The sequence below is a fragment of the Megalops cyprinoides genome, chromosome 13 (assembly GCF_013368585.1).
Source record: "Megalops cyprinoides isolate fMegCyp1 chromosome 13, fMegCyp1.pri, whole genome shotgun sequence".
Taxonomy (NCBI): domain Eukaryota; kingdom Metazoa; phylum Chordata; class Actinopteri; order Elopiformes; family Megalopidae; genus Megalops; species Megalops cyprinoides.
Window position 1 is genome coordinate 11324091 of NC_050595.1, and position 112539 is coordinate 11436629.

Here is a 112539-nt window from a genome sequence, read left to right on the forward strand (position 1 = left end):
TAATATAAAAGGCCTATCATTTTCTTCAATACAACAGAATAGGAGAAATGCTAAACTTACGGACTGTACATTTGTATGAACTGTAAATGTCTTATTTGTCACCTGTTATTAAATTTACAAATATTTGCAGTGTATCCAATGTATTTTAAGCAAAAGTATTCTTTTAGCCAAGAAGTTAATTGTTGAAATTTGCCATTGGTCAGCATAATGTGTCTAGTAAAGTTAGCCAATTAGCTTGCTAGCTTGTTAGCATTCCTGCTTTCCTGTAAATCCCCTATACCACATCCTTCGGGACAGTTAGTTAGCTGACAAATGTTTCGGTAATAACACTCAAAATAAATACATTGAAAATAAACACTGAGCTATTTTTTTAAAGTCCGTTAAAGTAATTTTACGATTCTTATCTTCATTCTCCATGTCCTGAAATAAGAAGCTGAAAATTGTAATGTTTGCTGTCTAGCTTTCACTGCTGTGACTGAGGATGATTAGCTCGCTAGCTAGCTACTAATTTGAGGCGCCTTTGCTAGGTTGTTACTGCAGCTTGCTCCTCTACCTAAATTTAAAGATTGTGGCATTATATGAGCATATAATTCTCACAAACTCTGATTTTCTCTGTTATTTTTCAGTATAATAACATCTGCACACAAACCAGCATTTGATGGTTTCAGTATAATCTACGCATTTTTTTGGTGTTATTAGACTGGAGCTACATATTTACAGTTTGTTGCAAAAAGTGTGTACTTTCACCATGTCCCCGCTTATGTGTTCTGTTCTCGCATAGTGAATACAATTCTGTTATCAATAGCAAAGACTGAGGTAAGAATGATCTCAAAACCAAAGGAAAATAAATAAACTAACACTTCTGTCGGTGATGTCAATATTATCATAGCAACTGGAACACGATCAGCATTTTTGAAGGACAAATAATGAACAAGAAAGATTTTATTCTGGAAACTTCAACAGATAGCATCCAGACAAGCAACATGACAGCAGATTCAGTTGAGTTACATTCCATCTCTGTCTTTATGAGTAAAACATGAGGCATAAACCCGAAGGAATGATATCAAAAAGTTCTCAAAAAAGTGTTTTGCTGTACAAATGTAAAATGTATCAAAAGATAGAGAGAGAGAGAGAGAGAGAGAGAGACAGAGAGATACAGCAAGAGAGGATGATAAAACCCTTACAAAAAAGCAGGACGATCAATCACTTGCCTTGATTATTGACCGATCACAATTTTATACATGCAGTTCCTTAAAATCAATACAGTGAAGTTTAGAAAAAAAGGCCAAGTGAGAACCAACACCACAGGGGTGTCCTGAATCACACGGCCCTCTTAAATGTGTTACATAATACTGTAGGTCGACCCATCTTACCTGTGTATGCACCATGCATTAGCTTTTCAGATGTCTTTGAACTTTTAAAAAGCAATTAATACATATAGGAGTAACTCATATTTATAGCAATACTTAATCCAATATGCTGAGTACATTTTTTCATATATTTGCCATGTGAATCCACCATACATATCACACATTAGAAGGATTTTTTTTCTGAAGATGAATGTCTTTCTTACAAACATTTCAGAATATAAACACATACATGATGAGATTGATCAAGCTTTCCTTCAAACTTCATGTGTGATACTGTACATGGTCACTCTTCCATATGATATTTCTGGTGTTTAGACCATGCCATGCCAAACTACCCATGTAGAAACCATTAATGATAAATGTGTCTTTTATGACAGGTCAATACATTTCTCCAATACCCCTCTGCTGAAGCAGACATTCACTTAAATTTCTGAGTATCAACATATGTTTATAAAGTGGTGCATGTATAGTATTTTTACAGTGTTTTACTATGGCCTGTTTGCTTCGCATGTGTATCCAGGGTAAGTTACACACACACTTTACAATCTATCCATTCAGGCATGTAATGAAGTAACTGTAGGATGTCTACTATACTCAAGGGTAAACAGCAATGCCCCACCTGTGAATTACACCTGAAACCTTTGGATCTCATTGCAAGTTTCTTAACTTCGATGTCACAGTGTCCCCCAGCAATTCTTCAATTGTGGCTCCATTGCTGAAGGTACCTGCACCATTTTTCATTGATCGCTATATATTCACTGCAATTAAGCTATCCTCATAAATCAGCAGAAATACTGAACTCTTAAAGCAATGGAACACTTTGTTAGTAATAGTTAAATACTTTAGCTGCTATTAATAAGAGGTTTGTAATGTATGATTATCAGATAGGAAACCTGTTTTAACCCTTTTTGTCCACATCAATTTTTGTCACCCTTGACTCTGGTAGAACACCTTAACAGACACAGTGCACAGTAATCATAAGCAATCACATTTAACACTGGAGAAAAGAAACCAAAGCAGACAGATGGCAGAAAAATGATGTTTTTGGATGATTCCAGCCTAATGACCAGCATTGCCGCCCGTGCAGATCAGGAGTGCATCAGTGCTGGAGAGAGAGGCGCGGGGTGATGGGACCAACGCATTGGCCTCGAACGCGGAGCGGGTGGTGCAGATGGGCGGGACAGATGGAGGTGTCCCGGGAGGGATCGGGGCAGTGATGCGTGCTGAGTAGCCGCGGCCGGAGTCGGAGGGAGAGCCGGGAGCCCACACGGGGGACGAGGGAGGGACAGAGAGCGGCCTGAGCGTGGGACAATCCTGCTTGTGCCAGAGCCGGCAACTCAGGGGTGCGTTTTCACAGTGCAGCGCTTTTTACGGTCTGAGCGCTGGGCTGTCTCGGTTTCTATTCACACTGTCATTGGTGTGACTCAGATCCACTGTTTTTTTTAGCTTCATGTGCTGGTCTCATGTTGTGCATCCCCACAGAAGGGAATTTCACTGGATGCCTTTTGTCACTCAAACAATCCTTTTTAGGAAAATATGGTATTTTGCTCTACAAAATTGTCCTCTCAAATTAATTTTAAATGTAGTGCATCTTTGGCAGTGCTGAGTAGCTAAATATCTGCTATATCTAGTGTCTCACCGCTACTTAAACACAGAAAATTATTTCTTATGAAGAAACAGTAGATTTCCATTCATTTAATTATTCATTATACATTAAGACCAGCAAAACCTAAACTGAAGCGTCAGAAATAAGTTAAAAAAGTTTACTTTCAACTTTTTAGAGTGTTATTTGATAGAGCTAAGAACAATTAAGAAAAAATGTGTTTAAGACACGGGCCAATATTTGTACAGAGTTTAGAACATTCACATGGAATTAAACCAAGTGTAAAATATAAAGAGAACTGCAAAATATTAGTGACCTGGAACATGGAAACCTATAGCTTTTTCCTTTGCTTGTCAAGCAGCATATAACTATTCAACGATATTGGCCCACAGGAGATTGATGTCTTTGATTATGGATCGATAATAATTGGGCCATATTTCACTGGAAACACAAAAGTAGCGATGGAACAGCCACAGAAATGGGTTTGCGCAAAGCTCAGAATATACTCCCAATTGTTCTTACGCCAGCCGAAAACAAACTAAGCAAAGCTGACAGATTGTCTGAGGGAACACCTGTCTAGATTGAGGCTACCATTTTCTTTTGCTGCAAATTATACACCCAACAAGAAACTAAACTGGACTAACAGTTTGGCTCAGAATAATGTCCAAGTCAAGACAACAAAACAAGACACAGATAAGTAACCTCCCAAGACAGAGTAGCTGTGGAAATGCAGTCAATGATTTCCCCATCAAATATGTCACTTGTTTTATACTACTACCAGAGATGGGGGTGGGGAAATATTTACATGGGATATAGTAGTTTACAGTATAGCGGCATTTTGATCTCCTAAAAAACTTGAGATGCAGCATCTTGAATATTCAAGAGTCCAGAGGAACATCAAAAAACATACATACAAACATGCAATATTTCTTTACTGGTGTTAATTGAGACACTGTGGGTCCCTGTGAAAAATCCTTCACAGAGCACTGTTCAGCCTGGACTATGAGCTAGAGTCTTCTCCTCTACTGATCATGTATGGACAGACAACACTATCAGATACCACGTGTTTCTGGTTACATCAAGTCTTAAAAGCAACTCTATTGACACCCTAGTCAGTTAGACCAGGGGGTAAAGTTTTCACCCCATACAAGTCATCAATGAGGCTGATCTTCAGCTCTCCTGACTTGCTGGCCAATCTGTTCCACATTTGCATTTACGGCAAGGACTTACATCCCCTTAAAGGAGAGGAAGGAAAACTCATAGCCTTGACCAATGATCAGAGCTGCAAGGACTGTAATCAGACCAGTCAGGAGTCCTGAAAGCTCTGCCCTACTGGCTAACTATTTGGGGGAAAGATAACTGCAGTCAGGGGAGGGTCAGGATAGAACGGGCACCCAAACTCCTGCTTTGGCTGGAGTAAACTGGAGGTAAATGGACGTTCAGCGAATTCGTGCCCTGCAGCACCCCCCCGGAGCAGAACAGAAAGGACAGACACTGAGTAAGGCCATTTCGTATAAAGTCATGTGCTCGGTTAACCTTTCCCTTGAGACCCGGCTTGCTGCAGAGCGTCAGCGCTCAAAGAGCTAGTGGTCAGCAGCAGCAGCAGGAGACATAGTAACCCTGACCGTGGAGAGGGAAACACATTCTGCAAGTCTGAGAGACCCCATAAACTAAATTTCACCCCCAGCCAGTGCATCATTTCACACGCTGCGCACGTTACACATTCTACTGTGTAAAAAGGGCAATGTATGTGACATGAAATTTAACAATGACTCGATGCAACTGTCCCTTTAGTTACACTGTGCATGAAGAAATCCCATTCCACGTTTCATGTCACTAACCATTCTATTATCAGTTGTAAATGAAATTCATGTTTTGGCTTTTTTTATTTTGCGTCTAATATACATTGCCCTTTTGAAGCAAACAGCAGTCAGAAGCTTATACACAGACAGACATACTCATACAAACACATACACACAAACATACATGCACACATACATACACACATCCACAACCAAACACACATCCACAGACTCATTCAGGCAGAAATATAACACACAGAACTGAAGGACAGATTTCTCCAATACGTGGTTGAGTCTGAGGTCCCGGTATGCCCTGACATCTATGTTGAGTGGAAATGTACTGCTCATGAAGTTTGGAGACATTGCTTTCTGTCTCTTTATACCAAAATATTCAACTTAGGTCAATGACAGGTTCTTCTCTCCCCTGTCCTTTCTCCACTGGTGAGGATGAGCAGGCGTCTGTGACTGATTCTGGCTGCAATGTCTCCAAAACAATGACAGTGATGGTCTAAATCCTTTGTTAACTCCATTGCAGTCAAGTGAAGAAAAGGCCTTCCTCTGAGAACAGTCCAAAAGTCACCTGAATCAGTCTGGTGCTGACTTGTCACTCAGGTGCTGAATCCATTGAAATCGAAACAGGCTTGCAATCCTGTAGACAGGCTTAGATGTTCTTCGGTATAGGGCTGGCAGTTATATGCCTGGCTTACAATCAAAGCCAGCCCTACAGTGGTTTTGTGCTTTAACTTCAGACCCATCAAGCCTTCACCATACTGAATGTGCCCGGATGACTGGTTCTGTGGATACTGAGCATGTCATGTAGAGCAGTGGTTTCTGGACCTTGTTTTCTCTTGGACACTTTGCTGAGATGGATTTCGGCATCACTGCGATTTAGACAGCTGTGGAGAGAGTGTACGATGGTAGACTGAGGATCGGGATTTGTGGTGTCAGGTCAGATGCCTCTCTTGTTAAATCGTGTTTCTTTTTTTCTCTGAGAGGGGACTTGCAGATTTCTATTCTTCTTTTGGACGGGAGAGCTGTCTGTCATAGAGACTGAGGACATGGTGAACAAACTGGTACTGTTCTGCTGTCTGGATCATGCCTCCCCTGGAAGGAAGACACACACATCACAAGTTAAATGTTTTCCTGGAAGGATATTTCTGACAGGTCCTCTTGAATGGCCACCTGGATCTGCCCAGTCAGTGGATCCTACCTGTCTAGACGCAGCTGACAGGTGGTCCTCAGGATGTCGACCACACCTTCATTCTTCAGCTGTTTGCAGAGGATGGTGGTGGCGATGAAACAACCAGTCCGACCAATCCCTGCACTGAAAGGGCGGTGAGAGCACAGGCCAGGGGCCTATGTAAGTCTGCCTGAGCTATGGTCATTACATTACATTTAGTAAGTTAGCAGACACTTTTCTCCAGAGAGACTTACAAAAACGCATACAAAAAGGTTAGGCTAAGGTTAGGTTTGGCTACAGTAAAATTTATTTACCTCCATCTACATTGGGATATCTTGAATGACAGTTGCTGTGCAACCTAACTTGAGAAACAGCTATCATTCAGATCATACTAAGTTGTTTGCTTGAGAAGAGAGAAAATGTCAGAGATTATGGGCTAGCATTGGTAAATATATTCACAGAGGTCAAGCCATGTGGCTCTCTATAGACTGAAGGGTATTGAGAGGCCTGGGGGCATGTGGGTGTGGAAAGTGGGCAGATAGAGGCCTGAGACTCCCCTCATGTTTTGACCCTCAAGAAGAGAGGAGGTGGGCTGAAGGGCTTTGCAGGGCTCTGCCCCAGCAAGGCCAAACAGTCACGGGTTTCAGTGGTGGTTCAACAGTTCAGGGGAGCTCACCGACAGGGAATAATCTGAGAGGTAGCTACAGCCAAGTGAGTCATTCCAGTTCCTGCCCATGGCTACCCATTCAAACAAATCCCATCTGTGTCAGAGTTTCTCCATGCCCTGCAGCCAATGAGAGAGACTCAGGGCTGCTGAGGCACTGTTTTGCATTGCTTATTGGTGCAGAGGTCAGATATTCCTGGTGGTAACTTGTGCGCCTCTGATAAAGATCTCGGACAGGTACCTTCAGTACATGAATACATTAAGGACCTCTTTTGACTTGGTTCCAGAGATATTCTATGAATCCTTCTTCACTCTTCACTGTTAATGAGCTAATTACTGTTATGATACTGAAAAACACATTCAAACATTGCGAGAGGAATAAGAAAGTACACATCTGAATTTAAGATGGAAGAACCAATTTCAATATAGTCACATTGCTCTTTTTTTTTTCTCTTTTGTTTTGATTTTGGGATTTTTATCCGTCATTTGCTAGCAGGACGAGGGTACCTGCAGTGGACAATAACGGGACCACTCCAGGGTGGGGCCTGCTGCCGCGCCTCCTCCACTTCCTGCACCAGCTCCAGCAGGGGCGGGGCTTTGTCTGGGGTTTTCTGGTCCGGCCATGATGTGTACCAGTACTGCCTGAGGCTGCGTTCCTCACCATCACACTTATATACAGGGTCACACACACGCACATACACACACACACAAGCACACACACACACAGATGCAGGAAAGAACACATAAGCACAGAACAGGAACGCAGCACTGCATTAGTCCAGCTAATGGTCTGCATTCAGCTCTCAAGGGGAAAAAAAACACAAACTCCCATTTCTCAAAAGGTATAGAGTTATTTTGAACTGCCACAGTGTCTTCATTTACGTCTGCAGCGCTGTTGCTGTGGGTGTTAGTTGCCAGGACAACAATGCTTCCTGTGTGAGAGTTTGAGAAAGTGCTGGATTGTGAGAATACAGCATCGGTTTTCTGTAAATTTTCATTTTCATTTACATTGACACATATATTCATATACATTCTTGAGTATGGAAAAAGTCACACACCTTCCCAAACATACACAGCAATAGTCTCTGTTCCTGTACTAACTGCCAGTCCAGTTTGTGACAAGTACCTATTTTACCCACCTTCACAGTAAAGATACGCAGGCTGTAGTCATCTGCCTGGATCACTTGGTTGACAGTGACCTCAATCCCCTCATAGGTTGCAGTATCCTCTGGCCAGTACTCTGTGCATTTCTGTGGGGATCATATCCACCAACATCAATATTATAGAGGACTCCACCAATGCAGAGCAGACAAGTGCTGCTTGGCTTCACTTTTTTACAAGTGAGCACTGAAATTGGCCTATATTGTACACTCATCTTATGAATTCTCCATAGTGAAGACAGAACAGATATGCCAAGAAAATATATCATTGTATAACAAATCCATTACTATGTTGGGATGTTTAATTAAACTATAAAGGAATGCATAGAATGAATATATGCTGTGGCTATATACAATATGGTCAGACTAGACTGCTAGTGATACTAATTTCAAGATGCCCACATTGCTATCAGTACTACAGCCATGGCCTTTGTCAGCAGGCACTGACCTCATTCTTTTCCTCAATGTTGGTGATCATAACAATGATGGACGACCTCTCCTGCCACACCATCCTCCAGAAGTCACCCACCGTGTTGACTGTAGGGCCCTGGGTGGCTATGTATGCCTTCTCCTCACCACCGTAGCCCTGAAGCACACATTGCATTATTGGCATTTAGCAACGCCCATATCCAGAGAGACTTACATCAGTTATAGCTTTTTTTTACAGTGTTATCCATTTATATAGCTGGATATTTACTGAAGCAATTGTTGGGCTAAGGACCTTGCCCAAATATACAACAGCAGTGCGCCAGCAGGGAATCGAACTGGCAACCTTTCAGTTACGAGTCCTGCTCCTTCACCACTATGCTACACTGCCGCACACAACACCACCACACGGGTCCGGCCTTTACTACAGTACTACAGAGCCTTCCATCATGCTTAACATGAGTTATAAGCTGAGCCTGTGACTCTGAGATTGCAGGTTGGAGTCCCAGGTGGGGCACCACTGGTCTACCTTTGAGCAAGATGCTTAATCTTAATTGTAAATATCCAGACGTGAATGTGATGTGAATGAATGTGAACTGCCATGGCCAGTAGAGTCTGCATGCACACATTGTACACATAAGTTGTACAGATAAGGTATTGAGCAAAAACCTACCCTCATGTAATTAGCGTTGATGTAGGTGCTGAGGAAGTCATCTTCGTCTGTAGCTTTAAGGCAAACTCTGCTGTGCGTATCTGAAGAGGAGAGGGATACTGCTTAGGCTGGGGATCAGTCTTGCTCACATTACACCTCTGTGTCACACGTCCTTCAGCACAACCTTGCACTCTGTTTTTTTTTTTTTTTTTCCTGTCATGATGGGAATCAACCAGCACCGCTCAGCACAGTAACGTAAAACCCCCCCTGCTGCCACAGAAATACTCACTAGGAAGGATGGTCTTGTATCGATTCTTCCTCACCACTCCGGGAAAGTTGTATTCCTTTGGGTCCACAAAGTTCATAGGAGTCTCCTATTAATAGCGACAAAACAATAAGCGTTATTGTGCATCCAGAAAGGCGAGTGGACATGCATTGGAAGGATATGCTGTCTCTGAACATACTGTTTATGAATGAAAATGCTTTGCATCTCAGTGATAAACTCAACCCTGATGTTTGCCATCTAGACTCACAGGGTTGCATCAGTTCCTTGAAAAAAAAAAAAACCTTCCACCACTTTGCTGTGTATTATCTTTCTGCTGGGGATTGTGGGTAAGATGGTCCGGCTATGACTCACGTAGAACTCGGCCTGCAGGGAGGCGTCATCAAGGGCGCGGCCGTGCAGCTGGGCAGCCGTCAGCACATTGGAGGCTGTTTGCAGGTATTCCCTTGCCGACTGTTCCCGCGGCGACAGCATTGCCCCGTAGGGCTCGGTGCAGCCGGGCGTGCACATGTCCAGCGTCAGAGACACGTTGGAGCCCCTCCTAAACCACATGCAGGGGCACACAAAGGCAGAAACAGTCAATGTTGCACTTTAGTGCAGGGTGATGGCAGCGGACATGTTTACTAAGAGTGCTTTAATAAAGACGCAAAATGTCTATGTGTGTTTCAGATTACAAAAAGGGTTACTTCAGTCCTGTCGGGGAGGGCCACAATCCAGTTCTCTTCATACACTCATGGAGACTTGAAGCTTAATTGGTTTGGTCAAGACCATGATTAGTTGATTAAGAGGTGCATCTGGAATGAGCACTCCAGGGAAAGAGCTGAGTTATCCCCTTTAAAAGTGTCTTCAAAAGTGTATGTGGCCAGTGTCATGGTTATATAAGGTGGTGATAATGTAGGTTAAAATATATATATATAACAGTATATCTGGTGTAAGTAAGTTAAATGTGAGTATATATTAGATATATACTTCTGTAATTGTTCTTCAGTCAAATCAACCGTTCTTTATGAATTAGCTATTCCAATACAGACATTGATCAACAAACATGTATGGTACATTTTATGGGAATATCTTGATGAAATAAAGACACACAGTATAGCAACTAAATTTTTAATCTCTTCCAATGTGAAATTTAAAGCTGCTTAAGTTGTCAGGAGCATCAAAAGAGCCTAGATACTGTTTTGATCTGTTTTGAGTCTACTTTGGTGTATTTGATCATCTTTTTAAACAAATACTTTAGAGTGCACACACACACACACACACACACACAGACTATCAGGTGTAAACCCCCTTCCCTGACCTTTCTTGCAGGCCCACAGGTTTGACAGTAAGTGTAGCGGGGTCGGTCTCCGCCTTTATGTCCATGAAGCAGTCGAAGACGGGGGTCTCAGGCACGGGGTCCATGTCGAAGAAGTCCTCCTGCTTGGCGTCGGTCCACTCTGAGTAGGTGAAGGAGGGCTGGCGGCTCATGGACTGCCGTCGGTCTTCAGGGAAGGCGGGGCAGGTGCTAGGAGCCAGCGTTTTCAGACAGTACAGGACCTGCACACATGAAACATTACAGACTACAACTTCAACAGGATTGTCGAGGAGACCACAGATTACCTCCAAACCAAGATAGGGGGTTCTTTCTAGCAAAGAGCTGAAAAACTCTGCAAAAATGCTTCATTCTCAGAAGCATGAATGTCATGAATCTTTTTTTTTTGTTTGTTTCATTTTTCCATTTTCTCCCCAATTTGGAATGGCCAATTCCCTAAATTTTTGGAATGCCTAATTTGTCATCGATGTTTGGTCCCATTGCACAACCCCCACTGTCAATCTGGGAGAGTGTGGATAAGCATGTGCCCTCCTCCGAGACACGTGATGTCAGCCGCTGCTTCTTTTCGCACTGCGGTCCACAAGCTAAGCTAGCACAGAGATGAGTCAGAGGAAGACATTTCATATGTAGCTTTGGCACATGGACCACAGGCACCTGATCGACCAGCAGGGGTCGCTGTTGCTAATGGGACCGAAGCCCCTGCCGACATACCCACCCCTATCCCCAGCAGAACGAAGCCAATGTGTTCCACCTGTGAGCTCCCGGTCACTGTCGGCTAGTGATACGGTCGGGATCGAACCCAGGCCGAAGTGTTCAGTCTACACTCCGAACAAGTGCTTTTACCGACTGAGCCACTCGGGAGCCCATGAATGTCATGAATCATGACCTGAAGCATTGTCAATGACTGAGTGATGTGTGCATTCGCAAGTGCATTCCAGTGGATAGCTTTATGTCAATCCTTGTCATCTACTTTATTTACCCTTGCCTACAGTGAAAAGAATACCTACCCCGATGCCCATTATGACGATGCCAAGGAAGAGAGTGGCCAGCAGAGGGCACAAACTCTCCATTCTCCAGAGCTCCCTCTGCATGGACTGGGACGTCTGTTGGGGGGGGGGATGGACAGAGTTTTTATATATTATATATTTTATGTATTTATTATATATTTTATTTTTATTTAGATAGCATCATTGGGTGGAAATGTACTGACCTCCTCCTCCAGTGTATTATATGTCCCCAGTGGTGATAGAATGTAATGCATGAGGTCCAGGACCTTATGTGCTGCGGGGAAAGCTCCATATCCATTCAGCATGTAGACAACCCAGACGCCCTGTGTAAGGGAAGGGCCAAAAAGAGGTCACACACAAGGTCAGACAGAATGAGACACGCATACAATGCTGCATGATTATTCTAGAGATACAAAAAATGACAGGTACTTACTAATAAATACTTTTTTTGATTATGGGCCTTTTTTTACTAATTATTTATGTTTATTTGCAAGGATGAGGATAAAGCCCTGACAAGGAGCCTGTCAAAAACATGGTTACAATATTAGGGTTACGATTACGATATTCATATTGCTTCTATTTGAGTAATGACTCATGCAACCACGCATAATCAGCCAGTGTAATTAGACTTGCGCTGATACAGTTTCTAACACCACTTGTGACAGTTTATGACTACAAATGAGATGCATACAGTGAAACCTGGGGGGGTTTTCCTACCGTGATCTGCGAGACAACGCAAAGGCAGAGGAAGCAACCGGCAATCGCCCCAGTCCTCCACAGCCTTTCCCAGCGAGCACCATGGCCCTCCTGCAGGGGATTCTGGGAAGGCTGCTGGCACTTCTCCCACTCCTCCTGGGAGTCCGCTGGGGCGGGCGACCCCGCCACAGAGTTCTGAGTCATCTCTCCCGGTAACTAAAGACCTGGCTCACGGCACCTGCCACAGGTGAGGAGAGGGGGCATATATTACTTTCTGACCAGCATAAAGGGGAAAAAAACAAGAGCAGACTACACTAGCAATGTTAATAATACCTCCCTAGTCCAGTTTTAATCCAAGTAAAGCACATTTTGTTGTAATAATATTGTTAGATGGAAGTGGGACACTGCACTCTAAAACTACATTAAAAGGAAGGACCACTGGGGACCAAGTTTTTATTTGTAGGCTTAATGGGTGTGCAAAGTCAGGGCGTGGGGGGTGGGATGGGGGGGCTGGTGGTGAAAGGCACTTGATTTGAGAAAGGAAGCCTTTAAAATTAGAGTAGTCGTTTGTGTTGGCCCAAGGTGGAGGCATGTGGGGAGAGGAAGAGAGGTGGAACTATCTGTCTTTTGGAGTCAGGTGTTGGGCCTCTGAAATGGCACTCAAGGATCATATAGTAACTGAGGGTCTTCGTCCTCCCTGGGTCAGATGGCGTTGACCACACAGGGAGAAGATAACACACTTTGAATCATCAGTCCCACAAAGCTGAACATCTCACCAGACTGGAGGTATGGGAGGCCCTGATAGGTTAAATAATGACAATCCTCCGTTTTCCTGTTCATGGCAAGATTCCAGTACAAATATCAAACAGTTCCTTAATTTGAGGTTATTGGTAAGGCATTTGTGTTGCCAGTCCTATTTTTGGTAACACTTACCCATCTGTAATAATATTTTGATTACTTTATGAACAAGTATTCAAAATATTATGACACTTTATTGACACAACAATATATTGACATCATATGTCAATACGTCATTACTCACACACTCATTCCCAAAGCAATAACAGTATTGTTACACTGGTATGTGGTAAATAATATATTGCATGCTCATCTATTCTTGAGGAGTTTCTAAGGTGATAATCTAAGCCCTTCTTCTAAGGTGATTCTGGCCCTATCATTCCATGTGCCTGAGTCCTGGAAGGATGACATGACCGAGTCAGTCTTCCCCTCTCCCGGATGACTCACTGTTGCAATTCCGCCCCGTTCTCACCCTCGCAGGCATTTCCCAATTAGTGAATAGTGAGACAGGTGATAAAAGCTTGCCCGGTGAGTCAGTGCTGCGGCGAGTGCTGAAATGCGAGGGAGCCCGTCCAGGTGGGAATGTAAACACCAAATATTACTGCGAAATGTATGAAGACGAAGGAATGAAACCTATACACAAAGTTGTTCTTTACTGTAAGCAGCAGTTACGGAAGAAGGCTGTTCCACTCATTACATTACTGTACTTCAGGAAAGGACATTTTCAACTGGAAAAGGCCAAATGGACCTTGTGCAGGACAATCTGTATGATGCATCTTTAAAGCAAGGCACTGCAAATGTCTAATGAGTGAATCTAGCTTCTGTTATGCAGCAACCACTGACCATTTTCTTACCATTCATCATCATCTCCCATCCTCTCTGGTTTACTGCACTGTAAATTATTGTAAGCATATACTGCTAAAACCTTTTCAAAATCATATCAAAATAGATAGTACAAAGCATAACACAAATCATGTCGTTGTACCATAGAAACATATTCTTAATTAGTTATTCAAGAGTTTGTCCTTTGTGTAAATTTATCAGATTTGTTACGTTTGTATCTCAGAAATCCTACCCTCCACGCTACCCTTGACCTCAATATCAGTTCCATTACCAGCCCTAACCATAACCAACATTAAACTTAAAAAATACTTTAATAATAATCCTAACCCTCTATGTAATTACAAGTTAAGGAATATAACTTGTATATATTGCTGCAGATAAGCCTTAAAATAAACTTGCTTACTTAGAGATAACCAATGTTGGTGGGACAGTGTTGTGAAGGGATGTTATTTGCTAAACTAACACTGGTTAGCAGAACTGTTCTGAAAACGACTGAACATCCACTCAACAATCCACGCCTTTTTAGAATAAGGTCGAATTTCAGATAAGATCCGTAATGCTTGTCATGACATCTTGGGTGGCATTGGCCATCTACACCACCACCAGCAAGTAATACGCTTTTGTTAACTTTATATATTTCTTGCTGCCGATTGTGTGGTGTGCCAGGTGGTTACAGGAGATGGTAATTGAATTTCCAAACACCTATGAGCTGTGAGTCAATTTCAAGCATGTCAGAAGTTTTCAGCAGAATCACATTTAGGGTCAGGCTTCTGCAGCCAAGCTGGCAAGAAGGTCTGCCAATAGCTAATAAAAAACGACTACTGAACAACATCATGTTCCAGCAGCTGTTTCTCAAAGGAAGGTCTGTGGGAAAAGAAAGAAAAAATGGCAACCTGGCAAAAAAAAACCACACACCAGATACAGGCAGAACACAGGAGTTTTGTTGAGTAAGCATGAGAGTTCATTTGAAACTTCAGTAGACACTTAAGCAAATAAGCAAAATAAGTGTTAAACCTGAGCAACTAGGTTGATATAGTAGGTAATTTTGTATGTCTGTGGGTAATATACGTGAAAACCTCAGGACAAGTTAGCAAGAAATTAGTAATCCTGGTGACATGCATAATAATAATTGTAGCCGCATTCTGAGGTGGTAGTGCACACCTGTAGATTTCAAGGCTTGTGTGGTCTGTCAGCCATAAAACCAGCCAATTCACAGAAGCCAGCTCAGAAATTTGATACTCTTGCTTGCAAATATGAAAAATCACATGGTGAGTTCAGGGCATAACCTGCCAGCTGATCCCCCACACTCCTGAACAGAGGGTCTTGCAGCCAGGCATGCCTGCCAATCACAGCCAACAAGCTTACATGAGATGCACACTGTTACCATTGCAGAGAGCCATTAGCGCTGCATGTTCTGAGGTGGAGTCGAGACTGTGAACCCCCTCCCAGGCACACAATGTCCTTCCTCTGACCCTTCCGGGAAGCAGTCACCGCTGCATATGCACTGGCAAGGAGCCTGCCCTCATCGCATCTCTGGGAGCTCGGGCCAATCGATACAGCGTCTCTGAGTGCTCTCGTAGGTGGGCACACTTCAGCCATATTCACCAAGTGTTCTAAATAAGGTTCCAACTCAAATTTGGTTTCAAGAATGAATCTAACGTCCTCAAAGAATCATTTTCAACCATCATATTCCCTCAAAACTGGGATACGTCAAGGATGAAATTGCAGGGGCAAATACTTTCTGAGACTCACTACTCTCTGGTTTCTGTGCAAGTACTTGCAGGTGCATTTGGTAATGAATACCAGGCACCAATGACTGTTCGTGATGGGATTACTGTGCAAGCCAGTAAGCTAGTTAATTTGTTAGCAATATCAGCACGCTGACATTGCTAGTCTCGCCAGCAAATGAAATGACATTAACAAGATCAAGAGAGGATGGACATATTTCAACGGCTGTAAAAGGCAACATTTGAACTTGAATTAAGATGAAATAATGAAATTTATTCTTTTTAGACTTGGCTAATTTTCAATGACTCTAAGGACATTGGGAAATTTGACCACATTGCAAGATTTTTCCATGATTTTTCAGCACGAAAAATATTTTTTAAGATGAAGAACACAGAACACTTATGTGGAAAGGGTATGTTCTTGTTTCTCTTTATATTTGTATCATGTGGAATAAGGAACCGGTCACAACTCAGTCTCCTTTTTTTGCTGTTTGAGTGTCTGCTGTGACCAGACCAGGGTGCTCAGCAGAGCTCAGCACCTGAGAGGCATCACACACAGGCTTCCTCTGTTTGGGTTTCAGAATCACTGGGCCACATGATGGAATTGCTGCATTGTCAGACTCAGAAAGCTTCCCCTTATCAAGCTGGTCAGGGGATTAAATCAGACTGAATATAAAGTCTGCAATAAAACTTGAATGTACCACAAAAAGTCATCATGAAAGACTTTCTTTTCATTGTAATACAGAATATGGTTGGATGCTTTGGCAATGAATGGCTGTGTGGTCAGCTTGTGCAATTTGCTTTTAGCCTCTTAGTTTGACAAGTTAGATTGACCTAGATGAACACAATTGTTTTAAATCCCAGAGGGTTTTAATGCTATTCTTGATCTGGAAGCATGACTCCAGATGGGAGGTACTTAAAGCTGTACATTTACTGGAATAATGCATTCCTCTATCTGTTGCAAGTAAACAACAGAATCAAATCTGCATGGCTATTACCAAGCAACTTGCTGCCTGGGGGGAGCCCAGATAGGTTTAATCCTTTAACTCCCATCCATCATAAATGATAGGACACAAATCTAGTCTTTACATTCATGACCTGGACTCAAAAGGTGCTGTCATGCGACTGTTAGGACAGATGCCTTGACGGAGAACAACAGAGCATACTGCCTTCGCAAAAACTTCGCGCGATTGCGTCATGTCTCCCCAACGAAAACGTCGCCGAAAAAGCAGAGCCGGACTGCGGGTCTGCCCACGCCCCCCCCCTCCCCCTCCCCCTCCCCCCTCCCTCCTTGATAAGGCGGGAGGCTCACTCCGCTCCGGTCACGATGCTGCTGCGTTCGTCACACACGCAGAGCGGGTTTTGGAAGGAGGTGAGCCTCACGTCGCGCTTGGCCCTCTGACGAGGCAGCGAGCAGCGAGCTGGGCGGGTGATCAGGTGGGCAGCAGCCTGTCGCAGCCGCAGGCCTCGCTGGTGATTCACTCCCCTTGGCCATATGAAGCGTTTACAAGTGAAACACTTACTCATCGCTTGCCCCTGCTCACTCCAACTCTCCCTCTCTCTTTCTCTCTCTCTCTCTCACTCTCCCTCCCTTTCTCTCTCCCCCTCTCTGTTTTGTTTAATGAATATTATTTGTCCACGCTCTCTCCGGAAATTGAACTAGGCCGAGACAACTGTTCAGATGGCCAGGTGTTAGCTCTTGAGAGGAGCATCCCTCCGGGCTCTTTGTGATGAGGCTGAGGGACGGCTTTCGGTGGAGGGGAGAGCACGTCGGGCTGCTGCTCTGGGGGAGGCGCACGCCCGAGACTGGGTTTCATCACGCCCACGCAGAATCATCTCTTGCCACTTTTCCAATCAGAGGTCTATTCACAGCCCAGTCCTGTCCTTGCTGTTTGTCCTTCCCAGTCTATCCCTGTGTGCGTGGGTGTGAGTGAGAGGGAGTATGTGTTTGTGTGTGTGTGTGTGTGTGTGTGTGTGTGTGTGTGTGTGTGTGTGAGAGACAGAGTATGTGCACACCAGTTGGTGTGTGTGAGAGAGACTGCATATGTGTTTATGAGAAAGTGTGTGTGCGTGTGTGCGTGTGTGTGTCTGTGTGTGTGTGTGTGTGTGTGTGTTTCTGTGTGCATGCATTTGTGTGTGTTTAAGAAAGAGTATGTGTGTTTCTAAGAATAAGTGTGTATTTTGAATGAGATAGTGTGTATTTTTCTATGAGATTTGTGTATGTGTGCACACACGTTTGTCTGTGAGAGAGTGTGTATGTACGTCTGAGAAAGAGTGTGTACGTGTGTGTGTGTGTGTGTGTGTGTATGAGAGAATGAGTATTTGTGTGTGTGTGTGTGTGTGTGTGTGTGTGTGTTTCAGTGAGAGGATGATGGCAATATTTGTGCCAGTTCTCTCCTGACGTGCAGACAGGACGTATGAGGGGGACACGGGTATCACCACCCCTTTTGTCACGCTCTAAAAATAGCCCTTTCAGATGCTGCCGTCCTTAAAGTGGTTGACTTAATCACATTCGGCTCCCGGTCCTGCATTGAACCATTTTAGAAATACCCAAAGGAAAATACCAATCACGCAGCCCATAAGCTAAAAGCTCCGACACTTGAACACAACCACTTGAATTGTAAATCAACGTGATGAGCAATTTGTAATTTTCACTTTTATCAATTACCCCTTCTCCACCGACAACAACAAACACATTGTCCTGACTGTGCACTCAGACAGCGTTCAGCTGCTTTGTGGAGCTCCTGTCTCGTTTCAATTGCACATCAGCATTCATACATTCTGCTGAACCTTTCCAATGTTGTTTAATGCTGTTTAGCATCCAGCTCCCCAACTGTTGAAAGAACTGCCTTACACCTCAGTTTAACAGCCAACCAGCCCTTCAGCGAGCATCTCTCTGTCGTTCGGTTACCATCTGCCTGTCATTATTCTCAGTTACACTGTTTGACTCTGAAGGAAAACTCAACGTGAGGTGCATGTTTTCAACGAAACAATAATTCCAATGAGCTATGCCTCTTCAAAAGCCCCTTGCACTTAACGTCTACCATTTGCCTTTGTTTTTTCTCTCAGGAACTCTCTTGTCATTCTATCGGCTATGACATCCTGTTTAAAATCACTTCACCCCCCCACCCCCCACTACAGCTGTCAGCTGCAGTGGAGACCTACCTTTTTGAAGGACGGCGAGAGAAAGGCGGGAGTCTGATCACATGACCGAGCCGAACGCCCGGTCTGATGCGGCCGGTGTTCCGCTGAGTTCAGCCGCTGCAGAGGAGACGCAGTCCTGGATGGGAGGAGAAGAGGGACAAGACTAGCAGACCCAATCCAAGTGTACCAAAAAGAATGCTGGCCAGAAACAAAAAACAGCCAGATTTGAAATCAAATCTCTTTTATAAAAAAGTAAAATAAATTATAGAAATCTCTCAGAAGCTTCTGATGTCCCCCTCACCGTCATGCAAGGTGCTGTCTACCAGCCACGTTGCACAGAATTTCGATGACGCCTTCGAAACTGTCACAGCCGACCTGCTACCTGCTCGTTCTCAGTGCGCCAAAATCGAGGGTGGCCAAATCGGCAAGCATGCACCTGTTTCTTCAATTCCCTTCCCTTAACTCGGCCCAATGGACGAACGACGCTGGGGACGGCGTGGTAAAGCGGGCGTGAACGGCGGGCGGGTGAAGCCGCAGTGGTGGGGGCATTTTCGGGAACGGGGGGCGCGCCAACCGCGGCTCGTGCTCCTTCTCCGGGGCCCTTTTCCTTTTCTCTTGGTAAACAATGGCTGAGGGGAGACGATCACTCTGAAGGTGGTCTTTGAAGTGATGACGCGCGCGAGGCTGGCGTTTCAGTAACCATGGCAACGAACGCACTCATCCGCAAACAAGGACACACAGAGCAGCACGCCTGCTTCGGAGCAGGGCTCGGCGGAGATGGAGAGGTTGCTGAAACGGCGATAAGCCGCAGCCGGAAATCAACGGCGTCTGCTTAACGCGATGCTCTCCGGAATGGCAGTAGAATACCCAGAAAGTGTAAAGGAGGCAGGACCCTGTTTTCAGTCAGTCAGTAGGGCTTGACTGTCACATCAGCGGGCCTCTTTTCATCAGACGATGCAAATTCTGCAACACCAAGTGATATCTTAGACCCCTTCGGCCCGTCAGCCCACATCCCTGCTCTGACAGCTCTCTGCCTGAACTGTCGATAACATGGAAACCTGACTGTAGACACCAAACGCATACCTGCGAGTATCACAGAATCACAATCACGGCACCTCGGAAAGGATGTGATGACACAAGGGAATAAAATGCTCCACATCAATGGTACTAGTATGGTCTGTATGAGCAATATGTGTACTGAGGTACAGTTCTAATGACAACATACCTAACAGAGATGGGTTGACTGCAGTCTCTGCCATCCACGCAACACATACAAGAGATTAGTTAGCTCATCAAGCTAAAGAACTGGGCTCATAAGTAAGGGCACTAACTGCATCGTTGTTCTGGCTCCATGGATTAACATCACCTTCTGTAGCAACACATATACAGAAATGAAAACAACAGTCTCGATTTAATATCCCTTGAGATTAACACCATTGCTTTGTTCAGTGTTCTGGCCCTTTATGCTTTGCTTCCTGAATTGGAACACCCCACCCCCCCCCCACCAGTTCCCGTCAAATTGATTCAAAGGCCCTCTTCAGAAAATCCAATCTGATAATGGAAACATGTGACCCCCCCCCTCCAAATGCCTCTCGTAACGACGTTACAGGACCTATGCCCCTCTGTCATGCTCAGCAAGGTTTTGGGCTGAACACATCCTGGGCCAGTGTAATCAGATGGGTTCTTCCCACATTTTCAGCATCATGTTTGAGGCAGTGTGACTTTTTTGGAGATATATCTGTGAATATCATTGTGTAAAAACATGTGAAAATACCAAATAAGACCCTCGTTTGCAGTTGGTCATACATCAGTTTGGTGTCATTTCTTTGGAAATGCATACGGTTTTAGCACAGTAGCACATTTACCACTTTAGCACATTTTGTACTGAAATGACTCATCTCATGGTATAGTGCAGCGAAATGACCCTCTGAGAGCAAATGGCATTAAACCACAGAATAACATCTCGTGAAACACGTCACCATGCGCAGAAAGAACCGAGAGCCGAGCAAAAAGCACCGATGACACAGATACAAAGGGCCCTAACGGTCTAATGAGGGTTCTGATATGCCATGTCAGACGAGCAGGTCTTCTGAGGCCGTTCCGAGATTGGCGCAGGTTCACAGAGGACCGTGTCTTGGCTCGGTGCTCCGTGACTCAGCGGCAGAGGTCGGGGGGGGGGGGGGGGGGGTGAGCCCCACCCCACCTCCCACCAGACTTTGCTGCTGAGCTGGAGTGGGAGATAGGCTGGAGAACCGAATGCAGGCCCAGAGCTGACCGCACCATACTCCCGAGAACCTCACATGCAACATCTCCACAGGCGATCCAGCAGCTTGCCAAGTGGGTCCTTCTGGGTTAACAACTTTTAAAAAAAAATCAATCTCCAGGGCAGTGTGCGGGCCAAACCGGAACAGTTTGAGAAAGGAAGGAAGTGCCTGAGACACGAAATCCATTTCAAATAATTGAGAAATATATCTGAAATAATGCAGTTACCAAAATAAAAGCATAATAGTATGCATCACGTCAAGTTTATAAATTATGGATTTGGGATTCTTAGGTGAGAGCCCTCCTTGATTGCATGTGTACATCAATAATGCATTTTTACTGTACACTCATGATAAGTAAGGGCTCCAGGCAAATGTGGACTCACTCACACTTAGGTGTTTTACCACCACTTTAGAGACAAAGACAGTGTGGGAAACGTCAGTCAAAAGCCAGGACCGGACAAGAATGACTGAGGTCCGTGCTTCCAAACTGACCACCAAGCCAAACGCAGTCATGAGGGCTCCAAACTGACAAGGGGAAGAGTGGGAACGGAGCGAGAGTTAAATGGTGGGCACAGATGGATGGATTTCACAGACGACGCACCGGCTGTACGCGTGGTGCGGGATCCAAATCGACTCAAACGGCAGACCACCCCTTACCCTCCCCGCCATCTCTACCACCAACTGCAACAGCTTTCACCCTCCCAACCGACATAACTGCAAACTTCACACTTTTTTTTATTTTGTGAACACGGCAAACGCACGCCTGCATGATGGTAGGGACCCACATGAGGCTTTTTTTTTGTTCCAGACGGCTCCACTGACATGGCTGAGCACGCGTGTTCGGCAGGGAGTTTGGCTACACCATGAAACTGAACCCATTTTGTGGATGGATCGATACGCGGGAGGAAGTGAGGTCAGAAACGGCAACGTAAGGATGGACCTGAGCAGCAGGTTCCTCTGGGAGGCACCAGGCCTGGATCCAGGAGTTGGGTGTTTGGACAGGCACACTGATACCGCACATACACAACAGCTCAACACATGGAGGCCCTGAGTCAGCCCATCGTAGCAGCTCCGCCTGCCTGCTCACACACTCCATGCTGTGACAATGAAAGGCCTGGGCTCCCTTTTCCATTACTCCATTATGCGCGGACAGTGCCCCCACCTACTTCCGGACTTCACCAGCACGGCGTAAATCCCAGAATGCCGCAGAACAGTCATCCCCAATCGTGAACATGCACCGAGTGTGGAACACTTTCCCATTTTTGAGCAGAGACATCTATTTTGATCGATCTTGCTTCCAAGCCACCATATCTTTCTGCCATCGTAAATGGAAATAGGCCCAGCCCGTTTGAATTTGTTAGAGTTAAGAGCTGATTGTTGGTGGTGTTTTCGGACATAACCTGGACCGTGGCAGAATCGGCCGTGGAGCCGAGCCAACTTTTAAAAGGCGCATCCACGATGCCATCAAAGAGAGCTCTGAATTAATGGGAAGCTTTTGTTGAGAAGGGGGGTCTGTTTACATTAAGCCCGTTTTTAAAGACTCTGTCTCTCTAATATGCATTAAGGGATTACCCCCCTTTCTTGCCAGTATGCTAATCTGCATGTCTACACTGCTGGCTTGTGCGTGTGCAGGTCTGAGCAGTTGTTGCTTGCGCCTGTGTGGGTCTTTTGTATCGCCCTGGTAGCAGGTGGAGGAGGATAGAAGGAGCCCAGAGTCACATCTTTGTTAATGAGGCACAGAATTGCTGGCACAAGACAGGGCTCGCCAAATGAATGGGAACCTTCTGAGATTTTTTTAGTGTTGTGTATGAGGACGGGGAAAACTGATCTCGCTTTAACAAAAAGCATATCTGTTTCATCCAAAGATTTATGCATCAGTTATTGTGCGAGGGTCCCATGCAGCAAGCGGAATTGCAGTTCACAGTTTCAGAGAATTGCAGGAGGTAAAAAAAGTGAATCAGATCTGCCCACGTTAATCTCTTGATGGCCCGTGAAACAAAAATCATTGATCACTAAATCCTGACAGTTTGTAAAATGAAAATGAATGACTGAATCCATCACTGTCTCTTAGTCTAACTCACTTATATTGCTATTAGCTTTCCAGTTTTTATTGCCTTGTTTCACACACACAAATCCTTTGATCATTTCTAGTAAAGGCCATCATTTGTCCAGCACACTACCCAAGACAGAGCCATCTGTTTCACCCACACAAAACTGAGTATGGGGCATGTGTGGCCATTTACAGTTAGTCAATGAGCACACTAGTATTCATAGCATTGGGCAGCGCCTAGGCACTCATCTACTGTGAGATCTATAGACCTTTACAAAACAGCGTTTCAAATTTACAGTAGCTTTCAGCACATTTACAAATATATACAATGGCAACAGGAAAACTGAGTGAGAGACCAACAACAGTATATGGATTACAGACTATAACATGAACAATAAACTATAACAAACCCACATCCCAGACATGTAATAAATCCAGACATGCACTAAACAAGTCAGCAGGGTGATACAGTGGACAAGGAACTAGGCTTGAGGACAGCAATCAGGGGGTTACAGGTTTGAAACCTGGAAGGGGATTTATTTATGTACCCTTGAGCAAGGTCCTTAGGTAAATATACAGGTGAATAAATGGATAATGTCTACACGATATACTCTGTGTACCACACTGGACAAGGCTGTCTACTAAAAAGATAAACATCAATGAATCTAAATTACGGTGGAAAGATGCCACAAACACTCAAACACAAGCAAATGATGGTAATATGCATGGCCACTGCATATGACATGCTTTGACTGTTCTGTGCTGACAGAATTGCAATATTTTGGCATAGATCTGATTTGGTATAGATCCAAATGAACAAATAACAGCAATAAATGTGGAAAACCCGAACCGAACTGCTCTGAATCTTTCATCGCAACGCACAGCAGTTTAGGAGGGAAAGCTGAGGGGAGGACAGGTTGCCGTGGTAATAAGGCTGTTTCTGGCTGGACATTCCCCCATAGACTAAACCAAACAGGAGAACCTGTACATTCTCAGCATTCATGCTAGCTCGTAACTACTGCAGGTGTAAAATTTCTGTCTGATCTATGTCAGCTCCTGAAAACAATGCTACATGTACGAAGGCACATGCTCAGATTCATGTTAATAACCAGGTAATCACAGACACGTTATGCACACCACAGAGATACATGAGAACGGCAGCTCCAACGGATGAAAACACATGGTCTTTGATGGGCATTCGAACAGATGATGCATACCGCCGCACGTCAAGGCTTACAATCCCCAGAGCAATTCAGAAAAAAAAGCAAAACAATATCACGCACGTTAGACGAGGCGCTCAGAGAGAGAGAGAGAACAAAGACGCCGAGGAACGTGAGCCGCTCGGCTGAGAGAAGCATGCGGAGACGGGTCCTTGCCTACCTTTCCACCCGGAGACGGCAGCGGGAATGAGAGCGGTGGGTCTCGCGGCGTCATTAATATTCACGTCACAGAGAGCAGCGGAGAGGTAGAGGAGGGGAGCGGCGAAAGACCTGGGGGGCTGACGCTGTGGCAGACCTCTCCATCCCGCTGCTCAGGTCGTCGGGAAACAGACCCTCCCCCTCAGTGCTAGGTTCTGATTTCCACTATCAGTAAAAGGGGTTGGGGGGGTGGGGGGGTAGTGGTGGTGGTGGAGGGGATGGGGGGGGGCACTTGTGCGCTGTTGCTCTTGTTTCTTTTTATGAAGGGGTGGGGGTGTTGTTGTCTCTTTGTTTGCTTGTGTTGCTCGTGGGGCTACATCCACAGGCTGGTTTAGGTAGCTAGGTGTCTGTTCGGTAGCCTTGGCAACAGGGAGAGGGGGAGAGAAAGAGGGAGAGAGAGAGAGAGAGAGAGAGAGAGAGAGAGAGAGAGAGAGAGAGAGAGAGAGAGATGGAGAAAGGAAGAGCCCTCCAGAAATCATTGCATATCTGTGAGAAATCCCCCCCACCACCACCATCACCACCACCCAATGACATAGTGCTGCAGTCTTTACTGTCCACCACCTCTCTGATTAAATTGTGTGTATCCCTCTCCTTTCTCTCTTCCTCTCTCTCTCTCTCTCTCTCTCTCTCTCTCTCTCTCTGCCTCTCTTGCTTCCCCCTGCTTTTCACATTACATTTTTCCTCTCAGCTCACTGATTTGATTGACAGGAAAGCTATCAAAGCCCACCCACCCACACACACACACACACACACACACACACACACACACACACACACTTCCTCACTTTCGCTCCATCTCTCTCTCTCCCTCTCCCGTGTCCCCTGTGAATAGAACAGAGGAGAGGGGGAAATGTGAATGAAAAATACATGAAGGCAAAGATACGATTGCACAGCATGTGCACACTCATATGCGCAAATACACACACACACGCACACGCACATACATGTACACCCATGCATGCATGTATCCGCAGACACTGAATCTCAGCCATGGCTTGTCCATGTATAATAAAGGCATACAATATACAGGGAAATGGTTAGACACCAAAGTTTCTCATGTGTAATGGTTTGCTATATACAGTATGATGAAACCACCTGAGATGCAATAATTCCAGGTGTTAATAGACTATATGTGGAGACTCAGCTGCCCCCTTGCAGTGGTGGTGGAGTTTGATGCAGGATCAGATGAAAAGATTAGTAATAATGGAATCTTCAACACAGGATTATTATATTTATTTAGACACGTCATCCTTTATTTATGGTTTTTTCAAGGTAAATTCCAAAAGATATGCCCATTAGAGTTCGACGGTTTACTAGCGTGGATGTGTAGCTTTAGTGTTTGCTCTGCTGTAATCGTCTTTACTGGAATCAGAGCAAAAGAGCAAGTGTAGCCTCCAGCAGCCAATCATTAGATACAGTACATTCAAGCAGTGTGTGCCATGGGACCTAGTGTAGCAGTGACTGTTGACTGTTATAAAACTAATCTGTCAGCCTTTCCCTAGAAAAAAGCTGTCACAGCACACTATCACACCATCCTATCACTTGATCAGTGTGTGTGAGAGTGTGTGTGTGTGTGTGTGTGTGTGTGTGTGTGTGCGCGCATGATTAGGTGAAATACCATAACAGGAGGAGGTGCTAAACAAAACTCTTTCTTTAACACTGCGATAAGCAGGAAGTTGTATCAGAGTGCCATCTGCCCTGAGTTTTTTTTTTTTTGAACTCAAAAGCTGTTTGGAAAGTTTGGTTACAACATTAATCACATACACATATAAACACACGCATATACGCATAGGTACTTTCTGGGGCTTCCGGCTGTACCCCTGTCAGATTGTTCATTTTCAGCCCCTGGCGGGCTGCTCACGGCGGCAGTGTCTCAGACCTGCGGGTGACATCACTGATCTCACTTCAGCCTTTTCCTGCCCGCGCTTGCTATGAGTCACTCAGGCCTCTAGCACTCCCACGGGGGAACTGCCACCAGAGACACAGGGTGGCAGGGGAGAGCTGTCACCAATCGAGTGACCCTACGAGTCCAGGCCGAGCAGGGCTTGTAATGTAATAATAATAACTCTTGTGTGCATTGGGGGTGGTGGGGGGGCGGGGTGGGGGGGGGGTTGGGCCTGGGTTGGTCAGGAGAGGAGGAATGCAAACAGGCCCGCCACTCGTGTCAGACGTGCCAGTCGGGTTTTCCGCTCATGGGAGGTGGAGAACCCACCCCTTGACGTTGTGAAGTTTATCTGGCGCCGACGGTGGGACCGAGGAGAAGTGAACTGACTGTGACTGCTTCACTTGCCTTGTGGCGCCTTCACAGCTAGTGGCGCCTCCTCAACTTCCCGCCAATGGGCAGCTCCGCATACGGCATTTTTACCTGGAGACACCATGTCACAGCAGTGAGGGCAGAATTTATTGCAACTGATTTCCACCCATGTAAGTTAAGACACTGCCTCTCTGGTATGTTTGCATAATTGCACAACTTCTGAAGTTTCTTTGCACAACTCTGTTTCTTTCCCAAATGGCGTGGGTGTTTGGCATTTGTCCTGGTACCACATCCATCTGCTGGCTACCCTCTCCTGTGAGGAGAGCTCATAAGAACAAGTGAGGAGCACTCTTAAGGCTAAACATACGTGATGACAAGCTGTAAATCTTATTCTAACACATTAATACTCTTAACACAGAAATTTGCCACAACTTTCAGAATTTTTTCACATTAAGTGCAATTTTTCACTGTTTATGCAAATTTTTTAGAATCTTTATGCAAATTGACCCATGTTTGTGACACGGAAAATCAGAATATATAAGCGCACATGTTTACTTTGAAGTGGCTTGGATAGGACAATTTTATTTGAGAAGAATATGAGAGTTCTGTCTGATCATACTTGCAAGTATACAGAACGCAGAAGCAGCAAATAAACACCTCTCAAATAAACACCTCTCAATCTGAATTGCACCAGCAAACTGAAATGGCACCTCGACAAATAAAATCCAGCACTCCAGTAACTGTTAAAGGGCAGAGTGGGGTGTGTTGGATAAAATATGTAACTGACCTCTGTGACAGTGATCTCAAATCTATGGCCCTTTCCTTAAAGAGACTGATATGAAAGATGTGAGGTCGTGGTGACTATGCTAACAACCCTGCAAAGTCTTTGAATCATAGATTAATTCTGCTGCTCTTCTGGTAAAGGAGCTGCAGGAAGCTGTCTGATAATGTTTCAGATGCCCCCTAGTGGCAGAGAGGAAGAAAGCTCATCAACACACGTTCATAAACTTAAGGGCACTTGCTTAAAAAGAGGTAAAAAATCAAATCATGTAATTTCACATGTTGTATAATGTGTTTTACCTCAAAACCTCCTAAGAACATTTTAATGCGAAGGTATTATATCACAGTGCAGTATTTACAATGTTCACATTTTTCTCCTGAGTGAATGGCAGCATTTAATTACTTACACCTCATACATTTTATTACATTTTAAATTCTGAACAGACATGTTTAAAATAGAAAATGAGCCTCTGCGTATCTTTTTGTCTGATGCTACGTATGTGCCGGTCGCTGAACATTTGTTTGTTTTCAGTGCCGTGCTGATTCAGTGCACTCCCACTAAATGAGAAGGAAATCAGTGTGAGATAGGGCAGAGATAAGCGTAATGGCCTCTTCAGAAGTCTCCACCCACACCCTCGAGACCCTTGGGATGGCCTGGACTCCGTGCCTGTGGCGACAGCAAACTTTCAGCTGCAGACAGGGAAGACACGGGTCAACTGAAAGCGGCTGGCACAGTGACCAACTGTAAACTTCTACCACCCTGTTAACTGACATTTTCTAGCCTGCAGTTATAATGATTTTTAGATGCTGCAATGTCCAAAAACACAGAACACACAGACGGTTGTTGTACTCGCAAAGACACCCGCCATTCCAGAGTGCATTCCTGCAGCATTTGACATAGTTTGTACTCAAGTCTTCGGGGTCGCAGGAAGGGCAAGGGATCAAAGCAGTGAGCAAAACAGAGGATCCCAGTGCTTGGAACATCAGTCAACTCGATGTCTTCTCACGGGGGGGGCGCCCAGTGAAGGAACATGTCCTCACTCACAGCGATGCCACGGCAGGGCTTCATAAGCTTGCAGGCAAGTGATGAAAGAGGGGGTCTGCACGAACTCCATGATGGCTGCAGTGAACATGCAGTACTGTCAATCACTGATTCGCCTGAAAGAGTGGAAACGCTTTGCTGTACGGGGAGAAACATAATGATTAGTGCAAATCAGAAAGTCTCTGACAGGCTTTGACAGCCCCACCATTTTTTGAGGGGTTTCTTGAAGCCTCACTGACCCCTCTGTAGCACAGGTGCAAGCTGTAAGGTGAGTCACCTGAACCATACATCCTGTCCCGCAGGGAGAACAACAGCTAGGTGTGGCCTTGCCTGTCACTACTGTACAATAAAGTTTGATAATCACAATAACTTAAAAACTTAAATGAGCTAAAAAACATAAAAACTAATAAATCTTTGGACAGAGGTTATGCTTTATGAGAGATAATCCTTTGAATGGGTGCGTTATTGCCAATACCTTCCCTTCTCCCAATGAGGTTGCTGCCCAGTTTAGCTATGGCATTAAAGCAACCAGGAGAAGCAGCAACCTGAAGCATATCCTTGCTCAGAGATGTATGATTTCTACAATTTTCCTAAAATAAGAGTGTATTATGTTCCAAATGAAAACAAAGAGAGTGGTGTGACAGGGGTTACAGAGACAGTGAGGAGACACAAAGGCATATCTTGGCTTTTAAAGTGCTCCCGTGTTAACACAAACTCTCCTGCGTTATTGTAATGTAAATCCAAAAAAAAAAACTGTAAATATTGAAAGTTGAAGGTATACATTTAAGAGAAACTGGACACACTGCAAGATTGTGGATGACAATGGGAGAATGTGTGGATAAATTACTCAGGGAGACAGCATCTGACAGTGGCACGAACAGAATGTGTCTGAATAAAGAGGGCAATATCTACACACTGATGGAGAGTGATGACAGTTTTGAAGTTACCGTCCTCCCGTAGATGACCTATACTTAGCCTAATAAACTTGTGTGTAAATCACAACTGCCTTTTTGGTCAAAGGGTGTGTCAATGTCTTTTGATTACAATTTAGTCTTGGTGCTTTGAACTTTATCCATGTCTGTTGGCTTGGTACTTTGCCAGTGTATATCACAAATGGGCTTTAATTAGAAAATTCCATTGTGTGCCATCTAACCATTTGCTCTGAGGCCAGATAACCTTTGTCTTTTTTCCTTTTTGAAGAATGGGTAACATTCACTTTTTGGAGGGTCACCATACTTAATATTGCTGAAATAATGTGCACACAGAACCCCTTCGTGACTCAAAGGAGCAGATGTCTCTTGTATCCTAAGAAAAACTGATGAAAAACAAACTCAAGTGTTCATTCTGTTACTTCTGTTCTTTCATCGATACATTCAAGAAAAAGTGACAATCTTTCTAACTCATGACTTTGCCTTTTTCTCTTCAGGGTGGATTCTGTGTTGGGTTTCGCATGCCACATTTAGCCTTAGCGTGTTGATAGGCTCATTCCCGCAATGGAAAATCAAGATAGTGTGACGCTGCGAAGAGGAAGTTAGTTTTACATTTTGCTTTACTTTAGGGTCCCCAGAGGGCACAGAGCCCTGCAGTGCCTCTACGCACAGAGGAACAGCAGGTGGAGCATGTTCCGGTCACAAGCTTAAGAACTTCGCGGGATGTTATGCACATTGAGCGCTTGTTCTGTTTTACCATTTGGCGCCACATCAGACGTATTATTGCAGACAGGTGCACTGGGGTGGACCAAAATGTGCATGGTGATGTGCTTTGATGCATGTTTTGTGCTTTTCTTTGTAGCATTCTAGTTGTGTAATCTTGCTTCACACACATGAACTGCATGTGTAACTAAGAATGTTTCTCCTACTGGATTTTCTCACGGAACTACTCCAGTGACTTGTGTTTACATTCACTAAGCTGAAGTATATGTAAAAGCTAAGATTGACAATATATACAGTTTTTAGCACTATATTGTTAGCATAAATCCAACCACAACATATCATTTTCAAGTTCTGACAGCCTAACACACTTTGCAAACCATATTTGGCCTGTAAATGACAGTTGCAATGGCATTGAGCTTCCACACCATCACTGACTAGCGTACATGGTCTGGGGGAAGGTTTGTGGGTTGGTCTGCAGGGGTAATAATGGAAACGGCAGGGTATCACCAAGCACGAGAAGATAAGTTTTACTAACCTAAAAGTCACATGACCACAGCGGGATGATGGAGAGGTTACCATTCGTCATAATGGAACGTAGTTGCATTTTTTAAAACCTAGTAAAAACTGCAAGTTGGTGTGGAAAGCATGTAAGAGCACCCAGAAAGGAGCATCACGATCAGATAATTTAAAATAGGACAGTCATCCTATTTTTCATAATTATTCAGTGAATACACAAAGGGGATCCATATATGTCACGTTAAATTTTTTTATTATAAATAGACTTTGGGGGGATATGCTTTGCTCCTTGTTGTTTTACTACATTATGGGTGTGTAATAAGCTATGTGTGTTAGAAGCCAATATGAATATTTGTCCTAAAAAAAAAACTGAACAAAGCTTTCCGTTCATGTGCAAATCCAACTGTATTATTTACATTTTTACACATTGATATCTCTCCAGGTTGCTTTTCTCATTCTGAGTAGTGTGTTAGCGGAAAGATTGCTCAGTGCTGTCTGTGAGCTTCTCATACACTGCCCCACAAGGCCACAATTAGGTCATAATCAGGCGCATTCAACTATGGTTGACCTGTTGATCACACAAAATGAAAGTAAGTTTGTCCTCTACGGTGACAAAGTGGTAGACATCTGATGTCAGTCTACATCTAACTGCTCCAAAACATAACATCTGACAGATCTGTATCTGCTCGGGTTGTCCACCCACAGGTACGAGAGGGTCATCCGAACTAGGAGAGAACAATAATTATGTTTGCCACTGGGTATCCATGAAGACCCTGAGAATGAAGACCCACAGGGTATCAGTGAGGAGCTGTCCCCTTGCACAATGCTTCAGAGTGTCTAGTGAGCTAATTTGATTGGTCTTCATTACTTATTTACTTGCAAGGCTGTGAATTTGATTGATAATTACCTCAATGGTCACAGTGTTTCAAAAACAATAACCAGTGGAAATGTGTCAAGCAGTAGGTACTTTATAATGTTCTATTATATAAACTGTGCCAAATTTGTAGCCTGGAATTATATTGTTAATGATAACTGCATAGCCACTTGGTCTGACAGCTAATATTATTCTTTCCAGTACTGCTAACTAGAATGTTAGGATATATTCTTCCTCCAAACCAATGAATTCAATCCATCGCTGAAAAGTGGATCTTTTATAAAACTATGAAACTATGAAAACTCAGTGTTGCCAAGCAAATTTAAGACATGATATTAATTTTGTGCAATAACGCTGCATTAAGGGCAGACAGTCGCTGTATTCTGAAACTTGAGTACAACTGAAACTGGCATAGTCTCTCATGTAGGAAAGAGTTTTAGCAAATTATTAATGAATTTCTTGGCCACTCAACATCATGCTTAGCTTCCATTTTCTATAGTTGCAGTGAGAAGACTAACAATTCAAATCTATTCTGTGATGATGTGAATATAAGCATGTAGAATATATAGGGTTGTGTTCAGATTCTATCCTGTTACCTAAATGGCAGGGAAAACTAGAAATTGTTCTTTTTTTAATTGAGTACATCTTTAACCCTAATACTAAGTACTGTAAGTGGAACCCTCTGGATGTAGACTCTCAACCTATCAGTGTAACAGTCACTTGCTTGCCTGTTTTCTCCCAGGGAAAGGGCTTGTATCAGCTGACATAGTTATGCCTAGCGCACACTCCACACTCTCTCCATGGTTTAGCTCTTCCATGGTCCCTCTGTGCAGACCCTGGCAGTGCTGCCGCTGTCTCTGTGCAGACACCCATCTGTGTGCACATCCCCACCCACTTCATCAGGACACCCAACGGTGCAGAGGGAGGAAACAGGAAATGGGAAACAGGAACCAGCAACAAACTGCAGCCTTTACATAGAGCTTCAATGAGCATTACTTAACAAATACTGTACAGTATGTCCACATAAATGCCATTTAAGTCTACCAGACTTCAAAATACAAAATTCATTACTTATAAGCTGTATATTTATTCACATTGTAAGTAAATGGATGTCAAAACTACCTCCCTTGGGCTAGTTCTGGTAAGGTTAATTTATTTATTTATTTTTTTTATTTGTAATGTCCAATCATTAACCTCAGATGTTTAACCAGCCTGAGAATAAAATGACACAATGCAACACAGTGGGTAAGTTACACTGAGCTATGGAATGACTAAGTCACATGCACTTTTCCACCTTTAGATATTCTGACCACGGGGAATTTGTGCCTTCTTTTTTATGTGGCAGATTGTCACATTTCACATGTTCTTTGGTGTTACAAGGTCGAAAGCCTTCAATGCTGAAGCTGAAGCTTAAATATTCTGACCAAAGGCACGTGACCCTCTTTCTGTAGAGTGATCCCCTACATGAAACCACAGGCTATTGCCAAATCCACTTGTGAGCTAGAATCATATATCAAAGACAGTACACCTAAGGTATACTCACACACACACACCTTTCATCCAATTCAAAGCTCAAAATATATGAATACTGCAGTTTATTAATTCATCAATGTCAGTGCTACAGACATGCTTCTATTGTACCCAGGAAGATGATAGGCAATATTGTGTTGGCCTTTGCGGTTTTCAAGGCAACTTCCTGTTGCTGCTCGCATCTCTCAAGACTAGAGCTGACTTTCAGTATCGCATTAAACAGACAACACACTTCCCCCTGAGTAAAACAAATATAAATTGCAACCACAAAGACAAGGGCGTGAAGAGTACACATACACTATCAACTAATCTTTCAGTACAGAAACAAATAGATAGCTGTTTAAAATTACAGAAAAAAATCATCTGTCACAGAGCCAGACTAATGTGTGCAGTGGGACAGACTTCAGAGCCAACTTCATCCAGATCACCACAACTGGATTTAAAGTCACAACGACATTAATAAGCAGTGAAAATTTGTTGGTTAATGCTTCAGGTTTCCATTATCTAATGTCCAGTAGAGGGGAAAAATAATACATGTGATTTACTGACAAAATATATAGAAAAATATAAAATACAATATGAGAGGCAGAACGCTTTGATTAGCTGAATTGTAAGTCACATACCCTCTATGTGATGCCCAAAACGTTTACCTACTGGCCCTGTAAGTCCATCTGTATGACCATGAGACATTGAGGCACTAGGGCCTTAAGTAGGACCTAGGAAACCCCCCACCCCACCCCAACCGCCACCAAAAAAGGCATATTTGGAGAGAGAAGCTTAAGTTGAAACTCCCCAACACCACGGGCAATGATTTTGAGAAAACCCAGCTTTGTAGAGTGGAACATGTCTGCCATGAAACAGCTTGAGGCTATTGACGATATACAAGTGCAGTGTCTCACCCCAGACAACATGCTATGACAACACATGGTGGAATCCGCATCTAGTTTCTCATCTGACAATGAAAGGTTGTTCATTTTGTGGCACTGTAATGTCACCCTGAAAAACTAGCTAACCCATAACATTCTGAGTGTCTGAATGAGAAGGTTACAATATGTCAAGGGATAGTATTTACTCACTTAGAGAAAGAGAGCTAGATTATGGCTGTGTGGAACAGTCTAGAACGTTATGGTAAGATGCATTTTTCTGAAAACAAGTCATTCATTTTCTTTAAATATTTTTGAATTTTAAATGAAAATAATCCCAAGTTTATTAATGTTTACACCTTTAATACTTCATTTAACAGTCGGCATAGTTAAAATTTGTTCTTTTCCACAACTGCTTTGGAGGATTGTGTATGTTTGCAACAGGTCAATGGTTTCGCTCGTCACTGGTCTCTCCCTAGTCAAAAGACGTAATAGCAGTTTAGCAAGATTATGGCACATGGGTCGCGGAGGTCACGGTGATGTAGTTCCCAATAATGCGTTCCTTGGTTCCCTCTCACGAAGTTATTGCAAGAATGCGGAGTGTTTTAAAATATGTTAAATGACCCCGCTTACTCTCCAGTTCGCTGGAAGGAGTAGCTTGCACTGAATCAGTGAAACAGATACCGAATCGGTGAACGCAGAAACGGGGTGTACAGGTTAGCTTGCAGAGCTGATTAAACGACACAAAGGCGTGAAGACGAAGGCAGGAGGCGGATCACCGGCATTCATAAAACTGTCACTTCTAATGTGACGCTTATGGACAGTCTCCGCTCCACCCAGAAAATGCAAGCTCAAAAAAACTTTCTTCCTCTAATGAGCTCGTCTGACCATAGGCGTGAAGTTGTGAGACCAGCTGGCGAAGAAACTATAGATCTAACCTGTTCAGTTTGAATACAACGTTCGTGGTATCACACACGCAAGTAAGAAGAAGTACGAAGAAAAGGAAGAGAACGCGCAGGCATGCAGTAGACATGCCAGAGCGAATCGACAAGTAATTCTTGTAATTTTCGCAAACTGCCCTGCATCATGAGGCGGCTACAGTCGCTCCAAAGTGTCTTGCCACAGGCATTGCTTGTCCTGTACTTATTTTTTAAGGTAAGTGTCTTACTTATTTTCAGATTAACAGGCACTGTTTCGAAGTGCATTTGCTAACCCTATTAAGAAAGCGTGTTCGCGAAGTTACTTTGGAGCTTTGCACCTGTTGCCGCAGGTAACTGTGTACATCATCTCTGTGTACGTGGTTAGCCTCGTTTCGCTGAATATCCTTAGAGGTTTATTGTTTGCGATTGTAATTAACCTTGGTGATATCGATTTAGTGCTGTTGTCTGAGGGGCGAAGTGTGGCTAATGGCATATTAATTGTATTAGAGGAGAATGTAACGTTCCTTCGGCTAATGTCAGGCATTGTTCTTAAAAGTGTTCGGGAGACGGCTAAAATCCTACCAATGTGCATTAGATTGATTAATAACTACTCTACAGTATTGATTATGTATTAATTCCTTCAGGTCCCGTGTACTATTGTAAAATACAACGTCTTTCAAAATGCCCTTTCTTAGTTTGTTTAGCCTATGTATTTAATACAAAAACACGAATACTGAATGTTAACACCATAAAATGTTGACATAGAGTTTTATGTAGTTTATAAGATAACACATTCATTGCAAGTAGGCGTACACTGTAAGTTAATAATAGTAATAAATGAAAATTATGAAAAACAGAACACATTATAGTAGTTTAACACAAGACATTAGTAAGTTGGCTGCATTTGCACACTTCAGGTCAGCAGGGATGAAACATTTGGCGTGTATAATTTGCCTACATGTTTGATTTTTTTTTTTTTTTTTCCAAAGCCTAGCAGACTACCTTGAAGTTCTGATGAAAAGTGATTGCCATGATTAAAATAAAACAAATTGATATTGATCGAGTACTACTGCCGCTTGGCATGGGAACATTCACAGCAGCAAAAAGTGTGATGACATTATAAGAATGTTTTCATTGAACATAGTCATAATTCAGTAAAATCACAGTTAATGTTAAAGTGTATGTTATATATGAACCTTTCACAAGATGAATTCACAAGTTATCTTTTATATGCCATGAACACTTACAGTACATGTACCAGATAGAATAATAGCTGAAATTAGTCCGAATTTACAGTAATGGATGGATACCTGAAGCATTAAATACTCCTGGATTAAATCAACATTTGTCCTTAACTTTGATTTACAGGTAAATGCAATTGCTATTTTACTCTTCAGAAACACAGTGGAGCAATCCTCAGAATGTAAACAACAACAGCAGCAACAAATAAATCATACCAGTGCTTGTACTGAAAAAAGTAACTTTACAGTTTATTAAAAGGTAAGGACAACTGTTGAATTGAATTCAGGGGCAAGTGTTTTCAGCTGGAATGAAATGCTGGAATTTGGGGCATCAACTTTATGCCTTGCTGCAGTAATGTTGTGACCATCTGTGATGTGCTCGGTCAAAACCGAAGGTCCGCTGTATACATGTGACCAGGGTAAGATGCCTTGTCCGTGCCATAGTGGCTGATGCAGTTCTGGGGCCGGAGACCGCGAGGCAGTGGTATTGTTCTCACAGTGATGAGGGATGCGGCAGTCTGGGTGGGGGGGGTCTGCTGCTCCAGAAGTGTGTCTGTTCTGTGGGGATGAGGGGGCCCCATTTTCTCTCGCCAACTGAGGAAGAGAGCAGCACGAGTCCAAAAATAACGTTAATCCAAGAATCTAATCCTTGAATAACAAGTACATCATATGCATCAATAAAATGTATACTCTGTGACAAAGACCATGCAGGCTCTAGATTTCTGATGCTTCGCCATACCCTTAAAAAGGATGTTTTATGATGCTTTTCGGAACTGTAATTGTGAGAAACATGACTGCAGACTTAAAAAGAAATTCATTGTGGTCCCGATGGAGCATTTGAAGGCCTTTGAGATAAAATCCCTCGCAGTGACACGGAGACTGGTTTAAAACTCCAGGGCTGTGATAAGACTTTGTGTATTATACCCTAAGTTGTGGGAAAGTGTGTGCTGGTGGCAGTGGGTAACTTGGTTGTGATTATGACTATCATGAACGTATTCTGTATCCAAGTATTATTCCCTTAATGTGTCCATGTATACCCAAGTTCAAAAAGGGCTAGATAGCATGCCTCTATTCTGTTTTTATGACTCCTGTGCAGTTGTTCATTTCTTGCTTGTACTTATGTGTGTATGACATCACTTAACGTATACGGGTTCTGTACACAGTCTTCACCATGCTAACACTTGTTGCATTATCTTCTTCTGTGGCTGACAGGATGTGTGCTAGAGGCTCAACTCACTGTCACACAGTGAGATGCAACTAAGCGGGGACTTTTTTCAACTTTGGATACGGTGAAAAGATCAAAAAAAAAAAACTGAGAGTGATTTTCTGATGAAACATTGAGCTCAGCTACACTGGGTTAGGATCATTTAATATGATAAGGTGAGGACTTGGGTGTCTAATGTTTAGGAAGAATTTTCTCTGTTCCCAGCTGCAGTTACTTAAGGCCAAAGTGGAGCTATGTTGAAATCCAGTATTTTTTTTTAATTTCAGAGAAGTGGAACCACCCGCCCAGCTAACTTCATAGCGGTGTGAAAAATAGCAACACAAAGAACTTAGATTGAGGACGGCCCTCGGGATATTCCAGTTGCGTTTCCTCGTGGGCTGGCTCCAGAAATGCGTGCAAGTGGCTTTCATCCTTGATGTACACACAGCAATTAGCAGCCCAGGAAAGTACACTGGTTTGCATGGACGTCCCGACAAAAAGGGAGTCCAGTCCAGTCAGCCTGGACTGATAGGCCGTAAACTTATTAATGAGGGGAAAATTGTGACGTAGATATCAGCACATCGCAGCACTGTCTCGGAACAAGGAAACTTCCTTATTCCTTTTAAAGTGTACCGTGCTTCACCCACTGCTGCCATTTGGGGTGGTTGTTAGTATCCTTTCTAAAGGGGTATTGTCAGGTTAGTGGTGGTTAGGTGGATGCACAATACTGCTTTCTACGTGCAGACATGTATACATTATGTGTGCTTGCAGCAGGCATCACAAAACGGGCTCCTTTCATGCTGAAGTCGTATCGCAAGGAATTTGGCCACGACCATTTTGTATTCTCTGTTATCTTTGTTGTTGCGTGGAAATAAGATGGCGTTGCTGTGCATTTTGACTTATGCTTGTGGAGCCTGACCAGATATCACATGTGACCACAGTTAACACTGCACCAAGTTGTTGGTTGCTTGAGGTTTTTAAGAGTGGTGGCACTACTGCGGTGCCATGGGCCATATTGTCTTTTGGAGGTCTTGCAGCAGCCACTCAGAATGCGAGCATATGACTGCCCTCCACTGTCGCCGCTGTCATACGAGGCGAACGTTATATAAGCGAGGTTGTGAGGTCACAATGAAGTATTGCAGCTGTTGATGACAGGATAGTTCACATGTATTGGCCTCTATCTCTTTAAGGAGCTGGTGATGCCACTCACATGAGAAGGCTCAGTTGTCAGCAGTATTAAGAGCTGCTGCTAGTGAAATTCAGTAGGAATGTATCAGTGAATTGTCACCTTCATGGGAGAATGGGCTGGAATGTAATCAGATACACGCGCTTTTGGAACAAATGCAGAAATCCACTGCATGTGTCATTTGCTCAGCACTTACAAAGCCTATATATTTAGCTGATCCAGCCTTATCTTTACTTGTTTTCCATTGCTTTAGCTGAACCAATTTGTTTTATGAAATCAAAGTTGTTAGGTTTTTGAAAAGCATTAATCCTAATCACCTGTGTGTATGTCTTCTGGAGTGTTTCTCTTTCTGTGAGTGTTGCTTCATGTCTGGTTTAAAGTTTCATTACACAGTTAGCCCCGTCAAATACACTTTTCTGTTCCTCTCTGCGAATGGAAAAATAGTGCTTCAACCAAGCAATGGCGGGGAGAGGGGGAGACGTTGGCCAAACATATGGCCTTTGAAATGAATTCTGCTTGCTGACGTCACACACAAAGAGTCACAGTTCCTTGCCCCATGTAAATGAGAATCTGTCTTTTTCCCAGTGTTCAATGGGGTTATTGTCTGCAGATGGCTATCACTTTATCAGGAGCCTGTGAAGAGTGAGTGCATGGAAGGCAGGAGAGGATGATTAGGAAAGGGAAGGGCTCTGTCTTATTGGTGGATGTGCTTTAGTGGGAAAGGTCACTTGTAGCCCTCTCCAAAAAGACAGGGAAACTGGTACGGTGTCAAAACGGGACATTAATTTAAGGGTTTGCCTGTTTGTGATTTGCAAGTAGTTATGTAAGCACCTAAGCATCAAAGGACAAGGTGCTTTTATTATCGGTTGTATGTGTGTGTAGAATTTGTTCGGTATCTGCTCTGGCATTCCATGCACAGTGTTCTCACAGTGATAATATGATCGGTGTGATTTGAATGGGAACACTTGTGATGCTCCATATCATTATTGAATTGAGTATTGAAAGAGTTTGTTCTTCTGGAAATGATTAACAAAGGGTTTCACTAGTAGGAAGTCCCCTCACAAGATGGATCCAAGTATTTATGAGGTTTGTGAGCGTGCTGTCAATGATCAAATTATCAAGCAGGAGTTTTAACAGTACTGTTTGTATTGAATTGCTGTATATGGACATTCTGATGTTGAGCAGACAAAGGTGTATGTTACCTTAACAGGAAGCATCACATATTGCAGCCTCACTTTTCAAAATGGAAGAAACACGTGGCAAACCAGACTTTTAGAGACTTTCTACGCTCAAAGTGATGTCTTAAATGAATGCAAAAAACTGTGGACAGACAATCAGTTGAGCTATGTCTACATATTCTGTGTATTGGTGACTCGATATCCTGGTTTATAGTTTAGTCATATTCATTTAGCCTCTGATCTGTCTTCACTTTTCACATGCTGTTCTGGGAGCAGGGCATGCACTCAGAAGCAAAAAGTGACACACATGCGTATGCATGCATGTATGTGGACACACACACACACACACACACACACAGGCAGGACTGCTCATGCTTTTATCTCTGCCAGAACAGTTTAATGGGGGGACAGAAATCAGAGCCTGTGGCTCTTTATCAGGCTCCGAGACAGAGCGCTCACTGTCCAGCCCTGTTTTGGGAAAGCGTGGGATGTGGGGAGTCAGGCCTCCATTAGAGCCTGCATGCAAATGGCCCGTCTGCCATGCAGTGGGTTTTTGCATGTCCTTTACAGCGGGCCAGGGCTGAAATCTGAGCAGGAAGTGGAGGGGTGGCCGGTTATACAATTCTGCCTGATAGAGATCTGCATGTTAGTCAGAGCTTCTGCTGGGGTACACAGAGGGTGGATAGTTCAGCTCAGCCAGCAAATATCAGCCCTAATTTCCATAGGTCCAGATGGGTGGCTGATAGGGGGGCGGGGCGGTAGCACGGGACGAGAGGGTGAAGAAGGGAGATTGGGAAAGATCCCTCAGCTGTCCCATAGATGGGGTGGAGGGGAGAAAGGGGGGTGTGGAGTGTCTGCCAGGATTGTTCTTCACAGTCGCTATGTCATCGGAGAAATGGAAGTGTTCCTACATAGCCATATTGGTATTATGGATTGGTGGCACTCAGACCTAAAAAAATGTTTTGTTTTGTTTTTTTTTTATTTTAGTTTTTCATTTTCTTCATAAATGTGTCTTGAAGTATAGGGTTCAAGAGATTTATCATTTCGAAACTTAAGGATCATGTGTATAAACCTACACAGAAGTTACACAAAGCAAGGCAATAAAGCCGTTACCCACAAATCAGTAGAGACAAATTGTATAAAAATGGTCAGCAGCAAACAAAGTGCATGCTGGTAGTTAAACTGTTGTCCGCACCACATTTCACATACGACTTTTCAAACCAAAGCCGGGCGGACGTTGAATGTGTTACCCACCAAATATTCCTCCAAGTATGGATGTGCTCACATTGATTACTTCTTTTGTGTCAGTCATATATGTTCTATATTGTGTTGTAAATGTCTTTTGAGGTGATACTAAAATGGTCCAAACCAGTATTCTGTCTTATTTTTATTACAAAAAGGGAAAACAAGACTGCTTCTGGATATCAAACAGAAGTTATGAGGAGTGGCTTAAAAGTAGCTTTAGTCTCAGCAAAAAGAAACCAAGGTGATGTGATTGAATTTTTATTTTATTTTATTTTATTTTAAGAGGGATTAAGGAATTGGATCACATAAGCAGTTTCAAACAGTTCTGTCATAAGAGCTAGAGGTCATAGGTTTAAATAACGTTGATTTTGTGCTGACACCAGTGACACCAAAGTTTGTCACAAAGAGAGTTTTTAATGTGTGGAATAGTTTTACTGGACTTGTCCATATGGTCTTATGTTTTGGTGTCCATATGGTTGTCAAACAGGAATTCTCAGTAGGCCTTTTCGATATGGTTCTCTCGTTTTTTTGATAACATAAATAGTTAGGACAATTTAATTGGTAATAATGCAAGTAACATTTGGTAAGAGCCATTCTAGTTCTTTAGTGTTTCATGACCTCTAGTTTTACATAGATTTATAGCAGAGGTAAGACAGATGTGTTGTTGTTCATAGGAGCTATGTTCACTCAAAATGTGCTTCTTGTTCTTTATTGTTTCAAATTTAACATGCTTTGTTGCATCTTCTCAATAGCCCTTAATCAAGCCGTTAAAACATTTTCAGTGATCCCTTTGAATTTTATATTGATTTGGATTTTATTCCGTCCATAATATAGTAATGTTCCATACAGTCGCTTCTCAATTAAGACATGACAAGCTTGAGTCGTGCTTGGATGTGCTAGGGTTTTCTTTCAAACTGTTCATTAAAAAGTCATCCAACTCTTAGTGACATCACTAAACATTTTATAAGCATTATTCCCCAGTGGCTGAACAAACCCCGCTTATTTTGGGGGTGGGGGGGATCTGGCAAGACAACACAGGCAAAACAAGAAAGCAGCGCTCATTCTGGCTATGACCCCAGGCAGAACAAGGGACTGAGAGCTGCTCTCAGCCAGTGGAAATGGCAAATACCAAAACAAAATGCTCAATGCTCTTAGCATAGGAACGCAATTGAAAATAATCTGTTTTCATGTATCTTTTTGGAATTTTTATCGGGGGCAGAACATCAAGAAATGGCAGAAAGTACTGAATACTGAACATGGTGCATTATGGCTTGTGTACATTAGCCATGGAAATGGGTGTGATTGTTTTCCTTTTTTTGTACTTCCTTTATTTGAATTCAAGTTTCAGTCAGCGATGTAGTATAACAACCTCAGTTAGGGGGGTATATGATAGGTCAGTTTTATTGCCACAAGAATGTTCTTAGTTGTGCATATAAAATGTCAGGATGTTATTTTAGTTTGTTTTATTTTCAGGAGGGACCCTCACAAATGTTTTCAGAGGTGGGTTTTAAGAAACAAAAAGTTGGACTAAAGTCAGTGTAAATTTGACGGTAACTGTCCAAATGACATGACAGAAGTGAGACATGAAAGAAGACTAACACCTCTCACAGCTTCAAGTAAAAGAAGTGACATTGTTCATATTTACAATTAGACCTTACTGATTCTTCCTTCAAACAAAATCTGATGCTTCAGTAAGCAGTAAGCTCTCAGTAAGAGCGCAGGTCCTGCTTCCTTAACAGTGAACACACAACGTGCATCCATCTCAGTTCACCTTTGGCCCCGAGATCTAACGGAACACGTCAGCTCTCATCAAGGGTACAGTCTGTGTACTACCTGAAAGACAGAACATTTGCAATGCAAGGAGTTTGTTCGTTGCTTCCTGGAGGCTTGCTGCTTTTAAATGGCATTAGTAGATAAGCCTCTATTTGTTAAGCAACGGTTGTAGCAATGGCTACAGGGCTCTGGGGCATTGTTAGGCCACATACCTCAGACTGTAGTCATGTCATTGCAGTCTGAGTGAACAGTGCCTCTCCAGATAGTCAGAATGGGTGGGTGATGACCTCAGAGCACTGTAGGAGTACTCAAACTGTGTTTGTTTGGGTGCAATGACTGTAACAGCGTATCCCAGCATTAGTTAATGGCACTGTTTCCACACCCAGCGCAGAGTGTGAAATTCCACCTACAGAATGTTCCTGTCTGGTCCAAGCTTTCCCCCATGTTTGATTCACCTCCATGTCCTCTGTATCTGATGGGTGGTTTTCTCAGCAGCATCATTTAAACACAACCTCCAAGTGGGTTTAAGGATTTCACGTCTTGCCTTTAATCTTTCACTCATACCAGGAATACTCTTTCACTGCATTTAAGTTACCCAGTTGCTGTTGTATGTCTGCTTTCAGTTCATTTTAACCTGAAAAAAGGATTTTTTCAGGTTAAAATTGCTGCTCTTAATAGCAACAGCTGCACAGAAATTCTAAATTAGCTACTGTCACAATATTAATTAATTAATCAGTAATTCACATACATGATCTCTGCTATTAAATTAAAAACCCTTGAAACAAATAAATTATGAGGAGATTAAACATGCTTGTCACTACACATTATTAAAAACCAACCAAACTGAGCTGGCAAACTGAAAAGGATAAATATATTTTAGCTTTCTAGCTAACTGCATTTTTTTTTATTATTTTCAGCCAACTATATAGCTTCTTAAATTGATAGTTGGCTAAAAAAAATTGATTTAAAATTGAGTTAAAATTGATTCTGTTGACTAACTCTTGAGTCATCCAGCTCCTTATAAAGGTGATAACTAAAGTTTTAATTTTTCATTCATTTTTACAAATTATTAAAGACCCTTCCACCAGGAATATGCAAATAAGTAAAAATGCAGTTTTTGATACTTTTCGACAAACAAAAGAGGTATATCAAACAACAAAGTCAGGGTTTTTTGATGCAATGAACATCATTTTATGTTTATCTCAGTTGAAGGTGCTTATAGAAACAGACTGAGTTGTTTGGTCTGAACCTTCTGATGAGCTACAGTACATGTAGCGGTGCAGCACTCCTTCTTGGATATTTGTTTTTAGCTGTCAAAATCGAAACCTCTTGGTAGTGAATGTCATGCTGTAATACCCACTACAGCAAAAAATCCACAAATACTAAAATATTACATTACATTACATAAACTGCATACAATATAATACTGGGATGTTGTTTAACATCCTGAAGTATTAGATGATAATGATCTAGTAATAACAGATTACAAGGAATTAGTGAGAGATTACAACATACAGAGACTCAGGAAAGAGAGTCGAGCACAAGATGTATAGCTTTAAAGAACAGCACACAAACCAATTGTTTAAAGTGGTTCTATGGGAAATAGCTAGAATGCTTTCTAATTCTTAGATCATTAGATCACAATAGAAAACAACAGATCAGAAGCAGGTTTCAAAGTTCATGGCAACAGCCCCAAAGGAGTCCACCTATAGTATGTGGAATTAATTACATAATTCATGTGAGGTGTCCTCATGAAATAGTTTTTTTTCCTGGACACAGCCCCAGAAGACATTTTATCGCGTAGACTGTTTCAGTAAATCAGTGCTGTAGCAATACAGTGAATGCGGCAGCGATCTGACTTTACAGTTCTTTAGTAGTTGTCATCATGCTGATTTGTGCATATGTTTTTCTGTTCACCATATTTATACTCAACAAAGAAAAAAAAATTGTTTTCAAATGCAAAGTTGCTCTAGCAGTTTCATTAGTATAGTTTTGAGAAAGGAACTGAAATACATATCTAAAAGGAGATGTTTAGAGCAAATGGACTTTCCCGAGGAAGTATCAACAGACAAGCGGCAGAAGATGATTAGTTCTGGACCTATTTGGACACAGAACACAGAAAGTCTGAGAGGCAGAGAAGAGGCAATGTTACGCCCACAATCAGTGGTCTTGGAGATGTTAGATAAACTAATGGTCTGTTTATGTTACAGATTTATTAGCATTCCCTCCACAGGCCGAGCGGTATGGGAGCCTGGGAGGACTGTGCTGAAGACTGTATGAGAATGGGCAGGCAACAGTGTGCAGAAAGTGCTCAGGTCCCAAGGGATCAAAGGCGCATCAATATTTATTCCATGCATCAGGTTGCCATGACACCCGGTTCAAGATGGTTCACTCGGGGCCACAGCACACCCATATTTTTAAATGTTTCTTCCAAGTTCTTGGTCATGTGACGTGTGGACGTGTGACACGTGATAGCAGTTGACCCATGGGGAATGACCACCCAGTGTGGAATACACAGTGCTAAGTTGCATGCAGCAAAATTGTACTTGTTTCAGTATTGCTTGTCTTAAGGTGTAAAGACATTCTGTGAATGAGTTTCACTCTGTCCGCACATTCACGCTGGTATTTTGTTGTCTTTCTTCTACTGTCGTTACTGCCATTCATGTTTTGATTTTAAATGATATATTTTGACTTTACAAAAAAGCATTATCAGAATTATATTCAGACTGCACCAAAAACGTTTTACAAATGTATATATTTGAACTGCCAATCCATTGCCCGTGAAGACGGATAAGATAGATAAATACTTTTTTAATCCACATGGGGGAAATTCATTTGTGTAAAACAAAACAACAATAAAAAAACTCACAAGAACAGAGAGAACACAAGACTAACAAAATACAATACATTGCACAAGGACGGACAAAGCACAAACAGTGAATATAAAACAAATTCCACACTCTTGTGCATTCTCGAATTACTACGTGCACTGCAACACAAACATTTGTGGTTTATATGACAATTTTTAGCAATGTACAGTAGCATCAGCCCACAACAGTCAGGGCTGTTGCATCATGCTTCTCTCAAGCCTCGACCAAGACAACAAGAGGTGACAGGATGCAAACAGTTTAAACCTAACACAGTCTATCTATAACTCGCTCCAAGCATTACGCCCGTGGTTTGGCACAGCCTGAATTCAAACCATGAATTTTGCCAGTTCAGTCAAACTCAGTTGGGAGGTGGTGTGCTTTTAGAGGTGACTGTTAAGGTGTTAAAAGGAAATAGTAAAGACAAGTGTTAAATGTGACCTTTAAAAGTGAACAGTAAAGGCGAGTGTTAAGGGAAGACTGCTAAGGGTGAGTGTAAAAGGTGACCTTTAAAATGACTGTTAAAGGTGAGTGTTATAGGTGAGTTTTTAACATTAGATATGAATTCTTGACACAGCTGTTCAAGGACAGTATAGGTAAAGGTAACTTTTAAAGTAGAGTGTTAAAGGTGTCCTGTAAGGGTGAGTGTTTCTGGTGACTTAATTGCAACAGCTAAAAATGAGTGTTAAAGGCAAGTGGGTGGGTACAGCCTTCCAGCTGGATTTCTGCAGTGTAGGGAGATAGAAATCAAATGAAGCCAAATCAAAGAGTTCAAATGGGGAATATTGTGATAAGTCTCCAAAGAGAGACCGGTTCCTTCCCCATGCGTAGTGCTTGACCTCTGGCCTTCTGAAAGAATGCAGTAGGTGCCCTGAAGGAGGGTGTGGCTGTTATGAATAGCATAGGAAAGGGCTGGGAGGGACTTTGTTCCCTTTGAGAGGCACTTCCCTGGAGAAGGTTGGGGAGGGTGTAATTTCAGGCTCCGTATGTATGCCTTCCTGCCACAGAATGCCAGGGCTGGGCTTTTGGCCTTCTGTGTTGTCTGATAAGAGCCCAGACACTCATTGCCGGGCCCCAATACGCTGACTGGCTCATTACACACCAGCCCAGCAGCAGCCCAGTACCCTAAGGCCAGCAGCCATTTTTCGGTGCCATTTCAACTAATCCATCCTTTTCATTTATAGTCCTTTGTGGAGATCAAATAGTCCTTTGTCCATTGAAAAGAAAAAAAACACTACTCTTCTTTTATGTCACTTTTACATTCACTATTAATACAGTTTAGGTCTGTGGCACTTGAGTAATAATCCATTGAGTATTAGCAGAAATTCTAGCAAATACTTTCCTGACACGAGACATGGTGTTTTTTGAACATCAGACAGCAGGAGCAAACAGCTGTCTTTTCCTGTTAAAGGGATTTATGAAATTTCACAAATGGAACTACCTACCATGGGGAACATGGACTACAGTAGCTCCTGTCCAGAAAGCATTTGTTACAGAATTTGATAGCAAATCTACCTTGTCATGTTCAAAGGCCATGGGTATATGTAAAAGCCCTCTTGTTCCTTAACCTCAGCGACAAATTTGAAAATATTTCTACATGCGCAGCAAAGATATGTTTCCATTATGGGAAAAACACACAAAGTTAAATTATAAATTGAATAACTGACCAGCACCCTACAGTGCCCTATAGTCAACTATCTTTTTATTAGGGATGTGCTAATATTTCACTGATAAATGCTCCACTAGAAAAATGAATGCAAAGAAACATAATGACAGTGCTCTAGGTATGTATGGAAGAAATATGCATGTTTTTTTTTTATTTTGTGTGGGGAAATATGTGTTTGTATTTGTGTGGAGTTTGAAGTTTGTGTGGAGGCTTGAACTTATTAAGCACAAGGAGAAGGGAGAACTGGGCAGATACAATGGGCCATCACAAAGCAAAAAGAAAGACCTCACTTGAGGTTTTTTTGTGCATTTTAAATAGCGTCGGTTTCTGAGGGGAAGGTAATTGTCCTGCTTTTGGGGGTTTCACTTCCGCTGTTTGCAGTGGACACTGAAGTTTCACAGGGCTGACGATGCACAGCACGAACCTGACCCGGGCGGGACAGTGAGAGCGGTGACACGGTGGCAACACGTGCTGTTTGTACTGTCAGCAGGCAAAACTTGACAAATCAGTCAACCCAGAGATCCCACATCCTCCTGATGGCTCTCCCGTTTTCCCATGGTCTTTGCTCAGCCAGACAGACGTCTGTACGCCTTTGTTGTTCGAGGAAAGAAGCATTATTGCTATTGCATTGGAAATGCAGTAAAAAAAATAAAAAAAAACAGAGGAAAAAAAGAAGAAAAGACATTATTTGGAGAATATCAAGATACTATGGGATTTGTCCAGTGTTGTTGTTCTGAATAAAGTGTATTATACTTAATTTGGGACAGAGCAGGCCGGGGGGGCTATCCATTTATTAACAGCTTCACACTATGTCTGAAAGGACATAATAGGAAAGACAGTCATTGATAATGATTTGATGTCATATAAAGACTCATACCTTACCGTGTTTGCCAGTAAGTGTTGTAATATGTACTCACTCAGTACTTTCACACATTCTACCATCACCAGAGGCAGGAAACTTGTATGTCCTTCTCTGAACTGAAACTTAGCTTCCTGTCTAGAGGAGGAAGGCACCCATTTGACCAGAATTAAACTGTTAACTAGAAGTTGGCGAGGACCACTCTAGTTCTGTGCAGCAATCAGATACAGATTCTATCTCATGGTTAAGTTATTATTATAAGGCAATAATATTGGCTGTTTCTTTACTATTCTAATTGTAATGCTTTAATTTCAAATAAGTGTGCAAGTACACTTCTGATTTAATTAAATAGCATTGTGAATTTTGTTCAAATGAAATATTTTGTGCTTTAAGTTGGTGATATACAATATGGTTTATATTCATATGTAGTATTATATTAATAGCTGTCTGCACTTGTCAGATGAGATATTAAAATAAGGACTTATTTTCCATTAAAATTTGACATATAGGAAAATAAAAATAAGATATATCTATTGAAATGATGCATTTTATTGCATTTTAGCATCTTCTCCCACGCCATTGCCAATGCACAGTTAAATGCTGGAGCAGTGTGATTACAGCTAGCTCACTCAATATCACTTTATTGTAGCTCCTAAGCTACTTACTACAGCATGCTGTTGAACCATTGGTATTTTGTTTAAATTCCTCCTACTGTTTTTGGCTGCAGAAGCTGGGTCACTGTGCCAGGGGAAAGGCAGATGTCTCATCATATGGTCAGCGCTATTGAAGGTTGTGTTTTGCCTGTTAGCTTGCCATGGGTCTTCCATTTTCTTACTTTCAGCCTGGCTGTCCCAATAAAAGTGAAACACAGTTTGGCCTATGCTTGGCTGTGTTCCATATTGTTCTATAGTTTTCTTAACTCAGGACAGAAATCTGGCTAGCTAGCCAGATGTCCCTTCAGGATCACTTCAACTAGCTAAATATGATAGCTTGCTAGCTAAAACATTGCCAAATTTGTAACCAGATCAAAATTGTAAGGGTTCACATTAGTCAACATGAGTCTCCTCTGTCACAGAACTAATCTGTGTTTTTAAAATGAACATGCATAGTCATAATAGTGAGGAATGGGTATTATTTGTTTGGTGGTTACCTCTGAAAACTTACATCGTATCTCATTATTGAACAAGTTTAAAGAAACAATGATAGCTTTTATATCACTTGTATATGAAAATGAATCACAAACAAGCAACAGATTCAAGTGTTGTATTATTTTGCATGCTTGCATGTTTATGCATACACAGCACTTTAGCTTCGGACGTCACTGTTCCTAAAATACATTTCCTGGAATTGCAATAGAATACATGTACTTCAGTGCACACAGGCTGCATTCCAGCCTGTTGCTCACTGTTATTATGGGATTGGGAAAGATGGCATGCAAACAAAAAAAAAAACTGGTTCGGCAAGTTTGACACCACAAGGGTTGTTATAAAAATACTTAACCTTGAGTGTTTAGTCATCACGGATGCAATGTGGAAAGGGTTTTCATGTTAGGAAGAATTTTATTCTTTAAGTTAATTGTTAAATGTATAGCACTGTAAAATGAAAATGATTTGTTAACGCTTTTGTGGGGACAAAGGAATGTTAGGTGCATTAGATCATCTAATCTCACCTGAGAATCAAACTGATTCTCAGGTGAGATTGGATCTTTTGTTTGGCCCTTCTGCTCGACAAGAATGTCAGTGTCCTCAATGCAGATTTGCCCTGTATGCACTCGTTTTTAGCAGAATCTTCTCAATAAAGTGGTGTAATACCTAAACTGCCTTTTGATTTGTGGAGGTTAAAAATTCTTCAGATATTCAGCAATATAATATGGTATAGACAGTCCTCCCCAGGCATTTGGTGGCACTATATCTTCCAGTATATTCGATGTACTCTTTATAATTATTAGTAACACTTCTGAGTATTTTGGATTCACTTTTTCTTACTCTCGTGCAGCTTTTTGAACGATCGATTTTTTTCTCTTGTTTTGAGAGCCTCACAGAAAGGGCACAGTTTTCCACTTGTGGAGGGATGAGGGATGGAGCAAGGATGGTGATGGAAAGATGCTGTTGATATGGGATGAGGCCGATTATTTGATTATTTGAACAATCGACCTTGGGGTCACTAATCAGTTTCGTGGATGAGTATATAAATGCTTGACTAATTCAGAGTTAATTTAGAGTCTTCTTCTAAGTTTGAATATTTTAAATTGAGAAGGCGGGACAAATGTGGATGAAATCATATATTTCATAGTTTATTAAACTTAAGCGTGTGCCAGGTTCACTGAGTATCACGATTGTATTGCACAGATCCAGATGTGACAAGGCACAGACAGACACAGGTGTGGTGTAGGTGTGATACAGGGGTGATGAGAAAGGGATAGAGGCTCTCTTTTGTCACCCTACTCTGATGTGGGCTACAAGACTCCCCCATTAACATGTGCAGCATTTTAGTCAGCAGGCAATAAACACATAAAACCTATACAAGTGACTGCCTATATGTCAATACAATGTAAAATCTGAATAAGTGATGATTTGGATCACCTTCCCCTCAGCCTTTTTCTCTGTAAGGCTTTTTAGTTATCGCAGGTTAATAAAAATGTACATTTCACCGTTTTCCATATTGGCTAGGCGGTACAATTTTGCTGTTTTTAAGCTGCCTCTATTCTTGTCTGTACTTGTGAAAAAAGAGGAAGGATGTCTTAAAAATGTGTTGCTGGCCCAAAGGCACTGAAATCTGGCTGTGTGCGAGGCTGTGAGTGCGAGCCGTCAGCGTTAGGGCCTGCGTGGCCGTGTTGTAGACTGCTCCTCTGAACACGTGCGAAGCTGAAGATGTGATACACAGCCCCCTCTTCATGGTTACGCTCACGGCTGGAGCCCTACAGTGCTATTTGCGCTGTGTGCGAGGGAGAGCACGCATGACAGCCTGTCTGTCGAGCTGGTGGAGGCCGCTTCCAGAGATGTACGGACTGGGCAACTGGGTCTCAGCTTCTGTTTACAGTCATGCCAGATGTGTAAGCGGGGAAACAGTGTTTATTTAAGAAACGTGAAAATGTATTATTTATATATCAGAAAGACGCTAAAATAAAATACTAAACAGGAGAAAGGCTGAGAATAGGCTGTATGAATGGGTTTTGAGCATTGACTGAAATGAATCCTAGTTTTATATTCTGCATGCTTGTCTGGAATGGAGCGCTCTTAAGTATGTCATTTTCTCAAATGACCCCTGCTGGTATTTATAGCAATTACACCTTACCTAAGTATACAAATGGGAATAAGTGAGAAGAATGTACAGTACTTTTAGATACTGCTGTTGTTTATTTTAACAATATTCCTCTTGAAAAGAATGTATTGCTTTAAATGTGAGATACTTTACCCAAGTCTTTGAGTACATGGATTCAGAGGAATAGAAGTTTAATTCAAAGTAGACTCACAAACACACACACACAGGGTGTATCTTTTGACAAGGTTAATTCTTCCGCAAAAATTTTGATGGTTATCTCGAAGTCCCCTCAAAAACGCGTACTACAAAAAGCAACACAAAAGGCCGTTTTACACACTGTGAGTTTGCCTCTCTGCGCGCAACTACAATCCGGTTTCCTTTTTTATTCTCTCTTTTTCAGGCTTCACATGAGGACTCACACTGTAAGTACATCTCTTTTCAAATACATAAAAGATCAGTCACCTCAAGTGTTTGTATGGGTGCATGGCTGTTTATGCATTTATTTGTATGTATGTATGATGCAAAAAGTTGCATGTATATCGTTGGTATATTGTGTAGAACTGTAGAATTTTAGAACTGAATCAATTTGGCTATCCTGCTGAAGTCCTTCAAATATGCTGTAAAATACAGTAAAATTATTTCTTGTTGTTTTTGCTTTTTAGGCTCCTGTACATATAAAATACAAACCATTTCAACAGTAGCTGTACAGTTTGCACCAGTACCTTTTATCAATTGTTCAAGTGACAATTTCACCATGGAAGCCAAAAATGACAACATTACAATACATAATTTAACACCAGGACAATCATATATCTTCAATATATCCTGTGTGGTCCCAAACGGAGCTAGCCCTGTTGTCTGCTGTTTAAATTTTACAACGGGTAAGTATTGTTTTTCCATTCAATACATTCCATTCCATATAATATCCTTTTAAAATTAATGGAATGAAATATAACAATGCATTTTTCATAAAGAAAATATACTTGACTATTATTTAGCTATGCCTAATTAATAATACATAAGAGTAACTGCATAAAGCTGCCATTATTTACACATATGACAATGTAATAACATTTTATTTTTATTTTTAACTATGTGAAAAATTAAGCAAGTGTTGCATTTTTTCTTTGCTTAAAGGATATTTGTTGTTAACATCTAGCACCTGAAACAAATTAATGATGTGGCAAAAACAACACTACTTTGACAACTTTGTTGCGTATACTTTGCTGGTCTGTCGTCCTCTAGTGGTAAAGCATTGTTACTGTTGTTTGAGAGAGCCGGTCATTCAACCAGTTATAACACTTGTTTGACTTCATTAATCAAAGTTAAGGACATATTACTTTTAATTTGCCCCTTTATTTTCCATGGGTCTGGGCTAAACCTGAAAGAGACCTATCTAGATCCATATCTGCCAACTGTCTGAAAATAAAAAAAACCTAATAATTCTGTGTGAAGAATACTTACCAACAAATTAGTTAAACATGTGCAAAGCAGAAAGACATATGTTGAAATGATACAGTATGCCTTAAAATTAGGAATTTGTGGCAGTTGATAAAATTTTGAATAAAGTGACTTAACCTGCATTTAGACATAGGCAAACCATTCCATTCCAGATTTCATTTGCAAGTGTGCTTGCTAATTAAGAGCAAAGTAGGTGGAAACTATCATTTTTTGATATAGGTTTTAGACTCTGAACGTAAATATTACCTTTTTATTTGTAAACAGACAAATGTATTTTAAAGAAATATTTTCCATAATACTTGATGAAAGTATAACATTGAAAAGCAAGCTACAACTATTTTGATTTAATTGTTCACCAGCATAACAAATGGAAATGTTTGCAAATCATGACTTACCAGTGCTATGCCAGGAAAATGCTTTTATGTATTAATGTCAATTATCAATTATATTAATACTATTAATGCATTGATTATACAGTGCATTAATAGTATTAATATATTCTTATACAACTCTTTTTATTCTTATACAACATTCTTATACAACTCTTAATGTCTGGTAAGTTGTGCAATCTGTGAGATAAAATTTAGAATAAATACAGTATATTTGGTCTCAGAATTATAAAAACCCCTGCTTACAACAGTTGTCCTTTGCCTTCTCCATTTACACACAGTGCCCAATACCATCAGCAACCTCACTGTCACAAATGTCACAAGCTCCTCTGTGTCTCTAAGCTGGACTAAACCACAGGGAGAGGTCTCCGGCTACTTAGTAACCTGGAATGATGGCTTTGTGATAAAGAATACAACAGCAAATGGAACATCCTTACTCATAACTAATCTCGCTGCTGCAACTCAGTATATATTCTCAGTCACGGCAATCGCTGAGGATGGAATAACCGGAGGGGATCCTATTAAGAAGTCACAATACACAAGTAAGTGTTTGATCACACACACACACACACACACACACACACACACACACACACACACACACACACACAGGATTACTTTATGCCACAGTTATTGGCCTGTGATGCTATAGACCAATATTTCCAATATATGAATAATTATATCGGGGTGGATTTATAATTTGATCAGGGAGGAGGGTGGATTTGTGATTAACCTAGCTTATGTTTTTGATTTTTATTTTATTTTGGCCCACTGATAGGAGATCTGGCAAAAAAATGAAGTCCATTTTTTAATCTTTAGATGTATGAAGAAAGTCACTCACTTTTTCCTTTTGCTTATTTGGATAAATGAACATGTAAACTAGAGTTCTAGCACAGAGTTGATGCGTGCCTTCATCAGAATTAAAAACTTTATGCTTTATGCTATGAATGCTTAACCAGTAGCAAATAATTCAATACATCAAGGAATGATTTATAATTTTGTTTTATTTACAAGCTAAAGTAATATCCATAGAATCCAAAGACTTAGTCATCGAAAAGTCATCGTAAGGAATACATCTTGTTCTGTATTTTGATGTTAACTCTTTGTGATTTAACATCAAATGATTAAGATTTACAATAATATTGCAGTTTAATAACATGAGATCATTATAAAGTGTTAACCAGCAAGTCCTAAGTGTGGAAGACATCTACTGCCAATATTATAGAAATATTTATGCACTGAAATACTTAAATGTTAAGGTCTGGTGGTGAGCACAGAACTCATTTATTTCTTTGAGTGTTATTCACTGATTTCAACATTTAGGTATAGATCTATATTTATTCATTTTAACAATTATTGATTGATTTATATCCCCATTTAAATATATGTATTTACGCGTATAGTATTGACAGAAAATGTCCTGCATACATGAATGCTCAAAATAATCATGTCATAAATGTTTTTTTTTTTCAATCAGCTTTGAGAGCACCTCAAAATAATGGTCTCAGGTTATCGGTATATTTCTTGATGTTTTAAGGAATTAAAGTGTGCTTTTAAAGACCACAGAGTCTATTAATAAATTTACTTCAATAATTTGTGACAGAATAAAAACCTTCACAAAATATTATGATTTTTATACATTTTTAGAATGTTATATTCTTCATAATCTGACAGGAATACAACTGACACAATCATGTTTCAGGGTCAGTTTGCTAAGGTTTTGAAACCGAAGATCAGCAGTGATGGGTGCACTTTTTATATTGGAAACTAATTGGCATACAGCAAGGTTCAGCGTATATGTAGTGTACTAACTTGGTTCACTTTCACAAACCTGTTATCATGTAGATGGTAATTGGCATATTAACAACAGTAAAACCGTTCCCCTAATTCAATATGCCACCCCCTTTCTTGCACTCACAGGGCCTGATGTCATCAGGAGCCTCACTGTCACAAACGTCACAACCTCAGCTGTGTCTCTAAGCTGGACTGAGCCACAGAGAAATAGCTCTTTCTATAGAGTAAACTGGACTGATGGTTCCATAACTAAGAGTGACACAACAAATGAAACGTCCTTTATTGTAACTGGTCTGACTGCTGGAACTCGGTATGAATTCAGAGTCACTGCAGTGGCTGCAGATAGGCTAACTGAAGGAGATTCTGTCAATAACTCACAGCACACAAGTAAGTCTGCTAAAAGAAGGTGCTTGTTTTGTATAAACATGTCTAGTGACAGACTAGCACAAATACTGTCTGTCTATTTACTAAAATTGTATGTAGTATAGGCTATGTTATGTGCTGCAAACCCCTACAGAAGGTACAAAAGTTCAGATGATGTTACCTGTATTTTGATATTAAAATTTTAAAGGTGCTTTAGGAACGAGTGAGTATCAATTCATTGCCACATAATAATTCTAAAGTAATTAATGAGAAGTGTTAAGCAAATTACAGGATTGTAACTACAAAAACTGTATAGCTGTTGAAATTCACATGAAGTTTTATTTGGGTTTATTGCACGCTTATTTTGGTGTATTGATTTTGGTCCAGGAGCATGAACAAATTAAGCAGGTTGTATTTGCTGAATTTTGATGGGTTAATATAGATTTGCATTCTTACAGCCTATTATTTATAGGTACTTCAAAATCACAATTCGGCCAAAAAACACATGTATTACAGGTATTACCTTTAAGTATTCAGTGTTATTTTGTCACTAGGTGGGCAGTTGCTGAAAATACCAACTTGCATTGATATGAGGATGCACAATAGTTGGTTGTAGCTTTAGTGTACCAGTGCTGATTGATTAATCAGATGAGGCTTGCTGTGCTTTCATCATTGAATTCTGATGGCACAGCACTAGAGCAACAATTGAAGTTAGTGTAAGCCAACTTGAATTTATTTTAATCTAAATTGTGATAATTGATCGGTCCCTTTCACAGATTTACAGTCCTGATCTTTTTCTTCAATTCTTCTCATATCAACCTCCCCTGATCCCCCCACCCCTTTCTTGCACTCACAGGGCCTGATGTCATCAGGAGCCTCACTGTCACAAACGTCACAACCTCAGCTGTGTCTCTAAGCTGGACTGAGCCACAGGGAAATAGCTCTTTCTATAGAGTAAACTGGACTGATAGCTCCATAACTAAGAGTGACACAACAAATGAAACGTCCTTTACTGTAACTGGTCTGACTGCTGGAACTCGGTATGAATTCAGAGTCACTGCAGTGGCTGCAGATAGGCTAACTGAAGGAGATTCTGTCAATAAATATCAATTCACAAGTAAGTCATATGCCAACAGAGAGGGTGTTGTGTTCAGCGTAAACTGACTTGTATGATCAACTGTTCTGTTCGTGTGCTTTGAACGTTGACTACATTTAGGCAAGTGTTGCTTTTTTGATTACACAACATATTTGTTCCTCTAAACTGTTAATGTTGTATGAACAATGGAAACCACGCAAATTTCTTAAATTTATTAGTTGCAAAAAATGCTAATTGCCAAGATGAAACATTAAATGGCTGTAATAATTCTTCACTGATTAGTCTTGTGCTAAGGGTCCTGCTATGAGGACCACATTGTTTTTGTAATGTCTTCTAAAGTAGAATTTAAGTCATCAGGTTTTATTTTTGAACTTGCTAGGTCACTAGATGTTTTGGTAGAATGCAAATTACTCATGAGTTTGATTCATTTTATTTGCTCGCTTACTGTGTGTCACTGTCCTGTTGTACGGTTATATCAGTAGGTCCGCAGCCAAAGTTTTGAATGTGCTTGAAACTGGAATTATGGAATCCCATAGTGAGCCATCTCCATCTTTAGATATACACTATATGGACAAAAGTATTCAGATGCCTGACCATTACATAGTAATGACATTGTATTCAAATACGTATACTTTAATATGGAGTTGGTCCCCCTTTTGCAGCTATAACAGCTCCCACTCTTCTTGGAAGGCTTTCCACAAGATTTTGGAGTGTTTCTGTGGGAATTTGTGCCCATTCATTCTGTAGAGCATTTATGAGATCAGGCACTGATGTTGGACGAGAAGGTCTGGCTCGCAATCTCTGTTCCAGTTCATCCTAAAGGTGCTGGATGGGGTTGAGGTCAGGGCTCTGTGCGGGCCAGTCAAGTTCTTCCACACTGAACTCATCAAACCATGTCTTTATAGTCCTTGCTTTGTGGCATGGCATGCATTGTCAGTAACTTTATCATGAACTGTTTTTATTCATTTCACCAATTGAGCCCATATTGTGTAAGAAAGTATTAAAAGTAACACTTGCATATATGCATTTCACAAAGTTAAGGACTAATTGCATTGTAGATAAAATGAATCTGAGGTCTATGGTGTAGTCCACTACAAAATGTGCATGCTATGATCCCAAGCAGGAGATAATGACTGAATATTCATATTTCTGAATTATGCATATTTCTCCCCAAACTTAAACCCCTCTCTTGCACTCACAGGGCCTGATGTCATCAGGGACCTCATTGTCACAAACGTCACAACCTCAGCTGTGTCTCTAAGATGGACTAAGCCACAGGGAAACAGCTCTTTCTATAGAGTAAACTGGACTGATAGTTCCATAACTAAGACTAGCACAACAAATGAACCATCCTTTGCCATAACCAATCTGACTGCTGGAACTCAGTATGTATTCAGTGTCACTGCAGTGGCTGTAGATAGCGTAACTCAAGGAGATTCTGTCATTAAGTCACAAAACACAAGTAAGTATTTGATTAATGCAAGTAAAACTGGCATTGTTGATGGACCTGACACCTGATACTGAATTATTGATTTTTTTGTGTAAATCATGTTCAGATCACAACTGTTCTTGTTTTTATGTTGACAGGGCCAGAAAAAGTGGGAAATATCAAGCTTCTATATCAGGAAAACAGCACCTTGGGGGTTTCTTGGAGCCTGCTGCAAGGGAACATCAGTTTTTATTCAGTGCGTCTGATCGAATCGAACTTTAAACAAGATTTTACATACAATCAAACCACCATAGGGGCAAATTTTACTGGATTATATCCTGGAAGACTCTACAACCTCACAGTGATTTCAGTTTTCGGATCTTTACAAAACGCAGCTGACACCCTTCAATTTGCTACCAGTAAGTAATGGCATTGATTTATAGAAAAGTATACATTTAACAGATGATCTGAAAATTTATGAAGATCACAGAATATTTGTAGTCCTCTGAAGATTCAAAGTGGCAGACCAAGCAGTTGAAATGAGTCACAAATACTAACTACTACTAATACCACTACTCTAATAATAATAATAATAATAATAATAATAATAATAATAAGTACTATTAATGCTAACAATTAAATTTTGACTGTTTTGGATGTGAATATTCATATTTTCAGTTAGCAAGAATTTACAGTAGATTGGCATCTTATTTCTGTTACAGTGAATGTGTAGAACAACCCTACCATCCATTTTATGCCATGAAAATATATCAAAATTTCAATTGAAAACATCTCTATCAATTAAAGTAGCATGCTACACAGAATACCAGAAGTTCATACTTATTAGTCTGATTAGTTCATAATTGTTAATGTAATGACTAGTCTTTAGCAAGATTTGATTTTTTTGTCCTTAGAATTTGTCACTTATTAAGTATGTTGATTTTGCTTTTCATACTGCAACATTTATCAGCAATCGTTTGCAAAATGTCACTTTGGTTCAGTCACCAACATTTCCATTCTCCATCCATGTGATATTGATGGAGATGAATTTTCAGTTCACAAACTGAGCGGTTATTCAGATTATTTCAATCAGATCAACTCAGTGTAATCTGATTTAACAGTCTTGCTTTGTGACAGCAGTGTATTACTGTTTACTTAAAACAGGTTGAGATGAACATACTTATAAGGGTCTGTTAAGGATTAACATGTCACTGTGTGTGTGTGTGTGTGTGTGTGTGTGTGTGTGCGTGCACATGTCTTCTCCTGCAGAACCCAACCCACCAAGACTCAATAAGACGGCAAGGACAAATCAATCCATCTCCATCACTTGGGACTATCCTTTTTCTATGGATGGAGTTACTGGAATCAGCTACATAATTTACTGGCTAAACCAGACTGAGTGGAACACGGTCAGCACTCTCCAGAACAGCACTACGATCTCTTCTCTGGCCTCTGGAACTAAGTACAGTATATCAGTGGAGACCGTAGGGCCACAGAAACTACGCAGCATAAAAGTCAATCTGACTGAATACACAAGTGAGTAAAGAAGACCCACCTCTGCTGTAAACTTTTCATGGTTTGTTCTGTGTTGTTTGAATTCAGGTACTGTATTTTGAAAAGATATAGACAATATGCAACACTCCATCTTTGAATCACGGAGGCCATATAATTACATGTCGTTATTGTCACTTCTGTTCCTTGCAGTACCCAATCCTGTGATAAATCTAAAAGCCAGCTGCCTGTCAGTCAACTCTGTAAGACTTGAGTGGACGAGCCCCATAGGTGCTCAGTCTACTTACACTTACAGAGCCCTGATCAGTGGCCCCTCTGATCTTGAAAAAAACTACACCAGCCAGACAAACAATATTACTATAGGTGACCTTGCAGCAGGAACAAGGTACAACTTCACTGTTACAACGGTCATATCTAATGATATAAGTTCCCCGTCTGAATTCACATTTTGCTACACAAGTAAGTAACACCATTGTCCTGGTTGTGTCTCTGTATGTAATAAGCCTCTGCAGTAGCATCCTGAAAATGCACAGGTGCCAAGGAATTGTAACACTAAACCCTGAGTTTGACTGCTATCTTAGTCACAAAATTGTGCAGATTGGACATGATGGACAGCTTTTATTGAGCATGGTTTACGTCTGCTTTCCTTTCTCTGAAAATATCTGTTCTTTAGCAGTACAAGCAAAGGAATAATTGAGTCAACATAATGCTCACTTTTTTCAGAACCTGAGACTGTTAATGGTCTTACTGCCGAAGCTGTGAACAAAACAGCAATTAACATCACATGGAATCGACAAGACGACTACAAAGACACCTACTCCTATCAGGTGTCCATCTCTCAGGCCGGTTCTTTGATACAGGGAAAGAACACCTCAAGTCAGAGCATAATCATCAGCAGCCTCAGCCCGGGCAGTAACTACACATGCAGCGTTACCACAGTGGTGAATGACGTTCAGTCCGATCCAGCTACTACATCTGTCTTCACAAGTATGCCCACCACTTCTTATCTTCTCCATAGTTCACCAGAAGCAGAGCGTTATCGGATGTTCTTACTATCATTTTTTTTTTACCCTTTAGAACCTGGAGGAGCTGCAAACATAAAGACTGTGGGGAACACAACGAGCATGACTGTGACCTGGGACAGTCCCACCGGCAACGTGACCTCCTACAATATTAACATCTACAACAATGGACAGCTGAAAGACAACCGAACTGGGGTCTCCAATCGAATTGTTGTATTTTCGAACCTGAGGCCGGGGCAGATTTACACTGTTAATGTGGTAACCATCAGTGGACCTTTCCAGGAGGGCTCCGAAACAGTTGTAAATGCAACCTGTAAGCATCCGATAAATGCTCTTTCACATTTTCTGCACTTGAGATAATAAAGTAGAATAACAAAAAATGCATTGCTTCTCAGATATTATTTATATATATGTTACAAATATGATGTCTATCAGAATTTGAACACTGTATTCATATTTGACTGTAATTCTTACTGTTATAATCCCTACAGTTCCAAATCCACCGGGAAAAATTCAAGTACAAAATCAGACTGCTAATTCCATTGATGTCAGCTGGATCAGGCCCACTGACATGGACTTGAGTCAGTACAACTTCACCGTATACGTTTCTGGCCGCCAACTCATGACCACTGAGAACTGGATCTATGTGGACAATCTGACATCAGGAACCATCTATAACATCTCAGTGGCAACCGTGGGACCAATGGGGTATCTTAGTACACCAGTCTCAATAAGTAGCTCAACCAGTAAGTAACCCATACTGACACCATCACATCCCTCAATATATATTATATCAGGGGTGTCCAAACCTCTCCTTATATGAATAGTGAAACATGCCAAGACTATTGTTGTTGTTAGGTTGACTTTTTTGGTTCTGATTTTTATTCTTTCTTAACAAAAAATCTACTCCTGCTATTATAGCCCTGAAGCTACAGTTTTTGCCAAGTCATAGTACTATGTCCAACTTAATTTGCTTGGTATGGGTTTGTTTAAAAATGTTGTACTTTTTGATTTATTTCAGCTTTAAAATATTTTTCATGTCACTGACCTACACAGAGAACATCTCATGTAATTCAGCAGCTACAATGTTTTTCCCTAAATGGAGTCCTGTGGAAAACAGAACACATACAACCCTTGCCAAGACACCATCTTGGCTCTTTCCATGGGCATATCCCATAAGGCTATTGGTCTAGCTCTAAAGATGGATTTTTTCTGTAATGGCTGAAGATGCATTTTGTACACGTGATCTGTTATAACCTGTATAACAAAATGTTAGCTATTTAGCTACTAAACTGATTTCTTGTGCAGTACCACAGAAATGTTGAACAGAGTTACTGGGATGGACATAATAACAGAATTATACTTTGCACAGACATAAATTACAAAGGAAAAAACAGGCTCAGATGCCGTCACCTCATGCATTTGAACACGAGATATACCACCAGTGTATAGGATTTGAAGTGTCTGCTGAATGCTTGCTTTTCTGCTCCTGCTGGCTCACAAAGTCAGGTGTATGTCTACATCAGGGCCAACAGCTAATTATGAACATTTTGAATTCATTGCTAACACATACTCAGTTACTGTAACCAGTGCTTCTCTCTCACATATACCCAGAGTTGTTTACATGACTGAAGTATAGAATACAGGCACAGCCATCACAATATTTGTGTTAATATGCCACATAAAAAGTTCTTAAACACACCCCACTTTCTGAGTTTTTCCCCATAGTTAAACGTTTGTTATTCTGCTGATTGACACCAATCGTTGTTGTCGATTAATGCTTGTATAAATGGCCTAAATGACTTTTGAAACTACAGCAGAAAATTCACTTGTCCCTTAAAAGTAGCCATCATTACATAAATAAGCCTAGCGTGTGGGGTATTTTTGGGGTGGCATGTTTTCAGTGAAAAGTAAAATGAGATCGTGTCTGTGTCTCAGGACCCTATTCTGTTAGCCAGCTGAGGGATGCAGGAATCACAACCTCTAACATCTCGCTGGTCTGGGATCAGCCTGAACCACAGGAGAGTTATAAATATATTGCTATTGTGGAATATCCCAACAACAATCGGACTCAATTCATCACACAAAACACCAGTGCTATTATACAAAATCTCCAGTCGGGGAGCGGTTACAATTTTACTGTCATGACTCTGGCAGCGAGCAACACCACAGCTGCCGCAGTAACAATCACTTTATTCACAAGTAAGTTCATTCAGGTCTCCCGTCTTTCACCCTGACACGCAGCTGTACTCTGCCATGGCAGAGACCCACTCTCACATTAGTTAATATTGTTATCAGTCTAATAATCAACAGAAGGTGTACAGGCTTATATAGCGACACATTTTCAGCAGGTAATACCATATTCACAAAATATAAGTACCTTAAACTGTATTTGGGGTTTTATTTTTCTGTGTTTCTGAAATGTTATTTCAAAACAGTACCAGTCAAAAGTTTGGACACACTTCTCTTTATTTATTTTTTACTATTTTCCACATTTCAGAATAATAGTAAAGCTGTCAAAACTATGAAATAACACAAATGGAATCATGCACTGACCAAAAAAGTGTTGTAAACAAATCAAAACTATCTTATATTTTAGATTCAGAACAGCCAAAAATATTTTTTAAATTAAAGAATTTTTTGGAAAGAAATTCATGCACATGCATAAACTTCACTACTTATATTTGTCTCTTTGCTCTTTAGATAAAAATGTCTTTGAATGCACGTTTCCCATCATCTTAATCAGGTGTGTCCAAACTTTTGGCTGGTACTGTATATTTCAGTTTGAAAAGCTTTGACAAAAGTGTGGTGAAGCTAAATAAGAGGAATATAGAACAAAATGGTAGGTGAAATTAGATCATATGTCAATTACCAACAAAAGATTAAAGTTACCAACTCAAAGATTAAATCAAACCTTACTAATCAGGTCAGTATGACTCACATACTGATGTGATGATGGTTTTCTCTCTTGCTGAGCAGTTTCATCACGAAGGTAAATACTGATGATGTCTTAATGCTTCTTTTGTTTGTAGGACCCTATGGCATTGGCACATTACAGGCCGACACACTCAACACAACTGCAGTGTTTCTAAACTGGACCAAACCGCAGGAGTACCAAAACGGTTACACTTACAGAGTCGAGGTCTCTGGGTGCACAGATGCTCCAGAGAACCAAATGGTGAAAACAGAGATGGCCTACGTTACTGATCTGAGACCAGGGACCAACTGCTCCTTCACCATTTACTCCCAGGCAGAGAATGGCATTGAAGGACAACCAGTTCAAACCTCCAAGTACACAAGTACGAACTTTGCCTTGTTGGATTTCCTTTTACGGTTCATTACCATTCTTCTGTTTTATTCCCACGTAACAAATAAATGCCACAATTTAATTAACTGATAGCTGCATGTGGTGATGGGATGTGTGGACACATTTGGAATGTATCTGCATAGGTGTTGAGATCACAGTTGTACATTTTTCATCACAGCAGACTGACAGAAACTCAGGACACAAAATATCTGTCCTTTTGGTAGCCTGCACCTTTCTGCCAGCAAAGGTCTATGCCTCAGTGGTTTGCACTCTTTCTCTCCCTCTCCTTCTATCTCTTTCTCTCTCTCTCCCTCTGTCGTTCTCACAGAGCCTGAGAAAGTGAACCCCACTGTTTCAAATGGAGGCACGAATAATTCCATCACCGTGACATGGGACTCTCCTGTTGGCAATGTAGAAAAGTATGTAGTTGCCCTGACTGGTGGTAATGAGAACACCTCAAAGGAACTGAACTCCAGCGCTCGGACGTGTGTTTTCCCTAACCTGATGGCGGGAAGAATCTACACAGTCACGCTGACAACGTACAGCGGGCCCTTCACTCAACAGTCAGACTCAATCTCAAACGCAACCTGTGAGTATCTACAACATGAGCTACTAATAAGCTTCACTATTAAGTACTGCATGTACAGAAGTAAAAAGGTAACATGACTCCAGTCAACATCAAGCATACACCTTAGCATTGTGTCAGGCAGCACAGGCTAGGACTCAGTCGCAGACCCAAAAACGTGAGGGTAGAGATAATAGCAATGACGCACGGCAGAATCAAAAACCAGAACACAGGCAGGGTCAAAACCAGAGAGGCAGTCCGAGGGCAAATCCAGAAACAGGAAAGTCAGAACGGGCAGGGTCGGAAAACGAGAGGGCACGATCAGGCGAACTAAGCAAAGCGGCAGGCAAAAAACGGAATCAAAAAACAGGCAGGTCGAATCTCCAAAAACAGTGAACAAAGATAACGCGGGGACGAAACAGGTAGTAAACTACTGCTACGAACTAGCAAAGACTGCACAGCAAGCAGGGCATATAAAGGGACAGACCGACGAGGGGATGAGATGCAGGTGCGCAGGTAATCAGGCGGAGACAGGGCGGAGAGAAGGGGCAGGGCAGAAACACAAGGGAAAAAAAAAGGAAAAAAAAAACCAAAAGCGCAGGGCTAGGAGGCGGGAGCACTGACACATTGTTGTTTTTGGCTAATTTATGAATGTTAAATGAATACGCTTTAGTATCATGCTTAAAACATACTGTTGCATAGAGTGGAGCACTGGGTGAGCAGACCTTTTCTGGGACTTTAAGCTTGTGTTCCCCACACTAAAGGCTGGCACAATGGTCGTACAGATAAATGCTGGGGACTTCTTAGTGTGGCTGTTCCTTGCCAATGGGAAGCTCAACTTAACTGACATCACCTTAGGGGGTTTCTGAATAGCTCAGCACTTAAAGTGATTGGTTTGAATGCTAGCTGAACTCTACAGCCAGGGTTCGATATCAGCCAACAAGGACCAGGAGCCCACAGGGCCAGAACAAACAGGCCACCACAATAAAGAGCGCATGAAGACAGCATAAAAAAGTAACATTGCCTCTACTCGTGTGTGATCGTAATTATGAATGCTACAAAGTATTCATTACAGACTGGAATGTAATCGATGAAATATTTAAATAAGTAAAAATAAAACAAATGAAAAAAGCTAAACAGTAATTTAGCATAATTATTATTCTCTTTAGATCCAAACCCACCAGGAGACATCAGGATAAAAGACCAGACCGTCAGGTCCATCTCCTTAGAATGGGTTGGGGCCACTGGGATGCCCACTGGCACTTTTAACTACACTGTGACCTATCAGTCAACCATATCCGATAGCAAGTTCTGGGTCACCTCAAGCAACACTGCATTCCTGCCTGACCTGGTGTCTGGAACGCCATACAACATCTCTGTGTCTACCGTTGGACCGATGAAATTCACAAGTGCACCAGTCTGGAAGCTTTTGGTCACAACTAGTAAGCTCTCACCACTCTTACAAGTTGCCTGCCATTGCATGTGCTGATCAGAATACTGAAATTATCTGGGACCAGGATTATACTGTTCTAAAGCAACCATTGAGCTAGAAGCACAACTGAGAGAGCTGTCAGTGCAGGACTGACGGATTGCAGAAGATATCCATGTTTTGCCCTTGGAGCAAAGGTTCCCTGATTTTACCATGGTACCTGATTTTTCCAATATTAATAACACATCCTGCAATTTCTCCTAAAATGACATGTAAGAAAATCAGAAGGATAGATTACATTATTTGCATTTAGCAGACACTCTTATCCAGAGCAACTTACATTGGTTATAGTGTTTTTACAATGTTATCCATTGGATATTTTACTGAGGCAATTGTGGGTTAAGTACCTTGCCCAAGGGTACAACATAAGTGCCCCACTGGGGAAGCGAACCAGCAACCTTCCGGTTACAAGTCCTGCTCTTTAACCACTATGCTACACTGCCATTGTTTAACTGTACTGCTTTAAAGAGAATGTTCTAATATTTTGTATCTGTGCTACTAGGACCAGAGAGTGTCCAATCCCTTACAGTGGACTCAACATCGGTTGAAGAGATTCATCTGAAATGGGAGAAACCTGTTGATTATAAACCGGGATACTGCTACAGAGTGGTGATAATGAACAACACAAACAACATCACAGATGTGACAAAAGATGAATATTATCAAGTCAAGAATCTAATTCCTGGCTCCCACTACAATTTCACTGTAATAACTCTGGCATCTGATAAGACAGAGGGAACACAGGTAGCCATTTCTAACTGTACAGGTGAGAACCCTATTTGCCTTGGTTTTAAAGTTTTGATTGGGCACTTCACATGTGAACCTGACATGAACCCAGAACACAGGCAACTTTAATCTTGATCATAATAGTGCACTTTTTTCTAAAATGTAATGATGGAATGGTCAGTGTTTTGTACTAAATGAATATGTAATTTAATTACATTTCATATTGGTATTCTTGGTGGTAGAGCTGTCAAGAACTGTTCCTTCCATTGTCATCGTCAGTAGCATGAGACACAGTGTCACAGTGTAACCTTTTTTCTTTTAAATTTTAATAATTACTGCTATATTTTAAAGATGCTGCTCCAGTCAGTGATCTGCGCTGCCAGGGACCAAATCGAACTGAAGCTGTGCTCACCCTGTCCTGGGGGAGCCCTTGGGGTTCCAACGAGGGTTTTGAGATTGAAACAGAGGTTGTCTCAGAGAAAAACATTCCAACATGCAGTGGCAGCTGTGTCCACAACATTACAAATCTCTCCTACAACACGGAGTACAATGTGAGCATCCGGACTAAGGGCTGTGGGAGGAGCAGCAGCGTCACTGTGGTGGCCTGTAAGACCGGTATCACAGGTATCTGTCTCTGCCTTTCTTTGTTATCACCAGGTTGGGAAGCTGTTCAAAAAGTCTGGATTGAACTGTTTTTTCACTGGAGGTCCATAACCCTGGCACTGCTTGCTGCTTCTTACAGCAGGCCATTCCTCTGAGGAACCAGTGCCCAAGCCTTGATTTGCTATTTGCTTTTAACTGAAAGGCCACTGTTCTGCTACATATAAACAATATATTCACAACCATGTGAGTCAGCGAACTATTTACAGTTTTTAAATTTACAATGATTGTTATGTCTCCCTCTTCTTTAAAGATCCACCGGTGCCAAATACAAAAACACACGTGTCCATTACTGAACAGGAATATAATAAATTTACATTGGAAATAAGCCCCAGCCTCTTCAACGACACCAGCGGCCCGATCATTAATTATGGTATACTAGTGACATCCAACGTGAATAGTATGTTTCTCATTCATTTTCCATGTTCAAATTTCTTTTGACATTATTTTACTGAGTCTTCATCCATTTGATTTTATGGTGGTGTGTATTTTGTCTGTGTTTTAACTTAGGTCTGCCTGGTGAAAAAAAATCTTTACCGCAGTACTTAAACAAAACCTACGAGGACTGGCAAGCTGGTAATACAGTGGTGTACCTGGCCGTTGTGAGGTCTGCTGAGGTCATAAGCCGTAATGCTGGAAATGGACCTGTTGTTGTCATAGGTGATGGAACTACATGGAATGCATACAATAATGGACCGCTGAAAACATCAGGAAGTTACAGGTATAGTATAGGCTGCACACACAGCATATTCACTAACAACAGCAAGCCATTTGCAGTGAAAATCTATTTACGCAAGGGACAGTAGTACACATTTGAATACAGAGCAGACCATAACAGCTTAAAAAGAGTGACTAGTTATTCCACCTACATCTTTGGGGTGTATTTCAAACAGTCTCTACTTAATTTATGTGTTTGAGTTCATGTGTTACAGAAGTAATGTTGAATTTGTTTCTCCCTATTCTTTACAGTTTTGCTGTTGTCACATTTACCCATCTGGAATTAGCCAACGACCTCGTGAGCATTTCAAAGTCTTTCTTTGCTATATCACCTTTTTATCCAGGAGAAATACAGCTACCAATAAATCCAGGTACAGTATAGCAGTTCTTTTTTTCTCTTTTCTGACAGACAGGAAAACAGTTATTTTTATTTGAAAAAAAATACTGCAATATTTTCTGTGACCTGGGACCGATCTCAATCTCTCTCTCTCCAGCTGTCATTGGTGGCGCTGTGGGCGGATCACTGACGGCTCTACTCCTCATACTTATCTTTACAGTCGTCGCTGCTGTCTGCTGGAAAAGGTGTGGGCCAATTCACCATTTATCACGTGCCATTATCCTTCAAAGATTTGATAATAAGTGCGTTTTGTAAGTAGGGAGGCAAGGAGCTCAAGAACAGTTCAAGGAAAGGAAATAGACTCCCCAGATGGCAGGCACCAAGGACCCTCTTAGTAATGGCACTGATGGGGCTTGATGCAGTTGGGAGCAGGGGATGCAGCGATGAATACAGCACAAGTAATACTTAGTGGTTCCTTTGTTTAGACTAAACATTGCCAACTCAGCCATTTATTTTTGTCCCGCAAGAGCCTTTAAAGTGACGTTCTATGAATGTGCAAATCCCTGCAGCTCAGTTGTGATGTCACACATAGATTGCTGCATTCAAATAAATCGGCAGTATTTTTAATTCAGTTTGACATGCCTCCTTTGACTGACTTGATTGACGTAAACATTCGATCTGGACCTATATTGACATGCATAAATATAAATGAAAGGAGGTAACATCAATATCAGACAATGCCACTCTGCCATACAAGGAAATCTTTAAAAAAAAGTACACAGAAAGGCAAGGAGACTGGTCCTAGATACCAGACATACAAATTGTGAAGAAAGACTTAAGGCTCTTAATCTCCTTAGTCTCAGCAAAAGAGGGCTTGGAGGATTTTGCTGAGGTTTTTACATTTTTAAAAGAGACTACTCGAGTGGATTACGGAAGCTATTTCAAGATGAGTTCTGTCGGCAGAACAAGAGGGCGTAAGTGGAAGTTAGTGAAAGTCACATTTCACAGGGAAACAATTGCTGTGTAAAGTGAAAAGTATCGCTTCGCACAGCAAGACATGGAATAGCTTACTGGGAATTGTAGTAGATACACAGACCCTTAGAGTATTAAGTACCAAGGCCTGACACAGTGATAGATAATCTCTAGGCAACAGGCAGAATGATAGCCATAGATGGGCTAAATGACCTATTTTCATAAATTTCATCTTAAAACTTGTATGTGACCATGAGGTGATTTTTTTCAGACGTTCCAAAGAGGAAGAAGAAGTCCCTATTCACTCCATAAGGTGATTTTTTTTCTTGACATTTTTTTTTACATTTGTTAATCAATTACTTTTTAGTTGTAGAGTTGTGAATTAACTACTTTTTAATAAAGGAGTCTATATTAGATTTAACCTGCTAAACATCTTACACATGTATTTGCAAAACAGAAAATTAACCTAACATTTTTTTTTTTTTTGCAGAGCAAAAGTGTAAGTAACCTGTTTGTCATTACGTGTTTATGTATAATAATGTGGTCCATCTTTTACAAAGTTCTAACCTCAAAAATCACAATCGAACTTACTCAAGCCTTTCATGTTCATTTCTGCTCTGCAGTAGTGTACCCATAAGAGTGGAAGACTATGAATCATACTTCAGGAAGCAGCGAGCCGATTCCAACTGCGGCTTTGCTGAGCAGTTTGAGGTAAGAACCAAGCATTCCAGTATATCACTGTGATCATCTTGAAGACGCCTGTATCCAATTCTTTTTGTGACGGAACAGACTGGATCATTTTCTTAAAAGATGTCTGAAACCATTCTTTAAATTATTTTCTACTGATCCTACAGGCAGTATGCAGATGTAGGTTGGTTAACAGTATGTGCCAGATGTGCACGTCATATATTTCTCTGTCTGCATGTAGGACCTGAAGCCTGTGGGTGTGACCCAGGCCAAGGTCAGTGCCCTGGCTCCTGAGAACAAGGCAAAGAACCGCTACAACAACGTGTTGCCCTGTGAGTAGCTGGAACTTTTGTGTGATTCTGCTGACATCCATCTGTCCCTGAGTGTTCACATGCTTATTCTGAACGTGTCATCAGAGATTTCACTAATTTGTATATGCATCCGTGGGGTCTTCTCAAGGGGCGGAAAGCTACCCACAATGCATCATATTAATCTTATTCATTTTTTTTACTGTACAGATGATTATTCCCGTGTCAAACTGTCAGTCCACGGAAGTCCGTATGATGACTACATTAATGCCAGCTACATGCCGGTTTGTATGAGTAGTCTATTAAAGTGCATTATGGTAACCACCCATAAAGTATGACAGGCTTAATGGCACCAGCATAGTTTGGAGAATCATTTAGCGTCATCTTTGTTAAAACAATCTCTTATAAGTAGTCACAGAAATTCTGATCCACACACCTGTTTTTTTAATCCATAGTCTTAAACAAGAGAGCAGTCCTAATTGAATTCCTAATTGAGGAAATGTAGTGTTGTTTTCCTTTAACTGTGAGACGAATATCCTATGAAAAATGTAACTAGACTGATGGCTTTGCTGATATCTGTGTTTGCAGGGATACAATTCAAAGAAGGAATTCATTGCTGCCCAGGGTCCTTTACCCTGCACAGTGAATGAATTCTGGAGGATGATCTGGGAGAAGAACGTTCACACTCTGGTCATGCTGACCAGATGCAATGAGCAGGGCCGGGTGAGGATCTCCAGGGAGCACACAGATACACATTAACAGACAGACAGACAGACAGACAGGCAGGCGCACTCTCGCACACACACACACACACACACACACACACGCATACACACACACACACACACACACACACATACACACACAATACAAACATGCGTTCAATGATTCTTTTCAGGCAACGTGTTATTTCAATAGGACCCAGTACAAGTAAAACACTGAAAACTTACTGTAACGGTCAGCAGCTTTAAAAACACACAAGGGTGCGGTAATTTCTTTCAACATGTGGTAAATCAATGCATGACACAGCATGGAGGAAATGTAACCTGCATCATTAAGAACTGAAGAAAAAACTGAAGTTTTTTGATGAAGATTTCTGTTCAAAATGTTAGCCATTTGGACAAAACAGGCTTTAACAAGTTGCCAGTTTATCAGTAGATCTAAATGTGAATTAAAATGTGCATTCGTTCCTAATTGCATTTTTGCTCATTGTATGTGGAGGGAATAGGTGGCTATAAGGCCGGTTCAAAAATCAAGTATTCAATCAAGTAGTATCAAAAATCAAGTAGTATCAATAACCAAGTATTTCTCTAGGTGAAATGTGAAGAATACTGGCCATCTGGGACCAAACATTTCAACAATATAACTGTGACAATGACTTCTGAAATCCCTCTGGAGGACTGGACTATACGGGACTTTAGTGTCAAAAATGTGAGTGTTGCTACTGCTGAAAATGGCATCATACATTGAGCATGTTGCTGCGCACTTAGGGTTTGGTCTCAGTTTGCAATTTTGTTCCATAACATGAAGTGAGTTTGTGTGTGAAGTGAGCCAAACACATGAACATAGGCCTTCATGTCTTGCGCATTCCTCCCCACGGTGGTGTCAACTGTTAATAAACAGGAACTTGCTTGTCCTGATTTTCAGGTCAAGACGGCAGAGACTCGCTCCCTGCGCCATTTCCACTTCACGGCCTGGCCGGACCACGGAGTGCCAGAAACCACAGAGCTTCTAATCAACTTCAGGCACCTGGTGAGGGAGCACATGGACCAGTACTCCCGCAACTCACCCGCTGTGGTGCACTGCAGGTGAGCCCCACACCCACAGCTTGTACTCACCACTGCCCTCTGACCCCACTTCCGTGCAAAGTCTTTCTCACCATGACCCTCAGCCCCCAATGCCCTGCATTGTCTTTGTCTCACAATCACCTTCAGTTACTGCCGTGCACACGCGCGCGCACACGCACACACACACACACACACACACACACACACGCACACGCACACGCACACGCACACACACACGCACACGCACACACACATATATATATATATATGCTGTGATTTTCATTATGTTTTTCAGTGCTGGAGTGGGGAGGACAGGAACTTTCATTGCCATTGATCGCCTGATCTTCCAGATAGAGCGAGACGGTGTGGTGGATGTGTATGGGGTCATCCATGATTTGCGCATGCACAGGCCTCTCATGGTCCAGACTGAGGTGAGTGAGGCAAAGGGCTTCAGCCATGGTTACGTGATACTGTGCTATCTATAATCTAAACACCTACAACACAGCAGTCGTAAACCTTAAACGATAGATCTCCTTGTACTTTCTGGCTAACAACCTTTCCTTGTGGATTGAGGGGTCATGTTCTTTAAGCATCCTAGAATCCTTGGAATGGCCTGAAACATTTTCTGATCTTCACAGGACCAGTATGTGTTCCTAAACCAGTGTGCCATGGATATTATCAGATCAAGGACTGGGACCAATGTGGATCTAATCTACCAGAACACAGCAGCACTCTCTATTTATGAGAACTTTGAACCCATGAAGAAGTCAAAAAATGGCTATCACAATGCCTAGCCAATAGTCCTGTCAATTTGCACTGCAGTTTTAAGTCTACAAATGCAAAGAAGATGGCTCCTTATTATTTCAGAAAAGGGAAACGCTTGCACAAATGCAGATTATATTTATTGAACTACTGCACTGGAGATTACAGTCTATTTTGACAAGTATTTTGATATTTCAGATCATTTCATAGCATTTATAAATATAAATATGATCATTTTAATAGTTAAATCAAAGTGACTAGATGGTTGGCTTTACACCTCTGTTGAAAGTCTGGTTCATGATTAAAAACCTCTGACACATTCCAGTTTATTAAGTAGACTACTAAAATGGTACTGTAAATATATGCTTGATTTCAATGTGTGCAATATATTAAGTTATCTACCTGTAAATATTCTATTCTGCTGCAAAAATACAGTTCTGCAAAAGCTTAGTTTGCAAAGATATTTTTCTCAGGATGCATTTTCTGTTTTTTCCTGCCTACCATTGAATTTTCCATGCCTCTGTTTAAAAAGGATTGTCAAGGATGCTGTTAACACAGTCATGCTGGCATGGATCTGTACCTGTGTGAGATTAAATTATATTTAATTTTCAGTGCTTTCCAAGGTCAGCACTTAATTTCAGTTAAACATATAAACATTGCTACTCTGCACTGTAACCTGCTCTGCACTACACTCCTGGCAGACATCCTGTCGTTACCCTTCTGTAAGTGTGCAGTGTTGCTGCTGTTTTTTTTTCATGAAGGCTCCATCATAACCATTCACTGAAAACCAAGCCAAACCAGGGTCGGGTGTCCTAAAATACTGTCTGAGTGGAGGAAAGTGATGTCAAACCATATCAAGAATAGAGGAAGCTATTCAAAAAGCACTGTCAAAAAGCACATTTCCATTTCTACTAGTTGGCATAGCCCACGATAGCTGAGGCTAAATAAAGAAAATAGACTAAAATCAATACTGAAGTGGACAGTTGAGTGATTACACTGTATGTTTCAAATATAATATTATCAATATACAAAATTTACAGGCTATTTTTTTTTTGTGGTGGTAAATTGCTGATAAAACTGACAGCTCCGTTTCACATGTATGCGCTGGCTGCATTTATTTTTAAGCTTTTGTTCTTTGCCATTATTAGACTTTTATTGTGGTTTGAAATACAGAACTATGAGAATGTCCATAAGCAATGACTATTACATGCTGTTCAAATATTATTCCACTTTGTGTGATATCACATTGATATCTGACATTGTTTATTGTGAACATTTCAATGTGTGTGTCATGAATTGAAACTGTTTTGAAGGAGAGCTAACCCATCAATCATACAGCATTGCATGATTGTGACAGGAGGAAGTGGGACGTTATTACATATTTAACCCTAGGGAATCTGTATATCTGGATGTAAGTCTATGCTGGACCCTTTGAGGGAGAGGGCCATGGCTGGCAAAGTTGAAAACTTTTGAGATAGGGAATCTGTATATCTGGATGTAAGTCTATGCTGGACCTTTGAGGGAGAGGGCCATGGTTGGTAAAGTTGAAAACTTTTGAGATTGGAATCCTGTCTGGCCACCATTAAGTGAATTAAGACAAGTCAGTAGACAGGATCCATATTCAGAAGCCGCCATCTGAAAACAGTAGACTACCAAACGAATTTTTGCCATGTTAACAACTGCTGTTAGAGTATAGCACTGTCGTTCATGGTCTTGTGGGTTCCAATCCATAAGATGCTTGCTGTTTATATTCAATCAAAATAAAATGAAGAAATGAAGAAGAAAACATCTTTCCAAAGTGACATCCGCCTGAATATTGTGGACTCTGCTTCTGCTGTGTTTTTAAAACAGAAACCTTTAGTAAGTTGTTTCACCAAAAACGGTATGTAAAATTGGTCTTATGGTAAGATTTCAAAATGTCCTTTTTTTTTTAATTGTCTGTGGAGTTAAATTTTGTGAGTCAGGGTCTGATTTTATTATTAATGAAAGAAAATGTACTGCCAAACTTGCTGAACATATGACTTTCAATGTAGGTAATATTGCTTTGAGCTGGATGCCACTTTAAATTGTATTGCTGCATTTGTACAGTAATGAGAACTGTTAATGTTGTTCCTTTGAAAGCTGAAAGCACTTATTTCAACTGTGGCTTTACTACTGTTTATAAATCTGAGATGCTAGATACTACTATGCCATTTTTGTAATCTTAATATAATTCTGTAGAACATGTATTATTTTGGCAGGTAACATGTGAAGGGAAATAATTTTTATAGTGCCAGCAATGTTTTATACAACTGTATACAGACTGGGATTAAAGATATTGCACTTTAAAAGCTGTTGGTTTCAGAATGTTGCATGCTTGTGTACATGGATGCAAGATTGTGTGAGAGAAACACAGTGAAACAGGAACATGAAATGGGGAAATAGCTGAGAGATAAAAAATCTAAAAATATTTTACAAAATAAATAAAAGAAAGACAGATCATAAGATGGTACAGTCAGTGACCACAAAATAGAAGTAAAAAGGGGAAGATACAGAAAACCAAGATTTCCCTGAGACCAATGGCTGAGAACTGCAGATGATACAAAGATAGACTCTCTTGACAAATAGTGGTATGGTGCAAAGGGGATCTCGCACAGCACAGCTGTTCAGCAAAGCCAGTCAAATACATGGTTGAAATAGGCAAGACATTGGCCTTTCTGCATATAAGAGGTGTCTCTCCAGAACACTTAATTGACAGTTAAGATTACCAAAACAGTTGCTTGATAGCCCTTTGTCTTTCAACCAGACTGTGACACACAAAAACACATCTCTTAGGATTTGTGAGACTATTCTACCAAAGAGTACACCAGTGTAAATTACACTGAACAAAATTCTTACAACTTTCTCTTCAACACAATGATTATAATAATATTTTCTGTGATCAACATTAGGAAAACAAAGCTAACTTTTTTTTTTATTTTCTCTCCAATTTGTCATCGATGTTTGGTCCCATTGCACAACCCCCTCTATCAATCCGGGAGAGCGTGGACAAGCACATACCCTCCTCCGAGACACGTGATGTCAGCTGCTGCTTCTTTTTACACTGTGGTCCACAAGCTAAGCTAGCACAGAGATGAGTCGGAGGAAGACATTTCATAATGCAGCTTTGGCACGTGGACCACAGGCGCCCGATCAACCAGCAGGGGTCGCTGTTGCTAATGGGACCGAAGCCCCTGCCGGCGTACCTACCCCTATCCCCAGTGGAACGAAGCCAATGTGTTCTGCCTGTGAGCTCCCGGTCACTATCGGCTAGTGACACGGCCAGGATCAAACTCAGGCCGTAGCGTTCAGTCTACACTCCGAACGAGTGCTTTTACCGACTGAGCCACTCGGGAGCCCAAACAAAGCTAACTTTTAGAACGAAATGTAATCCTTATCACTAGAGACAACTTTGCCAGACAGACTAACAGACCCTAAAAGTTGAAACTTGTGTATTTTTTGATCCCATGCCATTAGATTAATGCCTTGGTAGTGTGTGCAGCTGAAGCTTGTGCTAAAGATACACAACTCCAGCAATGAGGTCAGAAAAATGCTGGAAATGTACTAAAATGACCAAGCAAAGAAATCTACATGAGTTTCAATATTCTCCCTCCAGGAGAAGGCACCATGAGCGTCACCGTTAGCAAAGGTAGCTGTCCTATGTCTTGACAGTTTGAATGCTCACATGCAGCTTGGCACCCAGGGGAGCAACGGAACAGAGAAGTAGCAACACAGTAGTTTGCTCTCGTCCAGGAAGGTGGAGTTGCTGTTTATCAAAGAATGGAAAGGTCGAGCTGTTGTTTACCACTTACACATACATTAACTGGTCTGGCAGCCACTGATTCAGCCCTAGTGCCGAACTGCCGCCACACCAATGTGGCATCTCCTTGTATTCTTTTGTGGAGATATCCCAAACATACGAAGTCCAAATAACGCATGTAGGGCAGAACTGTGGCAGTTTACCTTTACACATTAGCCAAGTGTCTCTACACTGCCAGAGAAACAAAACAGAGAGTTCCTGACCATGCACAAGTTGAGTGACCACAGACTGGCCTCTGAGAAAGACCAATATAAAAAAAGTCATGGTTGCTTAACAAAAAAGGTTATGTGGTTGCTGTGAAACAGGCGAGATGGAGAGAAGTACACTTTCTCCTACACTGCGACACATTTCAAAAATGAGAAAACATTTCTTTGGTGAAAAAGAAAAACAGAAAAGCTGTAAGTATTCCTGGAAAAACATATGTCAACACATCTTATAAGGCTTAATGTCATAGCCTGAAGGGCAGTGAGTGTGATGCATGTGTCAAAAAGTCACTATGCAAATAATATACCTTTTTTTAACAGACCTGCTATTTCCTTCATTTCCACTGTTAACATTCATGTTTTTGGCATTCTGCTTTGCTGATACTGTATGTATGGTTGTTCTAACAATGTATATTTTGAATTGGAGTGAAAGAGAGAGAGATGTGCTCACAGTGCAAAAAACAGAGACAGAGATGCACTATAACTATGTGTGATAAATGTGAAGATGTAAGACATTTTACTCTACAAAATTTAAAAGAAATACATTCCCCAATCCAGCCAGAGGTTTAGAAACTGAGAATTCTCAAAGGAAAGGAGAGGAGCTGTGCGTTTTGGCAAGAACACATTGCCAACTGTCAAAGCCTGAAGGACAGTGACCTCTAAAGCAAGATTAAATAGGCCAAACCATGTATTGTTAATGTTCTTATTATCATTGATCTTATTATGAACATAATTTTATTGCTCTGCTAATACGTACATGTATGTAACAAGAATAAAATATTTGCATTAGCTACATGGGGAAAACAAAGTAATAACATATTCCTTAAACCTCCATCTTGGAATTGACACTATATTCAATATTTATTTTATCCCCACCATGTCTAACCATCTTTTACATGTGTATACAGTTAACAGTTTAATTTTTTAGGTAAATGAATGTTTTACTCTACATGGACAATTCCCAATACAACAATCACAGAAAATATATCCAGCCAAGTAACATCCAAAAGTTCTCTCAGCATTTTGCAGGGTAGGTTACATCCTTTGCAATGCTCCACATTCCACTAGTATCTCCAATCAGAGATTTGAAATAAACACTTGAAAGTACAAAGGATAACACAACTTACTCTAATCTATTATTGTGTTATGATAAAGAAAAAATACTGTGAATTAACGTATTCACATATGATTAGAACAGTACGTAGAAAATTATAAATATCAAGGTTTATCTCATAGGAATATTTTTCAGTTTCTCAATGATGATACTGAACTCAGTGAGACCATTTTAGGCCGTTTGTTGCTAGCCCCTCTCAAAACTAAAAATGGCAGTCCAATTTTCCTTTGACATCACTGGTATCAGTCCTTCAAACTGTGTGCTATCTGAATAACTCCCGAACTCCTCTGGTCTCTGTGTGCATGAAAAAACACCCTCATTGAGGTCAAATTGGAGACAAAATAAAACTTTTTAATGCCACAAAAATATCACCAATGTCACCACTGCCCAGACACAATGATTTCACACATGTAAATCTAAATAAAAATTATTTATTATTAATATTATTATAATACCTATAGCAGAGAGGTCCACCATTCCACTTCAGAACTACAGGGTGGAGTCCAATCTCAGATCTGCATGGCTCAACAGAGAGAGACTAACCGGACACCCGTGACAACATCACATGAGGTAGCAGAGACAGCCGAATATGCACGCAAAATTAAGGAAAAAGCTAAAATACAGCCATTTGGAAATGAAGAAAAACACAGACGCAATTTGTCGAGGTAGAAGACAACATGATCTAGCCGTAAAACTAACCTGAATCAGCAAAGTCTGCTGAGGAATGGAAAAAAAAAATACACAGAAGTCATTGCTCATTGCATCCAAGCAAGACAGAAAGGGTTGGGTGGTGTATGACGTCATTCACCCCTTCGACTTCTTCTGGAGTCATGTTTTGTCGCTAGTGTCCCCTTAGTCTCCCTTTAGCTGACCACAGAACAGCAGAACACAGAGCAAGGGTGGGGGTGGGGCATTCTCCTCTTCATTCTCCATGCTTATATATGGGGGAGGGGCAGGAGGACAGGCCTGTTTTCATATTAATTTGACCTTTTTTCTTTAACTAAATGGGTAGATAGGGGTAGCACTGAGGTGCAGCTCAACTCACTGGTCTGAAACCGGACATCTGAGTGGGACAAACCAACAGTAAACTGACAGAGAGAGAGAGCGAGAGAGAAAAAGAGATAGAAAGAGTGTGTGTATTCATGTATGTGTGTATGTGTGTGTGCATGTGTGTGCATGTATGTGTACGTTACTGGCTGATGGTGCCTTGTTCTGGTGTCTCTGTAGACTAGAAGAGGTTCCTGGGGTAAAATTTGAGGTAACACAAGTTTTCCTGGGAAAAAAAAGATAGGGGAATATTTTCAGAAGCAAATAATTTTCTTTCTTCTTGAAACCTGAATATGCTTCCTTAGCAGTCTTACCAGAGACCGATATGAGTATCTGTCCTTATCAATAACTGATATGGATGTCTGCATAAATTAATAATCTACTGCATTTAAGTCACAAAAGGGTCTTTTTTAAAAACATAACTGGTCACATGACCCAAATCTGGGTGGGTGTGTGAGAGAGGGAGAGAGACTGTGGTGTGTGTGTGTGTGTGCATGCATGTGCATATGCATATGTATGTGGATGTGTGTGCTTCTGAGTTTGTGTGTGTGACAGTGTTTAAGAGTCTGGGTGAGACTGCATGTGCGTCTGTGTGAGTATGTGAGACAGAGTATGGGGATGAGACTGTAGGTGTGTGTGTGTGTGTGTGTGTGTGTGAGACAGTCTCTGTGTGTGAGATTATGTGTGTGCGTGCAAGTGTAGTACCTGCTCTCTCTCTCATCGCGTTGTGGTGGATCCGCTGCCATCAGCGTGGGACTGTTCCTTCAGCACCGGATCTGAGGAGAAACACACGTGTGAAACATACGCGCGCACACAGACTCACTCATGTGCACATGTACACTTGTTAACACATGCTTGCGCGCACACACACGCGCGCTAGTACAGACACACACACAGGGGGGACAGATGGCACTCACAGAAGTAGGGGTGCGCCATGGCCTCAGTGGCAGTCAGTCTCTGCTGATGGTCGTAGCGCAGCAGCTTGTCCAGAAGGTCCAGGGCCTCGGGACTGACCAGGTGTTGGTTCTCCGATTGGACAAACTGCTCCCAGCGTTTCCTTGTCTGCCTAAAGGGGATGACAGAGAGCAGGGCCTGTCACTAATACCACTACATAACTGGATTAATATTACTACTGTACACAATCACATTAAACCACTGCATTAATTTCAGTCCTGCAACTGTATGAGCAACACTAGTGTATTCTGGCAACATAGAGGGAAAAAGGCTACAATTTGTCTTCTCTGTGGCCTCCCTGCCCCTGCCCTTCTAAACTAATCGACAACCCTCTTAATCCTAAATCCTAAAATCACCCCTCTCTGCTCCTTGTCCCTCTAGCACCCCCCGGTGGTACTCACTGGCCGAGCAGGTCCTTGAAGCTTGGGTCCAGTTCAATGTGGTACTTCTGCAGGTATCCAAAGAGCTCATCTGTCCCCAGGACCTTGGCAATGCGGACCAGCTAACAAAAAAGCAGCAGGGTCAGAACATGGTACATGTATGTACACTGGTAGGTTATGGGATAGTTAGAGGAGTTAGTTGGTTAGTTACCTGGTCGTAGTTGTCCTGGCCATGGAAGAAGGGTTCTTTCTGGAAGATCATACTGGCCAGCATGCAGCCCAGACTCCACATGTCCAGGCTATAGTCATACATCTATCAACCAATACACCAACACAACCGTTACTAAAAAAAACATCTCGGATTAAATTGGTAAATCAGGCTTTTAAATGTGGTGTCTGACTAATACACACTGGGTTGGTGGAACTGAATACCTGTGATTAATCACACTGCTGTGAATAAACCCAAAAAACACTATGTAGACCTGGTGAAAACTGACTATAGTGCCAAAAAGCGTCACAAGGTTTAAGACCAGTGATTTCCGATTTCCTGGAGGAATTCTCTTAATCTGTGTAATGAATATACATCCTCTATTAATGGGAGCTTTCAGACAACATCACAATATCACACAGTAAGTTGTGTAATGCTGCATCTTTCATAACATAACCTAGAAATATGGGTTCCCTTTGGGGCCAGAGAACATAAGGTGAGATGACCCACTGCTAGAGGGGCCACCTGTACAACCTCTGAATGAGGCTGCCATCTAAAGACAGCATAGCAATGAAAAGGTACCTAAAACATTAAAGGTACAATCTCACTTTACTACATAGTATATTGGATCTTTCTACTCTTCCTACAAGTAAATGCCCAATAATAACGGCACTTCTATAGCTCCTGTTTAACTCCTTGAGGAGATGAAACACCACACTGACAACTCAGCTGTGTATATGTGAATTTATCATCACCACACTAGATATTTATTAAATAAGATACCATTACACTGACACACACCTAACACCTAGCACAATGCTTAAATTTTCATGAAAATTGATGTAGATGTAGATTCTGGACTTCTGGTGCAATACCTGTTGATTATCTTTGGTTAGTCTAAGCAATAGAAGGATCAAGTTACTTTGTTCCACAGTAGGGGGATTCAGTAGTGTTTCAATGTTCACTGCAACCATGTTTAACAAACAGGTGAACAAAATAGTCAGGTGGTTGGTACATCACAGTACTGACTCATGGCAGACTGACTTGACGCTGACACATTTGGTGTGGGTTAACACAGTGTTAAGGTTCAGCTGCGAGGTTGTTGCAACTCACCTACTGCCCTTGAAAACAATACATCACCAGTTAAAACATGGCAACCCACATTAAAAACAACATACGCATCTATCATGGAAGATCACGTCAACATACTGGTTGCCAGCACTTAAGCATCAATACGAATGTAATTAAGACTTCCCATCTGTTATATGGCAGCCTCATCCACCCACAGTCCTCCTCAGACATACCTGATAATCCACCAGCAGCTCTGGGCCCTTGAAGTAGCGCGACGCCACCCTGACGTTGTACTCCTGCGTGGGGTGGTAGAACTCGGCCAGCCCCCAATCTATTAGGCGTAGCTGAAAGGGGTGTTTTTATTGTTACACTGGCAGAAGAGGCTAGGTGAAGGAGGATCAGTCTCGTGCTCAGAACCATTTGATTGCTAGAGTCTGGCTAATGTTTTAGAGTGGGAATCATATTAGCCAATAAGAAGCCAGCATGTGCCACTCAATTAAGTGAAATTAAATGCGGGAATCCCTATTCTGGATAAATTTCTGATATTGTTTTCTTGAAAATCTGAAAAATAAAATTTGTCTTGCTTCCATCTTGTTTTACCTGTTATTACCTCTCTGGTTATTCTTGTTAATGGACAGTATTTACATTAAGTTGTACTGTACAGCTAATGTGTCAGACAGCAAACTAGCGCAGTTAATACTAAACAATTATTTGCTTTGATCTCATATGGACACTCAGTTATTCATTTTCATCAATCTTTTCACTAAAATTTTACTGAGACTTACCAATGTGCAGTGTGAATGTACAATGTAAAATGTAAGACGTCTGTGGAATCTATTTTCAAATACACTACATTCATTTATAAACAAATAACTGGCTCTCCCGTTACCTCACTGCTCCCTGGTGGAAGATAAAACTCATTACAACAGCCCAGGGGAGAGTGCCACAGGGCCAGGGGAAATGGAAGATTGCACAGCAGAACAGCGCCCCCTACCTTCCTCATCTGGTGGTCGATCATCACATTGTGGGGCTTCACGTCCCGGTGCATGATGCCCATGCTATGGCAGTAGTCCAGGGCCTGCAAACATAGGACAAACATGTGAGGGACATTTGAAACATATCTTACAAGAAAGCAAAACGCCCATTTCACAAAAGGTGGTTCAAATAAATCTGGTTTGCTTCAAGTTATCTGCCTTAAACCAGCTGCAACTCAAATCAGCTGACTCACTCCTTTAAAAAACACCAGCTTAAGCTTGACTTGAGAAATCAAGCTTGTATATGTGAAACCTCTAAGTGCACAGCAGACACCAATAATCTAAGCTAGTTAACAGGGGTAGAAAGTGGGGTGCTTCTAGGCCAGTTTAGCACTAAATTTAAGCAGAAACATGAGAAACTCAAGCACATTTTATAAATAAGAGAAAAGACAGTGATGGCTCCACGATGCACGATGTGGTGTATTTATGTTGCACATAACCACTATGCATTTCACAACATAGCTTATGATACTACAATGCAAGGAAATTAAACTTAGTCAACATGTCTCTACTCATGAAAATGCATCATATTGCAATCACTGTTTACAGAACAAACAATATTAATTTTGACATCATATTCTTTGAAGCTGACTGTGGAAAATATCACAACAAAGTAACTTGATAAGGATGGCAAACAATGCGCACGTATGAGTTGCAACATTGTAGAATCTAAATGTGAACTTGGTTTCACGCCACCGACAAGCCAGAGTTTATTTAAGCTGGCTAAGCAGTTCATACGGCTTTGTGAAACACCCCCATCGCACCTCACACTCCCCCTGCTGCTCCTACCTTCAGTAACTCATACATGTAGAAACGGATGTCAAAATCAGTCAACTTCTGGTAGAGCTCCTGAAGAGGGAAAGCACACAGCATGAGGGACAGGCGTGCATGCACCAATCATATTCCCTCTACACATCGACACCACAAGCTCTGCACCTATCATGCTCACAGCATACTGCTCTGCACCACCAAGTGATTAGGGTTCTGCTAAGCAAATGAACAGTTTCTACAGAATGCGTGTTTTATCAGCTCAATGACAAAAGTACATTGCTGAATGACTCTCAGGGTTTCAGGTATGGTACAACTCCTTTTGATTACGAATTACAAACAAAAAGATCAGACCATCCCACCTTACTACTGACCAACCAGAGTGCACCACTTTATCTGTGACTAGACAGACTGTTAATGTCCAACCAGGCAGTTCAGAGTTTTTTCAAGGCTAATCCAACAGCATAGTTTTGTTTAAAAATCAGCTGAGGCATCCCAGCTTGGAGCTGCCCTGTCACCCTACCCCAATGTAAAAATAGGGCCTTTAAGAATGAACACAAGTTCCTTGAAGTCCTTTCAAGTACCTTAAAATCTGTGTTGTTGATGTATTCAAAGACAAGCGCTGGTGTTCGAGACTGAAATTAGAAGGAACAATATAAAAAAAATTAATAATTTATCATTACCAACGGCACAGAACAATCATTATTACAAGCACTGATCTGTATTAGGAACACAACAGCACATAAAATGAAAAAGTTCAGTTTTCACTTCAGGGAATTTCACTTCAGGTGCTATTGTGATATTTCATTTTATTCATCACACACACCGAGATTGGAGTGTAAGCCAGTCAATGACTAAGTGAGTGTGGCTAAGCAGGTGGGTTACACGTCAGTGTAGCACCAAGACAAAAGAATGCAAGCCATTTAGGGCCTTCCAATCAGTGAAATCGGTAAGGCATACAATTTGAGCAGACGATAAGACAGAATCCATCCCAAAAGAGTAAATGTCCCTTTAATCAGACAGTTATTAACACCTTGCAGTCAGTTGCATTCCCAACTAAGTGTGGTAAAAAAAAATGCCTTGTATCATACATATCATACATATAACATACATATTTGACTGTAGTGCAATGTAAAAGGACATTTTGGCTGAGTGAAAGGACTTATATGCTGAAATTAAACTCCCACTCACTCAAACACACACACACACACACACACACTTCCTTTCAGAGCATGAACACATCATGCTTCTAACACAGGAAGTAAGCTGCCACATTTGCTGGATCTGGGGTTATATTTTACATGCATCTGTAAGAAATTTAAATATAATTAGAGATCGCTTTAATCCTTATTTAAGATAACCACGTTACAATGCATATGTATTTCAGCCATGCCCTCTTAGGCTTTCTGATTTGAAGAGCTTGCTTAAAAAACTACTTTGGGTAGCGACCCACAGAAAAACACCGGTGAAAAAGCTACTATGTTCACACTGAGGCTAAACAGTTCCGCACTGCCCTGCACATTCACATTTTAGCAATTTGCTTTTGAGCTTGGTGCCCAACTGACGTGACGTGGTTCAGGTCATACCACCGGGTCTTTCACTGTGTCCACCAGCCGGATGATGTTGGTTCCGCCCCGCAGGTTCTCCAGAATCTTGATCTCTCGCTTGATCTTCTTCTTTTTGACGGGCTGCAGGAGTCAGAGGTCAGAAGGTCAGAGACCTCCTTCCCGCTCATAACATGGAGTCGAAAAGCGACTAACAGGACAGCACAGGAAATCCTACGGGAATCAAGGTCAACCACACTTTTGCGTCTGCATACATTTTCAGCTTTTCAGAGATGTACTGAGAATTGATGTGTGCTCTTTTTACACAAATTATCATGGAGCTGTCTTTGAATGTGTGCAAATTCTGTGTTATGTTCAGCAGAATCTACTGTACCAGCACAACACATTTCAGAATCTGGCCTATTACATCAAGGAATACCTACAACATGACCAGGTTGATGACTACATCTTTATTTTAAAAAAATACAACCTTACAATGCTGAAGTAAGTAGATAAATGGCAAAAATGACTACCTAAATTCACCTCATCTCAAAAAATAATTTACAAAGTGAATTAGAAATGTTGCCTGGGTTTGATTCTGCACATGACAAATGTATGCACCAACTGTCGAGAAAATCTGAGCTGGTCTCGCCAAAGTCGATTCCATTTCACAGGCAATGACCCAGACGTTAAACGAATACTGGCACAAATGTTTTTCAAACCAGCCATTGGGACTGCCAACAAACGAGAGCAGAAAATACACAGAGAATTGGCTACCGCGTTTCTGCACCTGGTGAGCACTCCCACTCTTGGAAAAGATGGCTGCAAGTCATCAGTCATCAGTGGACAGCTCACCTTCAGGATTTTGACCACCACCTTTTCATTGTTGTTGATGTTGATGGCTTCAAACACCTCACTGTACTTCCCCCTGCCCAACTTCCGCACCAGCTGGTAGTCATCCTGGTTACTGGTGGGTGGGGGTGGAGGGAGAGAGATTAGACAGACCGACCATTGAGCTTGCCAATTCAACATCTGCGGCATGCTCCATTTTAAAGAACCAAAAAAACCTGCGAACTGTTTGCTCCCTAAAGTAATTTGTTCTAGCAATGTATGCTGGACATTTTGGTCCACGGTGGCTCATTCTCAGGACTTTTGGCTATACTGCCTTCCGTCCAGCATTTAAGAAAACAGGATGTGTGTGTTTCCCCTGCATTATCATAGTCTGTATTAATACTTCTCAAAATTATTTACAATTTTTCCAAATTAAGTGTCACACATAGCTTTGTGCACAAGTAAAAAAAAAAAAATAGTAGGTAAGGTAAATGCACTCGTCTTCAGATGCAAGCAGAAGAGAGGTATAGCATAGTCAGTGAACTGAACTGCATGAAAGGAAGTGATACACTTATTCAACTTGACCAAGTCCAAGATACTAGCTATAAATCATCACCTTTCTATCTGCCCAATTACATCATGAGTTGTGGTGGTAGCACATACAGAGAGAGAATGGCCTAAGCTGGAGATATGAAGTCATCCAAAAAATCTGGGAATAGGAGTGAAGGCAGGTTTGATGCTAATTTGACACTAAAGAGGGGAGGGAAAATTCAGGCCTATGCCTTCCAGCCAATTATTTAGCCAAAGAAAGCTAAGAGTAAAAATAGAGTGCGAAGCAGAGACGGCCAGCTGAGCTCCACGGCTGATGAGCAAAGGATGCCAGCATACCCCGAGTCAGAGGACAGAATGCAAAAAACAGGCTGGTGTTTGTGCAAATCAAGCCGACGACTCCTGACAAGACAATAGAGTGACCTTCAAGGAGCACATAGCATCCGTCTTAGTGAGAAGAACCTGCAGATTCTCTCCTCCACAGCATTTGAAGAATTTGTCCTTTCCTCACCGCCTTCTCAGCCCAAGCCCTGGTCCAGGCCTTCACCCTGCCCTCATTCCCTCTGCCTGTGCAATCAGACCCCTGCAACTCAACCTGTCCACAACCGTCCTAACTATTTCCGTGTCTCACCCCTCCTGATCTCCCTCCACTGGTTACTGGCACAAGCTGGCATCCAAAACACTCTTGTTAAACTGCCAGGCAGTGGGGGGAAGGCCTACATGTCTGTAGGACATCATCAGACCTTACACAGCGGACAGACCGCTCCATTATGCAAGCTCAGGACACCCGATTGTCCCTCCCCTAATGGGATCACACAGTCCCTACCCCTATCTGTTTTGGCCCCAACATGGTCTAATGAACTTCTCATAGTGGTCAAGACAGCAGAAATTCTGGCCATATTCTGATGCAGACCCAAGACCCACCTACTTCCAACTGCATTTTGGCCCTCCTTTCTAGTTACAACAGTTAATATTCTCCCGTTTTTAATATTTTGGGAGTGTTTACTGCACTTTGAATTTAACTGATTTCTTATTGTAGTGCTTACTCTATATTCAGAACTATACTAGTTACTATGATGGATTGTAGCGTTCAAATGTGGTCAGTTTTCTATATATACTAATGTCCATGTGGTCTTATCGAATGCATTTTTGTAACCTTGTTTTGCAAGTCGCTCTGGATAACAGCATCTGCCGAGTGGGAAAATGTAAATGACTCTCGCATGGACTTGTCTGGTCAATACACATGCATGGGAAATTGGGAGTGAATGGGAGATAAGGAAATTACCAGAGCCATCTTGAGCAGATACATCTTGAATCTGAAGACTCAGTGAAACCCCAGTGTTATACACACACAAAAATACGTTATTCGACAAGAACCGCGGGAGAGGCGGAAAAACTAAATTTGTGGCAATTACATTTTGTCGTCTGCTATTCAAAAACGATAGGAAGCCATCATGGACTAATTTTAAAAATCACTGCACTGGAGTGTTCATATTCCTCTTGTGCAGACCCATCGGGACTGTGTAGGTAGGTGTAAACTGACCATACTGAATGATTATGTTAGCTGGCAGTCATCGGTTTAATTTGAGGCAGATGAGTTTTGACCAATTTCCTATTTTGATAAATAGCGCAGCGCCGACTCCATTGCCTCAAACCTCACACCTTCAACGCACGCACGCATCCACTACACTGGCCCTATCACAGAGCAATCTGCAAACAATCACACTATCCGTGTGTTATATTATATGTTAACATAATGTACGTAACGTTAAGGCACGTATAGACGTGATGTTCCTGCACACCTTTATATCAAAACAATCACGACCGCACATCCAGCCCGAGGATTCCGACACCCAATATTTGACTAACTAGTTCGATAGCTAGCTAGCCAGTTGAACTAGTCTAGCTATTCGACTGGTTTGGATCGCTATTCAGCGAGCCATTTTAAAATTACCCACCTCAAACGTAATACTACAATCACAAACAGTGAAAATACGATGATTGCTCCTACTAACGTAGCCAGCTAGCGAGGCTTAGCTAATTACAAATCACCTAGCTAGCTAGCCAGCTAGCAATACCGTTATTGATTTTCAGGCTGCAACCAAGACCCCGTGTCCTCACCTCCAGCTGGGCACGTGGGCTTCGTAGTCCCAGTACTCCCGGCTCTTCAGAGTGTTCACATCGGCGTACACCCGAGATCTGCTGCCGGCCGCCGGGCCGGGCATGGCGCGCACGGGAGCCCGGGTGCGACTTCCTTACCACAGGGTCCTTTAAAACTCGGACTGGGGATGCAGAAAACAAATCCTCTTAATATCGCGTCCAGGGTCTTGTGCCGTTGATGTTAGCAGATATCTTGTCCAGTGAAAAGATGATCACGGTGCGTTATGGGTAGTGACCGCGGAGAATCGCTATGTTTGTCAGAGCTTTGCTGACCGGGGGTTCCAAAGCCTGATGATCCGGGGGGATAGTGGGAGGAGAGGGACGGCCAGTTTCAGCGAGGCGAATGAAAAAGCGGTCGAGAGCTAGTCTAGCTAGTTTAGTCTAGTAGAGTAGGGGTTCAATCACAAACACCTTGCTATCTAACCTGCTAGCTGATTTAAAAAATATAAACGGGGGCGAAGTAGAAGGGGGTTGTGCAACTGAAAGACTGTAGGTTCAGTTTAACCCCCCCACCCCCAGTGGGCCCCGAATACCCGATCCCAAAATGACACCCGGCCAGAGGGAGTCTGGGGAAAAGGCCCCTTGCCGGCCAGATCGACCTCTCTCCGGGAAGGATACTAGTGATAGGCTGCTCTTGATATCAGCACACAAAAAGCAAATTTTAAAAAATTATAAAATAATAATTTAGCAACCCCCCGCGCTACGTATATATTACGAATTGCCGCCGTTTGGAGGGAGGGGTGCTGGCGAGCTTTGAAGCCTAAGTGATCAGTGCGAAAATCCTGGCGCGGTACAGCGCGGTATGGCGCCAGCCCAGGCAGGCAGAGTGCGATGGAGCTCGGGGTTCGGCAGCGGTAGAACCCCCAGTTTCGAGCTGCTTATCGTAGGAACCGGGTTGCTGCAGAAACACCCGGAAACTATCGGGGACAGCGTTGACTGACGGAATGGGAGAAACAATGCGGGTCAAGCCAGAATGGCGGTTGTTGAAATTGTAGTAGTTACATGTGTTGCGCCCTCTAATGGCGTGGAGCCCCACCGTGACAGGCGGTGGTGGCTCGATTTGAATTTTGGCGCATTTCACGTCTAAAAGCAGCCATTATCTGTGTCTGTTTACACGCCGGTTACTTCAAACAAAATCCAATAGTGTGTCGAGTTATGGGCACCAACGTTTATTATAATTAGTAATTATAAGTAATTTATAATTATATAATAATTATTTTCACTTTGGAGAAAGATATAAAAACAGATTGATCCTATAAATTGTCCCAAGTGTTTTTTGAAATTGAGGTTACCATCAAGACACCCATCTTAGAGTATACATTAAGTGGCAGCATCCTCTATGGTCACACTTATTTATACTGTGAAAGTATTGTCTGTGATCCTCTATGGTGTAACTAATCACATCTGCTAAATAACAATAATGTAATAAACACGTAGGATTACTACAAGTGAAAGATTACCCACTGTGCATATGTGGTGCATACCAAGTTAAACTATTATAACGCTGCAAGTCAAGTTTCGCTCTGTTACACAGTCTGTCTGTTGTTTTTCTATAAACACCTCCTTTTTCAGAGCAAAAATATTCGGGGCTAGGCTTAAAATATTCAGGGCTATAGCCCCGAATGATCGGACCTAACAACACCACTGCTATTACATATTGTACATTTTCTTAATGTGACAGGAAAGTGCGCTAGTGCTGGCTAATGTCCAGTTTGATGTTAGTAATTGCTAGAAGTGCACCAGCCAAACATACAAGATGTATTGTAGCATATTTGTATATTTGTAAGACTACTCAGCTTTTTCAGCATGTGCTAATAATAATATCCTGAGGAATTTATAGACAGTACTGTACCAGTTGTCCTTCTGAAATTGCAAGGGGCCATGTTTTTGTTTCCATTTCATCATTTTTTTTTCTCCATAAAAATGATATATCTTACTGAATCAAAATTCAATGCTATAACCCAAAAAACTATTTAAGTGTATTTGTGTTTGTGCTGATGAGTATATTTCAATTTATGGTAAAGAGAGTGTCAGAGGGGAAAAGCAGTCAGTGTGCAGAAAACTATTAATTCCTATAAATTTCCTGGTAATACTCATGGAAGATTCCTCATTTTGAAAATTTCTAGAATTTTCCAACCCTGGGTGTAATCCAACCTGATGTCTGGGTCAGGACAAAAACACAGGAGAAATGTTCATCATTAATGAAAAATGTTTATTTGTTAGTGCTGTGTATTAAATGCTACATAGATATTTTTTTTAGTTTGAATGTCCACATCCATTGCTACGCACAAGGATTTTACAGACTTTTCCACAAACTACAAATGAGAAAGATAAGTGAGAAGAGGGATGTTTCCAAATACATACACAATGAACAGACTAACACCGTGAGCATGCACAGAGTGGGTCAAAGGTCATTTCCACTTCAAATAACCCTTCACTCAGTCTCATCTCAAAAGCCATTCAAAACCTACTGAGAATATCTATATATATATTTATATAGATATAGATATATATTTGATAAAGTTCTTCATAATTAAAAAAAAAGAAAAATATACAACACTTAAACCTGTGAAAATACAAAACATACCTTTTTGTTCATTTTTTTCTCCTTTTGAACCTAATTTGTTTATGACTCAAGTGTTTTCTCAATGCTTGGGAGTTAAAAAAAAAGGGAACAGCAATAAATATCTACTGATCTTTAACTGGACGACAATAGGCATGACTCCGCTGGGGAAGCAAGAAAGGTAACAGTCCATCGGATCTGGAGCAGGCTGGACTCCCATTTTTAAGGCTACGCCATCAGGAAAACGGACAACCCACACTAAAGTCTGAAATAAAACTTTATTGACACTGATGCCAGGAGACTGAGAAATTGAGAGACTAAGAAACTTAACCATGCTGCACCCGGAGACGACTGCTAGAAGACACCAGTCCAGTCCCACCCCTTAAGTAGTCCAGGAAACAGATACCCTCCTAACAGAGCTGAACAAGATGTTCAGACAATATTAAATACAATCCAAACTTCCTGAACCACCACAGTACCTGACCCTAACCATCGAGGGGTAGAAGATACTACTGTGTGTCCTCACACTGACTCCAGGCCTGTTCTCAAACAATAATTGTGTTGAAATCCCTGTACTTTCACGCAAACAGGGGGACTCATGTGGACCCTTCCACAACAACAGAACCGAGAAAAACTGAGTTACATCACTATTCCAACATGGGGTTTGGGGGTGGGGTGGGGGGTGGTCATACAAAAGATTTCTCCTTACAGCTTTTGAGAAAACAAAAAACTACAGTAACTTCAGCTACACTGAATAAGAAGAGAAAACAACACATTCATTACAAACACATACAATGCAACTCCTACTACATAACCAGTAAACATTAGCATACACACTTTTTATGTACATACAGTAATATCAAGAAGAATGGACAGTTCTCAAACTTAGCGGGAGACAGAATGATCGCTATGCATGTATAAACAGTATATAATAAAAATAAGTAGTGTAGAGACATACAGATATGTATATAGACACATGGATTTCCGTATAGTGGATGAAATATCAAGGGCTCTCAGGAGCCCATCATGGGTTGGCTATTGGTTTCCTATCTAGTTTTGGATTCGGTACAATGTTGGGTTTTTGTACATACTCAAGCAGCCATGGTGACAGGCACACACACACACACACACACATATCTGTAATATCTCAGTACTGGACAGCATTATTTTTTTCTTTCCTTTTAAACAGTTTTACAGGACAGTAAAACTGATGCTAACGAGAAACATATAAGCATATGCATAAATATATATGCATAAAGGATCGCTATGCCACGTGGTTACTGGGAGAGTCAGAGCTCATCAGTGTTTGATTTAATGACAATGTCCTCGTGTCGAGATTTCGAGGTCTTTTTCCATTTCATTATGTGTTTTCTTTACAGTCAAAGCTCCTCACATATTTTCTCTCCCAAGTCCCCCCACCTCCCTTTTCGAGCGCTGTAGCAGAGGGTTCGCAGGAAGTCTGGTGGGAGTGGTGTTACGTACACTGGCATGGAGAAGACGGGCTCTTCCTGAATAGCAGGAAACCTCAAACTGAAAAAGAGGCCGCCGTCAGCCCAGGGCGGAACACAGAGGAGTCATACAACACTGCAGAGGACTTGCATGGCACAGGGCAAAGGTGGGTTCTGTAGGTAAACACTATGCACTGTACAGCGGGTCTTCATGGGGGGTTGGGGGGGGGGGGGGTCTGACACGCATAGGACAGGAAAAGGACCACATTAACTGTCTGTTTTCATGTCAGAGGCAGTGGAAGGCACACCTTCCTTCGCTGCAAAGCATTGGTTACTCTAAGCAAAGGGGCAGCGCCATTTTGGGTTATCTGATGCAAGGACGCAGGGGGCGCATTACTGTATGCTGAGGAAAGGGGGTAGGGGATGCTGGTTACCATATGTGGGGGTGGGGGACAGGGGACGGGCAGGGTGCTGGTTGCTGCACAAGGAGGGGGGGGTGTTGGTTGGTTATTGTATGCAGGGGGGCACAGAGTAGCCCCCTCCCTCGGCGGTGTGCTGGACGGTGTGCTCCTGCAGGGCGCCCAGGTCTCCGAAGCGCTCGCCGCACCAAACGCACTTGAACTGGGCCTCGCGTGCGTGCACACTCTGGTGCTTGGCCAGGTGCTCGCGCTGCTTGAAGCCCTTGTCGCAGCTGGGGCACTTGAAGGGCTTCTCGCCCGTGTGGACGCGGCGGTGCCGCTGCAGGTCCGACGAGTACTTGAATCGCTTCTCGCAGTCGGGGCACTTGAGCGGCTTCTCGCGGGCCGGGTCGCAGCGGTGCTGCACGAACTCCGAGCTGGACAGGAAGCGGCGGTCGCACAGCGAGCACTTGAGCGGCTTCTCGGAGCAGTGCGAGTTCTGGTGCCGCTGGAGGGTGGACGACTTCTTGTAGCCCTTGCCACAGACGTCGCACTTGTAGGGACGGTCGGCAGCAGCGGCGGCCCCGCCACACTTGTGGCGCAGCAGCTCCCCTGACTGACTGAAGCCCTTCTGGCAGGAGGCGCACTTGAACAGGCTCTCCATGCCGTGCACGTGCTGGTGGTAGAGCAGGTGCGAGGGCTGCAGGAAGCCCTTGTCGCAAAGGTTGCACTTGAAGGGGCGCTCGGCGGCGCTCTTGTGCGTGCGGCGGTGGCGCACCAGCGCGTACTGCTGCTTGAAGCTCATCTGGCACTCCTCACACTGGAAGGGCCGCTCCTCCGAGTGGGTGCGGGCGTGCTGCCGCAGGTCCGACGGCCGCTTGAAGCCCTTGCCGCAGGTGGCGCAGCGGAAGGGGCGCTCGCCCGCCGGCTGGCACTGGTGGTGCAGCAGTTCCGACGACTCCTTGAAGTGCAGCTCGCACAGGTTGCACTTGAACAGGTGCTCGCCCGAGTGGGCGTACATGTGGCGCACCAGGTGGGAGCGGTGCTTGAAGCTCTTGTCGCAGGCAGCACACTTGTAGGGCCGCTCGGAGCTGTGCGTGCGCTGGTGGTGCGCCAGGTGCGACGACTGGCTGAAGCTCTTGTCGCAGGCGTCGCACTTGTAGGGCCGCTCGCCCGTGTGCACGCGCTCGTGGCGCGAGAGCTCCGACAGGTGGCGGAAGCCCTTCTGGCAGACGGAGCACTTGTAGGGGCGGTCGGGCGAGGAGGCCTCGAAGCCCGTCGGGGCGGACGCGCCCACCGCCGCCCCGCTGGAGGCCGCGCCCTCGGCGGAGGGCTGCTGGGGGTTGGCGGCGGAGGAGGTGGGCGTGGCGTTCCCGGAGGAGCCGGGGCGGTAGGTCTTCTCGCAGATGGAGCACTTCATGGGGTTGCCGCTGCTGTGGGCGTTGTGGTGCTGGGCCAGCGAGGTGAGCAGCGAGAAGCCCATCTTGCACACGCCGCACACGAAGGGCTTCTGCTCCACCTGCACGCACTGGTGCTCCAGCAGGTCGGTGGCCTGGTGGAAGATCTTCAGGCACTGGGTGCATTGGAAGGAGCGGTCCTGGCTCACCATGCACTGGTGCTCGTGCGGGTTGGCTAGGTGCGAGATGTCATGGCCGCAGGCCCCGCACTTGTGCCCGCCCTCGCCCCCTACCTGCAGAGAGGGCTGCTGTGGCTGGGCGGCATGCTGCTGGCCGTGCTGCTGCTGCTGCTGCTGCAGGGCCGGGTCAGGCTGCAGGACGATCCCGTACACGGCGCAGCCAAGGGCGTTCTCCGTCCCCGGCGGGATGGTGTGCACCACGGGGGGAGGGGCCACGGCGTGCTGCTGCCATGCCTCTGTCATCCTGGGACGTGTTAAGGGGTTTGGTTTTCAGAGATCGCAGGACAATTGAGGGGGTGTGGACCATCTGCGGTGTGGAACGAAGGGGCTAAGTCTAAGTGTAGCTGTACTACGGTTCAAAATCAGGGGGCGTGATGTGTACACACAGTGATCACTGAATGTGAGTATAACCTGGTTCCCTGCTTTGCCAGCAGAAAAAAAAGTTTGATCTCTCAAATGAGAATTTAAAAATCAAATGATTAAAATGTGCAAATGGTCAGTAATGTGCAGAGAGAGAAAGCGTAAAGATTCAGCAGACACTTTGAAGGACACTCCATTGACATTGACCACGTCCGTCTGGCCTCCCTCAATATTCCCTGTAGAGGAAGGGTAAACAAGTGAATACACAGCAACACACTGTAGGCTATACTCTACATGTATAGCACATGAAGTGAGACTGATTTCATAGCAATATAATTTCTCACAATTGCATGAATTTGTATAATTATACTAAGAACAATTAAGTGATTAACTGACAATTAACTCACAATTAAGTGATTAACTGACATTCATCTTATTTAGGTTAGCAATAAACCTGACATAATTCACCTACAACAGATATTGTTCCAGCTTCCCTTTCTTTCAACATTACAAACTACTGCATCTTCTCTATGTAGTCCACACCTGTCAACAAATATTATGTTTCACAAATCCAGCTGTGTAATCATGCTATGAGTTTACCCTTACTAATTTATACAAAAAAGGTTTCTTCTCATTTGTATTCATTACCAAGATGAACTGCTTTAGAAAGAGAATCTGAAAACTCATGCACTACCACCCACACTACAGCTGCGCCACAGACATAAAAACATTTCATTACATATAGATATATTTGAAAGGAATGTAGATTCAACAATCAACTGATGTTTCAGTTTTACATTTGTACAGTTCAAAAATGAATGAGTAATGATGCATCTAACTGGCAGTGTTACGATTTCTCTGTTAACTCACCAGCTCCAGATATTTAAAACAAATAGTGTATGGAAAATGTACTTTTATATTGTTTCAACTTTTTTACTCTGTGTGGAGGAGGCATGTTTTTTTTGTCCACTTTGCAATGATAAAAACATTCTGTTGATTCTGGTGGTGTGAGGCTTTCACTGCCACACCGCGGTCACCTCCATTTTCGAAGCAAAGGACACTGTAATTTGAGGTTTCAAAAATACACCGTGGCATAAACTGTGCAAGAAAGTCTGTCGACTGACTTTACATAAATGGAAAAAAAACACAGATAAAACACATTGTCTGCTGCAGCAAATTCAACAGTCTTAAAATCTCTCTCCCTGGTGACTGAACTTATGTTTCAAAAACAAATCATTTGACTACAAGCATTTAAGTTACCTCATGAGAATCATTTGGTAGTCCTTTTTAACCAAAACATTTCAGTTGTCAATATAGGAACTAGGTTAACCATTCCAACATCAAATGGGAAATGAAACTACAATCACAAAGAGCTCACACAGGTGTTGTGTCCTTGTTCAGAAACATCTATTGTTCTAATGTCCACTTGTCTACTGCTTTAAAAGTTGCATGGGTGAAGGTTTGTGTTTTTATACTTTAAGGAGTAAAGCTTCTGTTTGTTTAATATACATGGCTGTGAGCTCCTAACTCTCAGCACAGGTTCACAGACCACTGGTAAATTTACAGTTTGGATTACATCCTTTCTGCAGAACCCTGATCCACTAAAGCATACGAAGGAAAATTCGTATTACTAGAATACTCTCTACGTATGCATCTTTATGCTGAAGGCACAGTGGGCAATCTAATACAAAACATATCAAAACTTTTCAGTGGCCATCACCTATGTAATCAGGTACTTTATATGACGAAATGTAGCTAGTCAACGTTAGTTAAATTCCAAATGTGCATGTTGTTATCCTTCACTAATTCCAGTAATTAATTCTCATTGCACTCGTTATCTTGTAAACATATGCGTTGCTGCAGGTACAGACGCATTGACCAGCCTGTCTTTCTCCTCAGATTGCACAAGGAAAATGTACATCAGTGATATCTGAATGAAAAATGAGTAGATGCCCACTCACGATGTTCAGGTTTTACGCGATGGCTAATTGCTAACTATATGAAAATTTCTCAGGGAAGTGTGACGCGTTAGGGCTGGTATTCGGACATATTGGGCTGGTATGGAAGTCATTCTCGGTCACGGTACATACGGTCTAAAATGGGCTACACCAAATTAAACCGCTAATGGGTGAAAGTGAACGCATTACAGAAACAGCAAGAATGCATGGGAAAAAAAAAAAAAAAAACAAAAAAACATACAAATGTTCCACCAATGATAGATTGCTAGCTAGCTAGTTACCTAGCCTACATTCTTTTGATACCGCCATTACCTAGCTTGTTAGCAAGCAATCTACATTAAATCGCCTTATTTTGAACGCTATAGCTAACTAGTAGCACGGTTAGCGATCTTACTAGCAACATTTTTTCGTTTTACAAAATCTCAACACATGTCACGTAGGTAGCTAGCGGTCGTTACTGTAGCACACGTATGCTAGTGAAAACTAGCTAGCTGGCTAACTAGCTAAGAAAAAAAAACTATTGGGTCTTCGATACAGGTACTCGAGCAAATTAACATTCTGTCAGCAACACCGATTGAATACCTCAATATTCGTCTGACGAAGCTACCCTCTCGATTCCAATCTTGATTTCTGCGACAACTGTGAGGTTGTGTCGACTGCCTTTCACGGAGCAGAACAGAGGCCCAGTTTTCTCCGCCTCCGTGGTCCCTCGGCCGGTCTCAGCTATCGGCCTCCCGCTGCAGGCCGGAAAGTGCTGGAAATTGCGGCTTTGTATATTGCACAAAACGCCCAGTTAAATACAACTTGTTTTCCAGCCTGCTGCTCTGACAGCTTCGATTTTACTCCGGAAGCCTGTGGTTACTATTCTTTTCTCACCCGGTTCAGGCACCCGACTTCTGCGGGAAAATACGCCTCAAACAGCGCAGAGAGCACGGGAATCTGAATACTACCGGAAATATAGTAACATTGCTTGCACACATCACACCCCGGGGCGTTCAAATATTGAATTATGATGAAACGTTTTATATTGTATTTAGCTACCTATATAACAACATTGCAAAACATAGCGTCTTTGGGGTGGGCACACTACTATCTAGTAAGATAGTTTTACAAAAACGATGGTTTAATTGCATTGCGAGGAAAACAGCCAATGACTCAAGCATTTATTCAGATCGATAGCTCCGTATTCAGCCCTAAATCCGCAATACATTAGCATGCATAAGTATAAGTAGGTTGTGGTTTTAATGTTATCATGCCAAATCTGTGTAGATTTTAAAAAATATTTTTTAAATGATTTATTAGATAACAAATTATAACTGACGCGGTCTACCTAATGTTAGCTAGCTAGTATAGATCGGCCTAGCAACATACCAGATAGGTGATTGTGTAGGTGACTCAGTGAGTACTTGATTAATATCAGCATAAATCAGTCCAATTAATTAGATTTGTGGGTTTTAGTCTTAATACTCCTAGATATTCTCTCGATTCCTTATTATTATCATAGCTATATTGAAAACATCGCCAAATAATACCAATTTCTTGCGACAACCGGAACCACTTGCACACGTTTTTCTGTTGTTGTCAGGGGTCAGGGGAGACTGTTCAAGAATGAATGCCTTCCGGCGAAAATGTCCTGTTTTTCTACCTATGTGTTGCAATAGGTTTTTTCCCCCACATGGTTAAATTGTGTCTTGGTACAACCCTTACCAGCCTTCCACCACAGAATAATATTTTTCCCCATGTTAAGTCATTGATTTCATCCGTAATAGTTTTCACTGTGTAGACTAAAATGGCAAATCAGTCATAGTGTGATGATAGTCTTTTCCAGTGTCAGAGGCAGTTTGCTTTTGTTCTCTGCTTCCTTTTCATATTGCGGTCTCGAAAAAAGTGTCATTTTTCATCGGCAGACGGGAATGTCTTTTTAAATGCTATGTTATTTGCATCTAAGCACTTAGATGAACTGCACAACTTTATTCTCTTTGTGTGTGCTAGGTGCTATTAAGGCAACAAACTATAGGTTCCCCTTCAAATTCAAATGTCTGATTTTTAACATTTCCCCCAAATATTATGGGGCACGGTAGGCAATCCTATCAAAAGTTGTGAGTAAACCAAATTTTATGGGTGGATTGCTTGATTGTCAAAAACATTTGTGAATATTTACATTGCATTAATGTGGGAATGGTTCTGTTCTGTGTTTTGATTACTATATGTAGCTGATTTCTATATTGGTAATTGCTATAAACAGTGTATTGTTGTAAGGAGAGAATTCACAATAAATAATTTTCAAAAACGACAAGTGCCCTTTTAATGTCACCGTATATGACAATCTAGGAGATTTTTCTAACCATATGCATACAAGTGAGTGTTAGGTGTTATCACTAAGGACTGAGGGTGGTTGTGTAAAATCCCAATATTTGTTACTGGTTTCTTTAACTCCCACTATACACATTTAAACACATCCTTCTCGTTTCTTATTTGTCTGTTGTGAACTATTAAAGGATTTTTTTTTTACATCTAGGCATTCTCATCTTGTCATATTTTCATTTTTACCACTAAAGGTGGTATCTGCAACTATCTGCAAGTTGACTTCTAATTCAGACTATTTCTGCAACTTATACTGTGCTGAGCCAAATTCATGGATTAAGGCACAGATTCCTTATATTATTTATTCAGCTCATGCTTTCATCACATACTGACTTTTCTGGCATTGCAGATCATTTACAATCTCAACACACACACACACACACACACACACACACACACACACACACACACACACACACTCATATATCCTTTATACATATGCTACATATTGTATTATCCCCTGAGTGTCCCCTAGGTACTAGGTATTGTGTTCAGACTATACTATCTAAATCAGTCATGAATTTGTGTGTGTGTGTGTGTGTGTTTGTATGTAATACACAGCAAGACTGGGCAATATAAAAGAGTTTAGTTTCTTTACACATGGCATGGTAGTGGGCGCCAGATGCGTGAGTATCAGTTCATTAGAAACAGCACCACTGCTGGGGTTTTCACACACGACAATCCAGCTAACGGCGGCCCTGTGGTCGGAAACAGACCATTGATGAAAGAGGCTGATGAAGGCTGACACAATTTGTGCAAAGTAACAGACAGGCTCCAGTCAGTCAACTAACAGATGAATACAACAGTGCATAGGTATAATGCAGTGGCATATCAGAATACAAAACCCTTTGTACTTTGTCATGGATGGGGTATGGCAGCCAACAACCTAACCTAGAGTTCTGCTCCTGTCATTGAAAAACAAGAAGCTGCAGTTGCTGTGAGCTAAGGAATACAAATACTGGATGATCGAAGACTGGAAAAACATTGCCTGGTCTGATGAATCCTGGTTTCCTGCTTTGTCACTCAGGTGAGAGTGGCATGGTAATAGTGTGGGCTGTGTTTTCATGGCACACATTGGGTGCCTTGATATGAGTTGAGCAATGTTTGAGTGCCACAGGATATCTGAACATCGATGCTGATCAGATGCATCCTTCCATGGCAGCAGTGTATCCATCTGCGAATGGGCTTTTTCAGCAGGATAATGCTCCATGCCAGAAGCCTTGGATTGTCCAGGGATGGTTCTGGGAACATGACAGTAAATTCAGCTCGCTGCTGTGGCCTACCCAGTGACCAGACCTCAATCTGTGGGTTTGATAGAATGACTTATTTAGAGTAGAGATCCACCACCAGCCAATTTGCAGCAACTATGGGAAGCATTGGAGTCAACATAGGCCAACACCTCTGTGCTGCACTTCCCCAGTTGACACCCTTATTGATTCCATGTCCTGATGAATTCAGGCTGTTCTTTAGCTAATGAATTCTCTTCTCAGTGTATATATCATGAATACTGAAATATCTTTGCCTTTACGATCATAGCTGTAGCCAGTAGGTGATTTGTTAATTTTTAACAGGGGGATGGCAGATGCACACGCAGCACTCTCTCTGCTACTAACTAGGGGATTGAGAGGGGGGATGGCAGGTTAACAAGGGGGATGCATTTTGGTCATTTTGCTAACAAGGGGGATAGCATCCCCCCTCATATCGCCTACTGGCTGTAGCTTCGTCACAGTTACTCTAATTCTGAGCACAACATAAAGATATCAGCAACATCACAGCAAAGAGATCAAACTATAAGTTTGATTTGTTCTGACATATAATGTGTAACGGCAACATGTAGAGGAATGCTTTCTGACAATCTATTGTATTGAACTGTAATGGAATCTGTTCATTTTATTTTTATTATATATATTTATTATATACAATAAAAATAATAGAATGTATTTATAAAAAAAAATATTTCTGTATTCATTTATATATTTATTTTACAGAGAATGCCTTTTGTAGACAATAACTTTCAGTAACTTTGTATTATATGTTGACAAGTATAAAAGGTTGAAAGGTATAGCCTACGTTTAGTGAAAATGAAAAAAAATGTTACGAGCTGATGGCTCATCTGTGGTGTGACGCGCTGAACAAGTGAACACCTCACGTGATCAGCCACCTCGTTTCCATGGAGACGGAGAGTCACTACGCAACTTGAATCCTGTGGACGCGGAGATGAAACTAGCAAGCTAGCTAACTTAGCTATTTTGCAAGCGACTGAAGTTGACATAACGAAAAAAATTGTTAAGGTAATCTCTTGATGTGAAATATGAGGTGACTGAGAAAGATATGACAAACACCTCTGACGCTGTATTTTTGAACCCATATTACATCAGTTAGGCAATTAATTAACTTAGCTCAAACTTTAGATAATTAGCTAGCTAGCTAACGATATTTTGCTTGCTAAGTAAGGCAGCGAGGTAGCCAGTTGCCCAGAAATTTTGTAAGTTTTCCATAGCTTGTTAACCGCAGACTGCGCAATCGCTGTCTTCATTATTTTAGGCTAACATGTCAAAATGTCCAGATAAATGTCACCTTAATATGAGGATAATATTAGTAGGGCGGTAGTTATCTGAGAGTGTTAAAAGTTACGCCTGGATGCGAAAAAAAATCATGCGCAAGACAGCTAGACTTTCTACGTTAAATTTTAAACACAGTTCTCTCTGTCGTTTCTAGATGGAGGTGTTGTCACAGAATGACACAGATTATCGGGATCTGAGGGACCAAGTCGAAGAAGAGGATGGGAGGGGAGACCAACAGGAGCTGGAGGACAACATGCCCAACATCAACACAGCCCCCTCATTGTGGCCCCCGTGAGATTATTTACCACTAACATTACAGCAACCCCCACATCCCCAACCACACACCTACACACAGACACACACATGCCTCTACAACATTCCACTGACATGTTGTTCGGATGTGGGGCCCCAAAAAGCAACCTACACGGCTCTGTGCAAACACTTAATGTACTGTTGTCACCAGATTTTCCATTACATACCCAAGGACCAGATTTTAGGGTAGCTCAAGATTTATGGTAGTCTGTGGGTAATGCATTCAGTGAGAAAACTCAATTTGTGGGTACCTTGGTAAAATCGGAATTGTTAGTCTGTGCACCCATCGTTTCACCAGAGGGGTGTGGCCAATAGGGCAGAGGCAGACCAAAGGGTTGAGTGTGGGAGTGTGGACTATACTGGGATGCTGGGAAAGTATGCTGGGAATTTTTTCAGCACTCACGTACCCCTTTCTCAACAGGCCAGAGGTTGGAGTAGAACTAGAGATGTCAGATTACCCCGCCTCCTACAAGGAGAACTCGCCACAGGAGAACCAGTTGCTAGACATGGCTGAAAACTTCCGCTGCCAGTACTTCCACCTGTACCCAGAACGCAAACCCCTACTGCTGTGCCCATTTAATGAGTGTGGGGTCAAGGTACTCACACACAAATACACTCACATCCCTTTCAGAAACATAAACACTCACATGCACGTACACACATTTCTCACAGACAAACACGCTCACCCGTGTCTCCCACACAAGACACGTTGAAACACTGAAGCACAACCATCACACAAAGACAAAAACATTTGTTGCGCAGACAGAAGCCAAATGCAATCACACAGAAAAACAAATATGTACGCTGCCCTTATGATGTGGTTCCAGTCTACAAACAGATTGAGCTATGAGAGTTCAGTGAAAGATTATATATATGTGATCCCAAAGAGCGCTAACTAATAATACCACTCTGTGTCCCTTACTTCTTCTCTCTGTCCGATGGAACAGAAGTTTGTGAGTACGACACTTCGGCCCACACTGCTCTCCTACCCAGAGCTGTACAGCTGGGATGGGTGTGCCAGCTTAGTGTCTGACTTCTTGTGTCTAGAACCACTTGACCCTCCCTGTGACCTGGTGAGTGTGTATGTGTGTGCGTGTGGGTTTGTGTGCAGAGTATAGTAGTAACAACAACAACAGCAATAACAATATCATTATTCAGTCCAGACAGCTCTTCTCCCCCACCTGGGTGCTGCAAACTCAGAGGGGCAACTGCTTTGATTTCTCCACTCTGCTGTGCTCCCTCTTGCTGGGTGCAGGCTATAACGCCTACTGCGTCAGCGGCTATGCTGTTAAGGACATGTGCCTGCGCAACCAGTGCCGTCAAGATTGCCCTCTGAAAGTCAGAGAGGAGAAGGTAAGTCACAACAATTGATACAGCACCAGCTATAGTACCTGGCCCTGTGCACATGTACATACAAGTAAATATGTGTGTATGTGTGTTGGTCTGCGAATATGTAAATATGTGTTTGCCTGCATATATGGCCTGTCTGTCTGTGTTCATGTGTGTGTTTGTGGCTGTATTTTGGACTGTCTGTGCTTCTGTGTGCACACATCTGTGTGAATGTTTGTGTATAGGTGTGCATAGTCTGTGAGTATGTAGATGGCCTGTGTGTGTTTTGTATGTGTGGCATATACAGTATGTGTATGTAACGGTGTGTTACCTGTGTGGATCAGGTAAAAGTAGAGGAGCCAAAGAGGCCTATAAAGAAGTACACGGTGAAGCCGCCGCGGGACCTACGCAGTGGCTTCCAAAAGCAGCAGGAGGCCCGGCGGCAGGCCGCCACACAGGCCGTCATCCAGAAGAGACAGGAGGAGGAAGAGAAACTAGAAGCAGTGAGTGAGAGGTGGGGTAGGGGTGGTGGTGGGGATGAGGGAATAGAGTATAGTGGAGGAGTGTTTGTGATGAGTGTTTGACGCGCTGTTATAGGAGGTTGTGACGCTGTGTTGCAGGAGCGTGAGCGGCCTCCCCCAGACCCCCTGCTGGGCCAGCGGGTGCACAGCTGGGTGCTGGTTTTGTCAGGCAGCCGGGACGTTCCGGAGAACTTCTTCATTGACCCACTCACGGGGAGGAGCTTCTCCACCAGCGACTCCTCGTTCCTTGGCATAGAGAGTGTCTGGAACCATCAGAACTACTGGGTCAACATGCAAAGCTGCCGCTTTGGCTGTGCGGTCAGTCTCTGTGTGTGTATGTCCCTGCATGACAATGTGTGTGTGTATGCGTGTGAGCATGTGAGCATGTGAAGGTCTGTGTAAGCATGTCAGGGTGTGGACAAATGAGTGTGTGCCCAAGTGTGTTTTGACTTTCAGCCATTGTAACTGGCGTTGGACGTTTCTGCAGGAGATGACCTTTGACCTGTTTGATACGGTGAGATGGGAGTGCCTGCTGTCAGGTTCCGCAGTGGAGCTCCAGCTGCTCATCTCTGACTTGAAGATAAAGCAAGAGACTGAGGAGCACGAAGAAGTACGTCTGTCTGTAGACCAATGAACAGTGGTATTTACTCTCTCTGAGCTGGGACACAGTGCTTTACTGTACCCAAGCAGACTGAATATGTCTGGGCCAGTACATAATGTTCTGCTGAGCTCAGATAGATTTTCTCTGTCTGGGTCAGTACACGGTGTTCTCCTGAACTCAGATAGTTTGGCGATATATGGGTCAATGCACAGTGTTCTCTTGAGCTCTTATAGATTGGCTTTACATGGACCAATACACAGCGTATTCATACTCCTGACAGCTAACTGGTGCTGTGTGTCTTCCTCAGGAAGAAGAGGAGGAGCCCAAGGACTTTGAGATGCCTCCATCTTGGGTGAAAGCAATCCAGATCTCACGACAAGGTGACCCTGTCTGTCTGTGTTAGACTATGACTGTGTGTCTTGAGGCCTTTCTGACTGTTTGACTCCCTGTGTCTTGCCCTATCTAAATGTGTTTGGCCTTGTTTCTCTATGTCACCCTGTTTCTCTGCGTCTGACTCCTGAACTTGTCTGATCCTGTTTCTCTGTATCTGACTCTGACTGACCTGGTCTTTGTGTATCTGACCATGTCTCTCCATGTCTAACTGTCTCTCTTGGATGACCCAGTCTAACTCTGTCTCTTTTTGTCTGTCTTGACATCTCTTTTTCTGACCCTGCCTCTCTGTGTCTGACCCTGTCTAATATGTCTGGCCTGTGCACAGATATGGAGACACGCTGCCCTGGGGGGAAGAAGGCGATCCAGTACCGGAAGGCTAAGCTGGAGAAGTTTGCCCCCTACACACAGCTGGATGGACTTATCACACGCCTGACCACCTTCACTGACCTTGAATGTGAGGGCATCTCCAATTACCTAAGCCACTGCAGTTAACATGGCAGCAGAACAGCTCCTGTGCCTGTTCCTTTACCAGTATCTTTATCTGAACACTCTTTGCTAAAGAGAAGGTTACATACCTGAGCTGTGCTTCATTATACTCACCATGGCTCTTCCCTCACTCTGGTTGTCTTTCTCCTCCTCTTGGTCCCGTGTTTGCTCTGCATGCTGGGCCTGTCTGCCCCACAGGCAAGCAGCCCAACGCAAAGCGGGAGTGGTATCAGAACAGACAGGACCACCTGGAGGAACGCGAAGTGGACATAGTCAGCAGTGTGACTCTGGAGAAGTTCCGTCCCGGGCGAAGCCATGCGTTGAAGAGTAAGTCTATAAACATTGTATAAACACTACAAAAATGCCACTGTCTCAAATACTGACCATGGGATTTATATACTTCCCCTCACTAAAATGGTTCAAAATTCTTGGATGAAAAGGCATTACGTAGATATGAGGCATTATGTGTCTTATTGATAGACCTTGCTGAGTACACACAAATGTATATTATACACAACAAAGAGTAGTTCCACACTGGTGAAACATGAAGCTCACTGACGTGTTGTAAGTACAGTGTGTTCTCCGTCCTCACAGCCCACAGGTATGTGACGCTGGTTCCGGAAACAGAGCGTGAGATGGAGTTCTACAGCAACGCCCGGGTGGACGGGCTGGCCAAGCGAGAGGAGCAGCCCTTGGAGATGACAGAGAGCTTCGAGGACCGTTCGGACTTCCTGTACTACCGCCACGTGGTGTTTAACGAGCGCACTGAAGAACAAAATCCTGCCAAGGTTCACGATGCAGATCACCGCCCCATACAGGTAACCTTATCACCATCGCCTATATCGGTAATATTAACCGCAATCCCTTCACTCATGCAGGTAACACTAACTTTTCAGTTGAAGTGGAATGTGCTCTTATTTAAGCCTGTGGGTTGAAACAGGGGAGCTGATGCGCTAACCTATAGACTTCAATAAGAGTACAGTTCCCTTATATTGAAAGTACTGTAAGTACTTTAGTGAAGTACTTATGAGTTCCTCATACTTAAAAATAAAGTATGAAGAACTCATAGTAATTTCACTAAAAACAGAAGTGTTGAGTGATAGTTACTCTCAAAATAACTTGTACACCTTTTGATAAGACCATAGAGTTGGGTATATAAAGGTTGTCAACAGAATAATGCCTTTTTACTGGTGAAGGCAGTATGCTAAATGAACTATTTTGCCTTGCCATTATTATTAAAAAAATTTGAGTATGGATCACTGATCACCTGAGATAATAATAGAGATTTTACAGTTGTAGGGATTGGGGGACAGATGGGTCATACGCAGGTATGTCCTGATTTGAGCAGAAGGTTGTGGAGAGGTTCCACAGAGACCGGTCAAAGCCAGCCAGCGAGGATGTGGCAGAGCGGGTCTTCTTAGTGTCTGAGAATCGCATCCACCTGACGTACCACCGAGAAGATGACCGAATTGTCCCTGGCTGGCGCAGCTTCATCAAGCCCTTGGACGTAGGGGACTCGCAGAACCAGCATTCCTTCACTCCTGATATGGTCTCCACTTTCCAGGTCAGAACTCCAAAGGCTATCCAGGTCAACATTCATAATACATTACCCCCTCCTTGCCTCTTTGGCCCCAAAGGCCCTCACTCCATAGGCCCTAATGCTTATTAGTCAATGTAAGACATCTGAACTACGTGCTGAGCACTGTTCAGCCTCACAGCTGCCCCAGTGAGCATGTCAGATAAAAGAAGAACAGGATATGAATACATTCTTATCTTACATACTCATTGATTATGTCAACAGTCATTTATATCTTTGTGTGTGTGTGTGTGTGTGCAGGTTGACCCATTTCAGAAGCCCTGCAAAAACCTGTTTCTGTATGAAATGTTGGTCTCTCTGATGGAGGAGGAGGAGAAAGTGATGCTCCGAGTGAAGGAGTCTGAAACAGAGGTATGGGGGGTGTCTCAGTGTGTGACAGAGAGTACATGAGAAGTTGTGTGTCAGATGAGAGATCGCGGACTTGTGTCAGAGAGCCACAGTGAATTTTCTCCGAAAAAAAGATCTTAATCTGGGTGTGCCTGTGTATGCATATGCACATGTGCATGTGCACATACATGTGTGTGTTTGCAGGTGCGCACGATTCTTAATCTACGGGCTCAGGAAGAGAGCAATATTGAGCTACAGATCTGCATCTACAACACAGCCAGGAATGAGAAAGCACGCCTCCACCGGGAGGCGCTGGTGAGCTTGACACGTCTTCGTAGAAAGCCTTACACATTATTCACTAAATAAACCCCATTGGAATCATGCACTGTGTGCACAGGAGTTCTCAATAGTGTTTATTAAACAATTGAAACCTTATCTTAGCTTACCATTCTCCTGCTCCTCCTCCACAGGAACGTATGGCTAATGAGGAGCGCCTGCGACAGGAGGAGGAGGAGTTGGACTTCCTGGCACCGTTCCTGGCCCGGCTGAACAGTTCGGAGATTCTGACCCACGAGCTTGCAGTTCAGCTGCGGAACAACTGTTTGGCTACCCTTAAGCAGCAGCTCATTGATGAGGCCAACCTGATCCAGGCCCGCTTTGAGATGGTGAGTCGGAATAGCTGATCTACATTACATTACATTCATTTAGCAGACGCTCTTATCCAGACTGACTTCCAGCACAAAAGAACAGGAGTGTATCCATTCAAGTTGTATGAGCAACTGTGTCAGACCAGGCTAACAATACTCCCAAACCAGTGAGTATGAGCGTAACAATATTCAAGCCCTACAACAAATTAACTTGTGGAACCTGACTAGACAAGGGAAGCCAGGTATACTACCATACATTACAGTCACTAGATCACAGAATCAAAAACACATTTATGTGATACTACACATAAACAGCATGTAATACAGGTAGCAGGTGTTAAGGGGGTGGGGTTGAGGTGGAACTGAGGTGCAGTCTGAAGAGTTGGGTCTTCAGTTTGTGTTGAACAATAGCCAGTGATTCCGCTATCCTGACCACTGTGGGAAATTCATTCCACCACTGATGGACCAGTGCAGACAAGGATCATGTCTGAGAGGAGCAACCCTGCCAGGATGGGACAGTCAGTTGCCTCATGGTTGTAAAGCCGTGCTCTGGCGTGATTTGTCATGATCTGGGTGGTACATACAGTTTAAGGACTGATTGTAGGTGTGAGGGGACTCTTCAGCTCCCTGTCCTGTATGTCGGAACCAAGGTTTTGAACTTGATGCAGACAAGTCACTACACTTAGGGAGGGTGTAGACAAATCATGCATCTGCATTCTGGATTAGTTGTAGGGGTTTGATGGCATAGGCAGGAAGACAAGCAAAGAGGGAGTTACAATAGTCCAGGCATGAGAGGACCAGGGCCTGAACTTGAAGCTGCGTAGAATAAATAGTGAGGTAGGGGAGGATCGTTTGGATGTTGTATGAAAAGAATCTGCATGCCCGACTCATAGCTGTGACCTGAGAAGAGAAGGGCAGTTGGCTGTTGAGCATTACGCGAAGGGTTTTGACAGTGCTACTAGTGAAAAGGCATGTAGAGTCCAGGCAAAGGGAACAGGGAAGACCTGGATGGGATTTAAAACATTTCAGTCTTAGCCAGGTTAAGCTTTAGGCAGTGCTCCACCATCCACTGTGAATGTCCTTCAGGCAAGCTGAGATGTGCTTGGAGACCTGTGTGTCAAGACAGGAAAAGTTGAGTGTCATTAGCATACATGTGGTATGAACAGCCATGGGAGGAGATGACAGAGCCAATAGATTTCATGTAAAGACAGAAGAAGAGGGGGCCAAGCATGGAGCCTTGAGGGACACCCATAGGCAGGCTGTGGGGTCTAGACAACCCACAGTTCCAGGACACTCTGAAAGTGAGGTAGGAACCTAAAGAATGGTGTTAGCCATCCCCAACATAGTCAGGGTAGACAGAAGTAGACTGTGGTCCACTGTATCAAAGGCTGCACAAAGGTCCAGAGGGTAGGGCAGTCTCTGGAATGGCCAGCCTGGAAGCTAGACTGAAAAGGGAAAGAAGGTTGTTCTGGGAGAGAAAGGAGGATAGTTGGTTGGCCACTACACGTTCAAGTGTTTAAGAGAGAAAGGGAAGGAGAGAGACCGGTCAATAGTTCTGGACAGCGGATGGGTCCAGAGTCCTTTTCTTCAGCAGGGATGTGACTTGCACCTCCTTGAAGGCTGCAGGCACAGAGCTTTCAAAAAAGCTTTCACAAATTCAGCAGAGCGGAGATGAATGGTACAAGGCTGGGAATGATGGTCTGTAGGGGAGGTGAGGGAATGGCATCCAAGGCACAGATGGTAGGTCAATGTGATCTGAGGAGATGAGCAGCATCAACATCTGAAAGTGGAGAGAATTTAGAGAGAGGAGGGGTGGAGAGTGGGAGGGAGGAAAAAGACAAAGAAGGCCTTTTTGTCTCAATGTGCAGCTCTGCCAGTAATATTCATATGTACAGCTGAGTTTTAGCAGTGATCAGATACACAGCCATATCAGCGGTGATATCACTAGAGATACACAAAAACGTTAATGATGATTCACCACTCTATGCAGGAGACCCAAAAGTTGGAGCAGAAGCAGCAGTGGTACCAGAGGAATCAGCTGTCCATGACTAGGGAGGATGAGGAAGAATACCTGACCTTCTGCTCTGATGCAATGTTCAAAATCCATGTCCTGAAACTGCGCCTCAGCAGGTACCATGCAACATATCTGCTTTTCCCTGTTTCTCTAAGTACCTGATTTAGGATACCTTATGCATACCTTACAAAATACGCACCAGTTCTGCACTTTGCAAGTAGGGCTCTGTGAATTGGGCACAGTTTCATTTCAGTTTTTCCTCTTCTTTCCCTTGAGATGTTTCTTGGTTTGATAGTGCCTCAGTGCATTCCAGCCAATATTACTGTCCTTTGCTGTGGTGACTTTGCCTTCCGGATAGTTTACGCTTTACTTTCACATTAATCGCCTTCATACTCGGATGAGTTATTCAGAATTATGAAAGCTGCAGAGACACCTGGTGGTGATAGAATGCATAGTTGAAAAACAGATGGTTCAGTTCTCCCTTGTTTGATAGCTTATTCATGGTGCTACAGGGATATCATGCTAGCTTTTTACCTCTTAAACATGCAGAGATGGTGAGAGCTAAATGGGTTCAATCAAGCCGGTGACAGCATATACTCTCATCAGCCCACGGTCTTATAGACAAAACACTATCTGCATCACAACACAACAATATCCTGCTACTGCTTTTTGCACCAAAGGTAATTTAACTCCACACAACATTTAACTGTTATCTGCAAACTGCAGAGAATTGGGGCAGACTGTAATTCCTCAAGAAGGGTAATTCTAGTAGATTTTATTCACGTTACACCATATGCATACCGAATTATCAAACCACAGGGATTGGTTATGGTGCAGGGACTAGTGTTGAATAGTACCTGGGACACTATGGCCCTCCTGGAGTGAGATTGAGATATGTCTGATATTATCATCATCATCATCCCTGTGTGTCCCAGGCAAAAGGAAGAGGCCCCACAGAAATACCTGGCTTTGGACAAGAAACTTAGACATGACCCCAGACTGGTTAATCTCCTGTGATGACACCTGAACCCTGTCTGATTCACCTCCATCATCTGCTTTCACACCACCTGACTCACCTCCATCCACCAAACCCAACTGACCCACCCACTCCACCTGACATGCTCCCCATCACGTGACACACCTGTGCCACCTGACACTTCCATGATTTCATCACCTAACACACCTTGCATTTGCTATTACCTTGGTAACCTCAAGAATACCTTCTCACCTTCACACCTCCTGTTGTGTCACCAACACTGGACTTGGACAACAGTTGGAAACAGCTACTGGACTCACATTAAACAGTTCCCCTCTGCTGTGTGTAGATTATTTTATTTGAGTATGTGGAATCGATTAGATGTATGTCATAGCATGATGTGACATGGCTAGTATTAATTACTTTTAAACAAAGTGTTTTGCAGGCATACATCAGTTCAAAGCAGCAATTACATTACTGACACAGTAAGCCCATTGATTTGTGTCATGAAAATATTCTGTAGAGAGCATGTAGTTCACTGTTCCCGCTGAAAAAAATTTTCTTTACTAATGTGCTTCCCACAGTTGTCACTGGTGTGTTGATTTTTTTTGCGTGGGAGGGACAGCTAATTGTGATGACAATTATGTTCTCCAGCCAACAACAGTTTGGTGGCATACTGCCATAACTATACAGTTAGGCATTTCAGGTTTTCCTACAGAAATAACCAAATGCAGTCAGGGTCCTTGTGAGTGTTCACTTATGTAAAATTTAATCTAATTTAAACAAAATTGTACTACAGCTTCATAATCACTGCCAAACCATTTGTCTCACCTGCTATCATATTCAACCAAGAAGCCTTTGATCAGGACTCGTGACAAGCCAACAACAATGCTAGGGATCCATTCAGGCAGTGTTCTTTTATCTGTATCTTGTCCAGAGACAGAAAATCTTTCAGCTGCTTTTCTTTCACAAAATTAAAATGTGCACAGAAATAAAATCAAACCTGATCAAACTACATGTAATTTTAGTCTACATTATCCTACAACTTGAGATCTTAAAAATAAATAAATCACTAATAACAGTAAAAGTAAATAAATTTAATATACAATTCTTACATACAGAAATGCAGAGAACAGAGAAAAACAATGATTCAGTACGAAGAGGTGAAGAATAACTCTGCTAATTGATGAGGCTTCATGGTACCGTATGAGGGGATGAAAATGAGACACTTTTGAAAATGATACTGATGAAAAAAGCTTACAGAGTGCGTGGCCCTCCTGATAAAGGCCTGGAGTCTCATTATCTCAATCGCAGTGCTGATGATCAGCACCATTTCAAGTGAGAATCTTGGCTGGCAGTCTGCAGGAAGCCTGGCAAAGAGCTGAACAAAATTAGACAAAACCATCTGGGTTAAAACACCTGCTCTCTTGGGCTGTGTGGGCCAGGTACACACAAGCATTTTCTCCATGTATTCATCTCCATTGAGCCTACATGAATTTAACAATGCAGCAAAGAGATTAAATGGCAAGTCCCATTTGGTTAAAAAGCACTATCCCCTTCATTCACTAAGGGTTGCTATGGCATATGGTACACGTCATCTTATTTCCGCACATACAACTCCAAAAAGATACACATTACTAACTGATAC

The 112539-nt window shown here is 42.3% G+C and overlaps 5 protein-coding genes across 6 annotated transcripts; 2 read left to right on the forward strand and 3 right to left on the reverse strand.

Annotated features, from left to right (window-relative positions):
• Positions 1-3282: 3282 nt before the first annotated feature.
• On the reverse strand, positions 3283-24545 carry ptpn5 (protein tyrosine phosphatase non-receptor type 5). Of its 2 annotated transcripts, none has more exons than XM_036543686.1 (14): positions 24365-24545; positions 18692-18806; positions 12180-12396; positions 11666-11785; positions 11463-11558; positions 10441-10679; positions 9495-9681; positions 9147-9231; positions 8879-8958; positions 8228-8365; positions 7759-7869; positions 7127-7287; positions 5986-6099; positions 3283-5879 (listed from the first exon to the last, which is right to left on the reverse strand). In XM_036543686.1, exons 3-14 carry the CDS (start codon positions 12360-12362, stop codon positions 5786-5788), a joined length of 1608 nt encoding a protein of 535 aa, XP_036399579.1. In that variant the 5' UTR covers positions 12363-12396; positions 18692-18806; positions 24365-24545; the 3' UTR covers positions 3283-5785. The 2 variants fall into 2 exon arrangements, with proteins under 2 accessions (XP_036399579.1, XP_036399581.1); XM_036543688.1 differs by lacking the exon at positions 24365-24545 and adding an exon at positions 18972-19387.
• Positions 24546-34757: 10212 nt separating this feature from the next.
• ptprja (protein tyrosine phosphatase receptor type Ja) lies at positions 34758-75026 on the forward strand. Its single transcript, XM_036543420.1, has 33 exons — positions 34758-35068; positions 51714-51735; positions 51976-52194; positions 53445-53705; positions 55084-55344; positions 56177-56437; positions 57618-57878; positions 58004-58264; positions 59115-59381; positions 59550-59816; positions 60081-60344; positions 60435-60692; positions 60871-61125; positions 62318-62581; positions 63412-63678; positions 64015-64275; positions 65421-65693; positions 66243-66506; positions 66818-67090; positions 67380-67526; positions 67637-67847; positions 68096-68214; positions 68338-68425; positions 69424-69465; positions 69643-69651; positions 69776-69863; positions 70081-70171; positions 70358-70431; positions 70736-70870; positions 71462-71578; positions 71795-71955; positions 72230-72365; positions 72573-75026. The coding sequence occupies exons 1-33, from the start codon at positions 35000-35002 to the stop codon at positions 72726-72728; spliced, it is 6102 nt and encodes a 2033-aa protein (XP_036399313.1). The 5' UTR covers positions 34758-34999; the 3' UTR covers positions 72729-75026.
• Positions 75027-78048: 3022 nt separating this feature from the next.
• On the reverse strand, positions 78049-89326 carry LOC118788032 (casein kinase II subunit alpha'). Its single transcript, XM_036543861.1, has 12 exons — positions 88359-89326; positions 85713-85824; positions 84900-85001; positions 83898-83948; positions 83335-83394; positions 82506-82589; positions 81745-81855; positions 80444-80545; positions 80254-80354; positions 79816-79964; positions 79604-79674; positions 78049-79124 (listed from the first exon to the last, which is right to left on the reverse strand). Exons 1-11 carry the CDS (start codon positions 88460-88462, stop codon positions 79616-79618), a joined length of 1035 nt encoding a protein of 344 aa, XP_036399754.1. The 5' UTR covers positions 88463-89326; the 3' UTR covers positions 78049-79124; positions 79604-79615.
• Positions 89327-91683: 2357 nt separating this feature from the next.
• Positions 91684-97768, reverse strand: LOC118788392 (zinc finger protein 319-like). Its single transcript, XM_036544370.1, has 2 exons — positions 97343-97768; positions 91684-95038 (listed from the first exon to the last, which is right to left on the reverse strand). Exon 2 carries the CDS (start codon positions 94683-94685, stop codon positions 92916-92918), a length of 1770 nt encoding a protein of 589 aa, XP_036400263.1. The 5' UTR covers positions 94686-95038; positions 97343-97768; the 3' UTR covers positions 91684-92915.
• A 3568-nt stretch (positions 97769-101336) lies between these two features.
• ccdc135 (coiled-coil domain containing 135) lies at positions 101337-111219 on the forward strand. The gene is made up of 18 exons (XM_036543769.1): positions 101337-101415; positions 101843-101979; positions 102422-102596; positions 102948-103073; positions 103159-103353; positions 103674-103832; positions 103950-104168; positions 104338-104460; positions 104759-104831; positions 105170-105298; positions 105529-105657; positions 105925-106148; positions 106679-106894; positions 107168-107278; positions 107459-107569; positions 107725-107919; positions 109892-110031; positions 110851-111219. Exons 2-18 carry the CDS (start codon positions 101843-101845, stop codon positions 110930-110932), a joined length of 2544 nt encoding a protein of 847 aa, XP_036399662.1. The 5' UTR covers positions 101337-101415; the 3' UTR covers positions 110933-111219.
• Positions 111220-112539: the final 1320 nt, after the last annotated feature.

Excerpts from the sequence above, each read along its gene's own strand:
- ptpn5 (XM_036543686.1), bottom strand. The coding sequence starts at position 12,362 with ATGACTCAGAACTCTGTGGCGGGGTCGCCCGCCCCAGCGGACTCCCAG. Across the intron at positions 8,366-8,878 it reads TCAACGCTAATTACATGAGG|GGCTACGGTGGTGAGGAGAA; the intron begins GTAGGTTTTTGC and ends TGTGTGCTTCAG. Across the intron at positions 6,100-7,126 it reads CCCGTTATTGTCCACTGCAG|TGCAGGGATTGGTCGGACTG; the intron begins GTACCCTCGTCC and ends CCGCCCTTTCAG.
- ptprja (XM_036543420.1), top strand. The coding sequence starts at position 35,000 with ATGAGGCGGCTACAGTCGCTCCAAAGTGTCTTGCCACAGGCATTGCTT. Across the intron at positions 63,679-64,014 it reads TCAAACCTCCAAGTACACAA|AGCCTGAGAAAGTGAACCCC; the intron begins GTACGAACTTTG and ends TCGTTCTCACAG. Across the intron at positions 69,864-70,080 it reads GCTTTGCTGAGCAGTTTGAG|GACCTGAAGCCTGTGGGTGT; the intron begins GTAAGAACCAAG and ends GTCTGCATGTAG.
- LOC118788032 (XM_036543861.1), bottom strand. The coding sequence starts at position 88,462 with ATGCCCGGCCCGGCGGCCGGCAGCAGATCTCGGGTGTACGCCGATGTG. Across the intron at positions 83,949-84,899 it reads ACACAGTGAAAGACCCGGTG|TCTCGAACACCAGCGCTTGT; the intron begins GTATGACCTGAA and ends TTCTAATTTCAG. Across the intron at positions 79,965-80,253 it reads TTCAAGGACCTGCTCGGCCA|GCAGACAAGGAAACGCTGGG; the intron begins GTGAGTACCACC and ends CATCCCCTTTAG.
- LOC118788392 (XM_036544370.1), bottom strand. The coding sequence starts at position 94,685 with ATGACAGAGGCATGGCAGCAGCACGCCGTGGCCCCTCCCCCCGTGGTG.
- ccdc135 (XM_036543769.1), top strand. The coding sequence starts at position 101,843 with ATGGAGGTGTTGTCACAGAATGACACAGATTATCGGGATCTGAGGGAC. Across the intron at positions 103,833-103,949 it reads AGGAAGAGAAACTAGAAGCA|GAGCGTGAGCGGCCTCCCCC; the intron begins GTGAGTGAGAGG and ends GCTGTGTTGCAG. Across the intron at positions 106,895-107,167 it reads ATATGGTCTCCACTTTCCAG|GTTGACCCATTTCAGAAGCC; the intron begins GTCAGAACTCCA and ends GTGTGTGTGCAG.